The sequence below is a fragment of the Crassostrea angulata genome, chromosome 7, assembly GCF_025612915.1.
Source record: "Crassostrea angulata isolate pt1a10 chromosome 7, ASM2561291v2, whole genome shotgun sequence".
NCBI classification, from domain to species: Eukaryota; Metazoa; Mollusca; class Bivalvia; order Ostreida; family Ostreidae; genus Magallana; species Magallana angulata.
The window spans coordinates 49626477-49749307 of NC_069117.1; the positions used below are offsets into that span (position 1 = coordinate 49626477).

Below are 122831 nucleotides of genomic sequence, written 5' to 3' on the forward strand. Positions count from 1 at the left end.
TTTCATGCCATATCTCAAAATTTACATTACAGACCCATAATTTTGGTTTTATTTTCTGAATATTTAAGTTTCTTTTGACAAGTCTGTCATAATTTGAGAAAAAGTTTGAGACTTTTAAATTATTTAATTACATGTTTAATCGTTTATGAATAAAAATAGTATTTTTTCAGTGCAAAAAGGTCAAAATATCAATAAGGTGAAAAAATTGCAAACTTCTTCATTATGATAATTTTAATTTTATTAATTCTAAATAATATAAATTTGTATTTGAAACCATGGTTCATTTCAATAAAAATTTTTAGAGGGAAAAGCGATTTATGTGCAATTTGCATTCTCAGTGCAGAGAGGTCATATTAAATACATCGTAGCACCGAAAGGAGCATATAGACCCCAAAATTTTGTTTTGAATTTTGGTTTAGATATGTGTGTAGATATTTAAAAAATACTTTAGAAAAAAACTTAGAGACTTTTGATCGCAGGATCCAACGTCCTTAAGCTATATTTAGGCGGGTTAAGAAAACGTGACAGAGGGTTTGGCCTGCTGAACCCTCTTCACTTTTTCGACCCGAGCCCAAATATAGCTTATACTTCGAGACAGTTATGTTTATTCCACAATATAACATTAATTTTACGCATTAAACGAGCCATTTTCAACAAATTTCGCTGAATATCTGCAGATAAAACTATCACGCCATGGCGTCAAACAAGCAAAAAGATGACGTCACAATACAAATGAAACGCTGCGCGAAAGCGTGCGTACTCGTTCTGCACTCGGCCTCGTTAAGCTGATTTTATCATACCTATTGTTCCTCAGGTGAGCAATGTGGCCCATGGGCCTCTTGTTGTTGTTGTTGTTGTTGTTGTTGTTGTTGTTGTTGTTCTTGTTGTTGTTGTTTGGGTTTTTGTGTGCTTTTTGGCTTCTTGGGTTTTGCATATTAAAAAATTTTAAAACATCTTTGCCACCATAGTACAAACAGTAATCTGACGTACACATATCATATCTTTAAGACATATTCTATATCGTTTTCTATCTAATGCAAAACACAGAACCGAGAAAATACAAAGTAAAAAGGGATTGTTATTCACGAAAATGTTATAAATCAGCGTTTCAAATTAAACGCAGACGTTGTTAAGAGGATACATATTTTCAATATAGTGATTAAGATTGAAAACGCCCCTGATTTAATGCAAGCATACATGAAGTGTAATAATTTTTTCACCATACCAAAATGTCTCTCCGTCTCCAATAATTCTCGAAGTTCATGCGCTCTTGATCACGAAAAAAGAATAGTGTTAATTAAAAATCCGTTAGATGACGTGAAAACTACAGTCTTTCTTATTAAAATACCAATATATTTCACATGTTGCACACATTACGGTTGCGGTTGGCTAAAGCGATATATTGGCATTTATTTAAAACTACTGAAAGAGATAGAGGCCATGATATTCAGAAAAGAAAACGAGATTAATTTTGTATATAGAATATAAACACATCTAGAAAAATCTTACAAATTTTAATTCACAATTAAAGGCAGTTTAAAATCAAACGCTATTAATTTAGGCATCAGTACCACACCTTAACAGACATATTATGCCAAACAGATTTAGGTGCAAATGATTTGAATTGAACCTCCCCTTAAAAAACCCAAAATCAATATTTTGGTCGAAGCAATTGCTGTCAGTATGACTTGACGACCCCCCCCCCCCCCCCAAAAAAAAAAGCAAACAAGCAAACACCCCCTCAAAAAACACAAAACAAAGAAAAGCAAGCAAACAAACAGACAGACAAAAGCCATTATCCCTAAACTCAGAATCTTTTTGAATTTTACTAAATGGAATGTCCAACAATTTTTGATTGAATGATGAATGATTGACTTGATATGTTTTTTTTCAGAATCCATGAGAAATAATATCGTGATTGTTTCTTTTTCTTAAGAGATGTAGTGCATGACTGTTAACATTTTCTGTGACCTGAATTCCATATTTATAAATGACCAATTAACCTTAAGGTATCCGATCCATAATAGCCTCAGATTCAATGAATCTGGGTGCATAACAGATATGTATGGGCTTAATACTCAGTATACTTGGACATAATTTTCCTATTTAAGTATTAATATGGAAGAGTTGAATGTGTGCTAATTAATGACCTTTTCCTTTTTTTGAAGAGTTGTCCCCCTTTGCTTTTATTCTATAAAAATTAATTCTTAAAAAATATACACGGTATAAAATTTATTTTTATTAGTGTTTGTATTCCTAATAATAAAATACATCTTTCCACCAAAGCATTTTTTGATATTCCTAGTAATTACTTTTTTATTTTAAAAAATGTGCTTGTCTCCATAGACCTTAATGCAATCTTCATTAATTAATAACTGCTTAGTTAATTATATTTTTGAAAATTTCTCTCGGTAAATCTTTTTCTACTCTTAAATGCTTTATTTAAATATCAAAGTATCAAATACATAATGAATATTCAAGGTTGGAAAAATTTGGTCGTAATATGGATCGGATACCTTAAGGATACATGTGACGTTCCTCAGTTTTATATGATTTTTTTTTTATATTTTTCATACCATGTTGGTTAATAATCATGGATCACGTAAATATTCCATAAATGCATATATATTTGATCGATTTTTTTTACATAGAATTTTATTACTTAGATAAACAATAGAATTCATGAATTTGCGTTTGATTCATGTTTCATCAGTTGGTTAAGGTAATAGTTTTACTAGTATTCTTCAGAACATCAAACTAGTTAAAATATAGACACATGCATGTAGTACATTTTCTTGATTCAAAGTTTCATTCACATTCAGACTTCATTTGTCTTGGCTACATATGTGGCCCACTGGCCTAAAGGACCCTCATTCCATCTCGTTAAAGCTGTTCGTCGGAAACCTATAGCCATTTTCGTTGATGCACGAACATACTGACTGTCCGTCGACTCACTAAACCTTTTCCGTTTTTCAGGACCATTAAATAATTTTAGAGAGAGAGAGAGAGAGAGAGAGAGAGAGAGAGAGAGTTGTGATTTTGGAATTTTAAAATCGAAGATCATTTCATGCAAATGTCTTTTCATATAGATACATGCGTAAGCAGTAAAACCATTTTCCATAAAAACAATTTTCTTCATGAAAGTGTAAAGGATCCAGATGGAAAAGGGTATGAACTATATAGACAATAACGAGAAAATCACAGTTAGGATTAATTGAATTTATACATGGTAAGGTGGTAAAGAACACCTGTCGATATTAATATGGATAAAGGTTTACAACGTGAATAACATGCGCGGATCCAGAGGGGGGGGGTGTCAGGGGTCCGGACCCCCCCCCCTCGAATTTTGCCAAAAAAAGGGGTTATCAGATTCAATTGTACAGTATAAACAAAATTGAAAAACCACCACTATCCAATATAACCTATTAGGCTTGTCATTTCTTAATGCCAATTCAGTTATAAATGTGATGTAATTATTTGAACAAGTCGGAAAATATGACGTCACGATCCACGAAGAAACCCTGAAAAATTGGCCCTTTGTAGCAAAATTCGTCGCTTGTAAGGAGAAAAAGTTGTACTTTCAGGCAAGTTGGTTGGATAAATATAAATATAAATGGTTGACACACAGTAGCGCACTTCAGGGTGGTCATTGCAAAATTTGTATGCTGTTTCCTCAGTCAGATGCAAGATGTTACGACACCTTTGTAAGTAAACCATTCAAAAATTTCAAGAAAGTTGGCGGAAAAGATTGTTCAATTCTAAGACACGAACAGTCTGCCTACCACAAAAGTGCATGCATTGAATCTTCCCCAGAAACCACAGTCCAGTACAAGATTAGCTCACAAAACAAGGACATATATGACGAAAACTTGAGGCTCTTGAGAATGATAGTTGAATCAGTAATTCTCTGTGGAAAACAGAACATTCCTTTGAGGGGACACAGAGATGACTCCACAAGTACATCATCCAACAAGGGCAATTTCTGGGCCATTCTAAATTTACTAGCTAGACTTTTTAATACATTTACGGTTTTAAAGAGGATTGGTGAATAAGGCGTTTAAAATGCCTACATGAGGATAGATCAGATACTATAAAATTAAAATATCAACAAACCTAATATTTTTTTTCAAAATTATTGAAAACAGTGTGTATTTATCATAACATCGATTTATAACCCTTAAATATGTTAAATACTTGGAATAGGTTGATTTAAACTGAGTGTGCGTGTCGAAACCTCCAAATAGTGTCATTTTTAGAACTTCAATACCTTGTATTTTATAAAGTGCGTCTGAGCTTCATATTTTTGTCATAGTCTATATAAGGTTTAAAAGAATTTCAATCAACAAAAACGTGGAGAAATGATCAACTATACTTTACAAATTTCATTTTGTATCCGAACAATTGAACGTTTTAGAAAAATAATACAAGTCCATAAATTCGTGGTCGCAGTTCCATACAAAATTTTTAAAACAATTGATTTTAATGTGACTGAAATGGCTCAGTGGTTATAGCACCAGGCTTTAGGAAACTTAATAGAGCTGGGGTTTTTAAGTTGTTGGTTCGATACCGCCCAAATTTAAAATTTCATTTTTTTTTCTTATCGTTAAACTTTGTAAACATATTCAAAACTGAACATAGGTAGAAATTATCCCTTTGTGAACTTGTATTATAACATTTATCAAGTATATTTATTTGAAAAATAAATAAATTTGAAATTGTATTTTACGATTAAACGGTATTGGACCAAAACTTATGCTTTAAAATTTTTCGATAAGGTAAAAATTCTAAAAGAACTCGCAGGATTTGGACTGGTGACTTATACAGTGTACGTACAACCCATACATTTTAGGTCCTCTGAGCAAAAGGCCCAAATAAGCTTTTCTAATCATAATTTGTCCCTTGACGTCGTCGTCGGCGTTGTCATTGTTGTCGTAAACTTTTCACATTTTCATCTTCTTCTCCAGAACCACTGGGCCAATTTCAACTAAACTTGGCACAAAGCATCCTTGGGGAAAGGACTTTCAAGGAGGTTTTTATCCCCGGAAGTAGGGTGGGACTCATTGGAGATGGGTGGACTATACTTAGTAATAGTTTTAATAAAAATCTTCAAAAAACTATCGTCTTGAAAATCAACAGGTCATGCAGAAGAGCTGTAACTTGTGTGGAATCAACCACAAGTAGTGTAAATTTAAGTTTGTGGTAATCATAATTCCCAAAGGTAGGGTTGGGCCACAATGGGGGTCAAATTTTTACACAGATATATATTGAGAAAAATCTTTTAGTAAAAAATCAATTGAGTAGACGAACTGTAAGTTGAGTGGAAGCATCCGTAGGTAGTGAAGATTTATAAGTTTGTTCGAAATATAATCGTCAGTGGTAGGGTGTGGCAACAATGGGGTAGAATTTTTACATAGGATAGGATAGAGAAAATCTTTTAAAATCTTCTTCTTAAAAAGCAATTGGCCAGAAAACCTGTTAAAGTAACTTGTGTGGGAACATTCTTAGGTAGTGTGGATTAAAATTTGTTCAAATCATGATTCCCGGGGGTAGAATGGGGCCACAATGGGGGGGGGGGTTTAACTTATACATAGGAAATATGTAAATTTGATTATTCTGAAAAGTTCAAATGCATGGTATAATACTCGTATATGGTATTACTTATATGCAAGCATCTTGACATTTGTTGATTCTCCGTTGTTAGACTGTGGTAGACTGTTACAATAGGGGCTCGATGTTAACCAAAAACATATTTAAAGAAAATTTTGAAAATCTTTATATACAGGATCTATATTTTACTATATTGTTTGGATATTATGTATATGACTCCATAAAGCTGATTTTATCATGGCTGTCGTTGTTCATGTGAGCAATGTGGTCCCTGGGCCGCATGTTTTTCCATGCAGTTTCATTGCGTATAAAATTATACCCTAACCATTGTATTACATGTATTACGAATTTTTTCTGTTACCTATGCTTATTAACACACGTATTTCTATGTTATATAATAATATTATATATCATTTATTACACCCTTGACATCACAATTTAATGCAAATATATACCCATGTACCATTGTATGCTGATGGTTTGAGAGAATAAATTGAATTGAATTGAATCAGCCATCTAGGCAAGACAATTTAAAACTCGCTTTTGATAACGAACGGAACCTGGCCGCGCACTATACAGTACACCATGCACACAGTCGTTTGATATACAGGTGGAATACAGTTTTTAAAACCATGCCCATTGCATCGATTTAAAATCGTAATATTCTATCTGCCATCCATTATATGATTTTATATACAGTATGACAGTCACAAAATCTTTTTACAATAGTTAAATCATTGAGATTGTGTACAACATCTAAAATAATTATTTACCGGCATGTTTCTCGGATATGTATATCTCATTTCACTCTCAAAGTGTTGGTTGGAATCTACAAATAGTTTTTCTTAGTCTATTACATTTGTTAAAATGTCATTTTTTCATTGTTATCAAGTTTGTGGAACAATTCAACAGAGACGATTCCATACCTCATGTTGACAATTTACACTATGATTATTTTTGATATAATAAAAAGTAGTTATTTCATTGTTCACTTTTTATAGCAAAAACCCAATAAAAAGTGGGAAAATTGATTTTGGGGGTGGGAGTGGGGGTCTGCTTACCCCATCTTCAACTAGATCAGCGCATATTTGTAATCTTTTTGGGAAGGTGTGTGTGTGCCGGGGGGGGGGGGGGGGGCTTAAATACCACTGACGTGATGTTTCAAATGTAGTATTTTCTCGTTCCGGTTGGTGTTCACACACTGTCCTACTTAATATTCAATATTTTCATATGTGACTATTGACAGAGAGATCTATAAATATAGATCTAATAAGTTCATTGGTTATGCGCTTACTCGACTAATTAAATTGATTTCAAACAGATTAAAATTGTAGATAATTTGGTCAAATGCAGGTTTGTTTGGTTTTTATATATTTACAATAGAAAATTTAATTGATGTAAAAGTTTTATCTGATGCATGTTTCGTCGCCATCTTACAGTCAATATAATAAATTTTATATTATCTATATTTTTTTCGAAATGCGCAAGTTTTTTTGCGTATGGGTCTCATAAGGACTAAAATTTCGTAACTTCTTGTCAATGAAAAAAAATGTTTCTTAAACTAAACTTGATATATAAGATAATATTGTATTATTCCCTATATTGTATAATTATACATTTATCAATGTATATATGTATATATATATATATATAGAAAGTATATCGTCTTAAGACAAAACTTCCCTTTCCATACTGTATGACTTTTAAAACGTAAAACGTACGATTTCATTTGTATTTTGTATGATTCAAAGAAAAATCATGCTTTCGAATAAAAAAATACGACTTATCATCTATTATTTTATTCACTCTTAAAATCTTCAATTGCTTTTTTCTCTCAAACTTGCAGCCTAATTCGTTATTTTCCGTTCTTACTCGCAAAGTCAGTTGTTCGTCATTGAGGTCATTAAGAACTAGAAAACCAATCATATGGCGCAACATTGGTCACGTGACCAGTCCGTTATAACTTCGGCTATTTCCGCTGCTTTCTGTGACAAGCGTAAAACTTTCATCAACAGCGGCCATTTTGGGTTGGTGATATCCGAATATTCCGTCTGTTCTACGGATAAAATACGACCTAAAAACGACTCTGAACCCCCAGAAGTGAAATGAATTTGAAGACGAGATATTGTTCAATAGTTTAAGTAGGAGAAAGAAGGACTTTATTCATTTTTAAACAATATGTGAGGTTTAATGTTACTGATTTTTGTCAGCTTTGTGATGGACTATCATGGCAGTCGAAATCGGAATTCCAGGGATTACATATGCGGATAAAAGACAGTAGCATGGCATATATTGCAACCAATCGGATTTATATTTTTGCAAAAGTTAAATATCTTCATTCTGGATCGTGAGTAGACTTGATAATATTTTGAACAGAGCCGATTAAAAGTCTTCGGTCTTTGACTTTTGATTTGGCTCATCATGGCCGACCAACTCGAAAATGTGGAAGGTCCCCCAGCAGCAAAGAGGGCTAAAATTGCATCTCCAAAGCCCTCCAATGAGGGCGGGGGTAAGTTTAAAGCTATGTGCGTTTTAATTTTTGAAATCACCACAAGGAAATTGCTTATTTTCTATTGTTTTTTGATACCTTGCCTGAAACAGGGCCCCTTGTTTTGCAGTGGCACTTCTCACAGGGAAGCTGTGACATCCAGTGTTTACAATATAGGCAGTATAACTTAATAATTGATCACAAGTATAGATTTGAAATTGAGGAGGTAGAAATAATTTGGTTAATTTGTTTCCTTTTTGTAGATTTTAATGATTTGCTCAACATACATGACATTGTTGATGCCCTACCTGATGAACTTATGGGGTCAAGTGACCAAAATGGGATGATGGATTCTAACCATTCCATGCAGGATCCATCAAAACATCATGCTCAGCTTACTCAACTATTGTCAGGAGTTTCATCTGCGTCCAGCATGGTTCCACCAAGCAGTAAAAGTCCAATGCCGAATTTGGGAAGTTTAGGAAATTTAAACAATGCAGCAAAAAGTCCAAGATCTGCTAATTTATCATCACCACCACTTGGTATGGGAGGGAAGGTGTCTCAACATGTGGGAATGGACAATTATCCCTCAAACAGTGCTGGATTTTCATCAATGAATTCTGTTGGACCTATGGTATCAAATGCAAACATGATGAACAAAAACATTGCACATAATCCGATTAATAGTATGGGTGTGCAAATGTCAATATCAAACATGGGACAACAGACAAGTTCAATGATGTCGAATGGTCCGCTCTACTCTGCTAGTGGACACAATCAAGGGCGAGGAAATGTTTCAGGGATGCAACAGTTGTCAAGCATGTCACAGCCAGGTGTAATGGGTGGGATGAACCATCAACCGATGCATAATCCCAACAACATGGTTGGACACCCAGGAATGGGCATGCAGCAACAACAAATGATGAAGGTACAGTATCTTTGGTTAACTTGGTTTCAAGAATTCAATTGTTATGTATATAACTTCCATAAGGACTAATGTTGTGTATTTTCCCATTATTAATAAATCAGTAGAGACTTAATATAACCCCATTTTTGAAATGTCTATATTTATAGTAATTGAAAACTTGTTTGTTTTTGATCGTTTCCTTTTGTTATGATATTATTTGGATTTTTTCTGTAATTTTAGCAGAATGGACCCCATGGAGGAAATTCTTTTGGGTTTACCAACTCAAATGTTGTTGGCCATCCACAGCAAACGGCGTCTCCAAATTACAATGCCACATCTATTCCCATGTCTCTTCCAATCAGTATGTCATCAAACCTGACGTCAACCTCTATGTCGATGTCACCCATAACGAGTACAGTTAACACAGTAAGTGTGCTCTTATATGCAGTTCAAAGAGTAAGTGAAAAGAAATAAATGTTATTAGAGACCTATGTATCAATTTGTGTTTTGTTGAATTCACAGCAACCACAGATGAACACTGGTGGAATTGTGGCAGGTCCAGCTACGAACATGGGTGGGATGCAAGGAGCCAGTGCCAGTCTTACCCCAGGAGCCACTGGAGCTCAACAGCCTCCAACTGCTGACCCTGAGAAACGTAAACTTATCCAACAACAACTAGTGCTGTTGCTGCACGCCCACAAATGTCAGAGGCGTCAGCAGACCAATGGAGAGGTGTGTTCTCTACCTCACTGCAGAACAATGAAGAACGTGCTAAATCACATGACAACTTGCAATGCTGGGAAGTCCTGCCAAGGTAAAATTGCAATTCAGTTAGTAACATTTTATGAACAAATATTGCATACTCCTTGTTTAATTGCCTGAGTAACATGGTTTCTTTACCATGTGGAACCTAGCAAATTTGTAAATTAAAACTTGTACCTTTTAACTGCATTCCTTCATTTGTATATTTGATAATAAATAGACATGTTTTACACATTATAGTACATATCCACACGTTGATTTCATATTTATTTCTTCCTTCCTTATAGTGGCAAATGTTTAAGAGGTGTGATGAATTTAACGAAAAAGAGAAATATTACTGTGATGCTTTGTATTTATATTTTTTCGTCACAAAATTTACTGTGTCACTTGTATACAGTAAAAAAGCCATTTAAACCTTTTAATGCTTATATTACATTGTATTTGCCAGATCAGGCTATATCTGCAACTATGCATTTCAAAACCTATTTTCCCCCCTGGTAATTAGATAATTCAATGTGATGCTATATTAATTAAATTAATTATTGAACTTGCATATTTTCTTGTAGTTGCTCATTGTGCATCATCAAGACAAATAATAACACATTGGAAGAACTGCACCAGAAATGACTGTCCTGTGTGTCTGCCATTAAAGCATGCCCAAAAGACAGACAGGACTGGGCAGAATCCAGCCAATCCAAGTGGTAAGAAAATGCATGAACAATTAGTCGCAACGGGTTTTATTCTATGAAACTGGCATGCCAGGCAGGGTTCGACACTAACTTTTTAAAGCATTGGTCTGGCCGGACTAGTGCATGATTATTTTTACTAGTCCGCAGGCAAGTTTATTAGTCCGTCCAAAGAAATAAATATGCAATTTTAAAATAAATCATTTCCACATATATGAATACAATATGACCTAGTCTTATATTTAAGAAATCAATATATGAGGCTCAACATTTATTAAACAGAATAGCTATGATTCATTTTATGAAACAATGATTTTTCTTCATGATATTTAATTGTTTCTATCATCAGATAAGCACATCCAGCGACAAAAGAACATGCTTTCTCTACAAATCCTTTTGCATATTCTTTACAAATTGTACAAAACATTAGTCCAGAACTTTTTTTCAAAAAATAACCACTCATGATTTTTCGTCCACGTTTCGAGTTTTCACGAGATCGGCGAGTTTGTTCGTACTCACGGTCGCACTCCTTTTTCTCAAAGCTGTTAGATGTCATTGTGTCTAGCTTTCGCCTTTTCGCAGTCTCTGTATCCGCAGAGAAAAAATCAGATAACTTTTTTGTGTTTCTCCATGTTTTGCACAACTGTCAAACTACCTCAAGATCACGGAGACATTTTACTTCACTATAATAAATAAGTTATATAAGAAAGCGTTCAAATGAATAAGAATTACTCGATTACCGCCATGCTGCAATAGCTAAAAATACATTCGGGGTTGTTTCCCAAGAAAGTGTCTTCAAAATGACATCGTCGATCGTAATACAAATTTCAAGCTGTTTAGCCGATATTTTTATTAGTCCGGGCGGACTGATTAGGCATAAATTTTATTAGTCCGACTTGAAATTTATTAGTCTGTGACTAGCGGACTAAGGTTAGTGTCGAACCCTGCCAGGGTATATGATTTTATGACAAATGCTAAATAATGGGGAATCATTGTATTAGTATTTATTTTAACTTAATAGTGATAGAGAATATAAACTTTTTTGAAGTGTCCACAGTGCAGCAGACAAGCCAAATCAATCAGCTGCCTGGAGTTGGAACAGCAGCCAGCAGAGGGGTACCTGCCACTGGAACAAGCACACAGCCCTCCCACGGCCTCACTGACAGCCAGATGAAGAGAGCCTATGCAGCCCTAGGTCTACCCTTCAACCAGCCTGCTACTGCAGCAGTCAGACCAACAGGTGGATTAAATGATGGTATGCTTTACATGTTTACATATACTTAGTTATAAAAGGAGATTTTTATTAGTAAAATTAAAGGAACATTGTTACTGGTAATAAAACTGATTTTTCAGCATCTGGAATAAGTGCTAGTGGCACAGGTAATCCACAGAATAACTTATTGGCAGGGTTCACAAATCCACCTGGCATGGATCCGCAGAAGTCTCAGCAGATAGCAGCCAACACAAACAGTGGTTCTAAGGAATGGCATCAAAGTGTGACGCAGGACCTAAGAAATCACCTTGTCCATAAATTGTATGTTCATATTTCTTGAGAAAGTTCAGTTTTGGATGTATTAGTTTTAAATGTACATAATTGTCATATTTGAATCGCTGCAAAAATAATACTTACTTTGTGTATGTTTTCAGAGTTCAAGCAATATTTCCTACTCCTGACCCTGCTGCACTTAAAGATAAGAGAATGAACAACTTAGTGGCCTATGCTAGGAAAGTGGAAGGAGATATGTATGATACAGCAAATAGCCGGGTAAGTCTTTCTCAAGAATCTAGGAGGTGTCATCTTTATTTTTTTTATTTTGGAAAAAACTTCTTTTTACATTAAAAAACTTTTTTAGGAGGAGTATTACCATTTGCTTGCTGAAAAGATTTATAAAATCCAGAAAGAACTGGAAGAGAAACGGTTGTACCGTATACAGCAGGGCACTGGGGGAGCTACAAATATTCCAGGAGCAAGACTGAGGCCGAGTAAGTATTAATGCATTACAAATTAGAAATCTTTAACATTATAATTACTTATGTGAACTTTTGCTATTTATATCTTTACTTTATCGTTGTAGATGGACCTCTAAATAACATACTGGTTCAGGCAGGAGGTAAAGTTCCAAATGATCCCTATAGCCTGCCCCCACAGACTCCAATGCCGGAAATGTTGAGGTCTCCCAACCCTCGACAGCCTATCAATTCACCAGGAATACGTCCTGGAGTGGACAATTCTCAGAATTACCAAAGTGTAAGTATAATGACATCAGGTTTGGAAAGCTTTTAAGTAGCTCAGACATCTTTTAAGTATGAGATTAAGAATGACAAGAGTTATAATACGAATTTCTTTTTTTAGATTGCTGGAATGACGCCCCAAGATCATTTACAACAAATCAGGAATCGTTTACCACAACCTCCCATCATTCATTCATCTCAGCCTCAACAAGCTTACACAAATCAAATGTCACAGGTAATAATCTCTCATGTTTCTTTAAATACTCGTACATTGTACATTTAGTTTTTGTTTAGTAGTATAGGCTTTAGATACCAGTATATCATTAACACGTGATTTTTCAGTCACCATCTACCATGACCCAGAGTTCACCAGGCATCACACAACTGACATCACAAATTGGATCATCTGTTAACAGTCTTCTCAATTCACCAGCCCCTCAGCTTACTAGTCAAATTCCAAATCAGATGTCCCCTGCCATGATAAATACATCTCAACCATTTGATGTAAGTGTTATACTTAAATATGAGTTATTGATGCATAAAATGCTGTCAAATATGGATATTGATTACTTGGAACCAGCAATTCCATATGAAATATTAATGTTTTATTCTGCTATTTTAAGTCAATAACAACTGTCACAAGCTCAGTGGGCAATACACAAATAAAGACTGAAATAAAACAAGAAGATGGCAAAAATTCCCAGACTTTGAAGGATGTTTTGATGGCTCCAAGCACAACAGGAAACACTCCGAGCACCATGTCTTCAGCCATGACTTCCTCAGCCAATTCTATATCCACATCAACAGTGTTTACACCCTCCAGTAAGTCCATCGACATCAAACAGGAAGTGAAACAGGAAGTGGAAATCAAGACAGAGCCAGACATTAAACAAGAACCAAACTCTGAGGGTGGAAAGCAGGTAAGACCGAGTCGCCTATCATCAACTTATCATCTGAATATACCGAATTTATTTACATATATACATGACTTTTAGTGATTAACTTCATTCAGTGGAGGTTGCTTTCTGTTAAAAAAAATACGGGTTAAGTCAAACTTTGACGTGCACTTATTTAATTTTTTTTAACCAATTTAAAGATTAAAGAAGAACCAGGAGAAAATATGTATGCGAGAAAGAAAGAGGAATCTGGTGAGAACAGCAGTAACAGTATGGACGTTACTATGGATTCCAAGGGCAAATCGGAGGCTGGGGACAAGCAAGAGGCCAGGGACAGTCCTCTCCCCTCTGTCTCTGCAGCCAGTGCCCCTGCTACACCAGCCACTCCCGCTACACCCAGCACTTCTCAAACCAAACAACCCCGACAAAAGAAAGGTCAGAGTCATGTCAAATTTGAAATGTTAGCCTTTATTGGCCCGTGCTATGCATTAGCTCGTGGAAGTCTACCGGCATTTGATAAACTTAAATATAATTTTTTCTTCAGTATTCAAACCTGATGAGTTGAGACAAGCATTGATGCCAACCCTTGAGAAACTTTACCGCCAGGACCCTGAGTCCATGCCATTTAGACAGCCAGTTGACCCAGTTATGTTGAACATACCTGTAAGTTTTCTTCATGACAAGTTTCTGTTAAGCAGTTTAAAAAAAGAAAAGAATATACATTTTAGATCTTTGTCTACCAGCTCTTGTATGTTGGCTTATACGTAGTTTTATAATAACTATCTATTATTCTGATGTGTTTTGTGAAGGATCTGTTTATAAATGGAACATCTTTATTTCAGGACTACTTTGACATTGTTAAGAAACCAATGGACCTTTCTACTATCAGAAGAAAGTTAGACACAGGGCAGTACACGGATCCTTGGCAGTACTGTGACGATGTCTGGCTGATGTTTGATAATGCATGGTTGTACAATAGGAAGACCTCCCGTGTCTATAAATACAGTTCGAAGGTAATAATCTCGAGTTTTCATATAGTGTAAGATGTAATTATTAGTGAAAGGAATGGATAAATAATTTTCGAACAAGTTTAACATGTAGTATATGTGAACTATTTTCTGGTTTCAGTTGGCTGAAGTATTTGAAGGAGAAATAGATGGAGTTATGCAGTCTCTTGGGTATTGTTGTGGACATAAATTTGTGTTTAGCCCACAGGTTCTTTGCTGTTATGGAAAACAGTTGTGTACAATACCCAGAGATGCCATATACTACAGTTACCAGAATCGGTAAGTTTAATGGTTTTTTTTTTACCTTTGAAAAATATTATTGTGTAAATTTATGTTTTGAAAGTCAAGTTCAGAAAATTGTTTGCAATTTGGGTTTCTTTTTGGTGGGTGTATTGGTGTTGCTCTGTTATGTGATTGTCATTTGCTTTGCTTGCCATTCATATTGTTAATTATATTGTTTTTTACCATTTAAATTGTTGTTAAAGTTGAAAAAAAAAACCCATTGAACATCCATTTCATGTTGAAATAATCTGTAACCAATTAAATAAATTTTTTATAAAAAGATACATTCTTTCAAATATAACTTATCTACTGCAAGTGTCTATGCCAGATGGATATATATTGGCTCTAATTATAAAAAAAAATTGAGGGACATTTGGGATCAAACATATATTTATTAAATTGTAATGGAATCACTTTAATATTGAGGGTTTTGAATTTGAATTGAGTTAAAAAGGTAGTCTAAAAATTCAAATTTATTTGATGTTTTGGAATGATTTTGATACATTAATGAAACATTTTTCTTAATTAAATAAAAAAAGTGAATAAAAAGTTATTTGCATTTTTTAGTATTCATATTATGTGACATTTCTTATCAAGAATTTGTTGAAAGTCACTTGCAGTGAATAAACCCCTGTATAAAATGTACTCATGCTATTTATTTTTTATATATATGTAACAATTTTAATCATTGTACACATGCTTGATTAGTGTCATCTTGTTGCCTTTGATATTCATGGCTTTTAAGTATATTGTATTTGCATATATGTCACAGAATTTTTTTTTTCATCCATATGTATTCATTTTATCATTCTCTTCATTAGTAGAAAGCTGTAATATATAATGATATATATTTTTTTTTCCCTTCTCTATCTGCTTCTGTTGATGTGCCATCGCTGTTGTATCGTATGCAATTCATCACTGCACATTGATCATATCACCATCATTGTTCATCTTCACTGGGACCTACCAAACAGTACAAGACAAAATGGCCTCTTTTCTGACAGATACATTTATTGTGAGAAGTGCTTCCAAGAAATCCAGGGAGATGAGGTGGAATTGTCAGATGATCCCACTCAACCTGTCACGTAAGTTTACCCACCATTTCTCTCCCTCTCTCGTCATCTCTAATGAATATTAAACCTGTCATCTTCTGCAATATTTTATGGCTCAATTTTTTTTTGAAAATTAAAATGTTGCTTAACTTTTATTGTTTTTCCATTTAGAAAAATTTCAAAAGGTCAGTTTTCTAAACTGAAAAATGATCAGCTGGATTATGAACCTTTTGTGGAATGCGATGAATGTGGACGGAAAATGCATCAAATTTGTGTCCTTCACTTTGAACCTATTTGGCCTAATGGGTAAGTTACTATTGATAATGTATTTGTCATAACAAATCTTGAAAAACAATAGCTATGGTAATTTCTTGCAATGTTTGAACAATGTTAGCAGTATCATTTCTTTTTATTACAGGTTTACATGTGATAATTGCCATAGGGCTAAGGGGACAAAAAGGAAAGAAAACAGATATTCTGCCAAAAGTAAGCTTCCATAAATAGGGGAAAGTTTGTAAATAATGCTACCATCCAATCTTTAAAATTGAGGATGAAATAAATACATGTAATTTCATTGAAAGACTTAAACATTTTGGTTTTTTTTTTTTTCAGATCTGACCTATTCAGGTATTCCTCCCACCAAGTTGGGTACATACTTGGAGAATAGGGTAAACAACTTCTTGAAGAACAAGGATGCTGGTGCTGGTGATGTTACAATAAAAGTGCTATCAAGTGGAGACAAAGTGGTGGAAGTCAAGCCAGGCATGAAAGCTAGGTTAGTGCCAGGTCACCAGATATATTGGATTAAAAAAAATCACTATTTATGAACTGCGAACGCCAATGCCGTTCCCCGCCTACATTTTACATCCAAATATTTCAGAATTTCAGATATTCAAAACAAAGTTATCTACTAAAAAGTATAATCCTAAGTAATTAATATCGAAATAAGATTTGTAGTCAAATTATTAATTTTTAACCTAAAGTTTTGCTTATGGGGGGAAGGGGGTCTAAAAAAGATTCATTGAAAATGGCATCTATGAGTGAGGAAAATACTATTTAATTTAGTAAATTTTCATTTTGATACCTATTTGTTTATTATTTTTTGAAACATTACAAAGCAAAATGCTTGTTTTGAAATGTATTTTGGTCTGTAGACAAATGTTCCCCCTGCGAAACAACAAACCCTTTGGTATAAATATGCTAAATAACAATATTTCAAATCTCTCAAAAGGAATTTTTGTTTCACAGGGGGGAAAGATGTTTTAAAAAAAAAATAATTCTGTTTTCTGTTAGTTTCTATAATGAAATGAGCTATTTTAACCCAAATTACAAAGTTATCGCTCTATGTTTGACCAAATCATTTATATTTAATGAAAATATACATAAATGTTTACATTATTATAAAAAAATAAATTTAATTAGACGATTATCAAAAATGACTTTAAGTTAGGCGACTAGACAGTGCTATCATTCGCAGTCCTTTGTTCCTTTCTTCATTTCACTCCCCTTGGTTTTAGACTTTATATCTGATATCAAATGGAAGAATCATTTAAGTGAAGATTAAGATAAGATTTGAAGTGCTTTTGATATTTTTATTTAAAAAATACATTTCTTTTTAGACGATCTTGCTAAATTTTTGGTGTAAACAGATCCTTATTGAAGGTTCATAAACTCCTTTTTTTTTAATTTTTTAAAATTTTGGTTCAGAGATATTTTCCCTTAGTCATAAATTATGATTGAATTCTACAAAAAATCTACATACCTAAAGAACCAAATTCAGAAGAAAATTTCCCCATAAACATTTAGTCGTATTTTCAGTAAGAGTCATCTCTCTTAACGTTTACAAGGTATCAAAGTACTGAAAGTAGCAATTAAATACTAAATTAAGAGGAGGCATTTTTCATGTTTTTTAGATATAACCTATATATGATTAACAGAAAAGATTTTCTGTTACTGTTTGTTTCAAACTTATGCTTAATGTTCCAGGTTTTGTGACAATGGTGAAATGCAAGAGACTTTCCAGTACAGGGCAAAGGCAATGTTTGCGTTTGAAGAGATTGATGGAACTGATGTGTGTTTCTTTGGAATGCATGTACAAGAATATGGTTCTGACTGTCCCCAACCCAACAATAGGTAAACCATTTAAAAGAGAAACTTTCAAACAGCACTTTGAAAAAAATTAGTTGTATGAAACGTATAGACTATCGATGCACTTGTTTGTTAGTGCACTTTCTACGGCTTTGATTTTTAAAAAATAATATTTCATTTTCTATGATTTTTTAGGCGAGTTTACATATCATATCTGGACAGTGTCCATTTCTTTCAACCACGCCAATTAAGAACTGCTGTGTATCATGAAATTCTGATTGGATATTTGGAATATGTGAAACAGCAAGGATATTCATGGGCTCACATCTGGGCTTGTCCACCTAGTGAAGGGGATGACTACATATTTCATTGCCATCCACCAGAGCAAAAGATCCCAAAACCAAAGAGATTACAGGAATGGTACAAGAAAATGCTAGATAAAGCAATCATCGAACGATGTGTCATAGATTACAAGGTAACATTTTTTTTAAAAATTAATTTCCCCCCATAATGACTGCTATCTACATGTACATTTCTCAAAATGTGTTGGAAGTATTGAGTGGAATTTTTTTGTAAAAATAGATATTTTTTGGACTTTTTAACAATTGTTATATAATATCAAAAGTAAAACTATCAACATAAAAATAAGGAAACCTACTTGCAATCAGTGATATTTTTCAAAGCGATAATTTTCACAAGAAATCTAAGCAGCTTCTAATACATGAACATCTTCATTTGTTTTCAGGATATCCTTAAAGATGCCATAGAAAGCAATGTGACCAGTGCTACCATGATCCCATACTTTGAGGGTGACTTCTGGCCCAACGTGTTGGAGGAGAGCATCAAGGAGCTGGACCAGGAGGAGGAGGAGAAGAGGAAGCGTGAGGAGGCGGAGGCAGCGGCCGCCGAGCAGGAGCCCGAGTGTATCGACGACGGCGAGGGCAGCAACCAGGTAACGCTCACCCTCGAAATGGCTCCCACTGGCTTTTTCTATAATGGAGTTTCTTATAAAAGTCAAAGAAATTAATATCTAGAAAAGCTTCCATCACAGATTTATATTCATGCAATTTTTTTTAACATTAGTAGATAATTTTTTAAAAAATGTACTGAGCTAATGTATTTTCATAATACGATGCAAGACTCTCTGTAAGTCTTCTCACTCTAGAATTAAGGAAACTAATGTACTTTGTTATGCTCCCAAAAAGGTCCTTTCTTCAATATGTATACTTGAAAAGCATGTTGATGGCATCGTTTCCTTTGTAGGGAGTTGGAAAGAAAAAAGGAAAGAGTAATAGAAATAAAAAGGCCAGCAAAAGCAAGAGCAGTCAGAGGAAGAATCCAAAGAAAACCAACATGCCTCATGGTGGCAATGATCTCACCCAAAAAGTATATGCCACAATGGAGAAGCATAAGGAGGTAAGATTTAATTGAATAAGTGGTCTGGTAAATGAAAATTTAAGACAAAAAAATTTACATATCTTTTTGCAGATATTAAACTAATGTTTTTGCCATACTTTTTCAGGTGTTCTTTGTGATCCGACTTCACAGTCAGGCTTATGCCTCACAATCACTCCCTCCAATCATTGACCCCGACCCCATGATTACCTGTGACTTGATGGACGGCCGTGATGCCTTCCTCACCATGGCTCGTGACAAGCATCAGGAATTCTCTTCACTGCGGAGGGCTAAATACTCAACCTTGGCAATGTTGTATGAAATTCACAATCAGGGAAGAGACAATTTCGTGTACACATGTAATCATTGTAAAGCCCATGTGGAAACCCGGTGGCATTGTACTGTTTGTGAAGTAAGTATTTTTGTTGTGTGTAGCTAAGAATATGCAATAAACTGTAGATTGAATACATTAATGGATGATATATGTGTGTATTAAACTTGCTTTTAGAAAATTTAAAAATTTCAATAGATGTAGTATTAAGCAAGTTTGAGCTAAATTCTTTGCCTAAATGTTTGGATAAAGTCTGTTACATCTTTCTTATCCATTGTTCAAATCAGCTTTTGCCATATTACTTATAATTTGTCTTATCTTTATTTTAGGACTTTGATTTGTGTAATGCCTGCTATGAAACAGAGAAACATGCTCATAAAATGGAGAAACTTGGTCTTGATTTGGATGATGGAACATCTACAAGTGATAAACAAGATAATCCTCAGGAATCTCGTAGACAATCTATTCAGAGGTGCATTCATTCTCTTGTGCATGCATGTCAGTGCAGAGACGCCAATTGTAGACTTCCAAGTTGTCAGAAGATGAAGCGTGTCGTTTCTCATACAAAGTGTTGTAGGAAAAAGACCAACGGTGTGTGTCCGATATGTAAACAGCTTATTGCTCTGTGCCTGTATCACGCAAAACATTGTACAGAGAACAAGTGTCAAGTACCATTCTGTGTACAGATTAAACAGAAACTGAGGCAGCAACAACTTCAGCATCGGCTTCAACAAGCGCAGATGTTGCGGAGGCGTATGGCTGTGATGCAAAGGACTACTGCAACTCCGAGTGCAGCACAAGTGACATCTCAGCCATCACCCTCACCCGTGACTGTGACTATTCCACAACAACAACAACCCCAGCAGCCTGGAATAGGTGGGAAACCACCACCCGCTCCACCCCAAGCTGCCATGCAGGCTGCTCAGGAGGCCAAGAGAATAGCTCTACAGCAAACACTCAATACAATGAACAAGCCGATACCTTCTGTGCCACCGAGTACGAACATGGCTCCCCCACCTATGAAACCCAATCCTGCACTCCCTGGCATGCCTCAGCAGCCACCGCAATCCGTTGGAATGCCCAACTGGCAAAACTATCAACAGAATAACCAGTCTCAAATTCGCCAGCAAATCCAACCACAACAACAGCTGCCCAGGATGCCAATGCCTAACAGACAGCAGCAACCAGTGATGAATCAACCAGGCATTCAAATGCAACCAAACCAAATCAGACAAACAAGTCAGCATGCACTGCATGAGTTGTTAAAAACTTTGAAATCTCCTTCATCAAACCAACAGCAGGCTCAAGTGCTTCAGATTTTGAAATCGAATCCACAGCTTATGGCAGCTTTTATTCAACAAAGAGCAAAACAACAGCAGATGCAAGGACAGGGTCAGGTACCTCCCAACAATCCCAATCAGATACAGAACATGGGTCAGATGGGCATGAGTGCTCCCCAAACAACAGGGCAGCCCACCACTCAACAGCAGCAAATGTGGCAATATCAGCAACAGCAACAGAGACTAAGGATGCAGCAAAACTCTGTTCCCCAACAGCATAATGTGCAACAACCACAAACAAATCAAATGGGACAGTTTCAAGCTCCACAACCTTCATTTCAACAACGACAACGGATGTCCTATCCCCAACAGTCACAAGGATCATTCCAGGGGGATGGAACACAACACATGCAACAACAGTTTAATCCGCAGCATAACCAACAAATGATTCATCAAGTTCATCAGCAGCAAGTCCAAATTAGACAACAGTTTTCTGGCGGAAAACCTGTGAGTCCCCAAATGTCAGCCAATCAGAACCCATCCCCCCAGCAGTTCATGCAGCAAGTGAGGTCACCCACATCATTACCACAAACTGTCCGGTCCCCTCAACCAATCGCATCTCCTCATCAGCAGCTTAATCCATCCCCACGTCAACCTCAAATGTCACCTCATCATGTCATATCCAATCAATCTCATCCGGGAGTGCATGACGCTAACCAAATGAACTCAGAGACAATGTTGTTTAGTGGTGGCATGTCCCTCCAGAATCAGGGAGCAGATTCTGGACTGGGCTTGTCACAGGACAATGAGGTGGCTCCTCTAACACCACAGGACCAGCTCTCAAAATATGTAGAGACCTTGTAGGACTAGGTCAATAATCTGTTATACGCCTCTCAAAACTGCAGATGCAAATAGTAGTGTACAAAGGAGGATGAAAATCCCCTGGTGCATAGTACTTGTTTCCAGAACAAACACAAAAATATAACAAGAGGTTTTAATATATTTTAATGGTACAATTTGTTGAGTCAAGCATGAATGTGATGTTTGATTGTTGTTTCAGTTTATATATACGAATTTTATTATGAATACAGAGAAAACTTTCATCCACTATTCATGAGGAACTTGCATAACTCATGTGACATAGATTTTAGTCGTAGCCTGCCATAATGTTTTATTTAAGAAATTCTAGATCAAAATCATCATTCATGAAATAAACTTGCTGTGTTATTAAAATCATGTTACGAATATAATGTAAATTAATGTTACTGTACAGCTGGTGAAAACCTTTCATTGCTTTTTTGTTTTCTCTGATGTGCAGGTTTTCACATGAATGAAAGAATTATTATATTTTGTATGTTCCTTAAATTATGAGTTGGTGTAGAAGTACAATTTTTGTGCAACACATTCACAGCTTTATGAACATTTTCTTGGTTTGTACATTTGTATTGTCTTCAGATTTTTAATATTGATTACTCTGTCATGTTGAAATGAAGGAACCATTGTATAAATACAAAAATCATAATTATCATCGTTTATTTTATTCTCAGAAAGGAATAGTAACCTTGTTATTTCATCAGTTATGATGCTAAAAAAATGCCCAGTCTTAATATAGACATTCCAAAGTCAAGGTGTAAAGGTCAAGGAAAATCTTCAAGGTCAGTTTCTCACAATATTGACAAGGTGGTACATGAATCTGCACAGAATGAATAAAGAGACTTGCGTTACCACCTACAGGGTATTTGAAAGAATTCAAATAGTTGCCAATAATAAAACATTAGCTAATGTTTGAATTGGTATTAATATTTTGTACCCACCTTAGAGTGTCAAGGCTGAAGAAATAGAGATTTAATCTGCTACTCTGAGTGAACGAGATTATGCTCTTTGAGCCCTCCAGATACTGGATGTCAAACTAGTCTGAGATTCCCTGATGCCTGTACACAGGGGGAGCCCAATAAATTTCATACTTTCGTTATGTATGTTCTTCGTACGTAAAATATAAATGAAAAAAAAGCCAACTATTGTACCAGACGTTATACAAAGCCTTGGCACTTATGCATAGCTGATTTGTAAGAATGGAAACATATGAAAAGTGGATATTTGTGTGAAATCTTGAAATTGTGTATACATGTAGATGATTTTGACCTCTTTCATTATTCATGGTAGCTTTATGTTTTATACATTGTCTGTAAACTAATATCGATGTTGAGTTATATTGTGAAAAATAGGCATACAAACCTTTAGAACATTTTAATTGCGTATATTCCAACATGTATGATGCTACCTGTATTTATTTCCCGTAAGAGTTATCGAACATCGTAGAGGTGAAACTTGGCAGGGGTCCATAAAATATGAAATTGAACAATGGGCTTAGAAGAACGCGGACAAGGAAGTTTAACGCTTGTGTATCTTTTTCTTCAAAAAGCTTTTCTCCTTTTTCCTATTATAAGTTATATATACGGTCATGGGTTTACTATGATACGTAATACATAGATGTATATATATGTGAAGTATTTGATGTAACCAGAATCTTGGAATCCCAATCATCAAAACCCAACATGCACATTTTCCTTATCTAATGACTGGAAGACGAACTATTTATGTTACAATCCCTCAATATCGACGAGGCATTAAAATGATGTCGTTTGTCCCGGATTGTTTTTCTAAGTGGATATCTCTTCCTGTTTTGAATATTGCTGCATTGCTGGAAGATATTTCAATTTTTCCATTTTATTTGATTAATTTATAACATCGACATGTAAGCATACAAAACAAATATCACGTTGAAAAGGGTATGTTATTTTTCTGTGTTCGACTTGCTTAAGTCTACATGCCGTTGCTTTTATATTATACTTTTTATCCATTTTTTTATGCTTGTTTGAAAAATATAAATACCTACAAAAATATTGGCAATGTATGTTTTACATCATCCTAATAGACTGATGAGAGCAAAATTGAAATTAACTGACGCACGAAGAGACTTGAGCAAGTCTGTTCCAGCATATATATAGAGGTGCATTCAGAATTGAGTCTCAAATGTAAAAATAAAGGTTGGCACTAACAATAATTGAAAGACAAGTCATTGTGTCTACAGACACGATGGGTTTTTATTTTTAGGGGAAAAAAGGGGGGGGGGGGCTAAGACGCAGTTACATAGAGTTGTTGAGTTATACGAACTCTATGTGGAGTTTAGAAGTCCAATAACACAGTTTGTTGGCAATGCTCAGCAGATAGGGGATGTAGGAAACGAGTCCATGGTACCTGTGATCATGTAACGCCACGCGGTACGTAAACAGGTTATGACGATCGTTGGATAGAGAGGTGAAATCAAAGTCCTCAGAGAGTAAAAGGTTCAGTCTTTGATGCAAGCGGTCGATTTCGTCTTTCAACATTGGTTCTCTCAACCGACGAATACTACTGCAGAAATCGCATATTTTCTTGTACAGAGCGTCATTATCACGTTTCAACATAAGAAGCTCTTCCCAGAACATCAGAAATCCAAACATTTTTCCTTGACTGCCGTCTCGCGGCGTCCCGTTGCTTGGTAACTGACCGGAAAATCTCATGACCCTCTTGTAGTTCCGGATTGTGTTTATTTCACGTGGTAACAAATCACCTCCCAAAATGTGAATCAACTTCATTGAGTCTAAAAACGACTGCTGGCTCCGCAAAAACCAGTCCATGTAGCGCATTTTTAGTGAGTTCAGGCGACCGACATGTTTGTTGGCCTCATTCTTTAGAACTTCCAGTTCCATCATTTTCAGCTCGAACTTGCTGAAGGCTTGATTGCTGAAAGAGAAATTAAAGTGTTTTACAAACTAAGCAGGCATGGATGTAATAACTTGAGAAATTGTTTGATTTAGCATTAAACTGAATTAATGTAATCTTATTTTTATTTGCGTGTGAGAAAATTTCGCTCACGAATATTTCTCGCTGCGAAATAGTCATCAAATTTTTATGATAAACTATTTCCCATATTTTATACATCTATAATATACTTGTTCGCAAACTTAGGCGCTGCGAACCAGTATCTCCAGTAAACGGGGAAATAAAGTCGCCGCGAATAAAAGTTAGTATAAATACAGTAATGTTACAATGTAAATTTAATATAATAAATACAAACTAATTGTTGTAAAGTGGTAAGAGTATATGTTTTAATAAAAACAAAAAAAACCTAAAACGTGTAATATCAAAAAGTGTGGATGGTGTTGTACAAGGACATAAAATGGAAAAGTCTTACTTTACATAATATAATACAATAGCTACGTCCACCAAGTATTTGAAGTTAAACATATGTGTTTCATAAAAATGCCAATTTTTGTTCATATGAGATGGGAACTTTCTTACCAGATGTAAACTTTTTAAATAAAATGATAAGTCAACTGCACCAATTGACCATGTTTGGCGATGTGGCAGAGCATATATATACTGGATCTTCTTTTTACATCACATACTTATCAAAAATCTGTTATTTTACACACTTCAACAAAAACGTGGACACTGTTGCTTCCAACGATAATGGATACTTATACTAGAGAAATTAAGATGTTAATCAATTAATTAAAACTAAAGAATCATCCTCTGCTTGTTCCAATGACATTACGGTCGGTTACAACCATTGCTACAAAAACCCAACAACATGCATGTTGTGTGGGGTTTTTTTTTCGACAATTATCATTTGTGCAGTTAGGTTATTGATTTTATCCAGTTAAAACAGAATCTACCAAAGAATGTCTTGGTAATAAGTAAATACTAATTACTGTATTACTAGTAAAACAAAAAGGTAACTTATCAATTCTCACAGACCAACATATTGCACACAGAACACGAATCTGTATTTTCGTCCTAGCATTTTTAATTAGCTTCTTCGTAAACGTTTATTGAATTTTGTAACCGAAGAACTTTTAGATCATCCGAATTAATAAATAAAACCATTCGTTAAGAAGATACAATAAATGAAATATCGGTATAACATCCACTGCAATTTACATTTTTGATGAATCAAGGAAGCCAAGATCACGATTATTATTTTGAAAAATCAATATTTTCAGTAACGCATGAATAATTCATCTTCTTATTTTTTTGTAAATGGTTATTTCATACTTACTGATAATCTCTGTAAGTCAAAGCGACCGCCATTTTTATTCCGATTGGCTTGTTCTGATGTAAGTGTGCGACAAATTCTGAAATGAAATAAAATCTGCGTTCAAAACTTGTATAAATATATTATTTGCCAGTGTTATCTATGGGCCACTCAAAAAACTTTAATAAAGACATAACATGTTTTTCAGCCAAACAAAACTCTTTAGCCCAATCGGAAAGTGTCATCGAAAAGTCAACAGCGCAGTTTTATATATAATAGTTTAATAACATTGTCGTCCTTGCAGAGCTTGAAAGTGGGATATTTTTCAAGACTGGAGCGAGATAAAAAAAGGACAAGAAATCCTTGAATATACCAAGGAAGGCTTTGATTGCATAAAGTCGAGAGGTACACTTACGATATCAAAGAGAGTTCCTCACATTCGCCCAGTCAATGCCATATTGCATGGATTTACATCAAACGGATTTTGGCTGTGGTCGAAGTCAGTTTGCCAATATAGGGTGTCCTTCACAATGAAATTACATAAAAATTCATCTTAGCCCCTGGTACAGTAAATGGCATGTTATATATATGCTAATACATCATCATCTGACAACATCACGTTAAACCAATTTACATTTTGTTTTTAAAAATCGGTGACCCTTTTTTAGACGGACAAAATGGTACATATGTTCTAACTTGTTAAACACTACACCTGATTCCCTTTCATTTAATTCAATGGTAGTTTATCAAATCTCTTTAAGATTGAATTATTTTGGGACCTGTCGGGTAGTAAAACACATTTAAAATACCGGGTTTAATGTCATCTAGAAAGCTCGGTGTCATTAAAGTATTTGGTTTCTTCAGCTTATTTGAAAATGGAATTAAATAACGATTTTAAAGGAAGTCTTGTAAATAAGAGGTTAAAAAAGTTTCTCCGGCATTCACTTATAATTTATGCGTTCTTTTATAATAATAGCTGGCTTATCGACAAAATGTACCTGTTTGTGTAAAAAAAAAATCACTAGGTGTTCGACACGGATATCTCAGCTGGATTCTTTATTGCAAATCAATTCGCAAATCAATTTTCGATAAATGCAAGAAAAGATTTGAAACTTCTCAATTCGATTTTTCTTTTTCAATAAATGTAAAGACGGATTTGATACTATTAAAATTAGTTTTGTTGCTCTGTTCGGTTGTTAAAAATTTGAATGAGTACATTATGTGAGGAGTGAAATTATTCCTCTAGAACACTGGTATTAGCTGTATAGGAAAGAGTATTAGATGCATGGTTTTGAATCTAAAATATCATTGATTTCTTTCCAAGTTTAAAAAAAATCGAACAATTGATTAGAATTGTACAGAAGGTAAAATGTGTATGCAGGTTACATTGTATTATGGGATTACTATATTATTGCAGGCTTTATAACTAATCCAGATTAACTTCCTATTCATGAATTTCACGATTTGAAAGTGGGTCAACATTATAACGCACATAAATGTTTCAGTCAAAGTAAAAATATTTTCACATAGAAATAATGAGTATCGACCATTGTTTGCGCATTGTAAGTTCAAATGTTCCTGTGAATTGGGTCCGCAGTAAAATCAATAGATAAAAAATGATCTTTTGTATATAATCCTGCCGATACATTTCAACACTAATCGCCTGACTGTAAATTCCATTTATATATTTGCAATAATCTCAAAATTGAATATTTACTTACAATTTTAAAAACGACCCGAGTTCGTAGAAAACGATCCCTATACAACACTTACACTAATTAAGTCACTTCATCAACTGTATTGGAACTGTTTCAATCTTAACCTTTTGAAGTCCTTTTTTAAAACCCCGTTTTCAAAAAAAAAAATAATAACTTACTCAACAAGCAAAAATAATTACACATTTCAACCATAATTGACTTACTTGCGACGGTGTGTATTAATCCATTTTCTGGAGTAACTTGTCACACTTTGGGTTAAAGCCCCCTTCGTCCAGCACTTTTATTTACAGTAACTAAGTAAGGGTCGGGTATATCTTCCACGCAGCTCGGTGGAACTGCGCACTGGGAGTAAAAGGTAATACGGCCTAATCGACAGCAGTATTTACTCAAGATTTCGATAAGTACTTGAGCTTTTCTGTACACATATATTTGCTTACTGCATCACACCCCCTATAGTAAGGAGTGTCACACCTGTTCATTTCCGTTTGTTTGTTGCTCCAAACAGTGCAGTGATTTAGTTAATTAAAACAATTCGCGAGGACTCCTAATTACGTTAGATAAAACGTTCATCAATAATTCAGATATTACATTGTTGCACTTCGGAGCTGTCGACGAGTTCAGAATTGGTACTGCCAACAGGTTCAGTGTCAAATCCCGACCTAAATTTTCAAATTAAAACAACATAGTTGCTATATGAAATAACTTTCACGCCATTATCGATGCCCACGGGCACCTGTTCTAATCAGTCGTGTGACGAACAAAAATAAAAATGGTTAAAATCAATATCGTCCACAACTTTTTATTAACAAGTCTACCGTAGATATTTCTGTGAACAGATAAACTGCATTGCCACAGGCACCTGACGTTATATATTTTTCTCGAAATAAAAATATATACCCTCAATAGTACCTAATAAGGTACTTAATTAGAGTGTGTGTGTGTGTGTGTGTATATATATATATATATATATATATATAATGTAATATAAAATGAAAAAATACATAACGTCAGGTGACAATGTGCATTATATCGTAATTTTTTAATGAACAGTAGAATTTCGAACAGCAACGTACGTTTGATCATAACTCAGCATAATCTCAGCGAGATTCGTCGAGACTGAAATTTTTTTGACGGACGTCTCTTCCGAATCTCAGACCAGTGCCACACAAAGTGATTCGGGAAAATTTGCCCCAACTTCGGCCGGTTGTTATGTTAGAAATACGCTGAATTAAATCTTCTGCTCGCTTCAACTTTTACTTTGAACATCCTTTTAACTCCCTATCAACATAAAATGTTAGGTTCCTACCGTTAAAAGATTTATATCCCACAAAATATGAACTTGTTTATTTTTCAATTCATTTCCACACTCATTCACATCTCCAATGCTGAAGAGTTCCAGTCAAGGTCATAAATAGACTGTTTCAAAGTCTGTCGTATTCGTAGTTTTACATAGAAAACTATAATGGGCAAACAGAAACTTTATTAAAGCATTTAGATGTCAAGTTTTTTGCCAAAAAAATAAAATATGGAATTTATAATAAATTAAAAGGAAATATCCCGTATTTATAACTAAATCTTTTAATTTTATAATGTAATATTCATAAAATAATAAGGTTGAAACCTTTGAGTACGACATATTCTGAAACAGGCTATTTGTAACCTTGACTGGAACTCTTCAGCATTGGAGATGTGAATGAGTGTGGAAATGAATTGAAAAATAAACAAGTTCATATTTTGTGGGATATAAATCTTTTAACGGTAGGAACCTAACATTTTATGTTGATAGGGAGTTAAAGGGATGTTCAAAGTATAAAGTTGAAGCGAGCAGATGATTTAATTCGGAGTATTTCTAACATAACAACCGGCCGAAGTTGGGGCAAATTTTCCCGAATCACTTTGTGTGGCACTGGTCTGAGATTCGGAAGAGACGTCCGTCAAAAAAATCTCGCTAGACGTCCGTCAAAAAAATTTCAGTCTCGACGAATCTCGCTGAGATTAAACTCAGCATGACGTTGAAAGTGAAAGTTTGTTTAGATCGACGTCATTATCTTATGTCATAGAGACGTTTTTTAAAAGACTTTACATGAGTTTATACAGATTAAAGTGAATTATGTATATATCAAAAAATATAAAACACTCTTTTCCAAGTTCCGTTTCCTTAATTTTTTTATTATAATATTATAATTATAAATACATGCACAAACTAATCAGTAAAGAGCTTAACAGTTAACATCTTAGATAAGGGGGAAAAGTCCAAGCTTTTCTTTTTGCCGTTTTCCCTCTTTTTACACGAAAAAAACTAGAAAAAAATAAAAAAAAAAAATTCGTAAAGTGATTTCTGTTGTGTGTTTCTATTTTTATTATGAATATCGAAAAAAATACATGGAAACGGGACCTTCAGCCAGTGTATAGGAAATAAAGACGAATAGGATTGTCAAATAGTGACGGGATGGAGCCTGGAAGACTTAAAGGGGCATGGTCACGATTTTGGTCAAAAATAATTCTTCCGACTTTAAAGGGACTTGGACACGATTTGACTTAAAATTTTCATATATTTTTTTTCATTTTCAATGTTTATATTGATTAATATAGAAGTTTATAATGCTATGTCAAAATTTGAAAGTAAAATATCAAGTTACAAGCAAGATACAGAGTTCATTATTCTTTGTTTTGTAAACAAATCTCAAATATTGTCATTTTTTACATATGTGTTGTATTGGTGTAAGTTTCAATCAAATGTATCTTTCTTCTGTTGATAATAGTATTTATGAAGATATTGAATAAGTTTAAATTGTTTTTTACATGTCATTTTGTCTAAAAAATGGTAATTTTCTACATTACATATTTTGTAAACAACTATAAGACTCGAGCTTTGTTTACATAACAATCAATTCTTACCTCTGTATCTCGCTTGTAACTTGACTTTAACATTCGATATTTTGGTCAATCATTTAAAATGCACAAGTAAATCATTTTATACATAAAAAATAGAAATAAAATTTTTGATCTAAAATCGTGTCCAAGTCCCTGTAATGTTCACAATGCTTCAGTAAGGCTTTTTGATAGGCAACTAATATTTGAGTGTCATTCGTTGAGTAATGAGCGAGTTACAGAGCTTACAATTCTTTGCTATGTAAACAAAGCTTTTGTTTACATTTTGAATGTTGAAGTGAAATTCCAATTTTTGACTTCAAATGAATGTGTTAAACGTTCGAAACTGTTTATTTATGCTTAAAATAGGGGAGGGGGGGGGGGGGGTCGACAAATCAGCTTGAAAAAGATTTTTTACATGTATATTGAACCTATGTAAACAAAAACAGGGCACGAGCATTGTTTACATAACAAAGAATTTTGAGCCATGTATCTTGCTTATAACTCTGCAATTGACTCTTAAATTTCATTTGATTATTAGAAATGAATTCCTAAAGCATTTTAAATAATAAAAACAGAAAAATAGAATTTGACCAAAATCGTGACCACGACCCTTTAATTTTTGAAGCGGATAAAATCAGACGTACCTGTCTATTTCAGATATACCATTTTCGTTAGGCAGATCTGTTTTTAGTCAAAGAAGAAGTAAACAACTTTGTTATGATTTGACGTTTGAATCAGTCGAAATCAAACGCATAGCTAACGTTTGTAAGACGTCAGCTTATTTTATCAAGGAAAATTAGATTCATTTGGCTGAAATTTGAATCGTTAGTTGTTTACTCAGGGTTTGAGTTCTCAAATCCGGATTGTTAAAAAGTTCAATTTCATGAGTAAAATTTGTTTTAAATACAAAAAGTATTTATGAAAAGAATTATAATTGACATAACAATCGATATTTTTACTTAGTTATGGAATTAGGCTCTGACTTTTAGTAAAACAGAGGAAATTCCGACTAAATTTTTCAGATTTTGTTTTTCACTGAAATATTTTTGATAGTACTATAATATTTAAAGTTAAGATTTTATTTGTAAGTCAACATTATTTTGCATATTTTCTGTTGGTTTTATCTTGCTTTTTCGTTTAGATAATTGTTTGGCACACACTTCAAAAATATTGAAAAATGCTTAAAAATGATAAAAGACAAAATATCTCAAAATTTTGATCATTGACCTCATATAAATTTTATGCCAGCAGAAAAAGGTCAATATACTTAGTTTAATACTATAAATGTTTTAGCAATATCATCATTCAGTTTTTGGTTATATTGAATCAAAAAAGGGCAGTAATTTTAAAACTGATAGAGGAAATTCGAACTAGAATATCTTTAAAAATTGTGAATGAAAACTTCAAGCTTTGTATCTATTTGATGTCACTGCCATTCATAAACTGTATTTCATTTCTGAAAGAGTTAAGCTATTTGTATTATTTTCATAATTAAGAAAATTTCAATCATAGTGTACAATTTTTATTGATTTTTCTTCAATTTTCAAAAAATATTAAATGGCCATTAACTCAAAAAGTAGGTCATTGACCTACTTTTTTGAAAGTGAGGAATAACACTATCATGTAAGGTCTATAACACACAATAGTTGGTTTTTCATTATCATCAGTGGAATTTTTTTTCATTCTGAGTAAACGTCATCCTTAAGGATTATCAATGTGAAACTATGTTTAACCCATTTTTGTGAGTTTGACGTGCCTTACACTTGTATTGATCAGCATCCATATATAGTAAATTTGGTTATAGCGAAATTTTAAAGTAACTCAAGTAATGGGAATCTACATTTATACTATACCCCTAATTCAGTATATACATGTACACGTTGAACCGTATTGTTATGATTTGAGCAATGTGGGTGTCTGCATGCTCTTTAATACTCGGAAATGTATTAAAACTTCGCTACATTTGTGAATTTGCTATATGATATCCGAGTTCGTAATTAAAAAGGTTTCAATGTAATTATGCTGTTAGGTATTTTATTTTCTTTCTATTGACTCATGAACTATTGGCTTTCCTTCATCTGGCTTTCTTACTTGAATTCAAAATTAAATTCATATCAAATGTTGCGACTATCGTATCTTATTTGAAGAAATAAAAAAAGTTCTGAATATATTGTATTCATGTTTTTCTTTTTTTGCGTCTTCTGTGAAATTTCAATAATGATAATAATTTTTAAATATTAAAATATTTGCCGCATTTAAAATTTTATTTTCATCGTTGACAAAATTTTGATCATTATGATAAATATTTAATCAAAAGACGTGTAACAAATACCCATTTACTGCAAATTTTTCATAAGAATCAGTCGATATTATCTTTGATAAAAAAAATAAAGAATAGTGGGTGTTCCATTCCGTTGTACAATCACTGCGAGTCCGACCGGAAGTGAACCGAAATAAGAGAGGCACGAACAGTTAGCGAACCTCTTCACAAAACAGGAATCATCATGGCGGACACCTCACCGACTCTCACTGTAGGAGGAGACAGAACGACGGGACAGTCTGTGAGGACACAAAATGGTTTGTTTCTGGTCGAAAATATCGACTGAAAGTTTCTACAACATTGTTTTGTTTTCTTTATTTCGTGTATTCACACTGTGAGGCTATACTGTTATTGTTTATGTAGTTCTCATGGAAAGCACATGGCTACGAGAATGTTCCACATGTTTGGACTAGTATGAAGGGGTTGGGAATTGAAATTAAAATCTAAACGAATTTTATGATTGATTCTGATTTAGTTGGTTTTTCTAAAAAGGCATCAAATCGAATGCAGATGTAAATAAGTAAAACTCATTGACAAATATTTTGTTTTATAAAAAAAAAGAGGGGGGGGGGGGGGGGTGAAAAGTATTGAATTTATTATTAATATTGTAATAATATTATCATAATATATGAATGCCTGAAATATGTATCTTCCCAATTTAATAATTTTGATATATGTTCAGTAAAGTAGTAAACAAGAATAAACTCTCCCTCTATAAATGGTTTTCATCATTTGTATATAATTAAACAATATTCCTTTCTAGAGTTAATAGCTTTTAATTAATGGATTGTTTTATATCAATATTGCTTGATGTATTGTTTCAGATTTGACAATGTGTGATTTAAAAATTATTTTTGATTTAACTTCATGAAATGAGTTTATTCAGTATATTTATAAAGACTCATTTATTACTTTCTCATTGCAGTTCTTGCAGCTAGTTCCATTGCAAACATTGTCAAAAGCAGTCTTGGACCAGTTGGTCTCGATAAAATGTTGGTCGATGACATTGGAGTAAGTATTGAATCATGGTGTAGCTTACAGTTATAATTAATTTTACAATGATAGGATACTAAAATAATGATTTAAATAGTTGACTAACCAGTGACATTACATTTAAAGGATGTAACAATCACCAATGATGGCGCAACAATCCTAAAGCTTTTGGAAGTTGAACACCCAGCAGCAAAGGTCCTTGTAGAACTAGCAGAACTTCAGGACCAAGAAGTCGGCGATGGAACCACATCTGTTGTAAGATCTAAATGTTGTCCCAGTAATTTCTTGTTGTGCTTCAGCCCAAATACAGATAACTTTCCACCAAGCTTATATAAAGTAACTGCTCTGATTAATGATAGAAGTGCAGCATGTTATTGTTCAATTTAATTTTTTAATACAGGTGATCATTGCTGCTGAACTTCTAAAGAATGCAGATGAGTTGGTGAAATGTAGGATCCACCCCACCTCCATTATTAGTGGATACAGACTGGCATGCAAGTAAGCAATAAAAGAAAAGGCAATTACCTACATAGCATGAAAATCAAGACTGTAGAAACAATCCTATTTTATGCCATTACTTCTTTAATTCATCTTTAAACTTATGTTTTGCGTTTCAATTTTTTGGGTGATTTTTATTGAAACTTATTTGATAGTCACCTGATACATAATACTAGATAAAGGATAATTCTTAGCGGTATCTATTCTGTAATACTCTCCCATTTATTTGCTGTGCATACCTATGTGTGTGTGTGTAACAGTTATACGCATGGGAAACAGCAACATGGCAAGATTGTGCCAGGGCACTTGTCAATATCAAGACAAATGCTGTGAAATTTTTCTTGTTACATTCAAAATGCTTTTAAAAAACCTTGTTCTGATTAAATATTTTTAGGTCACCTGAGTCACTCAGGTGACCTATTGCAATTGGTCTTCGTCCGTCGTCGTGCGTTGTGCGTCGTGCGTCTGTGCGTCGTGCGTTAACAATTTTACATTTTTAACTTCTTCTTGAAAACTACCGGGCCAATCGTTACCATTTTTGGTGTGAAGCATCTCTATGGTAAGAAGAATCTAAATTGTGAAATTCATGGTTCTACCACCCCTGGGGTGCCACGGGCGGGGCCAAATATGCAAAAAAAGCCAAATTTTCAAAAATCTTCTTCTCTACTCCCACGCATGTGAGGAAAAAACTAAATGCATGGTTATGTTTTCCATGAAGCCCTCTACCAAAATTGTGAAATTTATGGCCCCTGGGTCAGGGGTTTGGCTCTAGGGTGGGGCCAATGTGGCCATATAGTAAAAATGTATTAAATCTTAGAAAATCTTCTTCTCTACTACCATATACATTTGTCAAAAACTAAATGCATGATAATGATGTCCATGAAGCCCTCAACCTAAATTGTGAAATTCATGACCCCTGGGTCAGGGGTTCAGGCTCTAGGGTGGGGCCAATATGGCCAAATAGTAAAAATGTATTAAATCTTAGAAAATCTTCTTCTCTACTCCCATATATATTCGTTAAAAATTAAATGCATTGTTATGATGTCCTTGAGGCCCTCTACCAAAATTGTGAAATTCATGACCCCTTTATTAGGTGTTCAGGCTCTAGGGTGGGGCCAATATGGCATATAGTAAAACTTTTTTAAATCTTAAAAAATCTTCTTCTCTACTCCCACACATGTGAGCAAAAAACTGAATACATGGTTATGATGTCCATGGGGGCCTCTACTAAAATTGTGAAATTCATGACCCCTTTGTTAGGTGTTCAGGCTCTAGGGTTGGGCCAATATGGCCATTTAGTAAAAATGTTTTAAATCTTAAAAAATCTTCTTCTCTACTCCCACACATGTGGGCAAAAAAATGAATACATGGTTATAATATCCACAATCTCCTTTACCTAAATTGTGAAATTCATGGCCCCTGGGTCAGGGGTTCAGAACATGAAGGGGGGGGGCGCAATATGGCAATATAGTGTTAATGCATATAATGTTTAAAAATTTTCTTCTCTATTCTCACACATCTGTATTAAAAACCTGACTAATAATTATGTTTACCAGGAAGTCCTCTACTGAAATTTTAATTTTCATGTCCCCTCAAGGATGGGTTTTGACTCTAGGGCAGGGCCAAAATGAATGTATAGATGTTAATGCATATAACGTTAAAAAAGTATTTTCTTTACTCCCACACACCTGAAAGGAAAACTGAATTCATGATTGTGTAGACCAGATCTTGTAGTTTTTCACCAAAATAATAGGTTTCACAGTTCTTTTTGAAATGTGGTCGTCATTACAAATTTATAATTTTTCTACTCCAGTATGAAACCTAATTAATTAGATGCATATATGAGACTCCATGACAACTTTGTGTATGGGATATATGCTACTCAGGTGACCGTTAAGGCCAATTGGCCTCTTGTTTATTTAAGATTTTAGTATGTTTTGTATACACAGGCAATTTTGTTTAATATACATATCATGTTAGAGATATTTATGCATGAAATACACTCAACAAAACTTATAAATGTTCACCCAGTATAATGTATTTCCTATATAAAATAAACACATGTATTTTTCTTGCCGTCGGTGTGACTGATTTTCACTTTACTTTCAAATTGTTAAGAACAATGCATTTACCTTGACCTCTGGTTGCAACCCAAGACCTTCACCTTTGCTAAATATCACAAACACTTCTAGTTAGGTTGAATTTCACTCCAAGCTTTTGTATAGTTGTGATGTAACACTTGTCAGATAGAAAAATTATATCAAAGTAAAGTTTCCTTCAGATTGCTTAATATTGAAAACATCGTCGAGGACAAAATAAATAGAAAGTTTAAAGTGAGTGAAATTTGCTGAAGAAACAAAGCAGGCTGTGTTTGGTGATAATTTTGGTCACGTTAAGTGGTTTTCTTTTTTAACTATAACCAAAGAATAATATCAATAACAAAAAAATGCCAATCATATTAGGCATGCGCACAAAAATACCAATTTCGTAATTTTAAAATTATTCTTTTTATCATGGTGAACTCTTAGAATTTTTGTTGAGTGTACATCTAGTGGTTAACATTTAAGTGAAAGTGATACGTTGTCAAAATCAAGTACAGGAAGTTTTCATAAATTTCATGTGAAATTAATTGTTAGGAATGCTCATTTCATATGAAATTGGTGTGTGGCACAATTGGCTATGACTTTAGATTCTTCAGTTTGATGATTTAGCAAATAAAATATATTATCCCATAAATGTTTTCAATAAGTCTGGTTAATTTTGCTTTTTGACATAAATCTTTGTCTGATATTTAAAAAACCTATACTCAAGCGTATTTATTCAATGAAATAGATGTTCAGCCATTTATCATTTATTTTCTAAATATAATATGAGAGATGAGGATGAGAATTATTGAAAGTTTCTCTGCCATAATTCTCTCCCATTTATTTGCTTCTCCTCTTATACACAATACAAAGTTTTATATACGAGATGCATAACAGACATTTTAAAGATATCACTTCTATAATACATACTCTCCCATTTATTTGCTGTGCATACCTATATGTGTGTGTGTAACAGTTATACGCATGGGAAACAGCAATATGGCAAGATTGTGCCAGGGCACTTGTCACTATCAAGACAATTGCTGTGAAAATTTTCTTGTTACATTTTTGCTATTCATTACATCATTCAGAATGGTGTCAACTAATATACTGGATATAACGATCAATAAGTCCTGGCAAACCCAACATTATATGACACTAATAATCAAACCAATGCCAGACCATCTCCCATTTATTTGCTGTGCTGCTTTATAGCATTTAACAGTTATACGCATGGGAAAAAGAAAAATCAGGATTCTTTTCCAAGTCCACTTGTTGAAACGTTTAGCAAATGCTGTGAATTTTCCTGATACAATGGCAGAAGAGGTACATTTCATTATAAGGCAGACATGTGAGGAGCAATATGTTTTCAAGTAATACATGACTGTTATTTTCAGGGAAGCTTGCAAATACATTCAAGAGCATTTGACCATCAATGTCGAGGAATTAGGAAAGGAATGCATCATAAACGCTGCCAAGACGAGCATGTCTAGTAAAATCATAGGATCGTATCCTTTCTTTTCAAACAAGGCACTGACATTGTTTGGCAGGGAGTTTCGAGATGCTGAAATAAATTCTAAATACTGATTAATGATATTGCATTATGAATTTCTTCTAGTGTTTCAGCAAACAGTTGTTTTGTTTTGAACATATTTTATTGACTAAACAAAAGGATCAGAAACAAGTTCTAACAACTTACAAGTTCCTCTCCTTAGTACTTTCCTTAACATAGCTTCCAGTGAATCAGATTTCTTCTCTAATATGGTTGTGGAAGCTGCCAATGCAATCAAGACCTCTGATGGTAAAGGAGGTTACAAATATCCAATCAAAGCCATCAATGTTCTAAAGGCTCATGGGAAAAGTTCTAAAGAAAGCACCATGGTTCATGGATATGCCCTCAACTGTACTGTAGCCTCTCAAGGTAAAATTCTTTTGTTCGTTAAAACAGACATAGTACTGAACAAACCAGTATGATTACAACTTGATTTGTAAGACTTTAATTTTATTTTTTTTGTTTTTATTGTAGCTATGACCAAAAAAGTAGTAGGGGCAAAGATAGCTTGCTTAGACTTTAGTTTACAGAAGACAAAGATGAAAATGGGTGTTCAAGTTTTAATAGATAGTCCTGAACAATTAGATGGTGTACGACAAAGGTAAAAAATATATACTGACATTCATAAAGCTCACATGTATCTGTAACTTAATGGGAGAATTTTTTTTTTTAAATCTACATCAAAAGATAATGTCTCAATAACTTTTTCTTCCAGAGAGTATGATATTACAAAGGAAAGGATAGAGAAGATTTTAGGAGCTGGAGCCAATGTAATTCTGACCACCGGAGGAATTGATGACTTGTGTCTGAAGTATTTTGTGGAGGCCGGAGCCCTCGCTGTCAGGCGCTGTAAGAAGGTGGACCTCAAGAGGATCGCCAAAGCTACAGGAGGTATAAAATACTTGGTTTTATCCAATAAATTAAAAACAAGTACAAGAATATATATTGGACAAGGATATTAAAGAAACAATGCATATTCCATACATAAAATCATTGTACCACCTCAGACTGTATGTGTATGATATAGACATACTGTAGTTTGTAGGAATTTGTTTCACATGAGCAATTTGTATGATTCTATCTTTCAGGTCAGTTAGTAATGACCTTGGCTAATCTGGAAGGAGAGGAGTCTTTTGATGCCTCCATGTTAGGAAGTGCAGAGGAAGTTGTTCAAGAACGTATTTGTGATGATGAACTCATTCTTGTGAAAGGGTAGGAGCAAACACTACATCACTGAAGAAAATCTTGCTTTTGAAGAAATAACTAAGCTTTCAGCTTTCAATAAAGTTGAATATATTTAAACATTAATGTATTTGACTTTTCAGACCAAAGGCTAGAACAGCAGCTTCTATTATCTTGAGAGGAGCTAATGACTTTATGTGTGATGAGATGGAGCGCTCTGTCCATGATGCCCTGTGTGTTGTGAAGAGAGTCCTCGAGTCCAAGTCTGTCGTCCCTGGGGGTGGAGCAGTAGAGGCTGCCCTGTCGATTTACCTAGAAAACTTTGCCACCTCTTTGGTAAGATTTACATGTGAAGTGCTGTTCAATTTTTAATCGATTTGAGAGAAGAAAAAACTTGGTATTTTAAATGAGAGGTTTCTTCAAAACAAATTTATACAACTTGTATCTAACGAATGCCTTTGGCTTGTTGACAGGGTTCAAGGGAACAGCTAGCTATTGCTGAATTTGCAAGATCTCTGTTAGTAATCCCTAAACAGCTAGGAATAAATGCAGCCCAGGATGCTACAGACCTTGTTGCCAAATTAAGGGCCTACCATAACATGTCTCAAACCAAGCAAGAGCACAAGGACCTTAGATGGTAAGGTTTTCTGTCAGAACAAATGTAAATTTTAAGCATTTATAGAACCAGATTTTAAAGGTTAACATGCAAAGTATTTACATGAAGAGTAAGTGCAATGTTTAGAATGTATAGAAACATTACAACAATATTTTTGAAACAAAAATTTTAAAAGACTGAATGGCCTTTGCAGATTGTAAACTTTATTTTGATCTGTGTAGGGTTGGCCTGGACCTGTATCAAGGCACAGTAAGAGACAACAAAAAGGCTGGAGTATTGGAGCCCGCAATGTCCAAAATCAAGTCCCTCAAGTTTGCCACCGAGGCTGCCATCACCATTCTGAGAATTGATGACATGATCAAGCTTGTGGACCAGGAAAGGGGGCGGGGCAAAACCTACCAGGACGCTCTCAATGCCGGCGAGCTGTAAATCCATGAACAAACCTTATCTGTATATAAATCCATGAACTGATGAACAATAGAAAATCTATACCCTTCATTTTGCTATGATTGTGCTTGATAATGAAAATAAAGTAACTTATTCCTAAATCTTTTTCTTTCCTGGTTTCACAAGATGCTTGAGAAATAAAAAATGTGATCATTTTAACCATAACAAGCATATTGCTGAAAGAAGTCTATTAGTAGGCCATTTTAAAGCACATAATGTAAAAATGATTTTGTATGTAATTGATTATAATATATACATGTAATAAGAAAGAAGATAGGGGGATAAGAACGCGCAAATGCCCATTCAGTTAAGTCGTAAAATACAATTTTGAATTTAGTTTTTTCAATTGAATATTTTCAAATATATTTTAATTCAAGTTTGCAAAAAACCCTAGATGTTTAAGATAAGCTTACGTAGGGTCGAAGTAGCTCCATCGGAACACCATAATTATCTAATATCAGAATAACGTCCCAATCATATGGTGTTCCGATGGGGCCACTTCGACCTTCGCACATTCGCCTTTAGGTCGAGGTGCGAAGTTGCGAAGGCGAGAGTGCGGCGGCGAAGGAGCAAAAGGGCGAAGCGCGAAGATGCGAAGGCGAAGAAGCGATACTAATATCGCTCCTTTGCCATCGCAACTTCGCACTCTCGCCTTCGCATCTTCGCGCTTTCGCCTTCGCCTTTTTATAATTGTGGAGCTCTCTATTGTTTAAATACAATTTTCGCTGTATAAAAGGAAATCTGAGGCAGACGATGAACTTTTTAGAATTTATTTTCAACAGCGCAGATCCATAACTTTTTCTAAGGGGGGGGGGGGGGTCGATTGATAATTATATTTGTTGGGGGGGGGGGGGTCCGAAACATATTTTGGAGATTTTATTATAATTATATGATTAATAAAATTAAATTTTCCGGGGGGATGGGATCCGGACCCTCTCTCCCCCTTTACTGCATGTGTGAAGTTATTAATATTGAATTTTCAGGGGGACCCTCTCTCCCCCTCTATATCCATACATGAGCAAGGGGTGTCGCATAATGAAATTGGAATGTTGCTGGTAAGTGACAGGAGTCTGGAAGTGCATATGTATACATTATGGCGGACATTACATTTTATGTGGAGTATATAATGATTAGGCATAGCCAGGACTGGTAAACATATATGTCACATAACACATTAAAATATTTATAAACATTCATAGTAAGCACAATGGCCTAGTGCATGCGTACCAATAATATCATGGATTAATCGGAAAACCTTGCAATTAGCGAGTACGGTGCCTGCATTAAATTGTATGTAATCGACCGAGACTTTCTGAATGCTATCAAAAAAGGCGAAGGCGAAAGTGCGAAGGTGCGAAGGCGAGAGTGCGAAGTTGCGAAGGCGAAGGAGCGATAGTAGTATCGCTCCTTCGCCTTCGCACCTTCGCACTTTCGCCATCGCATCTTCGCGCTTCGCCGTCGCATCTTCGCACTTTCGCTCCTTCGCCGTTGCACCTTCGCACTTTCGCCGTCGCAACTTCGCACTCTCGCACCTCGACCTAAAGGAGAAAGTGCGAAGGTCGAAGTGGCCCCATCGGAACACCATACAATCAAGAAAAAAGGAAAGAAATGAATAATGTAATATTAAAATGAAACATTTATAGGGCCCAAAATGCCTTAGATTTTTATGGGTTCTCTCTTTTAATGATATAAATCAGCAAGAGTACATGGTGATGGTCACCCTTAGAAGTGTTACTTCGGAACGACAATAGTACCACATAAAAAGAGGCCCATGTGTCACATTGCTCACCTGAGAAACTATAGACATAATAAAATCAGCTCTATGTAGTCATGTAAAAAATACCTGGACAGTGTAGTATAATAGATCTTATATAAAAAGATTTTCAAAACTTTTTCCCTGCAATGATATTCTTATGATTATCATTGAACCTCTTTTGTATCAGGATTATTTTATAGTCATATCACATACTGAGCATTGTAGTTCTTAAGACGATCTTAAACAACTGTTTATAAATGGGATATGAACCTCAATCAACCTCCGATCTCCTTGTGAGGCCCAAGAATTCTCCAGGGGCCAAAGTCTCAAAATTTTCAATAATCAGCTATATAGCAAAATACTTGCATTTAAGTAAACCATCGATTAAAACATTTTAGTCTTTGTGAATATCGTAATTTAAAATGTTTTCATTTGTAAAATTGGACCTCCCTCCAATGTAGCCTCACCCTACCACTGAAGATTATGATTTTGACCAATTTGAATTCACGCTATCTAAGGTTGCTTTCACTGAAGTTACAGCTTTTCTACACATGTTTAAGAGGAGATTTTAAAGATGTTTCTCTATTATATATTCCAGTATAAAAATTCGTCCCACCATTGTGACCCAATCCTCAGAGATCATGATTTGAACAAACTTGAAACTGCACTATCTGAGGTTTAGAGTTTTAGCTTTTCTGGTCAATTGGTTTCAAAAAAGAAGAAATTTTAAAGATTTTTCTATATATATTCCTATGAAAAAATTCGACCCCCGCCCATCGTGGCCCCACCCTACCCCCGGGGATCGTGATTTGAACAAACTATAATCTACCCTACCTGAATATGCTTCCACACAAGTAACAGCTACTCTGGCCAATCGGTTTCTGAGAAGAACTTTTTTTACTCTATATATATATATATTTATATATGTAAAAATTCGACCCCCATTGTGGCCTCACCCTACCAATGGGGATCATGATTTTGTGGTAGAGTGTTATTTTTAATTTGTTTTATTGAAATGATTAAATATCAAATGCAACTATTAATTTCTACAATACGCGTATTTGAATATCCGTGATGTTTTGATTTTCCGTAATAAATAAAAGAATACAATGCCTTTGGTTTTTATTTTACTTATTCAAATAAGTCGTGAGGGTAGTTTAGAGATCCGTGTTTTTCATTCTCGCGAAGTTCTTTGTGCTGGTCAGTGAGAGAGCGATAGTTTTTTTCAGCCAGTTATTTAAGAGGTCAAGTTTGTTCCTGAGATATTTTGACTACCTGACTATTTTCATTTATTAATTACGAAAGACTTCAGGACATATACTGTTAGTTGACCTTTTACTTACTAATTCTCCATTAATTAATCTGTTTCTTATTTTAATGTAATTTTAATGCAATATACTGAGTTTCACTTAATAATGATCAAATTAAATTCTTATTGAATCAAAGTACATGTATATGAAAGTTTTTATATCAGTCTTGTATTTTTATTAATAGGGCTATCTGTCGTTCAGTATTCGCCCATTAATCGGGTATCAGATTGATGGGGTATTTTACCAAATTGGAACCCTGATCCATAATCAGGTATACATTATATTGTATAATGTATTATATTCTGAGAATAGATGTCGTTATAGCGAAATGACGATCCTGTTTTACGAGATACATTGTAATTAGCAAGCAATACAAACTAAATCAATTACATATAAAAATTTAGAAAGGTAAGTTGATCGCCAAATTTTATTTGGTTTGGATTTACATTAACTGTTTGCATTTACTTGTTTATACCTATTCTGTCGGGCTCTGAAAAGTTATAGTGAAATAAACGAGCATAAGTCATAATATGTACAGATTAACAATACCGGTAATACGTTACATATGTCTGGTGGATCAAAGTATATGAGTTGGAATTTATCAGCCTGAAATTGATAACTATTTATTCTAAAGTTTTGCTTTTATTTCTCTGTTGTTGTTCTTGTACAAATGTACAAACAGGAATATAACCAGGATATGCTGGTAAAACGTGGTCGCTTCAGATACTTATAAAATATAAGTAGGCTAAAATGAAATTCTTGATAATTGATAATAAAGCTTTACTTTTCATTCTATTGGTACAACTATAAATATATATAACGTTATCTATTTTTATCTTACATAAAAAATGACAATCTAGCTGTTAGGCAGGGGGTGGTGATAAGCTGTTTTGTTTGGTGAATTTCTAATTCTAGTAAAATTTTGTTATCTCGTGCTTATAAAAGGATCATTCATGAAAACAACAATTTTTTCATCCCTAGAACTCTTTATTTCAATCCGGAATATGACAGTGTTTTATTTTACTTTTACCTTACCCACTCGGAATACAACGCTCCCATTAAAAGCTCAAGAGGATTTATTTGGGTCGTCCCAGCAACCCAATCGCGTCAAAGTGTTTCAAAACATTATGTGAAAACCAATTTTAAAATAATTTTTACCCATTTTGAAATATTCCAAACACTGAAAAGGAACAGACATGTCTGCCAGGTAATTAGAATGAAACATTTAATGGTTGTATGTGAAAATTGAGTATTTTTTGAATTTGAATAGTTTACAAATTGAGTATTTTTTGAATTTGAATAGTTTACAAATTGCTAGAATTTCCTCAGTTCCTCAATTATATTGATAAGCGATATTGTATTCATTGTAAACCATTTTGCTTTAGTTCTAATCTGATAAAGACTAATGTTTTTGTTGTTGGTGATATGGTCTAATGAATGCTGCAAGTATGTTGTCATTGATTTTCAAGACATGTATTAATTCCTGGTGTTAACTCATTTCTATAATTCTAAAGTGTTGTTCCATACACTCCTAAAAAGAAGTCAGATGCTTTGCCATCCATAGATGCTACCAATGAAATACAAGATCCGTTGGATTTTTCATTTTGTCGATTAAACAAAGTAGAAGGTAAGACAATTTCATTTGAAATTCGGATGTAGCCAGCTTAAATCAGGAAAAATTATACAGTATGACAATGCGCTATTATTAAGACAAGAGGTGTAGGCGCCATCTAAGGCCTTAAGTGGAATTGGTCCATACTTAGTTTGTTTTTCTTTTTTAGTTTGTTTTAAAGAATTATTGAATTGAAGAAATTTATAATCTCCTGCACATATTTGTTTGCATTGATAATTGGCAGGCTGTGTACTGTGGAATCGTTAAATTACGCGGGGGGCCAATTTTCGTGGATGGCTTAAAATTTTACAGGTTTGTGGGGATGTAATTTCGTGTATTCTTATTTATCTACAAATCTACGAAAGGAAATATGACTTTATTACCCTAATTTATCAATTTGTGGAGGATGTCATCATGTTATTTCATGGATGAGAGTTACCCACGAATTCCACTAAAATTAAGCCACCACGAAATCTAATGATTCCACAGTACTGGGTATTGATTTAAGCGTGATTTGTCAAGACTGAATAATTTTGACTGGCGTCTCTTCCCAAGAGTCTCGACAAATTCTCTGAAATTATTATATATGATGGGCAGAGTCCTTTAAGTAAGTCTTATTTAAGAACAAAGTTCATTAGAAGCTCCTGAATTTTACAGCTAGAAGACAAAAGAAATATTTGTGTTGATTTTAAGGGATAAAAATAATTTTTAAAGCTGTTTTAGTCTATAACTGAAAGTAGTGTCTTGCATATTATTTAAGAATTACCGGTAGTATACACTATACAGATTTTGTTGTCAGGTGAACAGTGATACACATATCTAACATTTAACTTTCTTCTCATTTACTGTCTTTCTATGGATTAACTGATTTCTTAATATTCACCAGATGCTTTGGATGAAGAGCCTAGACTGTCTCCAAGGAAAGATGCCTGCACAGCAGAATCTGGAAAGTCTTTAAGTCGCTGTCTTCGATTAAACAACAACAGTCTTCAGAATATTGAACGCCTTGGGGAAATAATTAATGCCAAGTTTGAAAATCCAAAGAACATAGCTTGGATAGACTTGTCATTTAATGAGCTGACAACTGTAGACCCTGTAAGAAATGTTCATTTCAGTGGTAAAATTTCTGGATGTGTAAACACAGCTTTAACTGAAAGTTCTTTTCAGATACATATATTGAATCTAATTTCTTTTGCAGGTATTATTAGAATTTACTGAGCTTCAGATTCTGTATCTACATGGTAACCAAATAGCTGACATTAAAGAAATTGGCAAGTTGTCTGGCCTTCCAAAATTAAGAAAAATCACACTCCATGGAAACCCATTGGAAAAAGCTAAGGTGAAAACATTACAATATTTCATTACCAGGTTAATTAATTGTAAACTTTGAAATGTGTGTGTGTGTGGGATGGGGGGGGGGGTGTCATGTTTTCACATTTTACAATCATGACTTAAACAATCTCTGACTTTATTGCCCAGAAAACATCTAATTAAAGAGAATTTATATCTAGTGTTATGTTTAATATTGTGTTTAATATGTTGCAGGGCTACAAGTTCCAAGTGTTGGCAATGGTTCCTCAGCTTCAAGCAATTGACTTCAGTCGTGTAACAAAGTGTGACAGAAAAACGGCAGAAGTCAGGAACAAATTGAACAATGCTCCCAAGAAAAAGAAAGAGAAAATTGATGATGACTAAAAGTGAGGTTTAAAGGGTTCTGTTTATCAATATAAACATGTTATTTTGTACCAACTTTTCACCCCATACTGTTTTTTATTTTGTCCTTGAGGCACATTAGATAAATAAATTGTATATGTAAACAACATACATTATCTGGTAATGTAGGATAACGCTTTTATCTTGCATTTATTTGATAAATTTACAATGGCATTTTAAAGATTTATAATAAAAATATTTGGAGAGAATCTATGTTTTAGGAGGAGGCCATATTGATTACTGTGATAACTTCAGTTTGTTATTTTGTTGAAAGTGAACAATGCCAAGTATTGAGCTGTGTTAGATGTTGTTGATGATGTTACATGGTTCATGAATAAAGTCACAATGTACATTCAATCAGACAACCTGGGTTTTTATGTATCCAGTCTTAATTGTACATGTACTGTGAAGACTCCCTGCAGATTAAAATATCGTTCACTTTTGTTGGTGTCTAATACATTTATACATATGTAGTTCCTTTGATCTCGGCGACATTTATGAGCCCTCTATATTTGATTAAATATTTCCTGTTTAAAGTATTTAAAAAGACATTTGCTTAAGGGCAACGGACCTAACTCGCTCTGCACAGATATATCGCAGACCTAAAAGGAGTGATTGTTATGAACTTCGAATTCTCAGTATTACAACCGATCACTAAAACAAGATGAAAAACCGCTAATGATGCAATATATAGCTGTTTAATGCCATCAATACACACTTTAATATTGCTTGTAGTGGGCGACCTTAACTGCTATTATTTAACATGCTGAAATACGCTTTTCATCATTATTTAGCATGCACAAATTTTGTTAGGGGATTTGTTAAAGTTTTGTAAAGAGTTTTATATTAACTCACAATATTTATAATTAAGCTTCCACATAGTAAGATTATTTAACAGAGTTTGGGCCAGTGAACAAATCATTTACATTCCGATTCGCATTAATACTTGTATCGAAAAAATATAGTAAAACATCCCTGTGCTTAGTTTTGAAGTACATGTATTTTATTTTGAAAAAATGTACCGGTATAGCAAACTCTAATAGTTTTTTGCTTTCATAAAGCAACTTCAAAATGATGTACAAAGCCTTTTTCTTAGAGGTCACATCACACTTTGACATGTGCCCCTGTAAAACAGAAATTGTCGCAAAAAGTCATAATTCCAGAATAAGGGGTAGGGGTGATTCCTATTATAGTACACATACCTCTCTTGAATGCCAAGAAAGTTGTCATGAAAATATTTAAGTTATATAATAAAAAAAAAATCATTGAGAATTTTTTATGTGCCATCACATTTTGTTCAAATTTAAAATAAAAAAACTCTAAAGTTTGAAGTGCTGATTTTAAATAAAAACCATAAAACCAATATGTAAACAATAACAAGACTAAAACTTTGTCTACAGAATTTCAAACTAGTTATCTTGCTTGTAACTCAATATTTGACTTACAAATGAAGAGACATTAAAATTACCCATATTAACCATTCTGAACATGAAAACGGAAAAATGAAATTTAAGATTTTGAGCTCTAATCAGGTTATAATTGTTTGCCAATTAATAAAAAAAATTGAAAGCATACAAAAATTTTGTGGGTAAATTTTAAAGTATGCCATGCTCAAACTATTTTCTTTTTATAAAGCCAAGACATGCATTATTGCTATGTACTCAACCATGCGCGGATCTAGAGGGACGAACACCCCCCCCCCCCGGAAATTCCCTTGATCCGCCACATGTCCACTGCTGGGCAACTGAGTGCATAAAAAGGATGTGCACTAAGAATACTACCAAAATTCTTGATCCCAGCAATCTATGTACTAGTATACCACATCTGAAAACCAAAGTTAAAGCAATTATCGGTCATCTATGTTTCAGAAGTGTAAACTATATATAATTTACATTAAAAACGAACCATTTGCGATTGCAAAACATATAGTTTACCTGAGAAAAATAATCGTGGAAAATATAATTAAAAACCCTTACTTATACTTAACGAATGTAAATTATAGTTTAATAACAGATGGGAGTCTATATTTATAGGCAAAATCTATGGTTTATACGTTTATTTACAGACAGGAAAACTTAAACTAGCATTTGTAAACTGTAGTTTAGGATCGTTGAATATGGTTTTACAATGGAAACTACATGTATAGTTAACGAATTGTAAACTCTAGTTTACATGCAGGATTAATCAAGTCAACATGCAAGAAAATTATGTCAACATGCAAGATATAATATAAATGTCTACATGCAAGATAAATTTTGTTGACATGCAAGTTACAAATTTTTTAAGAGCATCTACTTTTTATGCGAGTAAATCATAGATGGAAGATGCAACATAATTATGACAACATGCGTCTATTATTTATCTTGACATACGAGATAGTTATGTAGACATGCACTGTGACACATGTCGACATGCGAGTTATAATTATGTAGACATGCAAGATATTTATGCTGACATGCGAGTTAATTATGTTGACATGCGACTTATTTTATGGCAACATGCAAGTAAAGTATGTTAACCTGCAAGTCATCTTGCATGCTGTAATAAATAACTTGCATGTTAACATAATTATCTCGCATGTTGTCATCAATATCTTGCATGTTACAAGGGTAACATAATTAACTCGCATCTTGACATATATAAGTCGCATGTCAAGTTCTCGCATGTTGACATAAATAAGTCGCATTTTGATATAAATAAATCGCATGTTGTCATAATTATGCATGTTGCATCTTGCATCTATGATATCAGATACGGGCCTTTAGTGGCATATCTCTGCCCCTTGTGCACAAATTATTTTTTTTTATCAAATATGTCGACATGCAAGATAAATATGTTGACATGCAAGATAGTTATGTCAACGACTCAACATGCAACATAACTATGTTGACATGCAAGAAAAATTGCTTTCAAATAAAAATAATAAAAAATCTCAAATATCGCCAACATGTGACTTTCAAGATGCTTAATGCTTCTTATTTATGTCGACATGCAACTTATTTTTGTTAACATGCAAGAAAAATATGCTGACATGCAAATTCTTTATGTCGACATGCAACTCAGTTAACATATGCTACTTATTCATATCGACATGCAACTTAGTTATGTTCACATGCGAGATAAATATGCTGACATGCAACTTATAAGTTATTAAGTTGCATGTCGACATAAATATGTTGCATGTCAACATTTATATTTTGCATGTTAACATAATAAACGGTTGCATGTCGAACATAAATAAGTTGCATATCGACATAAATAAGTTGCATGTTAACATAAATATGTAGTATGTCGACATAAATAGGTTGCAAATCAACATATTTATCTTGCATGTTCACATAACTAAGTTGCATGTCGACATAACTAATTAAGTTGCATGTCGACATAGAGAGGTTGCATATGTTAACATAAATAAGTTGCATGTCAACATATTTATCTCGCATATAAACATAAATAAGTTGCATGTCTACATAAATAAGTAGCATCTAGCATCTTGTCACATGTCACATGTGGGCGAGATTTGAGCGTCGGATTTTTTTAAAGATGTTTTATAATTCTTATTTTATTGCAGTTTACTTGCATGTCAACATAGTTATTTTGCATGTTGACATAACTATCTTGCATGTCAACATATTTATCTTGAATGTCAATATATTTGAAAGAAAAATAATTTGCACACAAGCACCATACGGGCGGACGTAAGTAAGTGATTTTACATGTCAGCATATTCTCTTTTGAGAATTAAGTAGGCTACTGTATGCATGTCCACTTTTCAAAAGAGAATAATGTTAACATTATTATCTTGCATGTTAACATAATTTTCTTGCATGTTAAGGGCAGAGATATTCCACAATAATACAATACATATTTAGATTTTTCACAGTTCAAAGTCACCAATGAGTTAGGCCCGCTGACCTTATTTTTTTTTTCTCATTCAGAGTATATTGTGTACAACTTGTCTTGAACCAGCAAACCGGAAGTACGTTGTTTTACCTGTAAAAATTAAAAGTTTGCAACTTTGTGAGGTGAGATATAAATGAACTTTTATTGAAGACTTGCCATGGACGAAGAAATCGTTGGTAACGGAAGAGTAAGCGAAACAGATACGAACATTGAAATATACGAGGAGCTAGATATGAAAGTAGAAGCGTTTGATGCATCGTATCTTGAACATGAAAGTGAACAGCAGGTCATGGCGGAAGAAAACAATATGTCCTTTGCAGAACCAGTTGAGCAAAGAAAGCATTTTAACGGTAATAACAGACCAAGAGGACAGCTCACAATGGGACAAAAACGCGAAATGTGCATATATAAAGAAGAAAATCCCAAATGCACCATGCGACATATACAAGAACACTTCCAAGAAAAATGGAATCACCACATAGGTCACTCTACTGTACATGACATTTTGAAGTTCAAATCCAAGTACTTAAGTCTCCCAAAATTGAGAGAAAATTGCCGAAGACTAAGGAAAACAAGAAACTTTGATATGGAAGAGAAACTATACAAATGGATTGTGGAGAATAACATGCGTGGATTAGGAATAACCAACACAGCAATCAAAGAGAAAGCACAGTCTTTGGGAGAAGAATTTGCTGTTGATGAGTCTTTCTCTTACTCAAATGGCTGGTTGCATTGCTTCAAAATTCGATATGGTCTAAACAAGAGAAAAATCAGCACAGAAACCAGCCCAGTGGTTATGGGATCACAGGTTGATTTCATGAACCAACTCCTCATGGAACTTAAATTCTATGACTTAAATGAAATTTATTGTGTTGAGGAGGTTAAGCTTATTTATAACTTAAAGCCATATCAACAAACAATCTCTAATGCTACTGTTGTGGTTGGTTTGTGTTCAAATGCAAATGGGTCCAACAAATTAAAACCATTTGTTTTTGCTAAGCCAATGGATGCTAGGTTTATTGGAGAGAGATTTCAGCCTGACAATTATGCATGGTTCCGAGTTGCCCCAGATGGAGATGCCAATTCCTTCTCTGATTGGATCTGTGAATTTGATGATCAGCTAGCTGGCAATAAAAAGAAAGCTCTCCTTTTATTGAAATTCTCGAGACAGCATGAAGAAATAGAGAATGGACTTCGAAGCATCAAGCTCATGTATTTGCCAAAGAACATGAATGAAGTGAGTATGAATAATCCATTTGATGCAGGGCTTCTCGAAGAATTCAAGACAAGATACAGAGGGAACTGCCTTCAGCATTTTCTAGAGCAACAATCGAAAGGAGAAGAGGAAAGTCTTGGGTTACGTGATGCTCTACGATTTATTTATGATTCTTGGACCTCAATTCCCCCACAGACCATTCTAAAGTATTGGCAGCAGTCTAAGCTATTGTCATCTGTTGAAGTACTGAACATTCCAACAAACACAGGAGATAATGCTGGAGATCTGGCCCAACTCTTGATGCGGAAAATCGAGGGAAGGAACAAAATGCCTGTTGAACAGTATCTTAGATTTGAGGAAATGAATCAGAAGATGTTACAGCAGGATGAATCTGGTACAGAAAATAATGGATTGAATAATGGTGCTCCTAGTGATAGTAGCAGTGTTTCATGTTCAGAGGCGAAAGAGGGACTACTGAAGTGTATCAGATTCACAGAACAAACAGAAAATGCTACCCAGAAATTACAAACTATGTGGAATATGATGAAGTGGTTAGATAAGCAGCAATGAGCCAGAACCTTATGCAACTCAATTTTGTACACATACATTCCTGTAAATGTTACATTCCTGTCAATAAATTCCTGCATAGATGTTAATTCAAGTTTTTGTTGTTCTGTAAACTGCCTTTTCTTTAGTAATTACTTATAGTTATTATTTGATATACTTTAGACCACTTTTATTTTATTTTTTTGGTATTTTTTCATTTGAATACAATTAAAGTTAATTTGAGAGATATGATGTTTTACAAATCACTGGTCCGAAGTTTTACTTTAGTACATAAAAGTTTATAAGCAAGAATTTTATCATGAGTAGTCTTGTTGCAAATTAACATGTAAACTAGGCATCATTGAGATGGTGACTACTGCTATTTCAAAGGGCCCTGCTTTAATTGATTGACATGAAGATGAAAATCATTTTTTGATGACTTTGCTTTGACCTCAACCTCTGACTTAAGTTCAAGATTATTCTTATCATTCATACAACAAGCTCTCTATGGGTTTATTATAAAGCAGATATGGCTAAGGGGAGAAAAAAATTTGGGCCCAGATGTACAAGGATTTTACAAGGTCAACTACATGTATGCTCTTGAATTTTGACAGAGACTTCATTCAAGGTCACTGCTCCCACCTTATCAATAAGAAGTCTTTTGGTGAGAGTATGAAAAGGATTATACATGAACAAGATTAAACCGAGGGGAAAGAAATTATAGTCAGAAAAAATAATTTTTCATATACATGTACATGTAGATCAGCAATGACCTTGTCATGACCTGGAAACTTGATTCAAGGTCACTGCACACCTTTTACCTACAATAACTTTATGTAAAATATGCACCAAATTTAGCCGAGTGGAGAGAAGATATGCTTTGAACTCATGACAGACTGAATGCTTTAGGGGGTCTGCAAAGCAGGTGTTTAATAAAGTTCTAGTGTACTCATTTACAGTTAATACAGTACAGACTCATAAATATACATTTTTATATGCATGCAAATACCTTTTTTTATATTTTGAGTAATAAAAAATGGCCATTGATTTTAACATGATATTAACATTTTGGATCACCTTAATGGTAATTAATGTAAAACAATTTTGGTGTAGAGAGTGCAACACATTTTCATGAATGACTGCAAATGGCCCCTTCAAGTAAATATCCTAGTTTTAATGTGACCTTGTAGAAATGAGATTTTCCTGTCATTGTGCATATTTATAATGCTTATGATTTCAAACAGTTGAGCACAGCTAGGCTTAAGCAAACATCTCTGACCCTTCCTTACTAATCATGAGTACATGTATACAATTGGGAATCACATTTCAGCATATTCACTTAGTGCAAAAAATGTGACAAATGAAATATTTATTTGATTTCAACCTCTAAGGCATTCAACATTTTTTTGCTTGAAAATTGCTGATTTGCTTGTATACTATACACAAAGTCCTTTATAAATAAGCTATTTAAAAAAAAATCAACAACAATAAATTATTTCATTAAAATATTTTGCTTTATTTATGCAAAATATAATTGTTACATACAAATAATGATCATCCTGAGTATCTAGTACAGAGTGTTACCATGGCAACCTAAACTGAGTAAATCAGACTGGTGTTGTCCACATACAGCCTAAACAAAATACTGTGCATTCAACCCAGGGTACAATAGGTAAAGCCTTACAACCCAAACCAAGACAGACAGAGAAACCCTCCCCAGCCTGGGGCTGTGTTACACGACCGATCGGGGCAGATTTAGCAATAGGGTATAACAAAGCTGATTTTACTTTTGACAAAACGGGGTTACATAGTTTTGAAGAACAAGACACATTACTGAAGATCTCAAAGGTTAGATTTTTAAACAATTCTAAAAAAGTTCATTGTTCAAATGAGATTCAACTTTTCCAAAACACCCACTAAACTGAAAATGAAAGTAATATTGTCTGTGATTTGCTACCATTTGAAATTAATGCCAGTGAACTGGTAGAGAGAAATTTCAGTTAATATAACAAATGTATAATGATATGAATGTATAAAACAAAACCACATATAACAAGAGCTAAAATGAAATAAATATGATCATTTCAACATACTAGGTTATAGTGTAAATATATAGATAATACATGTATATAGATATATGGTTATATATTAAACATCTAAAACAAATCACAATCACAATTTACCTTCATGTGTATAGATAATCTACACAAACATTGTACATTGAGAACTACGAATTGGGTAAAAATATATCTAAAGGTATTGCTATCATATGTTCATTTCATCGTTCTCCTAAAAAAGATAATTTTGCTAATTTTTATTATTTACATGCTTAAAAATCTAAAAAAAGATCTTGGAAGAAGTGTATAAGCTAAAATCAATACATTTAGTAGTAAGATTATAAAATGCATCATTCTTTGGTCTCACAGAATCCACAAATTTAAAACATTTTTTTTTTTATCAAAAAGTGTATATGATATCAGTAAGAAAGTTATATCATTTTGATTCAAACCATTTAAGTAACAGATATAAAAATATGAAGTGTACCCTCATTTCTCTACATATAAATATCACACACCTTTGATTATAATATCTGTTATGGTAAAAATACCAATATTGCAACAATTTGTTCATATAATAACAGTTCAATATTCACTTCACAAGAGAGGGGTCAGTGATAGCGAGTTCATTCACAGATGAAGATAGGGTTTTTAACCAATGGCATCTTGCATAGATAGTAATTGCACAATAAATTATGATCGCACAGTTTTGAATAGAAAGGATGAGTTTACAGACCCCAGTGTGGAGTGACTTGATAAGTCTTTACCCTACAGTGAATGACATCTGTCAGTCAACATCTCATGTTGACCCCTCCCCTTACATGTCAATCATGCATCACTTCCATTGCTGACAGCTGTCAATCCCTAATGCCCATGACAACAGATCCTGTGACTATGCACCAAAAAAACAAAGAGCATTTATCTGCTCAACTGGAATCTTTGTCTCTTCTAGGAACATGTGGAATGATTTGATCACAGCTTGTTCAGCGCTTTTACAATCAAAGCAATCTTCTCTATGTTTATTGTGTCTGAATATTATTTTGTGTAATCATTTCATACTTCTTGCCCAACTCTATCGTCCTTCAGAAATTCTTCAAGGCGCGTTTCTTCACTCTGATTTCCAGACATTTCTTTTGGGATGACAGGAACAGTCATGGAGACATTTGTGAAGAAAGCCATTTTTTCTCTGAAAATTATTTAATTACACTTTAGATAGATAGTATGTGTTTGTTTTTATTTTTCTACTGGTACATATAACAGATAATGTAGCATTAAATTGTAGTACAATGGAGAAGTATGCATAAAAAATGATGAAACAAATCACATGTAAGACTAATGAATGATTCAAGTAATTCCTCAAAAAGCAAAAGCTGAGACTGACATACCTAAAGGACTGAGTATTGGAGTGTGGGCTGTTTCTCTTCAGTCTCTGCACATCTCTAGTCACCTTTTTCATCATCTGCTCGGCCCGTCGGTCCTGTTTTGATAGCTGCTTACTGTCTTTGTGGGCCTAAACACAAAACAACCCCTATATTATTCGTTTAATAATAATTTAGGTACATGGAGTCTTGGTAGATGATATTTCAATCTATAATACATGCAAAAGTTTATCAATGTAAAATTGTTGACAATGATATTCATGTACAAAGGGGAACTGATAAAGATACAACTTTTCATGCTACATGTATAGGGTACATTGAAAATATCAAAACTTCGGTATAAGAGTCAAATCTATGGTTAATTTGATTTTACGTCTATACACACAGTACTGGGTAACAAATGCATCAAAGTATGTATTGATATCTCTATAACACTACTGTAGTGATGAGTGTACACAACAGTAACATGTTATATACTAATACACGTACATGTATAATAAATCATTCTTTAGGCTACTAATTTCTGTTAGTACATAAAGCTTAACTATATAATTCAAACAAGAATTACATGTTTATATCATATAAATACAATGTATAATCTGTGTGTTTAGTTCTGTCTAGTAATCAGTTTGATAGATAAAGGTTTCAGGTGTTATATTTTCAAATAAACGTCTAAAACGGATAAGATATCTTGTATACACATGAACTGAAGAAGAGTTAATTTAAGATGCCACACTGAATGGTACTGGACAGATTGTTAAAAGCTTTCAAGTACTTGAGGATTGCACATTCTAGTGGACATGATTATATTCATGCATAGCATGCTTCTGAACAAGTGAATCCTTACTGATCTAACAGCCTGAAGATCTCGCAGCTTCTGTAAAACCATCATAAACTCTATTTATCATTTCCATTTAGGCCTACTCCTACTTCCTTCAGTTTAACTCATTTAATTAAAATATCATATACCAATCAAGAGTATACAAGACTTTACCATGCGATCTGCTTCAGTCAGAAGATTCTGGAACTGTTCATTGTCAGCGAGCCATGAAGGTATCTCCACTTCCCCTAGAAGTATATACCGGTATGTGACGATACATTTCAATATCACAAGTCATATTTCTATACATGTACTATTTTTTTTATTCTCTTGAAATGTTAAAAGTGAAAAATATTCATTTTATGAGGTTAATATCTACACTCATTGTTTTCATGTAATAATTTTCATAATTGACAACATGTAGAAATGTCCACATTTAACCTCTTTTATGAGTTTAATTTCTAACCTTTAGCTTTTGCATTCTCCAGAAGTAAGTGAAGCTCTCTCAATCTTTTAATCTCATCATGGAGCTGGGTAAATTTTGTTTTGGAGGCCTGTAGGTCAAGCTCCAAATCAATTGATGTTCTTAATGGAAGTTTTTCCCCTCGAATACCATGAACTGTTGACTAAAATAGACAAAAGATTTATTATAACCTCAGTTCAGAACAAACTTTGAAAAATATTTCCCAATTCAAAGACCGAGTTATCTCTCTTATCACAGCTATATACAGAAACTCAATCTTAAAGCTGAACACCGCTCGTAAATAGGCACTGTCCGCCATATTTCTCTTTAATCACTGCTATCCCTACAACCCTTATATAAGGGACAGACCTCTAAACAGTTCAAAGTACTTCGCTGTAGAGGTCTCACCTGTGTGGACGTACATTTTGCCTCGCCGTGTTGCCCGGTCGCGATGAAATTATCAAATTTTACGCACTTTTTGAAGCCAGGAGAATACTAACATCAAATAAATTGGTCAATGCATTATTTACGAACAGAAAATGAACATAAGATTGGAAAAAAATGCATAAAATCTAAAGACCACGAAAGGAATACTACCCGGTACATGTCGGCCACGAGGTTCAGGTGTGCAATCGGGTGTAACGAAATCGAAGGGTTTATATACCAGGTATCTGTGTGACGGTGCCTATTTACGAGCGGTGTTCAGCTTTAATGTCACTTAGTGCAAGAGTTTATATAGAACTATCCCTAGCCATCATAGCTAAATGTATATGAAAGAGTTATTCTTTCATTCAGCAATTATAAATCAAAATAAGCATTGACTTGAAAAAAGTTATAAATCTATTTCCTCTTGAACATAACAAAAAGATTTGCCATAGTGTGCAACAAGTTGACTTACTCTTTTCCATCTCATGCTTCTTCGATCCAGTGAATTCCTCTGAAATGGACCTTTCTTAAAGTTTGACATTGCACTATCACTGTCACTTCTGTTCAACTGCAAAAAAAGGAGACCAAAAAAAATCAAACATCTGATGCCAATTACTCCACAAAAAAATTCATAGGAATCTAAATGATTTAAGCTGATTCTGTTCCTAATCATTGATTCAGTAAAAATCAACAAAACAGTACATATATATCTGTTATTCTAAAATTTAATGTACATGAATTCATTTGACAAATTTTTATTCCAAAAATATACTCAAAAGAAGAGTAACAACACAACACAATGTGTTGGTCACTTACACATAAACAATTACAATAAATCTGGCACTTGAACAAAACAATATACAAAGTTTGACACTTACCCTACACACATATTGGCTGCCGGGCCTACAGGCGGGAGAAAAGGTTTGGGACCGCCTAATGGTACTGCTCCTGGGTCCCTCCTGGGGCCTCCTTTTGATGGTGGGGCGGTCTGAGTACATGGACACAGTGTTGGTCTCTTTGTCACAGGTAACGGCAGTCATAGCATCCTCTTGGTCCGTGGAACTTCCGCTGTCGCCCTCAATGTACACAGCATTGTGGAGTTCCTCCATCACCTCATTGATCTTTTCATCATAGTCCTTCAGGGGAGAGGCAGAAAAGTTTCTGATTACTTTCACAATTTTTTTACAGTGTGTAAATCATACTGAAACCATATAAACTTTAGGGAAAATATTGAATGCTTCTGTTAACCTTTGGCGATGTGTAAGTACATGTACTAAGAACTCCAAAATCAATTCCTAGTTATGTTTTTGACCAGAGTTGTTGTGTGCACAAACAATGTTCAGTATAAATGGTTCTTATTCTCACATAAATTAACAACAATTGATGTGTACACAAACAATGTTTGGTATGAATGGTTCTTATTTTCCATATTCATTAACAACCTGTTCAGTTTGACTATGACTTACAGCTTCATTCTCTACATCTTCCTCCTCTCCCACATCTCCTTCCCCGCCTCCTACCAGTGGCACACTGTGATACAACCTCTCCATATCATCAGGACCTGTCAATCAAAACATCATGTCAATAAAATTAACATACACAAATAATTATACTGTTACAGCTTTCAATGTTTCAGATTAATGAAGCAATCCATTAAGGAACTTGGGAACTTTTGCATTTCTTCAAGGTTGAATTTGGGAAAACCCCCCCCCCCCCTTATAGGCCATTGAATAAAAAATTAATTGAGCTTAAGTGAATTGTGAATGGGAAAACTTATAATTATTTACTGGCAAGCAGATGGAAAATCTGAGTGTGGGAAAGTCTAATTTTCAGGAAAAGCCTGGCAGATGTTACAACAGTAAAACATATTTACCATGATTGCGAGTGAGGGTGGAAGTCTGGGAGGAAATGACAGTGGATTCATCACTGCTCTCTTCCTTCAAGGACATCACCAAGGGGTGCCGGATGTGACTGCAAGTTACACAAATATTTAGTTACACAACTACATGTATATCTAATAACACTCAATGAGTACTGACAAGAAAAGGCCAGATTACAGCACGTCTAAAGAACTGACTGATATACATGTTTATAAAATTTATTAGCACTAGAAAAGCTCCAACCCACACACATGATCTATTGCTGCAAATTATTAACAGAATGAAGACAGACTTTGGCTCAGTGTAATTTGCACTGATTCAACTGAATGTTATTATCTCTCTTCTCTTTTCTCTGACAAAACATAAACATTGACAGTTCTATAACTGGCAGCCTCTGGAGAAGAGGGTGTGGGATTCTCACTGCCAGACGGCAGCACATGCTGTAAACCCTTCCTGCAGACAATGTAACAGCTGTATGCATCATCTACAACTTTTATGACTCTCTTGTATCTAATGGAGGCATCAATGGAATGAAATGTGATTTAAAACTGCTAGACATGCAACATGTGTTTGTTTGAATTTCAAGAAAGATACCAACACTATTAAATTAAAAGAAGTCTGACATGTAAACTTCTGATATTTAAGGTTATCTGGAGAACAAGAGTTTTAAAATAACACGCAAAAATGATTTAAAATCTAAGCACCAATGAATCTGGCTGTATCTACAGTAAAGTGACATCCACTTCATAGTTTACAATTCAGTACCAGTTCAACTGGCCTGTAGTGTAGGGGCTATGTACCTGCTTTCTCTAAGTCCCTCTGTGGGAGTCTGCCTATCTTCTGATTTCTGTAACTTGGCTGAGGACTCCTCTAATAATTTGGTCACATCCTCCTAAAAAGCGATACAAAAAAATCACTCAATAGATGGCTTATCATTATAGAGCAGTTCACATCATAAAATTACTAATACTTTACTTACTGCACTTTATTAATAGTAAACTATTTTACATTTTATGTATCATATAATGCACATGCATGTCAGATGCATACATCGGCCTGATTTATCTAGCGAGTGCCAAGAACTTTTTATATGATAAAAATGGTATGCAAAGACAACAAACTGTCACTAGAATTTCTTTAAATATCTCACAAGGACAAAAAAGAGATCTATTTTGAAATTGATGTTACTGTACCTTCTGAGTTTCAGGTGAGGCAACTGGGGTTTTATCTTTGGTGGTATCAAATTGTTTTTGAGTGGAGTCGTTAGTGTCAGACTGCATGAATTTAAAGCTTAATACATTGTACCACTTCTGGGACACAGACTTAGGATCAAAGTCTGCTAGGCTAACCTGAGCACAGCCCTATAAAAAAATTAAAATAAATCATAATGGAGTCTTCATGAAAATATGCTTGTTCTTTGAAAAATGATTTAATGAATGGTACTTACAAGGCATTCTTGATAAGGTAAACTCCAAATTTGGACTTGCAGTGTCTTGTTAATGAGTAGTTGTTCAGCAATTGACACCCTGAATTCCTCACAGAATTTGGGGTGTTTTAATTCTGTGGTAGCCTTTGTTGTCCATGATGCATTCTTTATATTGGGGAGTAATGCTGCCTTAATGCACCTGTAACACAAAAATATTTCACCCTTTTGAGAACTGAAAGTTAAGTTGCTAAATCTAAATTTAATTTTCCTTCTTTTTCATAATATAATTACCTAAGTTTCAAACTTTAAATCTTTTTAAAACCAACCAGCTAAAATTTCAAGAACAATAATGAAGATTCAATGACTTAATGAAACTAGTAAATGCATAGTGATCACTTTGGAAATTGAAAGTAGGGAGGGAGCTTACACATTGCTGTTCTGAGGGAAGGCTAGTGCTGAGAGATTCCTGGCCTGCTCTATACCAATAATCAGCTGACTGTCAACACTCTTGTATCTGAAAGTAAACAATCACTCAGGATCAGGGAGTCTCCTACCTACATCAGAAACTATCTGAACAAAAAGGTAAATCAAAGCGCCGCCGGCATCAAAGAACCAGAAACGGGAGATATACAGAGTGCAAACAATTGGAGGGCTTACTTGAGCTTGATTTGAATCTGGGCGCTTTCCAGGTTCATTTCAAACATGTCATCAATGGCATCCCTGAAACAATACATACATAATCACCTAACAGACAAGATTAACATCTTATAGCACAGCTATTTTCTTCACAATCAATAAGAAACCACCATTTATTGTTTTTCTTACAAATGTTGAATCAACAGAAATTATTCTCATTCATGGCCATTTAATCTTCATTTGAAATCCAACATATGTTCTGATTTCTTTCAGACTTTGCATTAGACACTGCTTTTCAAGCTTTTTCACTGAAATTGCAATAAAAAACTTCCTACCTTTTGTTGGTGACGTTCATGGAAGCCTCGAACACCCCGCTGTCACCAGCCACTGACTCGTCACTGACAGCCGCTGACACACTTCTGGTATTACCACCTGACAAGTTATTGCATACACCGGAGCTACTTTCACTGATTGGACTGAGTGGAGGGTTCGACACATCCATGATGTCTGCGAGCTGTGACCTTTTGGCACTAATAACACTATCGTTCAATGATTGTCCTGGCGAGGGATTAGGATGCACCAAAGATCCTTTGTGGGCCTCTAATCGAGACCCTGCAGAAGGCAGTCCATTCATGGGGTCTAAATTTGATTGATCTGCTATGATATTGGCACCGGCACTGTATGATAATGGTGGTTGTTGGGGGATGTTGTAAGTGGTCACTTTCCTTGGCAAGCCGCCAACATTTGTCATATGTTGATGGTAGGAGGGAGGTGGTCCTACTTCGTACGGGGACACAGGGGGTGAGGAAGCATGAGAAGAGGAGGATGAGATATCAGTATTACTGGCCATGACACTTTGGAGATAGGTATTGGTGGCTGCTGCTGTCACATCAGATGACACCTGCATTTCATGAATGGGGGATATGCTGTGTCCTTGTAACAGTTTTTCGACTCTGCGGTGCAGGTCATGTAAATTTGTGTCAGGAGAATGCTGCTGGCCATAGATATCCAGCATGTTGAGGGAGTTCAGTGAACCACGACTGCATGAAGATAATGAACCTAATGAACCGAGGCTTGATCCTGATGAAACGGAGAGAGTACTGAGTGACAAGCTGAAAGAAACAAAACACACATTTTTTAATTTTTTCCCTCTCCTGCATTCTTTTGCCTTTTTCTTTGATGTTTATAAAGGTGTTGAGTGAGGCCAATATTGATAATGAAAGCTGACAACAGACCTGCGTAACTGCGACTCTAGTAATGAAGTAAGCCTGGTGGTCTCGGCTAGCTCTTGCATAATGGAGGACTTCTCATCATGGAGTTGGAGTCTACAAAGTAATTAAAAAGACTTAACCCACTGCACTCTAATTTCTCCTGTTTTCTTCACTATTTCAACATCATTCTCTTAGTTTACATTCAGTTTAATCAAGTGCACACATTGTTAACATTTTCTCTTTAGGTACAGTTGGATGCTGGAGATAGCATGGGGGTACACCTGCAGTGTACTCTTAGTGTGGGAATTTGGTTATCAACCACAAAATATATACAAACCTATCTGCAATTTGTTTGTTAGATATTTCCACTGCAACATTCAAGTCATACTCTAGCTGACTTATTCTCTGTTGAATGTCCTTCATTTCTCCTGCACTGCGACCTTTGGGATTAATTCCTTTCAGCTCGCGAAGAAGCTGCTCCTTTTCTTGCAACAACATTAACCTAAAAATACCCACATCATCAGCTCAGAATCACACAAAAATATAACACAAAAAAGTTGGGTATCATGTTTATATATATAATATCAATATCCTCATAGTTTGTGCACCATATTGATACATGATGTCTACCGCTGTACCACTTCACTCACCTGTCTTTGTCAGACTCGTTCTGACCAGGTATCATCTGGTCCTCGATATTGGCCAGCTTGTACTTTAGGTTGGAGAGCTTCCTCTTGGCTTCATCATACTGGAGTCTTAGTCTAGTGATCTCTGTGATATACCTGTTGCTGCCAGGTCCAAGCTTAAAACAGAGAATCTTAACATGATAAAGTACATGTAAAATCCACCAAAAAACAAACAGTCTCCTCTCCTTGTATGCACTGGGTATTACATGTATGAAAAATACAAGATAATGCAAAATAATTCCATATTTATCAATTTGCCAAAATATTATACAATCATAATTGTAAGTTTCTCTCTAAAAATATAATTATAAAATTGAACAACAAATAAATTGTTGCCTATTGAGACAGGGGCTGGATGGGATACCTACCTCACCCCTGAGGTCAGTCTGAGAGGCAGTGCTGGACTTGAGTGGAATGGACAGGGTGGACACATCTGGGGAAGACCCACCATGTTTGTTCATCAGGAACTCATCTTTTAATCGGGACAAGGACTGAAATTAATTTCAACAGGGTCAGCGAGAATGTAAACATTGTTTGAAAATCCGTCCAATATTCAGCACTTCATAATACTGCCTGAAAATTTGTGCTTTTTAAAAGTTGCTATGATTATGTAATTTGAAACAAAAGTTTAAATAGGAAATTGAAATGAAAGCAATATTGTATAATTTTGGGTAATATTGTGACACCAATGGAATTCTGCATTGCATAATGTTGTATTTGTACTCCTGACTAACCTGTGGGAGACAGTGCAAGGGTGTTCACATTAACTACATCTCCAAAGCAATTAGCATCACTGAATGACTCAATACTTAGCTTCTGTTGTTGCCAAAATTACAAGCAAGTAATTCCCATACTTATGCAGCACAAAAATTGCTTGCAGCTATGTTAGATGCTATGATTCATAACCAGAAAATTGCAATTTAAACAAGGCTTATGTGAAAATAATTAATTTTCTTTCTCATGTTTTACTAAGCATATTGAGGAAAATAATTTAAGTGTTCATTGATATTCTAGCTATTTCTCTCTTATTGTGATTTTACAGAAATTACTGGCAAGGTATCAAAAGTTATGCAATATTGCTGTTCAGCAAGAAGCATTGTGCATTCCTGTTTTCACATATTGTTCAGTAAAATCTCTTAACTTGAATATCCATTCATATCTTGGTAGTCTTCCACTAAAATAATTTCTAACACTCCTTTTTATCAATTATCAGATATTGAAACAGATATTATTACACCCCTGCCAATCTGTAAACCTTTCAACATGTATCTCTATCTATGCCTAGCTAATCCAGTGGAAAGTGAGGTAAACCAGAAGGATTTAGAGTATTCCCTACTTTCTCTCAGCAGTGTTTGAACAGGGAGGGGATGGCAGACACAAATAATTTTTCAATTGTTCCACAGGTGTTGATTACAAAGATATTATTACTTCATCATAATCTGCAGCAAAACCTATGAATGAGCAGTGCATGACTCATCCTTTTTGACTGAACCCACTTCCCCTCTGCACTCCTCAGCTTTTCAAACAATTAATGCCAAGGTTAATAGGAATTCAACAATTTCACAGTGGGCTTTCAAATTACCTGACTCCCATCCATGCAAGAGAATTGTCGCTTTTGGAGCATTTATCAACACTGAAAACATTAAGAAGCTCCTAAAATAGTTCTTCTGGAGCTTCTTTCAATGAACCGAAAACTTTATATTGTGGTTCTGAGCATTGTTCAAATGGATTTTTTAATTTAGAATTCGAAAACTAGTGAATGAGGTTGTATTACCTGCAAAAGAGTCTGTCTCTCGTGTTCTCCATTGGACAGAGAGTTCTGCAGCTGTCGGATCTCGGAAATAATAGCATGGGCCTGGTCCACATTATAGAACCCTCCCCCACCCGACAGTTTCTTGTCAACTCTGTAAAAAACATCATATTTTCTGTACTTGGAAATTGCAAAACAATGTGATATACATGCACTTTACTACACATAAACGATCTTAAAAAATTCCATATGCCAAGGTTATTGATATTTTTTTGAAGTCAGTGAGGATGGAGAAGTAGCTACACTACAGAATGATATTTGATACTTTGACAAGTCAGGGTTGAGGGATTTGGAATTTGGTGGTGTGTTTTATGTTTTTTTTCTGCAGAGAGTGGATTATCCTCGTTGGTTGTTATTTCTATTTTCCCCCCAATGCTGTCTAATCCGTAAGGGTCATCCCTCCTTAGTGCTAATGCCTGCTTCTCCGCACAAACAACATTCCACAAATTCTCGCCCATCTCCAATTTTACTTATGATGGAGATTTTTTTTCTTGGACAAACAGGAGCCTCATTAGTAATGATAAAGACCCATTGTACAGGACACTATTTAGTGACCTTATCAGATTTTCCCCAACATTTTTGGGGGATCTTCTACAGTTATTCTTTTTGTTAGCTGTTAATTTGACAAGAGGTGGGGGATATTTCACAATCTCAAACAAGATAATACATCCCTTTCCTGTGCTAACTTCTTTTGATGGTTTACCTAGGCTGGATAGTTGATTAGAGTAAACATTCAGGAACAACAAATAATAGAATGATCTGATAAATTTACATTTGCTAAGAAAATATATATGGTCTGATTATTTGAAGTCTTAGGCTGGAGTTCATTGTCTTACTTGAAATTTTAAAATTAGCATTATAACACATATCAACACCCTCTCCCCCCCCCCCCCCCCCCCAAAAAAAAAAAACCAAACAAACAAAAAACCCCAGTATCTTGAATTTCAATAAAAAAAATAAATAAAAGCAAATGCTTTAAAATGTAATGAACCCTACCATTTTATTACAAAGTAAATGTTCAACTGAACAAAACCTTTCATGATGATAATAGATTGGGTGTAAGTGCTGAGAACTTGAAAATGTAATGGACTCGAGCCATATGTTGCAAATTTAATTTCCTCCAAACTGCAAAAGACTTAAAGAAGAAACTTGCAAAGAGGCTGTCTATAAATTTGGGATTGCGTAATAAATTGGTGTGTCTTACTGCGTGAGAGTTTCCACTCCTTGTTCCTTGTATACCATCTCAGCCTGGATCTGTTCTAACTCGCGCTTCAGCCTCGCTACTCTGTTCCTGGCCAAATTGACATCGGACTTCAGCAAGTCAGGGTCATACTTTGTGCTACCAACGCTGGAGTTGGAGTTCACTGAAAAGGGGACAAAAGACCGTAAGGTGGTTTACATCTTACAAAGAGAGATATCAGAAAAACAGGGTAGTTGGGTAGATGTTTATGCTGACACTTACAACTTGTCCTTGATGACTTCCATCCACTCAGAGTGTCATTCAAATGTTCATATTCATCCTTTGCCAGCTGCAGTCTCTGTTCTTTGACTGAAAATATTTCTCTCTTGGCCTGAAAGATTGAGTTGTATATACATGTATCTTAAATTCTAAATTACCTGTTTCAGAAATCCCAAAATTAACTTCATACAATTTTTTTTTATTGAATTCAAAAGTTTCACTTACATGCATATAAAACAGTTTTATTTTTTGTGCTAATAGGAATAAATCAGAGAGAAAGAAAAATAAAGGGATCAGTTTTTATTGACATCACTTTTACAAGCCCGGGCCACCAAAGAAGACTGAGGTGTGTGAACATTAAAACAGGGTCAATTTACAGCCTGTACTGTACTTAATGATGTGCAAGTTGTGCTGAACACCAAAGAGATAATTCATGAAAAAGGAAACCTATTCAATCAATTTAACCTGTAAAGGTGTATGTCACGAAATCATTAATGTTACACTAAAATGACAACAATCTATTATATAACTCATCCATTTTCTAGATCCTGCTATGCATAAATTGTTGCAAACAATTCGTGTTTGTATTTTGACAGGTGTGTACAGGTGAGAGAGTTACCTGGAGGTCATCCTGCGCTGTGACCAGGTATTCCTTCAGCATCATCTCCTGTTGCTCCCGCCATTGTTGTCTGGGGTCTTCTAGCTGATTTGATTCTATTGTTGAATAAAACAAACCTTTATTACACCTGAGCCTCAAACTCCTCTCTTTAAGTATACTACCCCAAACTTTAGATGTAGATGCTACTAGTGAATCTATGAAAAAGTCTAGGATCTTGTTACATGTAAACATATAGAATGTTTTCTTTAAAAGTGATGTCTCTTAAAGCACATAATAGATTTGATGGAATGATTTGTTATTATTTTTTTTTGTTTTTACCCAAATCCCACTAATCAAGTTCAGGATACAAATAAATTTAAATGTCATGTGCCAGTGAATACATCTTGTACAAGAATAAAATGTTTCTGGGTCAGCTTTGCAGCATAAAAATCCATATTCACAACATGTCACCATGAATTCTAATTTGCAGTACTAATTACCATAACATGTGATGAAAATAACATTTAATTATTCATTGTGCTTCTCAGGCATTTTTAGCACAAATATCAAATAAAATGTTTTAAATTCTAAATAAGGAAACATTTTAGAACCCTTACCAGTACACCTTTAAGTGGCAAAATAGCAAACTTACACAAAAACCATATCACAATAGGTCATTCACACAAGAAATTATCAAATTATGTAATAGTGTAAGTCCTTTATTCTGTAAGACAATCGTCTCATGGGTTTATGTATTAATAACATAACATAGGAGCTTTATAAGTTCATCATAGACTATCAAAAGATAGTTTATTAATTAATATAATTAAGTTTATTAATTATAGACTAGTACGTACATATTTGATTCACATTGACATAATAACTACAAATATTATGCAGTTTTTAAATACTGAGATCTATAATTATTGATAAATCCGAAGCTAAAGTGCCTTAGTTTGAAAAAGTATTGATGTCAAAGTCATGCCAGTGATGTACATTATATTGATGGGAACATATAGGTTTCTGTAAAAAAAAATAATGAATGTCATCAATGGTTGGTTGTTTCGTTTGTATGGAAGTCGGATATCATGGTCTGAGGGTTCCAGTCTCCAGTTGAAAGATCATTTATATAAGTACCCCCCCCCCCCCCCCAAAAAAAATAAATTTAAAAACTAGCTCCTTAATTTGGAAGCTAAAACTGAGGTTTAAAATGTTCACATGCTGGACAAGAAGTAACAATATCAGCACCATAGATTAGTACCACACATATGAGGTAAAGAGACTGTGGTTTTTCCCCTCTCTCATACAAATGTCTTTTAAGGGAGACAAAAAATGTGGTTTAGACAGATATTTGGTATGAAACTCAAGTACAGAATTCCATGCAATCCAGCAATGAAATTGGCAATTAACCCATGGTAGTAATATACTTCTTTTAATAGACATCTAGTTTTGGAGTGACACATTATCATCTAATAACCATCTACTATGACATGGTATTACACAATTTCTGAGGTACATAGACTTTATATTAGGACATAAAGGTTACATATACCACGTAAAAGATGCTGGGCTTTGCCAAACCCTCAAAAAACAAAAAAATCGGCAGAACCGAAGACAAGATATTCAACTAATGACAAGAATTCCGAATAAAAAGATAAGTGATTGGTGTTTATAGATTTGTAGCTGCTCAATCTGATTAAAAACATCCAGGGAGATTTCTTCCCAAGTGTAAGTGAGTGCAGCAGCCGGCAAGAAAAAAACGGTAATCACTCTAGATCCTCATGACTTCCCATGTCATCACAACCACATAACACCAGCAGTAGCAGCGGTTCACCCAGAAGGCAGCAGTCTTGTCATTGACTCGAGCCAGACCCTCTATCATAAACAACAATTCCAAATATTCTCCCTCCATTAATATCATCATAACACAGCAGTACACCAGATCTCTCTAAACTTTCAAGTCTGGCCTTGATCGATCAGAAAAATGTATAACTTCATGCATAATGCAGACTTCTGAAATTTCATACATGTAGAGGTGGCATTGAGTGTAAATCTATCTCTGTGGTATGAATTGTGAATTCTCTAAGTTTTAAGTGAGGCCTCTATGATTAGAGCTTGCATATTTTCTAATGGTCTCCACAGGAACTCAGTGTAAATGAAGTGAAGGATAGCTATTTAATTGATGCTGCCATATGGTCTTTGTCAAATTTACACTTTGAAGGAATGAACAGAACAGGACATCAGAATTTTTGCAGTCTTCCAATTAATGTTCTTGAACAAATTGTTAAAGTTTTAGATTTATAATCTAAAGTGTACACTCAGAATGATTACAGCAATTCCACAACTTCATCTATTCTGTCTCTGCTGCTTTACAAAGATGGACCAACATCTATATAAATGCAAATGATGTAACTAGCCGAAACTTTTCATTTTCAATTATACTTTTTTTCATCAAAACAAAATGCATCATCCGATCATTCATATTTTTTTTTCATCAAAACAAAATGTATCATCCGATCATTCATATTTTTTGTTGCATAAAGGATGCTCAGCTTTTTATGTTACTGTATGTTAACCTAAAGAGCTTATTTTCAAAAACATAACTTTTCAGATGACACAATATTACTCATATGAAGAACAACTCCAGATTTATTCATAAGACACCAAACTAGTATAATGAGTAGTTGTATCTTATGTGTTGATCATTAGTACAGTATGATATGTAGGAACAATAACATGTCTCAAGGCAACATTATTACAAAACACATGGCAATAGATTACTACTTAATCTCAGTATCACTGTAAATTGGGAAATGAAATGCAGGGCAATTATGAGTTGAGGATGAGGGCAGGAAACTATGGGTCACAAGCATGATGCTGTATGGATATTTGGTTTTGATTAGTAATCCAAGAAGTCAATGGTACCGCTAAACAATTCATATAATATCATAGAAAAATATCTCTCATAATATCTGCAATACAATGACTAAGGGTGGCAATACTCTGCTATTTTTAACATTTTACAAACATTCAGCATTTCTAACAAACAAAATACAGTCAAACTTTGTTATCTCGAACTAGATGGGACTTTTTAAAAACTTTGATATATCCAAGTATTCGAATTATTGAGAGTAAAATAGTTTTTAAAAATGTGGTTGGGACTTACAAATCACTTCGACATATCCATTGTATTCGAGATATCAGTGTTCAAGATATTGAAGTTCAACTGTATTATGCATGTTCACCTACATCACATTGAAGATAAGACTAAATCTAAACCCCGCTGCAATAGGTCCACTAAGAGGACCCATAGTACTTATTACTTGACCTTTAGGATCTGTCTGATGTACTTACGTTGGTTGTGGTTGATGAAGTAGACTCCAATCTGTTGGTCCATACACTCCTCCCATCCATAGGGAAGTTCATCTCCCACACAATCAGCAAAGGACTGGGGCTTGGTGTATCTACAGAGAGTCCAAAGAATTAGTTATAAACTGACAGTTATAATGTCACATTAGGAAGTCATGCAAACACAATGTCATTGCTTTTCTGTAAAAAATAAAAAAAAATAAGAAGTCTCAACTAATGGATATTTTAAAATTCTAGAATAAACATGAAAATGAAACAAAACAACCATGATAGACTCTACTTACTGCCCCCCCCCCCAAAAAAAAACCACCTTATGAATTTCTATAATTTCTCACATAACTCAAGTTTTTTGTGGGGGTTTTTTTGGAGGGGGGGGGGGGGGGGGATTTGGAAATTTAAAAAAAAATCCAATAAGAATTTTTTTCCCTTTCATATCATTATGTTAATTACGGTAATACAACAAAATCTAAATGACACCAAAATGCATAAATTTCTCAAAATCATTTAAACTAGGAGGTATCAAAAAATTGATGAACTAGAATTCAACAAAACAAATTACAGATTATTTTTAACATATATAGATAAGCAGGTAAATTACAAGAGTATCTTATATTAGTATTAATTAATATATTCCCTAAATTAATGAATGAACAATTTCTAAGAAATACGTGAGATCTTTCATGTGCTTTACATGCCTTGAACTAAAGCTGCCCACTCAATATACTAAATATAGTCAAGAATAATTCAAGAAGTTTTAAATTTTGACATTTCTCTTATTTTACTTCATGGCCTACGGGCAATTTTATACTGGTGTGCAAATGCAAACAAACAGTCTATTTTGACTCAGCTCTTCTGTTTGTTCGTGTAAACTTTCTTTATTCTCTGTAATCAATCTTTGACATATTTGGAATTCCTTGTAGTTAGCACATTGATCCTGCCAATAATTTGTGATAAAGGAATGCTGAATTGGGTTATAATGCCATAAACAATAACTCTGTAACCAGTTATTGTACATTGAACAAGGAGCCATCCATTCCTTGGGTTCTATTCAAATATTGACAATTTACTGCAAATTAAAACCTTGCCTCTCACTGTAAGCAAATTTGTATATGTAGTTGACACTTGTGTGAATACATATTTTGATGCAAGGTTTGAGGTTATTCTATTGTAGTGTTTTCTTTCAAAGGAAATGTTTGGAATTAGAGATGTTTATTCAATTACTGAATAATCATTTTCAGATAACTTATCTGTTAGAATTTAGACCATCCCTAATAAATTTCTGGCATTCTTGATTTGAAAATGTACTACACTGTGATAACAATAAATGAACATTTTTGTGGTAAAATAGTATCAACAAGAACAAATCAAATAAATTTATCAGAATTAGATTATTTATCTATTAGTCGTGTTATCTTGCATGGCTTGAATTTAATAAAATATCCAATAGCGCTTCAACTTTGTCAGATATACAGCTGACATCTTTTGTTACACCTTAAAACAACTACAAAAGGAAAACTCAAGGGGAACAAATTCAGTTTAATGACCTTATGTTTAAAAAAAAGTTCTTTTAAGTGAAAATAAGAATACTGATGTTTTTATGTGTGACTTAAAACAAGGGAAATGTTTCATTTACATGTATCAAAAGAAAACATTTCCCAGACTGATCAACGGGTAATTAAATCAAATCTCCCTACTCATCTCTTCAAATTCCACTTGTTAAAAAACCACTCGAGCCGAACTTCATAAACAATCCAAAGAAAATCTTAGGCACTGTTCTAAATCCCCGTTTTCTTTGTTACTTATATTTAATACTCTGATGTGCTTCTGGCCAGGTTCGGCTTAGAAAACGAAATGAATTCAGGCACACATCATGCATGTCAGAGAAACACGAGACATTATTTTGAATTTCAGCGCATTCATAGGTACAATTAATATCTCTCTCATTAATAAATTCATTACACTTGCATGAGGCTCTTACTGTAGATGGGTCTTCAATCTAATTAACATTCTTTGGACAATAGGAATACATAACAAAATTCCTATCTGCACACTAAAGGGACTGGGGATATTTCTACATACAATTCACAGAATATAATTGGTACTTTTCTTTAACATTTGATCTACAGGTATTTTTGTACATGTGGAAATATGGAGCCATAGTTTAGAAAAATTCAAACCCCAGCAATCTTACACTTCATGTAAGAAAACAAATGATTTCAGGGATGAATCAAAAATTGTTTTCCTGGTTATTTCAAATACAAAAGTAGTGCAGTTCTGGACAGAATTTATGTATACATGTTCTCTAAATATACGTTGAAATAAGAACTATTCATTTAATGTTTTTAGTGCAGTATAACTTCAAGTTCCATGTTTTGAATCCATTATGAAATATTTTCTGGAACTAAATGCAAGGAGAATCTTTACTGAAATGTTATAGAACATAAATCTAAATGTTACCGAAAGAAAATATGTCAAAAATTCACACAACACCGGCTTTGTAGCCATAGGCTACAAAAACAAGGTAAACAGCTGAGAAATATTAGGAAAGTGTAGAATAGTGCCATTACATATCAAGATCTATGTAGCCTAGCTGGTTTTTGAATTTTAAAAGTCTTTTCATTTAAACTAGGGAGAAAACCCAGTTCTTCATTTTAATCCCTTAGTCTGAGTCTTCTAAGCAATTTGTAGAGTCAAGAAAACCATAACTTCAGTTAATATTCTACGTCCCTAAATGTCATGACTTGACTTTATATGTACAACTGTTTTATTTCATCTCAAATTCCAAATTACCACTTTTTAAAAATCAATTAGGCTAGATGACAAATTCCATGGCATGTATTTGTGAAATGCCTCACCTTCACTCACCTGTTCATTGTAAAAAAATTAAGAAAAATATTGGCAACATGTAGTCAACTCAATGATTCAATGTTAAGTACATGTAATGATGAACAAATCTAAGAAAGATCAAAACCTATTTGTCTTATTCTAAGAGAAACAAGTGACTACTTTCAAAAATTATTAATAAAATTAAACAACTGGACAAGTTTTATCTTAGCTTAATGTGAAATATATAATGATTTTTGCAGTGAACGTATGGCACATGTCTACATGTGTATATATGTTTAATACGGAATTTGTTTATATGCTTCCTCTATACTTTGTATTAAGATTGAGAATCAGTTATAATTCTCATGAAAAAAAATATGTTAGAACCAAACGGTAAATTGAACCAAACACAAGGTATACCAATACATTCTGTCAGTGGCCTTACAGACTTCAAAATTAATAACAGGGAATCCCTACAAATTACAAACATCCATTTGACCAGTGTCAGACAGCATGCCACTGCTGTCAACATGTCACATACAAGTTGCTGATGGTAATAAAAATGTTTTAAGTCCGATATTCCATGGAGAAAAAAAATATCATGGTACAGCATGGTTTATGCGCCCTAGCCAAGACAATAAAATTGATGAACATACATGAGAAATATGCCGTTTTACGTTGCTATCGCTGTTGATAGATTATTATTGTTTTGTACAGTGTCCTGCTCACGAAGTTTTCCATCAAAACAATGCAATTTAAAGTATGCGGTTCACGAGTTACTTCCCTTATCGGATAGGTTTGTCAATGCATACACTGCATATTTGTAATCAAAGGTGCATACAAGTAAATTTACAATGAATATAAAAGGAAGAACAGCCCAAATCTGTGGTGAAATACGTAATAGTTACATGACAAAATGGAAAACAGCAACATACAAGGTGCTTGCTTAACGATACAAGAGAAAACGCCAAGAATATCTCACCTGTCCCGCGGGTCGACCCAAGTTGTTTGACGGGTATTGTGGTCTATGAAGAACCTTTTCCCATCATAATCTAAACATTCCTCCCAGCCTTCGGGAAGGGGTATTTCCCCCTTTCCTCTCTTTGGCATATCAACCCAGTGTTTTGCTTTGCACAATCCATAGACTTGCACGTCTAAATCCTAAGCGAACCACCATTTTCTTTTGGCAATTAGCATATGTGACGTCAGACATTTGTCATGTTTCAACCAATCAGGATCGCATTGGATTCCCGCAAAATGAATAGGGACTAGCCTAGTGTATATATATTGATTGAAACGTTATATTTTCGGGAAAATAATTGTTTGACAATTATAATTGTTTCGAAATATGGCATGCAGTTGTTACAGTTACTTTTAAACCAACACAGATGAATTTATAAACCAGAAAATGTATTTTTATGTGTTTACTTTTGTATTCGCTTCAGCTGAGCATCGCTGGAGGAATTTATATTGTACCTGTACATGATTTCTGTTTTTGTACGCATTTACCAGTCTTCAAATCAACTAGCTTGAAGAAAATTTGTTTTTTTTTTATACAGTACCATTTTCTGCGTCACATTAATCAATGTTCTACTTAGCCTACACTTATTTGAGCACTTACTTACGCACAGTTTATATTACTATAATAATTATCTATATTTGTTCAGTAAAGTTTCTCTCTTAATAAAATTAAAAGATATTACTAAATAATTTATTCCCTATATCTCAACACAGCGTCAGGGTTGGGTGGGTGGCGCTTAAACGAGTACCGTTGGCATTATTTCAGCTCAAGCTAATTTAGCCCCCCCCCCCCCCCCCCAATATTTGCTTTCCGACGCAAGGTCGATGTTTGAGGTCTTGATAGTGTCCTTACTGCATGAAAATCAAATATATATTGTACGTATCAGTTCTCTGCCAAGTCGATATTTCGCTTCAATTTATGTCTTAGCGTCGAGAAAACGCCGTCTTCCACGAAAAAAATAAAGTAATTCCCTCGAAAAAAAAATCAATTAAAAAACCCCATAATATTGTCAATAACCCAGAGTAACATTTCATAATTTGTATGGGTACCAAATGTTGAAAAAAAACAAAAATAAGTATCTGAAATCACTAATAATCAAGGGAGTCTGATTGAAAAATAAGGACGTTGTGATAAATCGAAAAAAGCGGGTGCAAATGAGCAAATTTAGTAATAGATATACGATACATTTTTAACTGTTTTGTTGTGTTGTGTAAATTATACCATGGTTTGGCTCACGGAGTTACCCGAAGGTCGTGGTTTAATTTACACAACACCACAAAAAAGTTAAACTTTGCATGTATGGAATATATATCTGTTTTCATCCACAAGTGCCTTTAACACGTGGGCAATGGAAGCATCATAGGTTAATATCAAAATAAAGCCATGGCATATATGCTAGCAGTAGGAAATAAAGTATATTCATTTGATTCATACATGCAATTATGAATAAAAAATTAGTGCGCATCTCAAGAAAATTATATTAACCAATTAAAGGCTTCTAAAAATATAGCAACGATATGGGAGAAATAGAACAAACCGCGATTAACCCCCCCCCCCCCCTTTAATGTCCAGTCCAATGACCCACTTATTGAGCTAACGGTCTGACCTTTACATTCTCAACCTTAAAATGATCTTCGCATTCGCAGATTCCCCTGGCAGGAGTTAACCTGTCAATTTCAGGGGTTGGTCCCGATCGCACCAAATGTAACAATTAACTGTAACAGGATGGGAGAAATAATGATGGACCAAGCCGATATTCGAACCCCTCAATCTTTATAGTCAGTTACCCTATACCAACTGAGTTACCTGAATTGATCAGTATTTGTACCGGTATGACTGTCACAATACTAAATACAATGTAGATCTACAGTACACCGCATCTTCTTAATTGGGCCACGGTCCCGAGTCCAGGGGCATAGCTTGACTGAAAATTCTAGTGGGGCAAATCCATTGCGGACCGGGTCAGGAGGCCCCAAGCAGGTCCAGCGCGGAGCTCTCAGTGGTGGGGGATTATTTAGGGGGGGGGGGTGTCATAGCACCCCCGACAGAAAATGAATTTAGGAGTTTTAGAATGTAAAAGTCATAGTTGTCCTGTACAAAAATTTCATAAATGTCGGTTACACTACTGAGTATTATCGATAAAGAAATCAGCATGCATGTAATGTGATATAACATGTTTCACAAGTATCTAATACGTTTAGGGGGGGGGGGGGGTCATAGCACCCCCGACAGAAAATGAATTTAGGAGTTTTAGAATGTAAAAGTCATAGTTGTCCTGTACAAAAATTTCATAAATGTCGGTTACACTACTGAGTATTATCGATAAAGAAATCAGCATGCATGTAATGTGATATAACATGTTTCACAAGTATCTACTAGTAATAGAGCATATAAAAACGTTTACTCAAACTCACTGAAACTTCTAACATTCAAAGATGAATACACATTGGAGCCCGATCTCATAAAGTTTGACCCCAAACATATTAAATTGAAATAACAGCATTTTCTAGATTTGTTTAAATGTTAGATAATTTAAGCCATTATTTTAAAAACAAATTAAATATTTTTTGCAATTAATGTATTATTAATTATGGGAAAGGGATGGTGATAAAAAGTACTTGTATATAGTGAGGCAGCTAGTTGTCTCATTACCTCACAGAGGCGGATCCAGCAATTTGGAAAAGGGGGGGTTCCATTTGATGAAAATCAATATGTGCAAAATTCATCATTTGTCAATAAACAAGGACTTTTTAAACGTTTTCAGTGCGTATACAACTGTATTTAGTTAAAAAAAAATAACTCAGACTAATTGCGACAAACTATTATAGGAATGGATATTTTTGGATATTTTGGGTATTTTTTTTATGTCGTTGATGTTTTTAAATTCTGAACTATTTATCAATTTTGATTTTTATCGATTGCCTTCTTAAATAAAGGTCTAAATGATAGGACATGACAAAAAATGGGGATAATTTATCTGCTGAAAAAATGGTACGTGTGTAATACAATTGTAAAAGCAATTGTCGTCCCAGGGAACTTGATGTGACCTCTGTAATAAGTGCGCTAACATCATCCGGCACAAGTACAGATGCGATTATATTTAGAAAAGTTTTTAAAAGTTGTGCATTTTCATAATATTTAACCCCTTACACGGTATTTTTGTAACAGAATTTCCGATTCATGGAAACAAAACAATACGAAATTCTTTAAATAAGCAATTTTAAAAGCATTTATTTGAAATAATTACAGTATTTCTATTATAAATGGGAAAATTGCCTTTAAATAGGCATTAAACGTTTTCAAAAAAATTCATATGTCCCAGAGAAAGGGGGGGTTCCGACCCCCGGAACCCCCCCTCTGGATCCGCCAATGCCTCAATGGAAGCTACTTCCCTGGAATCTGCATAGCATCGTCTCAAGCCAAGGTCCGGAGTCTGCGAAGCGGGAGAGGATCGAACATATTGGTCGTATATGTTTTGCGAAGATGGGTACACTTGACTAACATATCTATATATCAAAAAGTGTTAAGTCAGAAACAACTAGTATATCTATGGAATTAGGATAAGGCCATGTAGTTTATCGCACCATTGATGTTTGCGTCGATAGTGCAATGACGATGAAACAACTTTGCGATAGCGCGATGTCGCGACAAAGCGATGGAGATGGTGCGATGGCGCGACGAAGCGATAGCGCGATGAGCGATGACGCGATGGTGCGATAAAAAAAGACACGATGCTTTATTGGGTCATCGTTATGACTTATACACGCTATCGTCATTATATTTTATCGCACCATCGCGCTATCGACTGTATTGCGCATGCGCAATTGGAAAGAGAAATGGCGCCAGGGAGTAAATGAATTGATTATATATCAGGAATATACCTTATTCCAAGGTTATTCGATTAATAACTTGTCTCTCTAATGATAATTAAATTAACCATGTCCTTCGTGCCAGACATACATATTTAGAAGAGATAAAACAATGAAGAAATTTGTAAGATTGAGGCATGATTTTTTAAAGGGGGAGGGGGGGGGGCGATATAATTCACATATTCATACATTGAACAAGATAAGAGCTTATTCTCGTATTCCCGGGATATGGTGAGCTATAGGCAATGTACATATTAGAATTAATAAATAATGTGTCTCTACATATTGGTTGCAAGCCCCCTTTTTTAAACAAGCAGAGAGAGAGAGAGAGAAAGAGAGAGAGAGAGAGAGAGAGAGAGAGAGAGAGAGAGAGAGAGACCCATGGATCGGAGGGGATGGGGGTTGGGGAGTACACTATACATAAGTATTCTATTTAATTTATTTAAATGTGACTGATATACGGTGTATGAATTTTTTGGGTATTAAAAAGGTAGGTTGGAGAGGGTATAAACGTATACGTACTTACTTACATTATCAATTTTTGAACTTCCTGGTAAAAGAATTACCAAATTTTAAAGCCAGTTCGTATACGTGTAGGTGCTTTTATGGCGGAGGGAGATAAATCATACGATAGAAATAAGCAGGAAGGAACATATTAAGGTGCATGAGACAACACTGAGGTGCAAACATTGAAATATAATTTCAATAAAGTATCATATAAATATTAATTGCGATTTCTCAGAAATACATTTTTTTCTATGAACAGTCTTTTGGTTGTTGTGTTAAACAAACAAACAATTTTTGAAATGTAAAAAAAAAAATCTAAACAACCACCAATTAAACTATTCAACCAAACATTTTTAAGCTTCCATGTTGTGACGTACTATTTATCGAAATAAACAATGAAATCAAGTCCTTTTTTTTAAAAATAGTTTCTTTCCTAAAGTTGACACCTAATAGCGTAGCGCAGTGGGTTAGAGGGTTCACTACGGATCTGAGTTCGATTCCCATGCACTGGGTATATTTTAAAATTTTTACCTTTCCCAAAAAATTTTAAAAACACATTTTTGGGTTAGATATCGTAAGATTTGAAAATTTTAAACCGGTTAAAGTATTCTAATTATAATGAACTCTTTTACATTAATAACGACAGATGTCACATAAAACGTTAAAGACAAAACAGTTTGCGAAACATACTACGAACGAGTTACTTAAGACTCTCATCACCGGAACTCCCTCCATGTCGAAAACGAAATGAAAGAGTAGAAAGAACGAAAATACATCTTCATAGCAAATAACGCCAAAAGATGGACAGTATTGGGGAAGAAAGGGAACAGATTGAAGATGACATTGAGAGACTAAATCTTGCTTTGCAAGTGGAGGGTTCTACTGTCGAACTAAATGATGAAGAGGAAGAAGAATTGGATGATATCTTCACAAATGAGGATAGCATTGATCCTGATGGTAAAATTGAATATGTTGATATCATGTAGATAAAACATTATTGGGATGTTAATTATAAGAATAAATCATTTATTGCTTTGAAGTCCCATAAAATGAACATACATCTAACACAGTCCCTGACTCATTCAGCTTTTGTACATGTATTGCCAATTTTTCATTCACTTCCAATTCATCGTCGCAACCCACGGTTTTGAGTACACAAGTTCCGATAGGGAGAATTTATGTGAATCACACGTTGATGCTCCAAATTCAAAGTATGTGCGTTTTCAATCCACTGGACGGTTTGACCTGCATCTTTTCAGTCTGAGAAGTTTTGAGTTGACACTATAAATGTATGAAATGCAATGCACATGCTGGAATATTTTACTGCTTTGATGAAAATTGCAAATTTATGCAAATAGATTATTTTACAAGATAAATTAACATTTACATAATTTAAGTTTCAAATATGATTTAAAATATGAAAGAACACCTATCAAACATGAAACCTTAAGAAAGACACCCTATTTACTTATGAGGTCATCTCTATATAGCCACTGAAAGTCAATTAATCAGAGTCAGCGTTGATATGCTGAAGAACCTTTTTCTATATATTTTAGAGGATGACTGGGCAGCAATGTTTTTTCTACCAGAATAACAGGCAGCATTTATAGTTGTTTCAGTTGAAATTAGAAATTAGAACATTTTAGGAGCTGTATCAGGAAGAAAGATTAAAAACAAATGAAAATATTTTAATTATTGGCACATATACAATTACAATGATTGGCAAAGGCCCAACATATGCAAAACACAACGTCATGTATTATTAGCACTACACATAAGTAGAAAAGATGAGCATTATTAAATTTCATATTCACATGAAAGTTACATACACATCTGAGTTTTGGTATCTGAAGTCCAAACTGCATATAAAATGCTATTATATATCTTTTGGAAACAAGCCAATAACTCTACTCTTCCCCACCCAAAATCTTGATAATGGTTATTATTTTTATTACAGATTATGAAAGTGTTAACACTATTCCTTCTCAGGACTCTGAGCCAACACATGTGGTAATTAATATCAATGAACTTTATGTGATTCCTTTTTTGACTTGAGTTAAATGTTTGGCTTAAAAATTCTGATAACAACAAGTGTTGTATTAATTTCAAAGTTAATATACCATATAATCATTCAATATATTCCATAGGAAACTAGTGAAATAGACCAGATGTCTGGAATGTCAGAAATAAGCCACCTACCAATCAATGCAGAAACCTGTCTTGCACTCAACAGAACATATCAAGAACTTATTCTTGAATCACTGAAAAAAATTGAGTTGGCATTGAATGAAAACAGAGAAAAACAGGTAAGCCAGAAAATGTTGATGTTGAAACGAGACAGTCTTTGATTATAAATCACAATGGTAGGTAGTACATATTATGTATGTATGGTTTCATTGCAATTTGTTGAATATCAATTTTTATAGATTTTGTTGTAAGGTTGCTCCACGAAATCAATGTTCATTTAACTGCAGTTTCTCATAACATATCCTACAGTGTGTCCCAGAATATCTGATTCGTATTGTTTAAATAGTATTTGGCCAAAACTGGTTATTTGTGACTCAAATAAAAAAAAAAACCATTTAACTCAATTTTCCCACAAAAATTTGGGAGAAAAAACTCACTTTTCTTTGAATTATGATGTCACAAAATTGCATAATATTTGGTTGAAGTGAATTCTATTCAAGATGAATTGGACAAGAGAGCAGGCATCTTCCATTTTAAAACTGTATTATCAAACACAGACTCCAGGTATAGCTGTACAAATTATGAAAAAATGATACCTTGGGGGGAAACTCAACAAGCAACAGATTCTTTAAATTGTGGGAAGATTGAGGTAATTGTATACATACAGTTGCTCTTTTGAGGAAGTTTACTCATCGACTCATTGATTAAAAAAGGAAAAGGACATCATTTGGAGCACTCTCTTTAAATTTGTGTTTTTTTAAACAATGCTCATTTTCTCCATAACTTATGAATGTTTGCAAAATTTGTTGAGTGACAATTTACATTATATACATTTAATAAGAAAATGTATTTGATTTTTAGTTTATTAAATTTAATCAAAAACTAATCAAGGAGTAAATGGTATCAGATATTCTTGGACACCCTGTACATATGAATTGATAAAATCATTGGCATGAAACTAAATGTCTTTAAAATTGTGATTTTCACAAAACCTGCAAAAAATGTCCATAAATATTACTTGGTATTGAAACAACATTATTTTGATTATTATTCAATCTTTTTTTTTTTCCTCCATGCTTTATTTCTATTATTACCATTCAATACAATAGTTCTATATATAAAGACAAACATACCAAAAAGACAGAACACAAACTTTCACTCTCACACTCATTCTAAATGTACATTTACCATGGTTACTAAGGGGTTACTGCAGTATATGATGCATGTCAAAATTACATGTTGATATAGATATATGTGTAATGCCCATTATAGCAAGTAAGCATATGGAGATGATTAAAAATAATTAAACATTCATTTATTATTATTCAATCTTAATTTTATAGAAAGTGTTGGAAGAAGGACTAGAAACCAAATCTAAAGGAGCTCCCAAGACAACTGACAAGTCCACTACAAATAAAAAGAAAAGCTCAGCAATGTTTTGCAAACCTTATTTCAAAGACAAAGACCAGAAGGTATTTACAGTAGATGTAGGGTTTATGGAAGAGATAAGAATAGTGAATTGTATGTGATGAATTCGGAGAGATTTACAATTATTATTAACAAACAATAATACTGTACATATGTTACTGATATTTAAATATTGATTGAATAACGTCAAAGTAGAATACATGTACTTAGTACAGATTGTTTTTCTCAGGTGTTTTTTAGGTGGGTGTTATTTGTGTTCAAAATTGTATGGTGCCCTAAATGTTGTATACTTATTCATTTGTAAACTCAATATTACAAAAGAAGTTGGACACTTGTATCATGTATGTTTAGCATATTCTGGTTTCACATTGATAGGTAGCTCCGCATAACTCCGACGTTGAAATGAAAAAGATGACTCAGGAACACAAACAAGATGTTTCTCCACCCCAGGCTTGTAAGTAAAAATTAAACATGTACCGGTAAAACATGTACATTTACAGTGCAAATAAATGTTTGTGCATTGTGTGTGGTGAATTCTAAAATTAAATCCAACTTCTTATGTCTTATGTTATTATAACGATAAAGGGGGATAACTGTTGTTCCTAGCTTCTTAACAGAATATAATGTTCATAAAAATTACTCTATTACAGTATACAGAATCATATCAAAAAATGTAAATTTTCAGTATTGCAAACATGCACAAGTATTTATATTTCAAAACTTATACAAAAGGGCTTGAAACACCTGTTCACAATAATTTGATTGAATTTGAGAAATATAACAACATACAATGTAATACTGCAGTTAAATAAAGGTTCAGATTCATTCTTTAAAAATTTTTTTTTACCTGACTTTAGATAATGTTCAAACCAATCACTTCTTTACCTAATTGGATAAAAGTTATTTATTTTACCAAGGGTAAATCTTTTGAAGACTGTTTATGAAGTAAAACTGTAAGAAATATAGGAGTATAATATCACATATGTGCTAAATTTTACATACAAAAAATGCTGTGGTAAAAAATTTTCAGGGAGCATCGCCCAGAGATGTAAACTACAGGAGGCTATCAAGGCAGAAGGACTGAAGCAGAAGATTGTTCCCCTACTTAACAGGTGCCCTCATACTAAAGAATGTCAATCATTTCACTAATCATAACTTTTAAGTATTCTTGGAAATTATTTCTTAGTATTTTTTTGTATTGATTGTCTTGTTTTTTGTTTAAATTGGATCACAATGCGCACGTGTGCCTAGCTACCAAATACAAGCACAAGATATATATGATGCTACCAGTAATGATTCAAATATGAAAATTTTTCGGAAGGCAAACATCTAGTAGTACATGATTTTTCTTAAAACAGAGAATGTAAAAAAATGTATTGATAACTGATTCATAGCTTTCAATGTAGAAAGCTTGCTGCAATGTTTGATATATTCTTCCTCCCTTTGTTTAAAAACAATGTCTAGAAACCCCTGATTTTAAGTTGGTTATTTCTGTAGGAAAGAGATTTTAGTGGAAAAAGTTAAACATATAGAAACAGAACTGATGAAGATCAGCATAGAGAGTTTCAAGAATGAAGAAAATGTGACTGATGATGAAGAGGAAAGCGAACATCTGACTGGAACCAGGTATAACTGATTATTTTTATTAGAATAAGACTCTTAATACTGTATCAGTATCTAATAGTATGATGTAAGTACATGTACATATTGTTTATTGAAACTTCTGGTAAATTGCGAGAACAGAGGCCTGTTCAGTAGAGAAAGCATTTGTCTGTTTGTGAGCTCTCGCCAAAGTTTGTAATGTAAGGATAGGAATTTTGGCGTGCACTCATGAACATCTGCTCTGATGAACAGGCCTCAAGTGTACAAGAGAATGAGAAGGAAATAAGAAAATGAAATTATGGTTCTTTCGCTGTATTGTAGAGAGATAAAAGAACAGGATCTTGTAGAATTGAAGCAGAAGATCGAGGAAGTGGACAAAGAAATGGAGAAAGCCAAGTAATATACAAGTGATCAAAAGATACTCTTTGTAATTCTATTCAACACAAATTCTTAATGAGTTAATATTCCCTATTTTTTACTTCCAGGCAAACGTCAGAAATTGAGTTGCTTTTTAATCTTGATAGCGAAAAAGTGGACTGGTTAATGATTGCCAATGTAATTGTAAGTTCATCACCAGCTTCTGGGATTTTTTTTTGAGTGTCAAAAATTTTGCAAAAATTTAGTGAATATAGGTAGTACATGTACATCTTTTGAAAGTAAAAGTGATCCTGGATAAAAACCCCCAAAAACATGAGAAAATTTAATCATATTGAAAGTATCAGGTTATATGGTTATTGTCTAATTGATAGGTAAAAATGATTTTTGATTCACTGAAGCAACCTTCGACTTTTTATTTGATTTCGAACCTTATTTTCTATATTTACTTAAATTAATTATACCCTCTAGCTTGGTCAGTGTTCCTAAATTTACTGTAGGTTACACATTTGACTGATCTTGATATTGATTTGAATGTTAATAAAAAAAGGTACCAAAAAAGCCACAATTTTTTTCTGAAGGTTTAATGATATGAATTAATTTCAGTTTGATGGAAAAAGAGATGAAAGGGAGTGTCGGATTATGTGGAAAAATGTTCTACATCCTTCTATAAACAAAGAAAAATGGTCGGCACAAGAAACCAAAGACCTGCAGGAACTTGCAAATAAGTACAACATGAGAAACTGGCCAGCTATTGCTAAGGAACTAGGGGTATTTATTTCTTCTGTGTTAATTTCTAATATAATTGAATTTGTTTAAGGGAGTAATATTTGACTCATTCAAATTGAACCACTATAAAAATATGATACATATTGTTAAGTTTTTCTTCATTATTAAAACTATGTGAAAAGCAAAACAAATAATCATACAGTAAAATGTGCTTATATCGAAGTTTTATGGACAGGAGAATTTGCTTTGTTATAAACATCATTCTTTATACATGTATCCGTTAGCTTCACGATATGTTTAAAATCCAGCGGGAATGAAATTCACTTCACTATTGGTGTCAAATCATTATAAGACTTAAAGTGTGTTCACTATAAGCGTGTTTAACTGTATACCAGGTTTGATAAACTAGATTCAAAATGAATTTTCATAATATGGTTGATAATTGTATTAATTTCTCTGTTATATTTATATAAAGATGTTAAATTCAGTCTCATACTGAAGTTTTGAACACAGGACTTGACAATTAATGGTTTCTTGGACTGTTTTTCAGACAGGGAGAACCCCATTCCAGTGCCTCCAGTTTTACCAGCACTCACTCAATGAAACATGGAACAACAGGTCAGCCCATTTATCACTCTGGTGATAATGATATAAAGATTTAGCTTAAAGCTGACATGAATTCATAAATACGCATTATTTCCCTTTTATATCAGACTACCACCATATTAGTTCTTTTGTTCCACTCATCGCTTCACACCCCTTATATAATGGCGAGAGCAGTATTCATGCTTCACTGCATTCAGGTATTACATTCACTGAACATGTTGGACGGAAAATTTGCAGAAACACATTTTGAACAAAAATAATATGACAATCACAGCACTGGTAAGGAATAAAACAAAACAGACTGACATCCAGGCACACATATTTAAAAAACCCTTGATTATTGTAGAACGTTCTCCTGTGTTGTACTGTTATAATATAGCACATGCACAAACCGCACACTTTACATGTAGCAGTGAGTGCATTGACAATGTGGACTTTAGGAAACAGAGTGCTTTGTAGAAACAGATAAAAAGGATGTTACCTTGTTTGTACATTTTTGGATTTAAATCACCTATATACTGTGTTGGATGTAGTTCGGCCCAGGTCTACACAAAGACGTTATGCACTCTGTATAAATGACACATGTTCGGTTTGCTTGTGAAGTAAGACAGTATAGCACTGTTTGTGCAAGATAATGAGGATACATTGAAAACTCTTTCAAAGAATAAACCCTCTTTTATGTTTTACTTATTGTAGTTTCCTTTATTCTTTTTTACAAACATATAACTACATTTTGTAGTTCTATCGTTTAGAAGTCCATGCAACCTAAATGCCTCAATCAGAAGGCAACCGACCTTAACTTTCTTGGCTGATATTTATACCCCAGTGGCAATTAAAGAGCGGTCAAAACTTTGGCGACCAAATGCTTTTATGAATTCATGTCCTTTGATATACTGGTATTACTTGTTGTACAATCAGAAATACCCAGCATTTTATATCAATTGTCAAAAACTGACAATGACTATGATCTTTATATTTAAAATGTTGAGTTCCATTTCCCATGTACTAAAAACTGGTTATTGCTGGAAACATTACATGTCTAAATACTGTCCTACCATTTTTCTGTAGGCCTTGGACTGAAGAAGAGGATGAAATGTTGAGGGAGGTTGTAGAGAGTGTTCGTATGGGCAACAGAATCTCTTTTGCTCAAGGTATGAATGTCTTTGTTTAATATTGATACTATGGGAACATGTTAGACACAAAAATATCCATTAAATATTTATTTAAAGAAAACAACTTTTGGGATATTCGTTAGAATTTGTATTATTTTTTCTGTATATCTGCACGGTGACTTGTCATAATATTTTGTCAGGTATTGTATGTACATGTAGATTCATGACTCTACTAGGTGTGTACCGGTAGTTTCTTAAATATTAAAGATGTATTGTATCAGATCTAATTGCTTTGAGATCCAGTGTCACAATTTTTATTGCATTGATTTCTTTGCTATCTGTATGTAGTAGCTGATTGATTTATACCAGTCCCAATATATTGAAGACATTTTCTTCCCTCCCCAGTGTCCTACTTTCTGGATGGGAGGAGTCAGAGTCAGTGTACATCCAGGTGGAACCAGATCAACCCTAGCATGAAGAGGGGAAGATGGAGTCTTCATGAGGATTGTGTGAGTTGATTGAGTCATGAAGCTTAGGAGGGGCTCAAGTGTTCGATTGTTTTCATCATGGGGCTTTATGTCATTGTGTAATTCATTGGTGAAAAGGGCCTCAAGTTGTCATTTAACATTTTTTTAAGCTTGGGCAGATCTATAAATATTTTTGGTAATTTTACTACATATATATAAATTAAAGAATTTTGATATTTTCAGGGGGGTGTTTGGCCCCCCCCCCCCCCCTCCCCCCGGATTTGCATATGATAAGTACCGGTATATTATCTTATAAAGTTTACAGTTGTATATAATTTCTATTGATTGAGATAACCCAATTGCTTCATTTTTCTATAAAAACAATTACCTTAGATATGTTGTACTAGATCTATCCAATTAAAATTGGTTGAAAAAGAATAAAATACATAAACCAACTTCATTGCATAACTAAGTTTGAACTAAGTAAATGCACTTGCTTACTTCTACGCAACATCTACCGGTAATTGATGTATATTTAAATGTCAATATAGTTTTACAGAAATTCTCACATCTGAGTTAAAATTTGGTTAAAAAAATATTTTCACAAATTAGAGTTTTTTTATGCCAAATTTTGATTGCATATGTGATTCTACCCTTGTAAAAGCAATGAAAAGCTTTCATTGCCGAGAACGCAGGAGATGTTTACGTAATCTTTAGATTTGGTTAAATGTATTTCTTCTGCAATGTATGCAAGGCTTAAACCTGTATGAAACAAAATCAAGAACTTTTTATTGTTTGAATGAAAAATGAGTTAAGAATAATGTTAGGTGATTGTATTCCAGTTGCTCATTACTGCAGTTCAGCTGCATGGACCAAAGAACTGGAGACTCATCAAGGAATATGTCCATGGAAGAACTCCTATACAGTGCCGAGACCGCTACAATAACTGTTTGAACCCCTCCATCAATGCAGCGCAAACATGGTCATACGAAGATGACAAATTACTACTGAAACGTGTCAATAGTCAGTTAGAAAAAGGTTTGATGATTAATTAAACTAAGAAAAACAACTAAGAATAAAAAGATATTTTTAATTCTGGGATGATATTTAATTTTGATCTGTTTTTTTTTTCCAGGATCTTCTGTAAGTTGGGTGAAAATTTTGCCAGAATTTCCAGGCCGAATAGATGGTCAGCTTCTTTCCAGATACCGTCGACTTCAGGCATGGAAGATGAAATCTGAATGGGTGGAGAAACAATCTGTAAGTCCAGCATACAGAGCAACCATCAGTAAAATCAAAATTGCTCAATTCTTACACAAACATTTTCTTACCAATTACCATCATATGAATAGTGCCTGTTTGGGAGGATAGCAGTTGAAATTGACACCCCCAAGAAAATTATTGTCAACCGACGCTAAGCAGGCATTATTTATTTTATTATGCTGAATGTGTTGATTTTAAAGAATGCATAACTGACTTCTTTAGGAATGACGTGAATTATATGACAAACCGTACAAGCATAATTTGTTGTGTTACCCATTGCAAAGTGTGTTGCTAACGCTGAGGGTAATAGAACAGATCACAAACTGTGTCTAAACCAATCAGATTTCAGTATTTAACATGGAAGTATAATAATACATGTATCTTTTAACATGCTCTATGATTCAAGTCAATAGAAGTAAAGAAAAGTAAGGAAGGTTAATTTGCATTTATCTTATATCAGTTTATGGTTGATATGTTTTACATATAGGTCTTGTTTGAGATTGTTTTAGTTGAAAATTAAACAAATCTTGGCAAAAAACCTAAAGTATTGCTATACTGTAGATTCCTTATTTTATGCGAGTACTTAATTCTGCGATTTAACGGTTGCATCAAATAGGAAGAATATAAAATCGCGAATGCCGAATTTTTTATCATAATTCCAAATAGTTTAAAAAAAAAAAAACGAGGTTTCAAAATCTGCGAGATGTGCTTCACGCGATTTTACGCGGATAATAATTCCTTGCATTTAATTAGGAATTTACAGTATCAAGAATGCATACAAATAACTTGAGATTAAAAATCTCTAATCTGATATTTAAAAAGCTCTCATCTTTTAAAAGGAACAAGAAAAGAAGAACATGGGAGTCCTTGAGGGGGAACAACTCTTACGAGAAATCACAAAAGAGGAACCAACCACTAGTTTCCTGGTATGTGTGTATTCAGTTTTTAGCTCACCGAGACGAAGTCAGGGGGAGCTTATGCTATACCCTCGGCGTCGGCGTCGGCGTCGGCGTCCGGACCTGGTTAAAGTTTTTGTTGCATGTCCTGTATCTAAGCTATTACTTGTCCTATCTTCACCAAACTTGCATGGATGATGCATCTGGACCTACTTATGGACTTGAAAGACTAGGATGCTGAATCTGAGTCCTAAATTTCAGATGCTGGATGAGGTTAAGGTTGTTGGACCAGGTTAAAGTTTTTGTTGCAGGTGCCCTTTGATAGCAATATCTAAGTTACTGCAGGTCCGTACTTCACCAAACTTGCATGGATGGTGTGTCTTATGATACTGATGCACCAGACAGGCTTGAGTGCTGAATCTGAGCTATAGGTTTCGGATGCTGGAGGAGGTTAAGGTTTTTGAGCAGGTTAAAGTTTTTGTTGCAGGTGCCCTTTGATAGCAATATCTAAGTTACTGCTGGTCCGTACTTCACCAAACTTGCATGGATGGTGTGTCTTATGATACTGATGCACCAGGCAGGCTTGGGTGCTGAATCTGAGCTATAGGTTACAGATGCTGAAGGAGGTTAAAGTTTTTAAAGCTGGTTAAAGTTTTTGTTGCAGGTGCCCTCTGATGATGATATCTTAGTTACTACTGGTCCTAACTTCACCAGACTGCTATGGATGGTGCGTCTTATGATACTGATGCACCAGACAGGCTTGAATGCTGAATCTGAGCCATAGGTTTCGGATGCTGGAGGAGGTTAAGGTTTTTAGAGCTGGTTAAAGTTTTTGAAACAGGTGCCCTCTGATGATTATATCTTAGTTATTGCTTGTCCTAACTTCACCAGACTTCAATGGATGGTGCGTCTTATGATACTGATGCACCTGAAAGGCTTGAATGCTGAGTCTGAGCCATAGGTTTCAGATGCTGGATATGGTTAAGTTTTTTGGAACAGGTCACATGTTTAATAGATAATAGTACTATTTCAACTTGCATAGTTGACTAAACTGTAATATGAATGAATCACAGAGGAAGCTTCAGATGCAGAGCTTGATCTCCATTATCAAGGATGCTAAAAAATATATCTTAGTTATTACAGGTCCTAACTTCACCAAACTTGAATGGATGGTGTGTCTTATGATACAGATGCACCTGACAGGCATGGATGTTGAGTCTGAGCCATAGGTTGGGGATGCTGGAGCAGGTTAAGTTTTAATTGCTATTGCGCTCTGGTGATGATATCTTAGTTATTACTGGTCTGAACTTCACCAAACTTGCATGGAGATGCGTCTTATGTATACTGATGCACCTGACAGGCTTGAATGCTGAATCTGAGCCATAGGTTTCGGATGCTGGATGAGGTTTAGATTTTTTTGAACAGGTCACATGTTTTATAGATGATAGCTTGCATAGTTGATTTAACTATATTATAAATGAAACGCAGAGGTTGCTTCAGATGCAGAGCCTGATCTCCATTATCAAGGATGCTAAAGAAATCTCCTACCTCACTTAAACCTGCTTGATAGAAAGATGAGGTTGTTGTTAAATGATATAACATGATTCCTATGATAAAGTATTGTATGATATGAAACACTTTTGTTTAATATGATACAATATAATATCATATGTTATATTGTAAAAAGTTATATGATACGATATGATATTGTATCAATTTTTTTGATATTTTATGATATGATATTGTATCATGATATTGTTTTGTATAGTATTGTATATTATGATCCAATATTATATTGTATCATACGATATTGTATAATATGATATTGGTTTCTGTAATTTACAATTGTATTATATGATATTGTAATATTATATATTAGCGTATCATACAATATTGTATGATATGATATTAGTTTATATGATATATTATTGTATCATATGATACAATATGTATGTATGATATTGTATTATATAATATTCTACTTTATCACATAATATTGTATCATTTGATATGATACAATGTTATATCAAATTATATTGTATCATATAATACAATATCATATTATGTATCAAATATTATACAATATCATACAATACAATATATCATACTATATTATACAATATAATATCATATGTTTCAATGTTATGATGTATTATGTAATATGATATTGTATCATATAATACAATATTGTATTATATATAATAATGTTGTATTATGTGATCAAATACAATAAGGTTAAACACAATACAATGTCATTTCATATTTACAATATCATCTTTGTTTATTGCAGTATTTTATTGTATTATATGATATATATTGTTAGTATGATAGGATGCAATATTTAATTTTATATTATTATATTGATTAATATATGAACATATGATTATCATACAATTTTTTAACAGATGATATATGATTTTGTGTCAAAACAGAATCCATGAATATCCAAGATCATAAAGTATGATTTTCATACAATATGATAAAGGTGGTCTCATAGGGGTGATGCCTCGTCTCGGTGAGCTTTGTAATCTGTGATTACCTATGTTTGTTTTTTGCTAGTTGGATACATGTTCTTACTGAAGCTGTAACTCTATCAAAGGCTAAAACACAAATGCCTGAATTTATTGACAGGAAATGTCCAAATCCTTCCCTGATGTTTGTAAAGAAGACTACCTAAAACAAATAGAGGACAGACGACGAGGTTTGATTTTATCTGAGAAATTTTCACACTTTTTTTGACATTTCTGTCCTTGTATAAGGCAACTTTGTTACAAATGATTCATATATGTGGATCATATGATTGGTTTAATATTAGAATAAAAAACGGCATCTAATCACCTGAGAATCGTAAATGAATAGCTTCGAATGATGCACTTATTTCATTTTAATGTTAAAATATTTTAATTGTATTTCAAGTCATTTTTGCATATGAAAATTATATGAAGCTAATAGAAATAAGTCTGTTACTATCAAAGTAATTTTTAAGTTTACACAAATTTTGCTCCCCAGCAGTATTCTGCTACTAAATGCTGCTTTAATATCAACCTGTAGGTGATTTGGTGGTACCTAGGCCTCCAGTGATGACACATTGTGCCACAAGATGTGTCCAGGCCCTCTGGACGAGGAAAAAACATCTCTTTAGTCTTGTTGACCAACACCTGAAAAATATGGACAAACTTGTCCCAGATCATAGCACAAATATTAAAGAATTCAAAATGTTTGAGTCATTGGTAAGTTGTTCCTTTTGTCACTGTTCTTGTTAATCAGTATAAATATCAACTTGTGATTGGTGAATCATCATAAGCATGAGTGAGGAGTGAAATGCATGCCGTACACCATCTTTTATTCATGTGTGAGATATTTTTGTGAGGTTTGCGAGAATCTCTCCACAAAAATTTCTCGGCAAGAAGTCCTCAAAGGACTTTGGAAATATGTATTCCATAAATTCTTGATTGCAGAAACTTGTCACCGTGAACCAGTTTGTCTCTGGTAAATTGCGAAATAAATTTATCACAAATAGAATTTGATTTACAGTATCAGTGTTCCTAATGCCCAAACATCATGGCATAGCCATACTTGATAGTGTTCTTATTAAGAGACAAAACATAAAAACATCTTTGGATAGTGAACTGTGCTAAAATCATGTACTTGTGCATGGCTTCTGTTGCATGTTGAACAAAAAATTATGATCTTCCAATTTAAATATTGATTTTAAGCTATGACTTCATTAAAATTTCTAGTAATAATTCAGTGCAGGGCAATAAACTTTAAACAGATATAAAGCACTGAGAAGCTGAAAGAAAATGATCCCATCAATCGATATTCAAGTTTAGAAACTTTTGATGAAGATTTTCATCAGTTCTAATGATCATTTATTTTTACAAAAAATTTGTATGCAACAGAGTAAAATTCAGGAGAAGATTCTTCGGGAAACAATGGCAAAACATCCCAGTGATATCACGGTCAAGGACATGCTGAAAATCAGCAAGAAGCTGACCAGAACTGAGAGCTGCAAAGATGGCCGAACCAAGTGGATAGAGAGGGACCTGATATGTGACGACCAGATCAAGGACATTCTCATCTGGAAATGCTTCCACTCCTTGCTTGTTGACAAAAGATGTGGCCGACCGAGAAAATTTTACTTGTGTAAGACTTGCATCATTGTCCTGTAAATATACACATGTAATATTGAGTGTGTACACTGTATGATATACAATGCAGTTTTGATTTAACTCTAACTAAAATATATTTACAGAATTGAACATTTAAAGAAAAACATTAAGTTTAATGCAACCTCTACATTTTGGAAAAATACACTGTTTTTTTCATTCTTTTTATAACAGTCAGTCCAACAGGAAGAAAGCCTCCATGTGCTGAAGAAGATGATGATGAGGATGTGGAGAAGATAACGGACATCACTGTGACTCTATTAATGAATGTAAGGATATAACTTGTACATTTATACTGAGTATAGGCACTTCATACTCAGATCATATCCCAAAACTACAAATCTGCTACCAGTAGTTGTAATAAAATGGTGTGAATTTATTGATCCTCTGATTAGGGAAATGCACTCACTGAGATTAACGTCATTTATTTCTGAGAAAATTTGCAAAATGATTGTTGTCAAACTGTGTCTTTCATAGTATGCTGATACTGTGGTTTCATCAATATTCGTTGAATATCAATTTTCGTGGATTTCGTTGTTAAGTTGATCCACGAAATTAAATGTTCATTGAAGTTCAATTTCAAATAACATTTTGTATTGATTGGATCATTGGCCACGAAATTACGTATCCTTAAAACTGTGGTTTTTAGAAAATCCTCGAAAATTGATACCCACGAAAATTAATGAAACCACAGTATTCTATTTATTTATTTCAAACTAAAATTGTTATTCTGCAGGCTCTTGATGTTGACCATAAAAGTGCTTTGGAGAAAAGCAGAGAGCTGGACCCTAACAGTAGCACTGTGGGGGAGGAAATTGATTTACTGAGGAGGGTTACTCCCAATATATTGCCATCAAATGTTACTCAGACGCAACCAACTATTCAAATTGTTTCCACCACTTTGAATCAATCATCCAGCACCAACAGCCAAAATCAGTCATCCAGCACCAACAGCCAAAATCAGTCATCCAGCACCAACAGCCAGAATCAGTCATCCAGCACCAACAGCCAGAATCAGTCATCCAGCACCAACAGCCAGAATCAGTCATCCAGCACCAACAGCCAGAATCAGTCATCCAGCACTAGCAACCAGAATCAGTCATCCAGCACTAGCAACCAGAATCAGTCATCCAGCACTAGCAACCAGAATCAGTCATCCATCACAAATGAACAGTCCAACTCTTCTCATGAAAATTCTGATACTGCACAGACAACAAATTGTGGATCAGCACTTGGGAGAAAGCGGAAGGTGGCAGTGGGTACAGATCAAGATGCCCAGGTTCAAAGCAAGAAGTCCAAAGCAATTTCATCATCATCCAATGAAAATGCAAATAGCAGTTGTAATGGAAAAGAAAGTTCAAGCGTTGTGCAAAAGAATAGCAATGGTTGTACAGAGAAAAACTTGAATAGTGTTGGAGTAGTGGGTCAAGGTTCATCTACACCAGTTGCTAACATAAACAGGACTTCGTCATCATTGGGAGAAAATCCTTCATCAAAAACCAATATGTCTGCCTTACCAGCAGGGGCCAGAATTATTAGACTTCCTCCAGGTGTGAAACTCAAACCAGGTGATAAAATACAGGACATTTTGGCAGCCCACAAATTATCTATGGCTGCATTAGAGAGTCAACCATCCCCTGCCAGTCCTGTACCAGATACTCAATGTTCTCAGACTGCAACTAGAAAGCAGCCTGTTGTCCCAATAGACCCTAGTCAGACTACGACTAGTAAGCAGCCTGTTGTCCCAATAGAACCTAGTCAGACTACGACTAGAAAGCAGCCTGTTGTCCCAATAGAACCTGGCAGCAGGAAAAAGAAAAAGAAATCCAAATCTCAACCTCAGAAACAGAGTGTTGTGGTGTTAAGACCTCCCTCTGGCATACAGGACCCGAAAAGGGTCAAGATTCTCCCTCCAGGAACAATTACTACTTGTGCTTTCAAGAGTGTGATGCTACACAGGAAGTATTTGATGATCAGGGCTGATGAACTTTACAGCAGACAGTTTTACAGGCTCCGTGGTAATGAACTTCAGAAGAGAGTGACTTTGGAGTTGTCTAAGCAGGCGACGGGTGCAGTGAAGATAGAAAGAAATGAAAATGAACAGCATGTAGGTGCCTTGAATAAAACTCTTTATACTATGGAGAAATCTGTCGCCAGTAGTGTAGCTGCCAAAACAGCTAGAATTAAACAGAAGGGAGAAGTTGGTCATGATGCTTTAGCAAAAGTAAGGAAAACAAAAGAATTCAAGATGTTACAGAAGAGATTTGAAGCCCTCTTTGCCTGGCCTGCTCTTCTGTCCACAATTTCCCCTCCATTTATCTCTGGACAAAGGGGTAGACCTTCATCTGTCAGTGCACAAAAGAGCAAAAAAGGAAAGAATAAGAAGCCCAGTTCAGCTGTTGATGAACAGACAGAGAATGATGCAAAGTCTGAAATGGAAATGGAACAGCCAGTTAAGAGGAAAAAACCGTAAGCACATGTATTAAAATAACTTTATTGAAAGAGAAAAACGAAATAAGATTTATTTATCAACATTGTATTTTTTAAGTCGACCTATTTAAATACTGTAGATTTTCAACATTAATGAAGTCATTATGCTTTTATTCCTATATTAGCTCAGCTGACATAAATCAACATTCAAATTCAATTGATAGATATTTTTGCTCAAGAAAGATTTCAATTTTTTAAAAGGAAGCTTTCCTATCCTTGCATCAATAGAAAATATTCTTGGAAGCGAAATGTTTTGAGCAAGGAAGCAAAGAGACTCAAGAAAGAGGCCAGAATGAAGAAATTGAGAGAAACAAGGGAGAGAAAGCTAAGGGGAGGTAACCCTCATTTCTGAAATTTACTACTTTAGAAATTCTTTTATAGGAGAACCTTATTTATGTGATGATTGATATTGACTGCAACTAATATTTTCGTCTTTATTCTTTAGAGTATGTGCCACAGAAGACCAGAAAACGGCAGCCTAAAACAACAGCTACTATTCGCCAAAGTCAAAGAGTGGCAGTCAAACGAAGTATGACCCACGATTCACAAACCCAAGAAGATGCTCCTGTTATCAAAAAAGAGTTGAAAAAAGTTGTCAAGAAGAAGAAGAAATCCCAAAACGAAGATCCCATCCCCAGCAATGGAAAGTTCCAACTTCTCCCTGGGGATGCTGTAATGCCTGTAGCACTGATTAGCAACATCGCCTCTTCCATTGATAACAATTCTATCCAAAATGCAGAGGGGGGAAGCTCAGTGACTATACCCCAAACTTTACAAGATCTTCAACAACTTACAGCAAGCATCAACAGCAACATCTCCTTTGTTGCTAACAATTCTATCCTCAACACAGGGAGTGGAAGCTCAGTGACTGTACCTCCTACACTTCTAGGACTTCAACAGCCTACAGCAAGCTCCAGCAACATTCTGCCCTCATCAGCAGAGTATGGGACATCCCAGAGGACATCTGTACCACCCCAGCAAGTGAGCCTGCCGTTTGTATCTGTAACAGACATAAACATCCAGACCGTGCCCCCCACAGAGAATCCTGGTGCTCCTCCATTTATTTTTGCTATAGTGCCGTCTGCTACAGGGGATGGTCAAGTGCTACAGGCTGTTCCAAATAGTGTGCTAAAGGATGCAGTGAACAGTTCAAACCAAGTGATTCCAGATCAGGACCAGGCCAAACCAGATTAGACAATTGTTAAAGACAATTTTGTCTCGGTGAACATGCATTAGTCTTTGTCAAGTTACATGTAGTAGAAATATTACAAAAAGATGCAACTTTAAAGTTGTTCTGATTAAAGCTTCTTATGAAGATAGGTTAATTATTTTACAATTAAGCTCCAAATATCAGTCCTACCTCTTCACAGTCCAAACAGGCCATTGTTTTTAGAAATGACAGGTACTTACTTATCGCTTTTGTTTGGATTCGTTGTTTCATGTTTTGTTTTTCTTTTCTGTTTCAGCAGGTTCAAATAAAATGTTTTTGTTGATATTTCATTCAGTACCTTGTTTGTTGATGCAGTCACCAGTTCATTTTTTGAGTACCATTTACCAATGATAAGTTCATCAAAAAGTAGATAAAATCAATATTCTAATCAAGAACTGAAATGAGCATAATTTCCAAATAGTCTAATCACTAATGATCACCCCTCGGTCTCTGTGTATTTTATAAATCATCTATTTACTTTAGAATCATTATATTCTGTTTAAATCACTATTATGAATGACTTTACTGGATTGTGTGGGTACCTCTCACACACATTGAATAAGTAAAACATGTTATTTATTGTGTTAAACATTTAAAGTGAACAAATGACCAATACAATTTTAAATAAATACCCTACTGAAAAAAGAAAAAGCTTCCGCTGCAATTTAAATGTGTCTAGCAAAACTTTTGCTCTTGAGCAAAAAAATAAATTTGATGACAAACAAAATCTGCCCTCCAAATAATATTGCGTAACTTTTTTTATTTGTGACGTTTTGAGGATCGTTCAAGACTTTTTCAACCTTGATTATGACTTATTTTTTTAGGTATAAAGAGAAGTGGTATAGAATGTACATTTATTGATATAGAGGCAATCGAGCAAAAAGCAAAAAAAAAAAAAAAATAAATAAAAAGAACAAAAATAACAAAACGCCAACTATTCAAGAGCAGTAAAATCTAAGGTAGGATGTGTTTATGCTATTAATATGGAAAGATGCCTCGATTCTCGGTGCCTTAATTGGAACTTTCTAGTTGTCTCTCTTACTTGGTATAAGGCAAAATCAAGATCCTGTCCTAAAACACTGGGTTCTCATGTATTGTGTATATATTATGGTACTTAAGATCAGCTCACCACAATTTTTCATCAAATCAGTGTTTTCAACCATCATAAAAAGATGTACATAATTTGGAAACTTTAGATGATGACTAATGGTCAGCACTTCATGGAGATCTACCTTAAATGACTACTGCAAGTAAGAATTGGACTGATGCATAACTGGGCAATTATGATACAAATTGAGATAATTGATTTCTGTTGTCATCACATGATCTCTGTATAGACCAGACAAGACAGACCATAGCTGCAGTAGTGGTCCGGGGTGTGTACAATACTCATGTCCATTTTCTGTATAGATGTCTGACGAGATTATATCGAGCACTTAAGAATAAAATTGGCATTTAGGGACCTAATACGTGTGACTATAGTGAAGGGGTTTCTGAAGGTCATTTACAGTCTACTTTATTCTCAGTAGAAATAAGTCATGTCTTTTGAACAGATTTACTGGTAATTATATGCAAGAGATTTTGCAAAAAACTTCCAGCAAAATAATTGCTCTGAAAACAATTAGCCTTGCACATATATTGTATACACTGTAAACATAGATAACACATGAAATGAAAACCAGTATGCCCACCTATTCCAAAATGCAATGAATGCAAAGTTTGGTAGAATGAATTTGCCTACAGATATTCCTTAGGTATACTTTCGTCCTTGATACCTACAGGCAATGCGTATTTGATTAACATTTTGAGACACATTTACATTTATTTCCCAAATTATCAATATCTTGGAATAGATGACATACTACAGGCCCTCTCCTCGTTCAAAGAGCTTGTACATATTTTGGCACCAATAAGTGATGTTATGGATGCACTTTTAACCTTTGTTGGGGAGAATTTTCATGTGCTGCTGATTTCTCTCTCTCATATTAACAGACACAATAATCAAGATAATAGCAATGCTAATGGACCACCAACCTTTCCCCCTTAATATCCTCTAACTATTGGAAAATTGGACCATTGTGGATAATGGACAATATGTATTTATCAACAATTTCATATAAAACAGTCATCCAAAGATAACACTGGTGAAGCAGTAATTTAAAACATTCATATTAACATTGACAGCATTAAACTAGAATGAATTGCATTATGGTTTTTGTGTTAAGAGTTCCATCCCTTTTTGGTGTCATCTTGGATTGACCATTTCTTTCTGATGCCCTGTAGCCAAAACTAGAGCGATTCAAATGCCAAGGTCAAAATGCTTGGTTTAATTTATAAAGACAACACATATTTAATAGGAATTTCCCTCTTTATTTTTGAATCACAGCAGCTAAATTTACAAAAGCATCAACATCTTTCTAATGTCTTTAGTAAAGCCAAAAAATTATATTCTTAGAATAGTACTCTTGTATTCTATGATTTATTTTCAATAATATGGATTACAATTGATAAATAATGTGATTACAGAGAAAAAAAAACCCACACATATTTGTTCCACCTTGAACTGAATTTTTTATGCTGATTTGAAACAAATATCTCATACAAGATGGTGAATACAACATGACTTAAAAACATGCAACCGACAATCAAAGAATGAATAATGTCAAACAATGGGATGATCTAGATGAACTATGATTGCCTCTCTTCACTGTGTGGTACCTTAATCGTTCCAATATAATTCAATAATCGGCAAGTACCTTTTGACGGCTTTAATCAATTCAGAAGTGAACAGGGTGCAAAGTATGAATGAGGTTCCGTCGTAAATGATGGATGCTGAAATCCATTTTATACAATTTAATTAGGGTGAGGTATGGTCAGTGACAGAAAGCCGATATGAGATTTCAAAGAAAAAAAATTAACCTTGCTTGTTTTGAACCCTGTGAACGATTGATGAAATAGATCCTGACATTTTGTTTCTAAGCATCAATGGCAAAAAACCAAGAAGTGGACCTAAAGTCCACAAGGATTGATGCAAATTAGATCACTATGACTGGAAAAAACATAATACATGAAAAACAGTGGCAGAACAAAAACCAAAACTTAAACATCAACTAAACACATTAAAACAGAACTTAGAATGAGGATTTACCTGCAAAACAAGCAGCTCACAAAATCACACACAAAGTTAACGAGTATTTGAATGGTAAACTTAATTATCATAAAGTTCCTGGATGGTACTTATTATACACAATATTAGAGGAGTAATGCAGAAAAAGAACCAATTCCAAACAGTTTTCCATTAATAAATAATAAAAAATAAAATGATAATGGTATCATTTTTAACAAATCAAAATTTAACAATTTTTACTGCAAGTTTTACTATATCGGGGTCAGTATGTGACATAAAAATCTCACAAATTAAAATAACAAAGCATACAGCAAAATGATGTGAAAGTCAACATACAACAAATATATGGAAAAACATTAAACAAAATATCTAGATTCAAAGTTTCACACATTAAATACTATCAAATCAACAGAAACATAGCCTAAAAATGTATAGTACACAAGAGTTACTTCTTGAAAACAAAATTAGGAGAGAAGAGCAAATTCATCTCATGTAGGAAACAATAGTGATTTGATCATCCCTCCATTTCAATGGAATTTTTCAGACCAGCTGACAAAAAAATCAAATCTGCTTAATATTTCCATTAAAATTGTCATTTTATCCTAATTGTGCCCTTTGCTAGTATCCTTCATTGGAGAATGTGATATTTTCATATTTGTATTTTCTGCTCAGTATTGCTGCAGTAATAGCATGGTCAGCCTGACCAAATCCCTACAAAAAACAAACGATCAATCATCACTCATAGCAACGTAGACAGAAAGGCAAATATTTTTCTATAATTTTTAAAAAATCACATTCACAGGCACATGTGTAGCACATAAATGTTATATTAACGTCAAGCGAAAACAGCATTCACATGTAATTCTCACATCAAAATGTTTTCTTACAGAAAAAAATTCTAATTATCAAAAAGCTGCTGGCAGTGTCCCTCAACCCTACCCTACCCCATCCCCGAAAACCCCCCTAAATTATTTAAACAAGCTGCTAGACTTCTGCTAATGAGCATATGCTAAGCCAAATTTAATAACTTTCATAGAAAATGTTTTTTAAAACTATCTCTCTTTTAAAATGGTTTGAATATGCAATTTTGATTTCTCTTAACCTCAGAATATTTTCGAACAGGTTCGGTTTTCTCAGCTTTGTCATTCTATAGATGAATGGTAAAATGTGAAAAGTTTGAAAAGAAATATATAAACAGACCGATGACAAACAGCATGTGATCAGACGGGTAGCTACAAATGAGTAGCTTAAGCCACCTTTAATCTGCCCTCTGCTGACTAGTATACAAAAAGTACATGTAACAAACTCAATATTTATTTTTTTACAATCTGCGTGAGTTTGTTGTTGTTGATACAGATCTTTTATTCAATTTAATTTTTTTGTGCAACTTTCACAGAAAAAAAGTCTAACCATTGACCCAAGGTTTATACACTAGCTGAATTGGAACAGGGTGCACAAACAATTTTTAAAATCACATGGTCTTTGTCAGAACGGTACATGTATGTATTGCACATTACATGTAATAAACCTACACAAATACAATTGCACACAATGGTGACTTGCCTGAGAGTAGCCATAGATCTGCAGTTTCTTCTTAACTGGGTCGTGTTCTATCCGACCCCCTCCAACACACTCACAGTCTAGACCCTTACCCTCGATGTCTGGACATACTTCATCGTAAACATCAGCTAAAACAAAAAAAACAACACCAAAATGTCATATTTCCTTCTCAAGTAATTAATATATTTATTAATAATACTCATAGTCCTCTGTAATATCATTTATTTTTTTGACATGACTAAATTTTAAGAATTTACATTATGTTGGTACATGTAACACCATGTAGAACCATTTTAACAGGACCTTGGACTTTCGGTTTGATTTAGCTATCTATTTCTTGTGTCAAAACAAGTTAAAAATGAAGCAGTTTTAAGCAAAATATGCACCGATTGCGTAGTATTAGCTCAAAAGCCAGACGAATCTTGTTGATTTCAAAGAGCCATGGCTTAGTGGCCAGCAAGGAAATAGACAGGCCTACGTCACATTGCTGTTTGACACAACTACCCAAAGTCCAAGCTCTTATTGAAATGGATCTATTTTTCCCAAACATAAAATATTTTCATTGATTTACTGGTATTAAAAACATACATAATAATATATATTTACATCTCCTGAGTATTTCTCCTTTCCTTTTTAAGAAATTTAATCAACCTCGTGTAGCCAACAAAAAAGCTGAATCACAAATCAATTTGTCCGCATACTGTAAACATATCATATTTGGCGAAATTAGTTTTTGAAGATATTTGCGTGAATTTGAATTGGCGTATTCCTGAATGTGACTATTCTTGTACAGATATGCATGGCATTTAGCGATGTGCTTGATTTAGCGGAAGCCTATTCCGCCAAAAGCTCAATACACAGCCAAATTAAATACGTTTACAGTATTGAAATACCTTTAACCTTTTTAAACCTGCCTCAATCCTATCATTTAGCATAAATCAGTTCATTAGGAAATAACTGTAGTTTATTCAAATATACTATTACATGTACAATAATTCTTGTAAAATGTGAACGTAATAAAACGGTGTCTTATTTGATACTTTTAATTGATATTAACAGTGCATAGATTACTTCATGATTGATTTTTGCTTATTTGAGGGGATGTAATTTCGTGGATGGTTCGGTTTTCAGTTTAAGAAGGAAAACTAAATCTTTTATAATTTTTTGTGGAGGATGTAAATTCATGGGTGAAAACTACCCACGAATGCCACGAAAATTGAGCCACCTTGAATTCTAATGATTCCACAGTACTTTGCTCTTTTTATGTGGATAATTTAAGATAAATTCAGAATTGATGTAAGTACTGGTACCTTGTATAAACATCATAAGCTTTCTTTGGTGGTTCATATTGGCTATAGAGACAAAGTTAGCCATCATTGCAAACTTTTATTTTTTCTGCAGTGTTTGCTACATACTCACATACCAAAGAAAGCATTTACGAATTGTGTAGCTGAATGCATTCATCAGATCGTGATCCACATCAAAATAACTGGTTTAACATAATATTTTCATTTTAAAAAAAATGATTGTTACATCCATTAATGAAATTATATGATAGGAAACTTTGATGATTTTACATGTAAAGTCACAAACTGCGTGGTCGTCAATTTCCCTTGATTAAAAACTTGCAGGCTCAACATGAATTGATTGATTTATAAAAATTATATAAACAAGATTTTCTCTTGATTCATGGTTGTATGCTTTGAAAAAACACGTACCCAATTAAGACTGTGTGCATGTTCAATTAACATCAGGTATAAAAATAGATTTGGAACAAAGTCCTCATTAATAGAATTATCAAGGAGCCTTGACCCAAGACACAATAACATGATTATTCTTCTAACCAACAACCTTAAAATTTGGTGTAAATTTTTGTTTTATTAAGTTTCATGGCCAGAAGATTCATAGGTGGGGAAATAAAAATACTGTGCACTCAATAATTTCCTGCCTTTATCAATAAGCTAGTGTCAGTAGATACGGCTAATTGAATGCAGACAATAAACATAGGATTCTGATGCGAGCTTACTCCAATTTTTGACATTTTTTTTCCTGGGATACAGACCCGACAGGACTGTATGCTCTGCAGGGGTAGATAACAATGGAGGCATCTTTTGACCTAGAACACAGCGTATACCATCCAGGAATGTGATAGTCATGTGCAGATACAATAAAAACTTAAAACAGCTCCACCAAAACACAACTGGTCCCCACTGCAGCTCACACATTTTCTCTAAATTTAATTAATTTCCAGCTTACATCCACAATATTTGGCAGAAAAAAAGCCAAAGATACAGAGGTTGATCACTCTCCCTTATCTTTGGCCAAATGCTTTCAGTGTATCCAAAAAAAAAAAGAAAAAAGAATGAATGAAATTGATTCTCTGCTGATAAACTGATTGCAATAAACTAGATGCAAGGGAAAATCATTTTGAATGTGTTAGAGAGGGTTATAGAATTTACCCCTCAGTTAATGAAGTTCTTTGCAAATACTATAAAACACCAATAAATTGTTCACGGAAAGTAGAGCCTATCCCCACAGAAGACTCTCAATTCACTAGTGAACATTTTAGATTCTGGATCCCAAAGGTTTTAACAAATCCTGCTGATCACTTGGATGTATCTATCTCATTTTCCCTCTACTGGCAAACACTAATTTTCTATTGATTCAGAAAATGGATAACAATGTCCAGCCAAGTGTCTATTACTGTCAAATCATAGCGACCAATTCCGAACAAAATTTGACACAAATTACATTCTCTAAAATTTTAGTCATATGCCCTTCGTCTGAATAGCTGTGTGTAGTTTTACAGTTGTTAACTGTGTTTGAACAACAGATATTTTACTTATGGGGAACTCCTTAGAAGAACCCCAACAGGTGCGTCTGCCAGTCAGTCTTGTTAAAAAACTCCTTACAGTCTGTTCGAGATCTCTGCATATTTAAGTGGCATTTCATTGATAAATCCTGTACTATCCCAAGTTTGACTTTTCCCCCATTCCTTAGCCTCATCAATTACCAACAAGTCAATTCTTATACCCTTCTTCCAGTCAAAGAAACTGTTTTAGGAGTTCAAGCACATGTGTGAAAATTCATCAATTGCAGAAAAAACATATTGAGCCATCTGTACTTAGCTCTCCTATTCATGTTCAAAAAGTTCTGTAAAATCAAAGGTTGCTGGGGGGAGTGAGCTGCTAAGATATTTACCCTCATTGTATAACTATTATATTTCTGCAAGTAAATATATAGCTTTCAGCTTAAAACCTGCCCCATATATCACCAAATACTTTAAAAAAAAATCAGCAATCACTAACAGTCTGATATTGTGCTATATAACAGCATTATACCATGCTAAGTTAGATTCTCAAACCTGCCTACACAAGTTCATATCATACCTCTATCTATAATAAATTAACGTTTAACATAAGCATATGAAAGATAGTATATATTTTGATAAACAAAATAACAACTTTATCTAATTCATAGATATGTTTCTTATCATCACCAGTAGATCTTGACTCAAAACAGATATGTACCGGTACACTCAGTCGTAAGACATCACATGGAAAATCCAGACACCAATCCACTTTGTACAAAGAAACAACCTCATGAAATATTTAAGAACCAAAGTCCATCTATAAAATGTTTGAAATGTCATGAAATCTCAGGTTGCACTTTCTTGAACACGATGAAAGATTCCAATTTCAGTCTCTTTTCCGAATCTGCTGAATCCTACACAGTTGTACTATAGCTAAATAGTAATTTTCTACGACATTTATTCATTAAAGAAATATACTATTAACAGATGACTTAATATCCAACTAGCCATGTGATGCTGGTACAGGTATGTATGTTATGTCATTGAGAAATTCTTATTACAAAGAACATATTGACACAACTGACTTTTGTTAATAGTCAACATACACCTCTATTACAGCCTGATCTGTATAGAATCTGTCATAAGGTACTCCAATAGTACAGAAGCACTGAACACAGAGTAACATGGCAACTGGCTTCCTACATATTTGAATAACCAGGGAAACAATACCTTGATGGCAAATAAACCACAATATTGATGCTAAATATCTTACAACTACCGGTATGTTGTATTTTAAGTAAGGAAGACAATATATTCTTACTATAATGGATCATCAAAATGTTAAAATTGACTTATCTACTTTCATGTGTATCTGTCAACAGCATACCCATCAATAAGTTTAGCTTCTATACTAATTGGCCGTTTCCTATCTATGCTAACCTTGGTATCGAGTGTTAGTACTTTTAACATCAAATCAATTTTTCTAGCTCCTACCCAGTAATAAACATACTAGTCAACAATGGTAAGTCAACTAATTTAAAAATTAGGATGTCAATCATTTTATGCAGGTACTGAGTACTCTATTTTTCTAATCGATGTAACAGCTATTTTACCCATAAAAAACCCCAACCACTCTAACTATTTGCCAGTCTACCATTCCCCTTATCTACCCATCAACAATTCTCCCCATCATAATGTCAACCAATCTACCCATTAACAAGTTAACAAATCTACCCATCAACAAGTCAATTAATCTACACATAAACAGGTTAACCATCATACCTATCAATAGGTCAACCATTCTACAAGTAACAAGTCAACCCTTCTCCCCATCATAATGTCAAACATTCTACCCATCAACAAGTTAACAAATCTACCCATCAACAAGTCAACCAATCTACACATTAACAGGTCAACCATCCTTCGTATCAATAGGCCTACCATTCTACACATAACAAGTAAATCATCCTTCCTATCAACAAGTCAACCAATCTACCTATCAACAGGTCAACCAATCTACACATAATAAGTCAACCATTCTACACATAATGGTGAAACCAACTATCCTACCTATCAACAAGTCAACCATCCTACCTATTAACAGGTCAACCATCCTACAAATCAACAGGTCAACCATCCTACAAATCAACAGGTTAATTATCCTACCTATCAACAAGTCAACCATCCTACCTATCAACAGGTCAACCATCCTACAAATCAACAGGTCAACCATCCTACCTATCAACAGGTCAACCATCCTACCTATCAACAAGTCAACCATCCTACCTATCAACAGGTCAACCATCCTACCTATCAACAGGTCAACCATCCTACCTATCAACAGGTCAACCATCCTACAAATCAACAGGTCAACTTATCTATAACCAAGTTCAACAAACTTGGTCTATACGCCATCATCTGCCATCAATTCATTTACTAGTGATGTGTTCTTTAATGTAAAATTATCTTTTGAATTGATATTCAAATATTTGTTGATTCAGCATTATACTTACAGCAAACTGAATACTTTATCAAACTGAAGAACCAAATTTTATCTTCATAAGATTAAACAGGAGATAATATTAAAAAAAGGAATTTTTTTCCCCCACATAATTTGATGGGTGACCTTGACAAAAGGATTCTGGAATTCCCAAAGCATTGCCGATAATGTATAAAGGAGTAAAAAAAAAAACAACCCTAAAGACACTCCTGATGGATCACATTTTAGCCTGCACCACTGTGGGATATGTATTACATGTACTAATGATATGTCTTGCATTCTATTGGGTGAACATGAGCTGGCAGAGTTTATAACTTTCTTTAGAGAAGTTAGTGCCCCTACATTACCCAATTCTTGTGCAATTATTGAGTCTGCAATAAATAATAGGGATAAAACCCCACAATATATTGAAAGCAAACAAATACCAGTACCTGTCGATATTAACTTTTATTACAAGAAAATCTGGATTAATATCCAAAAAGTTGCAGGCATAGTAAATTCAAAAGCTACTTGAATATAGATAACAGATGGCCAAAGATCATTATGGAAATATGGAGAAAGCAACAGATATATTACATGATAATGTATACGTGTAATTACTGCCTGCCACCTTAATGAACAGAGTCTTGTGCCAATATACATGCTGAGGAATGTGGTATTCTTACAATTTATAGAGTTCCCACAATGCATTTCTATGCAGTCAGAGGCCAGGCCGGTGTTCCAGGTTTTAATCTAGTCAAGAGATAGCCTCTTAGCAAACAGTGATAGCAACTGCACACCCCCATACTAATGAGGGCAGCATCTCCTGCCATCTTGTCAGATATACTGTACAGTGAGGAACAAGACAAATGAATGGCTTAATTGATTCATTAATGTTTTCTTACAAAATAATGGGGAAAAAGGCTTTCATAATGCATGTCACAATGCAACATGACCAAGTGGGTGGTAAGGGAGACGAGTTATTTTTTCTTAGGGCTAAAACTGTACATGAATGAATTGACATCTACAGAAACTTAATCATTTGTGCCAGAGACATATATGCTGTAATTTAAAAAATATTTAAGGACATGACACCTTCCATGAGGAATATTGAGATACTTTATTGAAAATTAATTTGTAGGCAACTGAAAAGAAAAGTGTCATTTTCCAGGCAATATGAGAATACTAATCTTTATTGGTTTTTTTTTTTTTAGGAATTCGTAAATGATATATTTCAGACAAATATATGCAAATCTTGGTTTGATAAGATTTAAATATGGCAAAAAATAATAGAAAATGTCATATCTTCCAAGCAATGAATAAAAAAACCCACCCAAAGATGAACTCTCTATAGACAGATATATACCGAGACTGTCTGTCCCATACCAGACAAACCTTGCATCACAACATCTAATGATGACAGTCACATATCTTAGAATGCCTAAAAATGATCAACCAGTATCTAGATTCTACAATCATTCATGTCAAAAACCAAAACATCTCGGATTTTAAACAGAATGTCTATACCATATCAAATATCTAGTTAGAGCATCTGTTGATGAAAAATCAGCTTGTATAGACAGTCTATATCTTGTCACTCACAACTTCGAGGAGAAAAGGTTGAGTCTCAGACTGCCTGAATGATTTCTTAAGACAGCCTAAACCAAATATCACTCAAATCTCAGAGTCTGCTTGTACAAAAGGCTGAATGCTGATCCCTGTCTAGTTAATAGTTATTATATTATATATGGTCATGTCAAAGAACTAAACAGCTATAATTTTGAACAGTTCTATGTCAACCAAATTCAATTGTCACACTCGTTTTGAAATCTTAAGCAAAAACATCATCAATAATCTTCTAGACTCATTTAATAATCAAAATCTGTTCTCGTAATATAACAACATAATGCCGACCATCCAGTTGGTCGGTCTTGGATGCATCTTATACATTGTATCATACAATCTCCGCATTTCAAATAAAAAAAAATTGAATATAAGCCATAATGGAGATAATATTGAAATTGAAAATCCTAGTACATGTGTTAATCTTTCACCAGGACAATAAACTAGTGGGTAATCAATGGTCTCCTCCGGGATTCTAGTTCACTCAAAAAGATATTGGCAATTAAGTTCATCTGGAAGGGTTTTTCCTTTGGATTGCAATCAATGCGGATGCTTCAAGATTTCGAAAGATTCTGAATAAAAACTTGATCATTTCGCTACGAGATACTCTGACAACATGTAGCCCCCCTAGCCTTTCCTACTCCTGAATTTCTTTGATAAATCTCTTTACACTTCAGCTGAACCTGTTGTTCTCAGGATGTACACACCATCTTAGCCTGCCACTCCGTTCAGGAATTTACTTCTGTACACGTCTTCTGTATTATCTTGGGGAAAGTGCCCCCGTACGTCTTTATACTTATATAAATCCTGTACGGGAGTCTTCTCCACGTTATCTCTGAGCCCCTCTCTCTGTACATCAGCGTGCACCAATAAAATTTCTGCGTGTGCAGCATTTTCATTGAGGCTGCCGTGTACTCTGGTACATGGAAACAAGACTTACTCGAACCGACAAACGACTTACTGCTACAAGCCAAACATATGTAATGACAGACACAGTACAATTCTATTTATCTTGTGCTGCATCCACCTCACAGGAGGGAACAGAGGTCTACTGTTTACAATTACCTGTCTGTTGGAACACCAATAACGAAGGTGAATTTCAACACACATGATATAGGGTCAATATGTTTTTCTGTATTTTTGTATGAGGTTATATGCATATTAAAAACTTATTGCCCCTTGATTTGTATGCACAACACAAATTATGTTATAAGAATTGTACACTTAGTAACAAATTATATTATAAGAATTGTACACTTAGTATTGTGTCTGAAACGGATAAACATTAAATCAGTAAATGTATGTACAGGTAATGGTAATTCAATAAACCAAAGATCCTCCTCCTTTCCTAAAGTTTGAAGGTTTTTTGCATATAGCAAAACCTGTTTTATGCCCCCCTTACTTTCTCTTCAAGGAAGCAATTAATCTCAATCTTCACCATTATCATTTTTTTTTATCAAATAGTGTGGTTCCTAAGATATGTTGCAACACAAAACACTGCCATATATTTTTAGAACAATATTACACAAGATACATGGACATGTGTGTGCGTGTGACTCGATGGTTAACCACATACATGTACATGGTAAAAGATAAAAGAAGGATTTTCAAGAAACACAGAAACTTTTATACCGGATTCCAACAATGCCGTTATGCAATATTGCTATCCCTACATGACCTAACATTACGACTAGAGGCAGGGTGCAGTATGTGATTCACCTCCAACAGATGCCTATGTGTAGGGGAGGTTTTTTGGTTGGGGAGAGAGAGAGAGAGAGAGAGAGAGATTCTGAACATATTTCTGTGGTGGCAAAGATTTTGTAGCAGAGAGAGAAAGGGATGGGTGAAAGAAGACAGACTCTGCATCTCCTCCCTGATTTTTGCAAAATTCTTTATCTTCGTTGTGTAAAACATCTCTTCAATCATAATAATACAGGGGAATATTATTCACTTCAGTCTGCAGGGTTAAATGCTCTGCAGTGCTGCAACTGTTAATTGTCTGTGCGTGATCCTCCGTACATATATCAGCGACGAAGATGAAAATTGTAATAATAATTACAAGCCGATTCTATTTTGTAAGCTTTCAAGATGTCAATTTTTACAACTAAATTTATCTATACATCCACTCTTTCACATTTATAAGCATTTCCTTTTCATTTTGTAAGGATAACTTGCCATGATTCAGCTCCAAATGACTCAATTTTCTTTCTTTTTGGCTTCAGTGACAAATGTAGTTATTGATGATTGATAATCCTCTTGAATGAGTGAGGAAGGGTTTGCTAAATAGAACCTTACTTTTCTGTGAGAGGGCAAGAAGATTCATCTTTGAAGTTAGAAGTGAGCTCTCAATAGGGAACAGACAAGCACAGGAATAGTCAGAGGGGGGAAAACTTGCTGCTGACAGTCCAAAAAGTTGAAAATTTATTACACTTATCACAACTGTTGTAGATCTATGTATTTTTATTTGTACATTTTCCAAAGGTGAAGAAGTGCTAGGATATACATTTATAAAGTTTCACATAAGGCTGCCAAATTTCTTGAATCTCTATATCATAATTTATGTAGTAAATGGAAAGAAAGGAATGCAATGCTGCTATTTACCCCCACTCATATAGTAGCTGCTTCATGAATTGGTTGGGAGGTAAGTAAATAATTGGTAAATTTAGATTCCAATTCAGAATTTTTCCTTGTATAATTATTTGGAAACTATTCTTAAGTAAAAGTACCAGCTATTACATTTGACATTTAGGTTTTAACCTGGCATTAAATAGATTCATCAGTTCTATGTCCCCTGGCCTAAGTGTATAAAATGCATGCCTGGGTCATCACAGTATTCAAATCTAAATGGTAAAGAGGCATTTTGGCTGCCTTCGTTATTGAACAGATCAATAACTCATCAATTCAAAATAATTGCAAGAAAATCTATAAAATCCTGCAACTCATATTCTATACGAGGTGCATTTCTATAATGTTCACATACCTAAACATGCAACAGAATTTTGACAAAGAATTTTCAATAATGTTTGCAAAAAAAGCCTAAAGCTACATTGTCTATTATGATAATAGGTCCTAACGTTATATATATTATACTGGTTTTCAACACTGGTCCAGATTCTTAATTTACAGCATCCCATGCACACACTTTGAAAAAAGTACACATTTTTGACTACTCTGGTGGCTGAGAAATTTATAACCTCTTGTAGATCTGTGCATGGTTCCTCATTTTCTCTGAAGTAATCTCTACATTGTGCACGCCATTCCCAATTATCTCAGTACACATCTCTAACGGTAACAAGAAGGCCTTTACTTACCGTGGTAGTCGCATCTGGCGTACCCTCTCACTATGTGCTTAAATACCCGATCCCCAGAGGGGTCGTGCACCTTGATCAACACATATTTGAATTTTCCACTCTTGTCTATGTCGACATCAGGTATCGTCATAAGCTTGGCATTCTTGTAAGCTTCGGGTGAAGCTATTGCAGTTGCAGCAACAGACATTTGGACGGACAGGTGAGAAAAGTGTCAAAATAAGATGGAAATATTAGAATGTACACAGAATCACTCGGATTGTTAATGTCCTCCTTTAAGCGAAAACACGGTGAATGTTCGGCAATTCTTCAAGAGCTCTCCAGAGTTAGTGAACTCACTTTCGGCAGCGTGTCGTTGTAGTATGTGAGCTGTACGTAAGACAGGTGTTTTCCTGCCGCTCTCTTAATTTTGATTGGCTTAGCCGACGCAAAGGGAATTCCGTACAACGTCTTCTACGGAAGCCAATAAACGACATAAACATATTGCGTGTATAAGGCTATACAAGTTTAAGGTGGAATAACACATCATCACGAAATGGCTGACCTCTGGCCTACACGAAAGGGACCTACACTCGCGTGCCAAAAGTATGTCATTTATTTCTTTTTCCAGATATATTTAATTGAAAATAAGACTTATTTTAAAACAGTTTTCTGGTATTATTTTTTGTAAGATTTGGAAGAAATTTACAGTGATTAAAGTTGATTCAACTTTTTTTTGACATACATTGAAACAGTTTTTTGACAACTCATTTGTAAAATTTGATATTTCAAACACAACACAAATATATTTTTAAAGAACTCTACATAGAAGTAGATGAAATAATAAGGCTATAAAAGTATTTATCTTTCACGTCAAAATTATATATATCCCTATATCTCACACGAGTTCATTCATCTGAAAATCCTTGTGGTCAATACATTGGCTCTAGCCTACTGCAGTACAGTTTTACAGTAATACATGTACGTGATTAAATAAAATGAGGAATAAATGTCAAACTACTCACTTATATGCCGGTATATCAATTAAATCTATGCATGTTAAATTCTACAAATTCTACAATTTATAATTCAAAGCTTTTAAAACTATTGTGTAAATAATTTCCTATCATTTATTACTGTCCGATTCGGACTGTAAACGCCTAATATATGAAATATTCATTGTCACGTGATGTCGAAAACTTAATTTAGTTTGCAAACACGATTTTGACGCCAAATCGTGACCGGTTTGTTGAAAGCGTCCTGATGCAGTCAGAGATAAAATAAAAAAAAGAGAGAGAGACAAAAATCATGTTCTATATGCTGATTTATGTTGTTAACATTTTTTCATTCGTTAAGAAAATTTACATTGAATAACCCTAATACCCAATATCTATGGCACATCAAATTTACAAGAATAGCTTAACAAAGTTTAACAGCCGATGCATTAAGTTTATCGGCTGTTTACGAACAAAAAGCCATAGTTTACGACAAATAAACTTACATTAGCAATCGTAAGCTATAGTTTACAACATCTTAATATGGTTTTACAGGTAACACAAGAGTTAACTTTCACGCTAACTCTAGTTTACGACGCGTAAACTATAGTTTGCAGTCGATAAACCTAGTTTATCAAAAGTTGATAAAAATGAGCTAAATATAGTTTTACAGTTAGTTATGTGGCGAAACTATGTTTTTGCCAATTTTTTTGAATTTGGGGGGACATAAATATCAACCAAAGAATAATCTATCGCATTTGTCACAAGGATTTCTGATTTTACTCACAAAATTTGGATATGGTTCCCAAAGTCACAAAAATTCAAAATTGTCTATGAAATTATTATATGTTCTATCAGAAAATTGTTATTCAATATTTCGATTCGATAATTTTTGCAAGAAAAAGTTTAATGAATACATTACAAGGAAAGTATACACGCAGTTAATAAATGTGAAGTCTGAAACTAACAGTCTCGACTAATCGTTAATTTTAAACGTCAGAATTACGTGAAAGCTCTCAGTACATTAAAAATTGAAGGTTAGCCACAAATATAGCTCTTTTCTATACCGAAGTACTTGCCACCCTCCAATTCCAGTTCAGTTATTTTAATAAAAACCGAAACTCTTCAGAGGATGAAAACCTGATACTGTCAGTTCCTCGTGAAAGGACCTTTTACAAGATTCCTCTCGCCTTTTTTTTCAATTTCATCCCAAATTCACTACGCCCTGCTTCACCCAATCTTCCACTGATTACAAAATGGGAGCGAGTACTATGATCCTGTTTTTGATTAATTTTCCTTGAGTGACATCGATATTGCTTTCCCTTATTGTGATCGATGGGTTGGGGCCCAGTATTGACTGCTTCTGTCACAGGATTTGTTTATTGGTTAGGGAGCCTTGTTTTCCTTTGTAATGGTATCTGCGTTCTTTACTAAGAGCGATAATGCATCAGCGCACATTTATGATATGTTAAAAGCAAGGAAAGGTAATCGAAATTGTTGATGTTGGCAGTTTGAATCACATGCATAGAAAATTAGACAAACGTGTTCCACTGTGTCGAATAATTTTATGGTAGAACAAAAACAAAATGGAAAATGTTGTAGATAGTTAAACCAATTAATCCTTCTCTTATATATATATATCAAGTGACCTAAAACGATGAAACTGTTACGAATTATAAAATATTATCAATTTAACTTTGCAAAAGAACGAAAATCCACAAGTTTTAGTTTGCCGCAATATTAAGGATGTTGGCTCCTGAAATACTTGTAATATAATGTCAATCATCCGAAAACATCTTGGATAGGACCTAAGATGTTCATTTATTTTATTTGTGACCTATGTCACATGCCATTTTTTTTTGGAAATAATAGGGTCACGAACAGAATTGATAGTTTTACTGAAATTATTGATAAAATTTGTCATGGAAATTATTTAATTGAAGAAATCGAACAAATATTTATAGTTTGAACTATTATTTAGTTAAGATTTCAAAACAGTATATTTACATTCTACTGTGTTTTCCCATTGAATTCTGTGATCTTCAAATGCCTCTAAATACAACAAGTAGTCAAAGGTCAAATTGACGAGTTTTATTATGACGTCACAAACGTTGAACGCTGTAAACTGCAACGTCACAAGCGAAAATCAAAGTTCACGATTGTGGCTGTTACTGTGGCTCTTCCATTAATATTAACTTACCCTTAGGATAAGATCGGAATTTTAAGGTATAATTCATATTTGCAGACAAGGCAAGAAGTTAAAAAAAATGTAAATATAAGCATTAAATCACGATTTTTTGAAGTATACACTCTCATAACTGCCGCGGTGTGTGCATACAAATTTTCATAACGCGCTAACGCGCGTTACTCAATTTGTATGCACACACCGCGGCAGTTATGAGAGTGTATACTTCAAAAAATCATGATTCAATGCTATAATGAAGTTGAACACATCTAGTGACTATAAAAGTAATATCCAAGTCAAAGTTTCAAAACCTTGCTTAACTGATGGCTTCAAATGCCAGTGCATAGCAAATGTAAAGATTGTTACAAAATTTTGGAGAAATCAAATTATAACGCAAACATAAAAAGATAATAGTAATGCCATGATTCAAATAGACATACATTTAATGTCTCATATAAAAGTGAAAAAAAAATAGGGGTCACATCTCAAGAAATTGAGATATGAAATGAATCGGCTAATTTTAAGCAAAAATTGGAGTTAATATTTTCTTGACTTCTATGAAATATACGCTAAATATGCCAAAATATATCAATAGAAATATCAAAATATTGTTCAATATGTTTTTCAGAAAACATGAATATATCGTAATACACAAACTATCTAGATGTTTTGTTTGCGCTGAAAATTAAGAGGCTAAAGTAACAGTGCTCTAAAACTATTCAGTCATGAAAATTGTTCATTTTCTTCTTGAAAACCTTCCGCCACAAAATACAGTCCCTTACTAAACTATGATAATATATTATTTTCTTTTATTAATTTTATTCAATATTGTGTATTTGAAATTGTAAAATATAAATCTATAGATAGAATGAATATATGATGCAGAATCTTTAGACAAGAGATGACATAAAATTGTTTACCAAAAAGAGAGGAGCGAACCTCTTTAAAAGATTTTCTCTAAACATAAATATAATTTACGTGATGCCTTATGCAATATAAGCATGACAGATATTAATAAGAATAAAACACGATTACTAATAATGTAAAGCAGTATGTTTGAGATGTTATTTGAAATATTTCTTGCTACAAGGAGGTAATGAGATTTTTTCTCCTGGTTTTTCCTTTTTCTTCTTCTTCGATTTTTCATATTTAGTTTTTGGCGAAATCAAATATAAAAGACAATAGTAATGCCATCTTTGGCATTATTATTATCTTTTTTTATTAACGTATTCAGTGGACACACATACATGGTACTAATATTAAAAAAAAGATGATTCTGAACATATATATTGAATGATGAAAATTAGGTATATACTTGAAACATGTATTTTTTAGATCATTGTTTATACATATTGTTTCAGTTTATGATATTTGGGAGATGAAGTGATTCATTTACATTGCCATCTGGTAATGCTAGCTACATCAAATACGTTTATCGAGCAAGAAATATATCACTCCTTGTTTTTATTTATTTACCTCACAAGGTAAATATATTAAGGGATGTCACAGTATCAAAACAAATATCTGATTGATGTTAATATTGATTAAAAAATAAGATTATCACAAAATAGATTTACGAAATATATACTTTTCTAAAAAATACATGTGAGTTGATAAAAGAATGATAATTGTGTAATTTTCTGATATTTTTCATTTATTTTTATTGAAGTATAGATTGTTTTCAACAAAATGAAAATTAAAGAAAAGAGCATATTTTAAGATTTAAATTGTTTTGGTTATAAAAGAATATCAATCTTCACAACCGATCTTAAAAGAAAACTGAATATTGTAATACTATTATAACATCATCTACATATTTGTATTGTTCCCTCTACTTATGATGACTTTATCCACATATTTGTATTATTCCCTTTCATAACCTCATTTACATATTTGTATTATTGCCCACAACAGCCGTCCTTATCCACATATTTTAATATTCCATCTCATAACCTCATCCACATATTTGAATTTTTTTTTATTTCATCATAATCTTTTGCCCATATTATATTTTTCACTATCATAATTTCATTCACATATTTGGATTATACCTCGATCATAATCTTATCAACATATTCATATTTATCCCTATACAAATTTCATCTACTTTCAAAACCTTATGCACATATATGTATTTGTATTACTCCCTATCACAATTTCACCCACATACTTACATTATTCCATGTCATAGCCTTATCCACATATTTGTATTTTTATCTCTCATAAACTCATCCACCTATTTGTATCCTTCTCTATAATAACGTCATCTGTATCATTCCTTTATCACAATTTCATCATTATATTTGTAATATTCCTTTATCATAATACCATCCACATATTTGTATTATTCATTATCATAATTTCATCCGCATATATAAGTATCATCCCATAACATAGCCTTATCCACATAATAATACTAATCCTCATCATATTTGTATATTCCGTATCATAACATTATCCGCATATTTGTATATTCCCGGCCCTCTCATAGCCTCATCTACATATTTGTATTATTCCCTTTCATCCACATAATATGTGTACCATTCCCTCTCATGACCTCATCCACATATTTTTATCGTTTCTACTCATGATCTTATCCACATAATTGTATTTTTGTTCCTCTTTTATAATATAATCCACATATTTGTAATACTTAGTATTCCCCATTATAGACTCATCCACACATATGTATTATTTCTCTATCATACTACCATTCAAATATTTGTATTTTTTCTCTATCATATTCCATCTACATATTAGTATAATCTCCATTATAAACTCATCCACATATTTGTATTATATCCTATCATAGCCTTATCCACAGACCTATCTTAACCTGATCAATTTATCTGTATAGTTTTCCTACCTAAATATATCCCGTCCAGTATTTGTTTTGTTACCCTCCTGAACCCCTCCACATAAACTAACCTACCTAAATCTAAATATTTTCCTACATGGACCCCGTCTCCATCCGAATTGAAGGGTGTTAAAAACCCATTCCTGATTTAAGACAATGAAGAAAGTTTTTTTTGTGGTAAACGTCAAAAATGACATTTTTCAAATACCACTGATAAAAGAAAGTAATCCCATTTTCATGAAAAAGCAGCTTTAACACAACCTGCTTTAACCCATATCTTAAAAGATTTTGAACTTCTATTTGTGTTTACTGATGCAGCGAAACATATTGAAAATATCAATCTTTTTTGTCTTTCGTGTATCAAATAAATAAAGATAAAGCATTTTAGTTCTGTTCGTACATGATTTATGATAAGGCGCATTATATAATGTTTTGCGATAGCAAATAAGCAAGTAGAGGTAACATATGTATTAGATATGAAGAAAACAAAGATGATTTATCCTATTAAAACCACAAATTTACTCATGAGATGAGTTTTGCAGGTATACCTTAAGAAGCAAGAATGTATGTTTTGTGTATTATATTTATCACTGTTGTTTGAAGTTATTATTTACTGAAAACCTTTGTATTTTACTTAAAATACAGCCTGTTTTTGAAGTGTGCGTTTTCGATGTCGATCGTTGTTATTGTGTGGACACTGGTGACAAGGTGAGGATAGACAACTAAAAACTGTAGGTCTGTCAGTATTTTCAATGAGATATCAAATTAATTATAATTGACGCCGTTTATTATTATAAGTAATTGAATCATTGATTCAATGTATATATCATTTCATACAAAGTTCGTTTTAACCTAACATTTTCGCGAATGAAATTTTTTGCTCTTATTTTGTAAGCAAAATACTTTACATATATGTAACATATAACACAAAGGGTTTTCATCTGGGGATGTCGAATCTATCCGCAATTTATGGTTGGATATACAATGTAACAGGAAAACGGTACTTACAGACAGATGAGACCATTGTGGCTGTCGTAAATCATCAGAGCGAACTTGATATGTTATGTGAGTAAATTTCAAAGTACACAAATTCGAATTGGCAACATGCCATTGATACACATGCAGTACTTTAAGAAAAAAGACAGAAAGAAAGACTAACTTTTTAAAAAATATTCTTTACAATCTTTCCTCAAATCAATCGTTCAAATAAAATGTTACAAAGTATCAATTTTGATGCAGGCTTGGTGGTCAACAAATTACCATTAGGTCTCTATTTAATTTTGAAATATGATACTTTTGGCCCCTCTTAAATAGACATTGGTCCATCGCAGTTTTACAAGATACATGTATTCTTTTTTTGTCACGTCTTTCTGAATTGTGGGAAAATGTACGTTTTCCTTATACGGCACACGTTGAAATATTATGGTGTCATTGTAGCTGCATTTCGTCTTTGTAATTTCTTTCTGATAAACAGAAATGATTTAAACATATCGCTATTACAAATGAAACCAATTAAACAAGAAATAAAGGAGAAAAAGATAGGTAAATTAATAAAATGGTTTTTGTTTTCATATTTTTAAAAATTCACTCTAGAAAGTTATATTATTCAACGTGTAAAAGAAAGGAATAAGGAATATTTTGTAGTTACGCCTGAATGCAGATGCGTAGCAAAGTGCCCAAATAAATAATGAAGAATGTGTTGAACTTATAAATTGAAAAAAATCAAAGATCTTATTTTTGAAAAAATGAATTAATAATTTAAAAAAAATCTGAAGCACGAACGAGTTAAACCTAAAGATAAGTTGAATACACGTAAATGCGATTACTTAGCTACATTTGTTATGAAATATCAGTGACAAAATTAAAAACATGTTGAATTATGAATCAAATTGATTTCAATTTTATCTAAGCATGTGATAGTATACTAAAATCTCTTGAATATTATTTCCTTAATGACATAAATAAATTGGATGTTTGCAAACTTTGGTTCATCTCATAGTAGAAGTAAAAAAAACCTTTATTTATATAAAATAAGAGATCCAATCATATAGTGACCGTCATTCCAAATACATATTTTAAACAATCTTGTTTAGTTGATTGTTTTAGAAAAACGTGTTTAAATCATTTTATTACCATAACGAAGTGAAAAGCTTCAAGAATTTCTATGACCACAGCTGTTTAGCTACTAACTAATCTACCAGGTGAAATTAAAGAGATTCTCCTTATAATTTTATTTAACATCCGCGGGTATGTTTGATGTAACCCCCCCCCCTCCATAAGTGTTCTCGTTCGTGTACAATCGAACAGTGCCCAAACTTGAATATTGCACATTTTCTATTTCAAGTTAAAAGTCTTTATATTTCCGGAGGGACGAAGAAACAGTTCCGGTGTTGTATAGCAGTTTTTCCCCCATAGTAGCTTTTCCCCCCGGAAAACCTACTATATAGTAGCCTTTCCCCCCGGGGGGAAAAGCTACTATATAGCAGCTTTTCCCCCATAGTAGGGTTTCTCCCGCACGTTTTTGGTTCAGATTTTATAAAAAATATTTATGGAAATCCAGTCAGGATTAAAATAAATGTTTCTACACTCCCATGTTGCATACATGTATATCTGCATTCATATGTACAGGTTAAGTTTCGTTTTGCCGATTTATTATTTTTATAGACGATGCTGAAAGTTGAACATGTGTGTAATGGAATTACACATAGAACTTATTTTAGGTAATTTATTGAAAAAAGTTTTACAAGTTAAACACTTAAATTCATAATTCTGTGTTCTGAAATTGTATTAAACGAGAATGTTTTAAGAATTTCTTGATAAATCTATCAGACTGTTTGTCTGTTTGTGAAAATTTCATCCAGGCTAAACCTCTGTTTTAGAGAAATTTTGTTTCCGATGTTTCAGAGCCCGATTTTTAAAATCCTATTATAATATTTATAGTGCATATTCTTTAGGGTCCAATGTCTCATAAACTAGAGATGACCATATCACCATATTTTTATAGTGGCAAAGGTTTACCACTTGAAGATGACTTTGAAAATGTCAGCCCTCAGGATAGGGACCCTTAATGTTTCAGGGCCCGATGTTTAAAACCCCATTATAATGATTGAATAGTGTTCTATGAGTGGTGACCCGAATCTCAAATTCTAGAGATGACCAATTAACCATATTTTCACAGTGATAGTGGTATACCACTAGTAGATGACACCGAAAATTTAAGCCCCCATGCAGGGTAGGAGCCTTTGTTGTTTTCGAGCCCGATGTTTGAAATCCAATTATAAAGAATATGTATTTTTAGGGCCCCGTATCTCAAAAACTATAGATGACCACATGAACATATTTTTACGGTCATTTAAAAGTAAAACCATCATTTAAAAATACCCAACCACTCATATATTTCTTTATCAAAATGATTGAAAATTACTTTAATTCTGCTGCTTTTTTTGTTTTCAATTTTACAAACAAATTTTTTGAAAAGGTACGCGGGTAAAATTCTTTATTCTTCAAAACATTTAATCAATTCATAAGATGACTAATGATATAATAGATAATTAGATAAATAAATCAATGAACGTTTATTCATAAAAGGAGAAACCGAAAATCAAAAATAAATAACCAACCTAAGCGCATATACGACTTTTTTACTTGTTAGTTGATTAGAAAAACAAGCTTATATTTTAAAAAAAGTCAGCTCATCACAATATATGTGTTGGTTGTTTTTGGAGGGGTTTTTTGTTTTGTATTTTTAATTACCCTTGTTTAATTGTTCGAAGAAATAATATGGTACACAAGTAAATCTTTATTGCAAAAATATGAATCAAAAAGTATAAATTTTTAGGTAATGGAATCGTACATCTTGATTTATATGGCATCGTTTTCAAAATTGTATATTTATAAATCACGTTGCAAACTTAAAAGTGGAAAAATTAGCAAATAGTGAGTGACAATATAAACATAAAGTTAGTTCAAGATCTATTTCACATTTTCCAAAGTAACCAGCAAAGATACCGACATTGTTCTGGTTGTGAAGACATTTCATTGTTTTTTAAAATGTTTAAATCATAATATCTCGCGTTTGTAGAAATGTGCTTAAAAATATGAATATGCGCAACTTTAAAACGAAATGGTAAACACTAACTTCACATATGCTTTTAATACATAATTAAAATACCCCTTACCCATGATTTAGAACCCCATCAATCAAAGTAAAACTAAAACATTTCAGTTTCTCATCAATCATTGCATCCTGTCTCCCGTTTGATATTTAGCATAAGAAATATATATTTGTTTTGAAGATCGTCAATTCTAACGGTATTAATTTAAAATTGATAACCTTTTGGACGAAGGGAGTAATACATTTCCACTTTTTATTCCCTTCCTCTACAAAATTAAGTCAAGATTGGTGAGAAGCTTATACATTGATGGTAATACATTGGAAAATTAAATTTCCAAACCAGCGTATTTTCACTCAAATATGTTCTCGCGTGTTCATAACC

At 34.0% G+C, this 122831-nt stretch overlaps 8 protein-coding genes across 13 annotated transcripts; 5 read left to right on the forward strand and 3 right to left on the reverse strand.

Moving 5' to 3' along the window:
• Nucleotides 1-7592: 7592 nt before the first annotated feature.
• LOC128192100 (CREB-binding protein-like) lies at nt 7593-22539 on the forward strand. 4 transcript variants are annotated; one of them, XM_052864550.1, is made up of 27 exons: nt 7593-8116; nt 8359-9023; nt 9243-9428; nt 9525-9816; nt 10331-10465; nt 11499-11705; nt 11804-11984; nt 12098-12215; nt 12304-12433; nt 12526-12698; nt 12804-12917; nt 13025-13186; nt 13306-13602; nt 13779-14013; nt 14123-14241; nt 14421-14591; nt 14707-14864; nt 15842-15952; nt 16091-16225; nt 16338-16405; nt 16532-16694; nt 17906-18052; nt 18203-18482; nt 18753-18959; nt 19271-19423; nt 19530-19814; nt 20063-22539. In XM_052864550.1, the coding sequence occupies exons 1-27, from the start codon at nt 8029-8031 to the stop codon at nt 21875-21877; spliced, it is 6795 nt and encodes a 2264-aa protein (XP_052720510.1). In that variant the 5' UTR covers nt 7593-8028; the 3' UTR covers nt 21878-22539. The 4 variants fall into 4 exon arrangements, with proteins under 4 accessions (XP_052720510.1, XP_052720512.1, XP_052720513.1 ...); XM_052864552.1 differs by having other exon boundaries at nt 15872-15952; XM_052864553.1 differs by having other exon boundaries at nt 11858-11984.
• Nucleotides 22540-24153: 1614 nt separating this feature from the next.
• LOC128192102 (uncharacterized) lies at nt 24154-28561 on the reverse strand. Its single transcript, XM_052864554.1, has 4 exons — nt 28015-28561; nt 26509-26616; nt 26118-26193; nt 24154-24799 (listed from the first exon to the last, which is right to left on the reverse strand). The coding sequence occupies exons 3-4, from the start codon at nt 26147-26149 to the stop codon at nt 24178-24180; spliced, it is 654 nt and encodes a 217-aa protein (XP_052720514.1). The 5' UTR covers nt 26150-26193; nt 26509-26616; nt 28015-28561; the 3' UTR covers nt 24154-24177.
• A 4545-nt stretch (nt 28562-33106) lies between these two features.
• Nucleotides 33107-40478, forward strand: LOC128156886 (T-complex protein 1 subunit alpha-like). The gene is made up of 12 exons (XM_052819213.1): nt 33107-33262; nt 33931-34016; nt 34125-34253; nt 34399-34496; nt 37978-38088; nt 38320-38501; nt 38607-38733; nt 38848-39023; nt 39221-39344; nt 39458-39650; nt 39788-39951; nt 40152-40478. Exons 1-12 carry the CDS (start codon nt 33190-33192, stop codon nt 40357-40359), a joined length of 1671 nt encoding a protein of 556 aa, XP_052675173.1. The 5' UTR covers nt 33107-33189; the 3' UTR covers nt 40360-40478.
• A 4013-nt stretch (nt 40479-44491) lies between these two features.
• Nucleotides 44492-47231, forward strand: LOC128155214 (leucine-rich repeat-containing protein 51-like). Its single transcript, XM_052816819.1, has 5 exons — nt 44492-44650; nt 44958-45070; nt 45942-46150; nt 46254-46394; nt 46601-47231. The coding sequence occupies exons 1-5, from the start codon at nt 44640-44642 to the stop codon at nt 46748-46750; spliced, it is 624 nt and encodes a 207-aa protein (XP_052672779.1). The 5' UTR covers nt 44492-44639; the 3' UTR covers nt 46751-47231.
• Nucleotides 47232-50828: 3597 nt separating this feature from the next.
• Nucleotides 50829-52457, forward strand: LOC128191389 (tigger transposable element-derived protein 6-like). The gene has a single exon (XM_052863451.1). It carries the CDS (start codon nt 50829-50831, stop codon nt 52455-52457), a length of 1629 nt encoding a protein of 542 aa, XP_052719411.1.
• A 1468-nt stretch (nt 52458-53925) lies between these two features.
• Nucleotides 53926-74661, reverse strand: LOC128192805 (protein WWC2-like). Of its 3 annotated transcripts, none has more exons than XM_052865786.1 (25): nt 74462-74661; nt 70639-70748; nt 67306-67400; nt 66690-66798; nt 66432-66591; nt 65192-65321; nt 63786-63908; nt 63382-63533; nt 63069-63233; nt 62756-62845; nt 61856-62632; nt 61542-61604; nt 61312-61398; nt 60906-61083; nt 60652-60819; nt 60259-60350; nt 59452-59549; nt 59045-59139; nt 58457-58714; nt 58051-58146; nt 57156-57315; nt 56864-56937; nt 56717-56746; nt 55876-56000; nt 53926-55676 (listed from the first exon to the last, which is right to left on the reverse strand). In XM_052865786.1, exons 1-25 carry the CDS (start codon nt 74587-74589, stop codon nt 55544-55546), a joined length of 3696 nt encoding a protein of 1231 aa, XP_052721746.1. In that variant the 5' UTR covers nt 74590-74661; the 3' UTR covers nt 53926-55543. The 3 variants fall into 3 exon arrangements, with proteins under 3 accessions (XP_052721746.1, XP_052721745.1, XP_052721747.1); XM_052865785.1 differs by having other exon boundaries at nt 59021-59139; XM_052865787.1 differs by lacking the exon at nt 56717-56746 and having other exon boundaries at nt 59021-59139.
• A 4931-nt stretch (nt 74662-79592) lies between these two features.
• LOC128155662 (uncharacterized) lies at nt 79593-97698 on the forward strand. Its single transcript, XM_052817479.1, has 23 exons — nt 79593-79833; nt 80834-80886; nt 81024-81182; nt 82407-82535; nt 82867-82945; nt 83522-83603; nt 83989-84117; nt 84415-84489; nt 84579-84654; nt 85075-85239; nt 85748-85815; nt 86872-86954; nt 87321-87424; nt 88225-88420; nt 88518-88642; nt 89485-89571; nt 92173-92242; nt 92593-92771; nt 93444-93687; nt 93885-93979; nt 94447-96179; nt 96402-96535; nt 96646-97698. The coding sequence occupies exons 1-23, from the start codon at nt 79677-79679 to the stop codon at nt 97392-97394; spliced, it is 4971 nt and encodes a 1656-aa protein (XP_052673439.1). The 5' UTR covers nt 79593-79676; the 3' UTR covers nt 97395-97698.
• Nucleotides 97699-99759: 2061 nt separating this feature from the next.
• Nucleotides 99760-112720, reverse strand: LOC128155741 (14 kDa phosphohistidine phosphatase-like). Its single transcript, XM_052817584.1, has 3 exons — nt 112323-112720; nt 102101-102225; nt 99760-101248 (listed from the first exon to the last, which is right to left on the reverse strand). The coding sequence occupies exons 1-3, from the start codon at nt 112507-112509 to the stop codon at nt 101156-101158; spliced, it is 405 nt and encodes a 134-aa protein (XP_052673544.1). The 5' UTR covers nt 112510-112720; the 3' UTR covers nt 99760-101155.
• Between the last annotated feature and the right edge of the window lie 10111 nt (nt 112721-122831).

Bases quoted from the DNA above. Each gene is read 5' to 3' on its own strand.
- LOC128192100 (XM_052864550.1), top strand. From the start codon at position 8,029: ATGGCCGACCAACTCGAAAATGTGGAAGGTCCCCCAGCAGCAAAGAGG. The intron at 9,817-10,330 runs GTAAAATTGCAA...ATTTTCTTGTAG, and splicing joins TGCTGGGAAGTCCTGCCAAG to TTGCTCATTGTGCATCATCA. The intron at 18,483-18,752 runs GTAACATTTTTT...ATTTGTTTTCAG, and splicing joins GATGTGTCATAGATTACAAG to GATATCCTTAAAGATGCCAT.
- LOC128192102 (XM_052864554.1), bottom strand. From the start codon at position 26,149: ATGGCGGTCGCTTTGACTTACAGAGATTATCA. The intron at 24,800-26,117 runs GTAAGTATGAAA...TTTCTCTTTCAG, and splicing joins TTGACTTACAGAGATTATCA to CAATCAAGCCTTCAGCAAGT.
- LOC128156886 (XM_052819213.1), top strand. From the start codon at position 33,190: ATGGCGGACACCTCACCGACTCTCACTGTAGGAGGAGACAGAACGACG. The intron at 34,497-37,977 runs GTAAGCAATAAA...TGTTATTTTCAG, and splicing joins GGATACAGACTGGCATGCAA to GGAAGCTTGCAAATACATTC. The intron at 39,952-40,151 runs GTAAGGTTTTCT...TGATCTGTGTAG, and splicing joins GAGCACAAGGACCTTAGATG to GGTTGGCCTGGACCTGTATC.
- LOC128155214 (XM_052816819.1), top strand. The intron at 45,071-45,941 runs GTAAGACAATTT...AATATTCACCAG, and splicing joins TCGATTAAACAAAGTAGAAG to ATGCTTTGGATGAAGAGCCT. The intron at 46,151-46,253 runs GTAAGAAATGTT...TTTCTTTTGCAG, and splicing joins AGCTGACAACTGTAGACCCT to GTATTATTAGAATTTACTGA.
- LOC128191389 (XM_052863451.1), top strand. From the start codon at position 50,829: ATGGACGAAGAAATCGTTGGTAACGGAAGAGTAAGCGAAACAGATACG.
- LOC128192805 (XM_052865785.1), bottom strand. From the start codon at position 74,589: ATGCCAAAGAGAGGAAAGGGGGAAATACCCCTTCCCGAAGGCTGGGAG. The intron at 67,401-70,638 runs GTAAGTACATCA...ATTCAACAATAG, and splicing joins CTTCATCAACCACAACCAAC to AATCAAATCAGCTAGAAGAC. The intron at 66,592-66,689 runs GTAAGTGTCAGC...TCCCCTTTTCAG, and splicing joins GAAGTCATCAAGGACAAGTT to TGAACTCCAACTCCAGCGTT.
- LOC128155662 (XM_052817479.1), top strand. From the start codon at position 79,677: ATGGACAGTATTGGGGAAGAAAGGGAACAGATTGAAGATGACATTGAG. The intron at 87,425-88,224 runs GTGAGTTGATTG...ATTGTATTCCAG, and splicing joins GGAGTCTTCATGAGGATTGT to TTGCTCATTACTGCAGTTCA. The intron at 92,772-93,443 runs GTAAGTTGTTCC...TGTATGCAACAG, and splicing joins TCAAAATGTTTGAGTCATTG to AGTAAAATTCAGGAGAAGAT.
- LOC128155741 (XM_052817584.1), bottom strand. From the start codon at position 112,509: ATGTCTGTTGCTGCAACTGCAATAGCTTCACCCGAAGCTTACAAGAAT. The intron at 102,226-112,322 runs GTAAGTAAAGGC...TTTTTGTTTTAG, and splicing joins CGCCAGATGCGACTACCACG to CTGATGTTTACGATGAAGTA. The intron at 101,249-102,100 runs GCAAGTCACCAT...TGTTTTTTGTAG, and splicing joins AGATCTATGGCTACTCTCAG to GGATTTGGTCAGGCTGACCA.